The sequence below is a fragment of the Peromyscus eremicus genome, chromosome 22 (genome assembly GCF_949786415.1).
Source record: "Peromyscus eremicus chromosome 22, PerEre_H2_v1, whole genome shotgun sequence".
In the NCBI taxonomy this organism is placed as follows: Eukaryota; Metazoa; Chordata; class Mammalia; order Rodentia; family Cricetidae; genus Peromyscus; species Peromyscus eremicus.
In genome coordinates this window covers 13,474,212-13,618,390 of record NC_081437.1, presented here as the reverse complement: position 1 = coordinate 13,618,390, position 144,179 = coordinate 13,474,212, and the positions used below count along the sequence as shown (strand labels likewise).

The following is a 144,179-nucleotide window of genomic DNA, read 5'->3' as shown; positions in this document are numbered from 1 at the left end:
GTTTGCAATTGTGTGAGTGTGCACCAGTGTGTGAATGGGCACGTGGCACCCAGAGGTCAGTGTCAGGTGTCCTCTACTGCTCTCCACCTTAGATTTGGAGACAAGATCTCCTGCTGAGCCGGGGATTGCCAGTTTGGCTTGCCCTTGTTTCCAACTCCCGGCCCTGGGGACCACACCACCACACCTGGCTTTTTACATAGGTAATGGGGATATGTCAGGAACTTGTGCTTGCACAGCAAACAGTTTGCTCATGGAGCCACCTCCCCGGCCTCTGCAGAAAACAGCATTTACTGCAGCGCGGTTGTTAAAAGTGGTGTTTTCTGAGTTAGATAAGACTTGGCCTCAGGCTGACATCCTCAGGTTAATAGCTATGTGATTTTAGAAAAAATTCAATCTTTCCATTTTCCATTATTTCATCACCCTTAAAACTGATACAAGGGTAATAACTCGAGCCTGGACTGCTCTACAGGTTAAACACACATAAGCTGTTGATAAGTAGAAGCTGTTATGGTTACGCAGTCTGTGCCACATTCTTCCAGAATCATCAGAAATCCAAGAAGAAAATCAAAATTCCCAACAGTGTGACAGAGAAAAAAAAATTAAGTAAACTATTTGCATTCAGCTGCCTCACTCTCCTGAGTACTTTGTGCGGATGTAGTTTGAGCATTCATGAAGAAAGGCATTATCAAGGCACTTGTCAAGTCAAGTCTCATAGTCTATTCCATTCATTTAAACAGTGAGCAGCATCCCTGCCTGCCTTCTAGCCTCTTGATGGTCTAGGGATGTTGCGTAGTGTTATAGTGCATACAGTAGAAATGGCAGAATTAGACATAAGCAGTATGTTATTTACCAGCTCTCCTTTTTTTCCTGGTGTTTTGTGGGAATTCTTATCAACTTCGGAGCCCAGAAGCCTAGGACAGTTTAAGTTTGCCCTCACATCAGTTTTTACAGGGTTCAGGCTTGATTCAAGACAAATCACTGCTAATATGGGCTCACTCAACCTCATATTGCCCTTGTTGAATTCACAAATTGGGAAAATTCTTTTCTCTCTAAAAAGAGTTCGGGTGCAGTTATCTGACACCAGTGAGCAAGCAAGCAAGCAAACAAACAAAAAACAAAATGAAACAAAACAAAAAAACAACAACAAAAAATGAGTGTAAACTGAAAAAACTAGTTCCACCTTAAATATCTTAAACCTAACTAATTGAGGCTGAGCCCAGCAGGCCCAGTAGTGGCCCAAGCTCTTTATGCTCAGTCAGGGAATCATCTCATCAACCAACTTTAGGTAGATTCTCTTTTACTCCCCTATTTAACTCGGGAGAAAACTGAGGGACAGATAGATTGAATGATTTGTTACCCAACTAGTTCCTGGTGAAATTGGGATTTAATCTGTTGCAGTGTGGTACTAGAACAAGACAGGTCAGCAGTAGTTGCTCAATAGCACAGGATACATGTAATAGATTTTTATAGTTTTATTAAATATTGAACTCGGGAAAATTAAATCATAGCAGGCTGTAAATATAATTCAAACTTTTATTAAATGTCAGGATATTGGATCTTTGGATGCATTTTACTTCTGGGCAATTGTCCAGGCTTGAAGCATATATTTAAGTATTTGCTGTCGTGATTTTGCATTGATTTACAATAGCAAACCAGATTACATGGCGGGGAGGATTAAATTATAGACACACATTTGGGAGGAGACCTTTTGATCTTGGTGAATGAGTTCAAATGTTACCCTTGTACTCAGCCGGCCTTTTTGGCCTGGGCTTTTCTATTGAAAGGTTTGAGACCCTATTTGAACCTTCCCAAAGGGGGATTTATTCTTTATCTTTAAACCAGGTATACTCCTGTGGTAGATAAATGATCTTTGTGAGGAGGGGAATGGCTGCTATCAAAAATATTTTCTGCTTAGTTTGGAAAAACCTAAAATTGCTAACTATGCCAACATTTTTTCCTTCTCCCAAGTTCTCTAAAATATTATGTGAGTGGAAAGAAAGAGCAATTTTTTTTCATCACACAGAATAATTTCAAAGGCTGCACCTTCTCCAGGAAGTAGCCACATCACCATGTCTTCCGTCCACCTTTCTTTTGACTGCACCCTCCATCTCTTGTTAAAGCTAGGTTCCAACTCCATGCCCACCACAGTTCTGAGATCAACCCTGGTAGGAAGCATAGGAGCCTCTCATTTGGAGTTAGTTTGCATCAATGCCCAGCAACATGGTTCCTGAGCACATCCTGATTGCCAGGCCTTCACTGCCAACCAATAACCGGCTGCCTGACACTGTAACTGTCCCTTCTCTGTGCGTCTTCTGCTCCTGTGTTCCTCCCTTTGGGCTGAGGTTCTGTGTATTCACAAAGTGAGCTGTGTCTGATTCCACTACATCATTTGAGGATTGTGACCTGAGAGTGATTCTGATTCCCCTATATTCAAGGACCAAGGGAGAGTGCCTGGGCTCCCCAATGGAAACTGCCACAGAAGTGGGTCCCCAAGACAGGCCAGAGGGACCTTGACACTCATTATTTTAAGAGAAGCCATTTAAGCGTTACCAAATAAGAAATGCCGCAACCCAGATATGAAGGAGTAGGTTGTTGTTTTGAAGAAAAAGCAGACAGAGGTGAGAGGCTGAAGCGGGCTGAAATGAAGGAGCAGGGAGTTCAGAGTGCAGGTGGGACAGAGTCGAGCATGAAGGACATCACAGGGCAGGTTGGGGAACGAATCCTGCAGGTCCTGTGATCCATTTACCAGCACGACTGGCACCTGTCAGCCTGGACACAAGACCTTCGGGTCTGCAGCTGGCCTGGCTTGTACTCTGGCTCCTTGTGCCTGTTTCTGCCCGTCCTTTGCTGCCAAGACCCCAGCAAGCCTCTCGCCGGCTGGACTCTGCACTCAGTTCCATTTTCAGTCTAATAGAATTGATGTTGCTCGGGTGCTCCCAGGACACATGGCATTGCTCTGTTTGGCTCGGGCAGTGCTCACACCAGAAGGGGGAGAGAAGAGAGGCCTGCCAAGAAGCTATTTCCTTCAGCTGTGGTCCCACTGCGCCTCCTGCTTCTTGTGAGCGACAAGCCTGAAGGATTCCGAGTAGGATTTTTAAATTAAAATGTTTGATGTTTTCTATCGCGGAACATAGGAGATCATCTCTAATTAAAGTCAGCAAGTGTTTATTGAACGCTGTGTTTACCAGCAACACTCACCTCCCTAACCTTGTTATAAAAGTCACAGAAGCAAAAGATAAATAATTAAATAAATAAAAAATACAGTGAGGCTCCAGACTTCAAGGACATACTCACAAGTCATTACCATCTTCCCTGCCCCTCCCCCGCCCCCTCAGTTCTGTAGACTGAACCCGAGGCTTGGTGCGTGCTAGGCAATCACTCCACCACCGAATACAATCCCAGTTACATTATGGCTTGAAATCATCTAATGCATATGGTAATGTAGCTAGCCTTACAAAACATTGCAGAGCTTTCGCTATATCGTGACTCAGACGCCACCAACTGAAAACAAACCCCCACAAAGAACATTTATTTCAGTCTCACTCTCCAGCACCAGGATCTGAAGAGATTCTAACTTTTCAGCTTTGCTGAAGTCTGACCCATTGGAACTGTGCATATTTAAGACATTTCAGGTGTACAAATTGATGTTTTGGTATACGTAGACACATTATGACATGATCACCTCGGTCAAACTCTTAACATATCTGTCACCTCACAGACTTTCCATTTCCTATTCTTTCTACTTGTAGTGAGAGCATTTAAGAAAATTTCAAGGCTGTGACATAATATTGTCAACTGTAGTCACCGTGTCAGAGACATAGCAACAACTGGCAGGCACGGCAGAAGGAACAGAAACCTGAGAGCTCACCTCCTGAACCCCCAAGCATGAAGCAGAGAGAACAAACAGGAAGTGGCATAGAGTTTTTAAACCCTTAAAGCCCGCCTCCAGTGACATACTTCCTCCCACAAGGCCACACATCCCATACCTCCTCCAAATAGCGCCACCAACTGGGGAGAAAGTGTTCAAACAGCTAAGCCTGTGGAGGACATTCTCATTCAAACCACCACAAGATTGGATCTTAGATTCCCCACAGAGATGAGATCAAGTCATCTTTATCTTTCTGAGTCTGGCTCAGCAACACAATGCTCCCAGGATCATCTGCATGGAGACATCTAGCCTGACATGACCATAGGCATCTTAGCTGTGATCCCAATGCATTGTTTTGGACGTTAACATACATTTCAAGATATGTAGATTGTTAAAATAGCTTAGTGTGATGTGCCAACCTTGACACCCAGAGTGATTGATGTTAGTAGTTTTGGGGAAGTTCAGGCACGTTCAATTGTTCCACCTTTGTCTAGCTTAGCATCTGAATGAACCATTTCCTCTTGTGTTGCAGTGTGGAGATCCACCCATATTGCTGCCTCTTAAGACACATTTTCGTCTGTAAATCCCCAATAAATTGCTCTTTGTGTCACCCTGGGTCCATGGATCATTTCTGCCTCTTTGTTTGGTTTCATGGCACCTTCGACCTTCAGTGACCACTTTTTATATGCCAGGACTGCATCTTTCTGAAATACTGTGTTGTCATAAATAACAATGTTTCTTTCTTTTTAGCTGGACAACATTCTAGTGTTCTCTCTCTCTCTCTCTCTCTCTTTCTCAGTGTGTGTGTGTGTGTGTGTGTGTGTGTGTGTGTGTGTGTGTGTGCATTCTTAAGGATCATCTAAAGTACTGTGCATGCTAGACAGGCACTTTACCATTGTACTATAACCCCACCCCTGCACCACATTTTAAAAACAATCTATCTTGAAGTTGGGCATGGCAGCACACATCTGTAATGTGAGCATTCAGAAGGTTGAGGAGGAGTTCAAGACTCTGTTTCAAGAAAACAAAAAACAAATGAAGAACGAGTTCTGTGGTAGTTTGAATGTAATTGGTCCCCATAATCTCATAGGGAGTGGCACTATTAGGAGGCGTGGCCTCGTTGGAGTGGGTGTGGCCTTGTTGGAGGAAGTGTGTCACTGTGGAGGTGGGCTTTGATGTTTCTTATGCTCAGGATACTGCCCAGTGTTTCAGTTGACTTGCTGTTATCTGCAAGATGTAGGACTCTCAGCTACTCCTCCAGCACCGCATCTGCCTGCGTGTTGCTGTGCTCTGGGCCATGATGATAATGGGCTGAACTTCTGAACTGTAAAGCAGCCCCAATTAAATGTTGGTTTTTTTTTTTTTTATAAGAGTTGTCATGGTCATAGTGTCTCTTACAGCAATAAAAACTCTAAGACAGGTTTTAATTTTCCATGAATCCTTGAAATTTTAACTAGTAATAAAACCTCTCTCTTTTTCTCTTACACACACACACACACACACACACACACACACACACACACACACATTCTGTTACACCAAATCAGATTAAATATATACAGCTAGGAAATAAATAGCTAGTGACTGGCTGGATGATGAACCCATATATTGTTGGGAATGTTGAACCAAACCATAGAAAAATGACCTCAGACTAACTGAAAGGTTTAACATCATTTACTTTCTCCTACCAAGAGGCTTTATTGAATTTCCACATCCCCATGTCTGGTATCCTTTGATGAAGTGTGTAGTCTGCTTTTCCAAACTTCCCTGCTGGTAAAAGACATGCATTTATTTTTAAATACATTCATAATTTCTGGTCTATAGGAATAAACTATGCCTCTGGGAAAGATGTGTATTGCATGGATTCGCTTTGTGAAGGTAAACACGCGGAGGCATTCTGCTCTCTGTTAATTAATGATAGCAGTGCCAAGCTTTCATAGGAAACCAATTTTGCTTCTGAACACCAGGGAGATCTTTGAGCCTAAGAAATGTTTCAATTTAGGGGAACTATAGCTCAGCCAAAAGTGCAAATGCAGCAGGTGAGTTATGGTCGGTCCAGAAATTCGGATGCATTAAGTGTCGGTCCATGAATGCTCAGTAAGTACAAATGAACCCCCTGAAAGCATGTTCTTAAAACGACAGACAACTCCGGAAGTTGGAATTTGTCCCAGCATTTTCCCAGGAGTTGGAGTTGAGCTGCATGGCCTGGGACTGTGGGAGCTGAGAGAGGTTGGAACTATGTGCAGCCCATCAGAGTAGAACCTCGCCTTGGGCATGTAAGAGCCTCGCTTGGCTGGTGAGGGCTCAATGCTCTCTGTCTCCAATGGAGACTAGTCTGATCACTTTTGGCAGAGTGAAAGTTTGGGCGTCCTCTTGTTTTTATTCATTAGGAGGTTATTTATGAAACTCACTAGCTGTGGCATGACCTTCTTGGTATATTTAAAGCAACTTCAGGCTGGTGCTCTTGGAAGGCTTTTTTTTTTTTTTTTTTTTTTTTTTTTGTACATGCAGATGCTGCTTGTCAGCAAGAATGTGTGGTTTGATGAGGTGAGAGGGGAAGGATATGAACGCTTACTAGATAACACTCTCCAATTTGTGCAACAGTCTATTCCAGTACCACTCTCGGCTCTGCTCCAGTAGCGGCCTTGGACTGCTCCACCGTGTTAAGACGTGGCTGATGACCAAAAGAAGAGCGGAAGTCAACAAAGTCACTTAAAGTGAAGGAAATATCAACTGCGTGAATACTAGGCACCAATTTTGCATAAATAAAACCGTGTCCACACAAGTACATGTGCAATGAGGTTAATTACAACATCACATGTAAGAATCACAAATTGGGGGGCTGGAGAGATGGCTCAGCAGTTAAGAGCACTGACTGCTCTTCCAGAGGTCCCGAGTTCAATTCCCAGCAACCACATGGTGGCTCACAACCATCTGTAATGAGATCTGGTGCCCCCTTCTGGCCTGCAGGGATACATGCAGGCAGAACATTGTATACACAATAAATAAATCTTTTAAAAAAAAGAATCACAAGTTGGAAGACTGGAACATAGCTCATTTGGTAGAGTGCTTGCCTCACGTGTGGAACACCCTAGATCTGACCCTCAGCATGTTAACCTGAAGTTGTGGCACAAGCCTGCGATTCCAGCACTCAGAGGCGAAGGCGGGGATGGGGAGGATAGGAGGGGGAACCGACCAGATGTTCAATGACATCCTCAGGGATATCCAGTTTGAAGCCAACCCTAGAGACACGAGACTCTGTCTCCAAAAGAATTACAGATCAGAAATGACCTGAGAGGGCAAGCACAAATTATGATCTGTTACTACAGTGGAGTATTACAGAACTGGGAAAAAAAAAAACTACCAGCTTTGTAAGAGGGAAGATACCCAGCATCAGGTATATTCTAATATGTACACATGCATACTATTTATGTATTTTGAAACTGTGGGTGTGGACCAATGTTACCTGTGGGAGACAACATTGGGGAAGCTGAGAAGGCCATTTCTGTATTAACGCCAAGGTTGTAATTAACATGTACTATTCATATATATATATATATATATATTTGAAAAAGAAGTTAAAATAATTTAGAAGAGTTTCAGCCAAGTTTCTCAGAGTAAGCCTGGGACTACCCAGTAGCCAAAAAGAATAAATCTGTAACTGCCAAGGTGGCTCTCTGGTAGCTTGAAGCTATCAGGAGAATATTTCACAAGAGTATATTTCTAGTGTGTGTGCCGGCTTCTGAGACGGGGTGGGATGATGAGTCTAAGTCAGTAGTTCTCAACCTTCCTAATGTTGTATGTTCAGCCACCCAAGGAGTCGTGAACCATAGGTCGAGGATTTCTGGTCTAAGTGCTCACTGCCACCACCCCCTGTCTCTATCAGCTTAATGATATGATACCATATATTATCTATATGTCAATATATTGTCCCTCCTTTTAAGAGTTTACAAAGCACTTTCCAAGTCTTGAACAAGACAAGAAACCTGTGAGGGACCCCACTGTTCCCATTTTCAGGAAAGTAGTTGAGGTTCAGGGGAGCTAGTTTATATGCTCCAATGGCACACACAGCTAGGGTAGACATGAGCAAGGACTCAGACAGGGAATCTATTCCCTGTGATGCCATTAACCCCAGGTATTCGTTTTTCTAGGTCTTGGGTTCTTCAGCTATAAGACAATCTCGCAGCAATTTCCTGAGCATGAGAGTTTAGAACCATTAAAAGAAAACAAGGACTCCCTTCCTTACGCACCCCATTCCCAACTTTGAAACAGCCCCCCAGCCGGACCCCCAGTATGCGTACATTCATGGTCACGTGAAAGGGGAAAGGCTCTGCGTCGTGAAGTGACTTAAAGGACTGATTCTGTTCTTGCAGAACAGCTGGGAAGAGCCAGAGAGAACGCATCACAGCATCCCTATCATCCTCGTCAACCCTGTCATCCCTGATGTGGTCCTCCTCCTTGGGTGGGAAATCCTGAAGTCTGAGATGACAGGGGAGAACTGCTCTCTTCTGACCTCAATCATTTAGCCCCTCTTATATAAGGGCTCGGCTTGAACGTAGAGTAGAAAGATGGTTCTGTGCCGTTCTAGCTGGTTATGGTTATCTCTAAATAAACACGCTTGAACGATCAGATTTGCTGCGTCACCGGCAATGGGTCAGAGTAAAACAAGTCATCTTGCCTTGTGGCCCAGCGGCCACCTTATTTTTATTGTTTTACTTCTCTTCATGTGTGTAGGTGATGTGTGTGTGCACATGTGTGTAGGCAATAGTATGCCCCAGACTGCATGTGATGTCAGAGGGTAGCTTTGAGTATCAGTCTTTGCCTTCCACCGTGTTGGAGATGGATCTCTTACTATTGCTGCCTGTGAGCTTCTGGGAATTCTCCTGTCTCTGCTCGCCTCACTGAAGAAATGCTAGGATGATCAACAGACACTACTGTGTCCTCATGCTTGTGCAGCAAGCATTTTATCTGCCTGGTCACCTTCCCAGATGACCGCCACTTTATTAACGCCATCTTCTAGGCAACGGAACCTGAATCACGGGGCCAATCAACAAGGCTTCGAAAGCCTGAGGCCACAGAGCTGTGCTTGAAGGTAGAGTTTTTACTAGTATTCTGATAGACTCTGGATGATAAACCAGAAGACGACTTCCACTGTAAAGGAAACTGGTACCTCACAAATCCTGAGAGGCAGAGGAGGAGGAGGAGGAAGAGGGAACAGCTCATGGGAGTCCCATGAAGTACATTCCAGCTGGGAAGCTGAAGAAGGAGGCGATGGAAACCGTAGGGGGGAGCCTTTCTTACAACTCTTCTTCAAAGTAGTGGACAAGGGAGGTAAGAAGGCTCAGGGGAGCTAATCTGAACCTTCCAGAAGGTTCTACTTTGAGAATGTTACCAGTTCATAGATGCAGTCCACCTCAGGGGCACATACTCTCTCTTTTAGAAGGGTCCAAGTCAAGTCACCATTAATGAATTAATTGTGTGTCTGTGTTTTGTGGTGTGGCAGGCAGCACGTGTGTGTGGAGGTCAGAGAACAACTTTCAAGAGTCAATCTTTTCTTCAACCATGTGGGCCCTGGGGACTGACCTCGGGCATCATGGTTGGCAGTGAGCACCTTCACCGTCATCTGCTGAGCCCTCTCATGGGCTCCCATGGGAATTGTTTAGCCAGAACTAACTCCTCTCTTCACAGCTCATCCCGTCACTACAGAGTCACTCTCCCACCAGGTCTCTTCGTGTGGTGGTGTCTGGTCGGCAGCACAGCCTCCCACAGTGATGAGTGGACCTTTGTCATGACGTCATGAATCACAGAAGCCCAGTTCCACAGCACAGAGACTGCTGTGGCACACACAGTTCATAGGAAGCTTCTGCCTCCCACTGTATTCTTTTATATTATTGTTAATTAATTTTTTCATTTATTTAAATCCCAACTGCAGTTTCCCCTCCCTCTTCTCCTCCCGTTCCCTACCTTCCTGCCTCCCCTCTGCTCCTCCCCTCCATCTACTCCTCCTCTGTTTCTGTTCAGAAAGGGGCAGGCCACCCAGGGGTCTCAACAAAGCATGGCATATCAAGTTGAGGTAGGACTAAGCTCCTCCCTATAACACAAATTACTAAACGGTCTTATTAATAAAAAACTCAGAGCCAGATAATGGGGTAAAAGCAGAAAGAGCAGCAAACCACTAGTTCTTGCCAATACAAAAGAGAACAAGCTTCTCTCTCCACCCCGCCTTATCACTTCCTCTCTCCGCCCAGCTCTATCACTTCCTGTCTGTCTGTACAGACCTCCAGACCTCTATGGTTAACTAGTGGCTAGCTCCTCCTTCTGATTTTCAGGCAAGCTTTATTTGTTAGAGCACAAATAAAATATCACCACACCTCCCCTTGCACTAAGGCTGGGCAAAGCAACCCAGTATGAGGAATAGGTTTCCAAAAGCCAGCTCAAGCATTAGGGACAGGCCCTGCTCCCACTGCTAGAAGTCCCACAAATAGACCAAGCTACACAACTGTCACACATATGTAGACATCAGTTGGTCCCATGCAGGCTCCCTAGCTGCCAGTCCAGAGTCTATGAGCTCCTATGAGCTCAGGTTAGTTATTTCTGTGGGTTCCCTTGTCACGATCTTGACCTCCCTAGCTGGTACAATCTTCCCCCTCCCTCTTCAACAGGATTCCTGGAGGTCAGCCCAGTGCTTGGCTGTGGATCTCTGCATTTCTTTCCATCAGTTATTGGATAAAGGCTCTCTAATGACAATTAGGGTAGTCACCTGTCTGATTACAGGAGATGACCAGTTCAGGCACCCTCTCCACTATTGCTAGGAGTCTTGGCTGTGGTCACTGTATTCTTAACACCGTCCACATTCATTCCTGTACTAAGAATGAGGACATCTTTAATTTCTCCTTCCTTTTGTCTTTCTTTGCTGTTGTTATTTTTTTCCCATGAAGACTTTCTGCCTAGTCCTCCACCTTCCTCTGGATTTATTTACTTACTTCCTTTTATTTCTACTTTTAATTCCCATGTCTTTCCTTCCCCGCTACAATCCAGCTGCTCGTTCAGTGTAGATCTACTTGCGTGGAACTCTCAAAATACTTGAGTCCTTTTGTAGTGTCTCATAAGCGAAAGCCAAAGGCAACCTCCGTGGTCTTGGCAACTTGGGTTCAGGTAACCAAGGCAGTGGCTACACATGCTTTATTCTGTAAATGTCAGGTAAACATCCATTCTGACAGTTTCCAGTGAGTTGGAAGGGAATGACATCTTCACTGTGGTTTGATACGCGAAAGAGCTCAGGGTTCTGGACGACCCCTAAGAATTCCCTGGACAGATCATGCCTAGGATGATTAGAGACGTAATGATTCGTACTTGGGCTTCTTCGTGGCTTCCTGGAGAATCTGCTACAATAATTCTCAAACCTTTCCTGTCCCGGATGGCAGACAGAGCAGCGCCTTGGGTGGCAAAGTGAGAGTCCTCTAGGAAAGTAATGCCCGAACAAAGGGATTTCCTGCAGCCCAGACCGTTTCTCCTACTCACTTTCCTGCTGTGAAATATAGTGGATATCCTTTCTGTTAAGAATTTTAATTTCTGTATCTCTTGACATTCAGGACACAGAGGGGTCAGGGAGCGGGGTGGAGGGGGTTTGTGGTGAGTTGGAGGGGGGTCCTGTCTGAAAATGGAAGCAGCTTTGCAGCATGAATCTTAAAAGGTCTTATTAATAAAAACAAACCTGGAGCCAGGTACTGGGGTACAGCTTAACAACCAGGTCTGTTTCAGCTGCTCCAACAAATTACTAGAAACTTAACCACTTAACACAAGTTATCATATTATAGTTCTGAGGTAAGAAGTCCAAAATTAGTTCCCTTGGGGTGAAGGCAAGGGGTTTTTTAGGTGTGTGCCTTCTGGAGACCTGGTGAAAATGGTTCCTCTGTTTCTCTGCCTTCTGGAGGTTAGCCTGTGGTCTATAGCGCATGCCAGCTTCTTCCTTCAAATCCAGTGACACTATGACTCCTCTGTCCTTTTCTCTATCACCACACTTCTCCCTTTCCTAGACTATGGCAGGGAAAAATCTATGGCTTTGAGATTGCATATGATTAGATCAAACCCGTGTATATAATTCAGGATAATCGCTCATTTCAACAAAATCCTCAACTTTTAATTTTATTATTTAAATTATGTGCATGTGTGTGTGTGTGTGTGTGTGTGTGTGTGTGTGTGTGTGTGCACATTTGTGTATTGCATAGTGGTGGTGGTGGTGGGGAGTGGTACACCCAGAGGTCAACCTTAGCTGTTTCTCAGTCAATACTCACCTTGTGTTTTGAGGCAGGATCTCTCACAGTCTAGGCCTCATTGATGCAGCTAGGCTGGCTGGCTGGCCAGCCCTGGGGATCCTTCTGCCTCTACTGTCCCCAAACTGTGATTACAAACATGTGCTACCACAGCTAGGATTTATATGTGGTTCTGGGATCGAACTCTGAACTTCATGCTTGTGCAGCAAGCATTTTACTGATTAAACTGTCACACCTGCAAAAATCCCTTCTGCCATGTAAGGGAACACGCTCTTGGGTTGTGGAGGAGGCTGACAATCACTGGATCCCACCACAGTCACAAAGCTGATATTCTCAATGAGATGCCAAGATTAGGCCTAACCTAAGGAGATTATGTCCTTAGGAGCTAATGACTCTCCATAGATATTTCTTTAAACTGTTTGTTTGATTGGATATCAAATCAGTTTGTAACAAAGTTTTATAGGCAAGCAATACTTAGAATAATATAGTATAATATGTAGTATTATAACACTAGGAATGGCCTGATTTTTATTTATGCAAATTACAAAATTTGTCATACCATAAGTCTGACGTCATTTTCCTCTATGCCTCTCCTTCAAACAAACCTGAGTTTCCTCTACCTTAAAAGAACTTTAGGAGCTTGGGATTTAGCTCAGTGGTGGAATGCTTGTATACAAAGTGCGAGAGCATGAGTTTAGTCCCAAATATAGAAGAAAACAAAGCAAGACAAAACAAACAAACAAGAAAACAACCACAGTGACAGAAAAATCTACAAAATAGCTTTTACTCTTCCTATCCTTTTGTAGCTACACAAGGATTCATCTCCCTTTATGGCTGGAGTTCTCAATAAAGAAAAGAAATATATCAGCCTGTGCTGCCTGAAGTTTTTCTTCACATTTTCTTTACCACTCAGAAGCCAAAGGCTTAATTTCTTTTCTTTTTTTTCTTTTTTCTTTTTTTGGTTTTTTCGAGACAGGGTTTTTCTATGTAGTTTTGGTGCCTGTCCTGGATCTCGCTCTGTAGACCAGGCTGGCCTCGAACTCATAGAGATTCGCCTGGCTCTGCCTCCCGAGTGCTGGGATTAATGGCATGTGCCACTGCTGCCCGTCTTCAAAGGCTTAATTTTTGTCTTAATTTCTTCTCTACTGGCTTCTGCACACCCCTGTAACTCATTCAGTTCACCTTGGAATTGCACAACTTTCCTTGACTCCTTTCCCGTTTTGATTGACTTACCCAGTGTCGTTTTCTTATCCACAATGTCTGTGCCTTATCACTCATGCCTGGATGCTTCTGGGGTGCTCTGTTACCATTTTCTTCACTATCATGGCTAGATTAATTGCCATCTTTCTTCTTCCGTGATGTCACAGCTCTTTTCTCCATTGATCAATATCTTGATGGTGTTTAAATCCCCTGCGGTCTGAATGAACATTTGCAGGTTCATCCAAGATTCTTCGTCAGAAGTCCTGCATCCTGTCTGGACCAGGTGCTCACTGACCCATGAGCGTACCTTGCTCATCACCGTCTCTGGGTGTGTATGGGTTTTTCCCTTGCTGAAATGCTTCTTTCTCACCACCAAAGTGCTCCCATGCATCTACAGCCCATCAGCACTCTGATGGGCACCTCTATTTATGGCTTCCCATCCTCTAACCACGTTACCATCCCCTGAGAAACTCTGCTCAGCAAAGAACTTCCACCATGCCAGATTATCACAAGTTACTCATCTCCCTGCTCCTTCTGCTGGGTCCTCAGCAATTTTGACGATTTCTATAGGTGACAATGATGTCCACACCTATGACAACCTCTCCATTCATCTACCAGATGCCTTCCCTTCTTGTCTGCACGTGTGAGGTAAGAGTATAGGGAACGGCTTAGCAACCTGGGATCCGTTTGGTTGGGGCTATGCACACACCCATATTCTAATAATGCCTTAAGCACTTCTTCTTGCACGTACTATATATACATACCTCCGAATATGGATGGTATGGGGGCAGATCCGGTTTGGGGTACAAGGGAAACTTGTCTTTAAGTAAACTCTCAAGGAAAGTCCTCTGTGAGCTATGAGTGTGAATAATAGGGTGTACATATTAAAACGAGGTGTCTTAAGGAAAGAGACAGTGACAGTGAGCAAATGTTTGTGTAATATAAGCTGACAGTCAAAATAGAGAACCACTTGATTATACCCCTAGTACCCAAACTCCTTCTTTCTTGCGTACCCTATAAAACAAAGCCCCAAACAATAATGGGAGCCTGGGTATCTTCATTTATGTGGTTCATTTATGTGGTCCACTGTTGTCTTGCAGTGTATTCTGGTCCGTTGCTTTTTTTTTTTTTTTTAAATAAAGTCTCCTCAATGCTATGTAATCTCTGTGGGCTTTTCTTTCAGGTCAGGAACCTGGAAACGCCTGGTCCAGACCCTGACCAATACCAACATACCTACTTTGCCCAGAAAAACAAAACCCCAAAAGCTCCCTTTCTTTTCTGTATTATTTTTCTCATTAAACATTTCCATTAGTGCACATATACATGCCAAGCTTCAACAAAATACACTCTACCTTATTCCCACCTCACCCCCGGCCGCCACTTATTACCCCTATGTGTAAGAGCACTCTTTGAAAGGACGGTCTAGATACACTCTTGTTTCTTGTCTTATTCTTCCCTGGATCTACTCCAGTCAAGCTCACACCCCCACATTGTTGAAACTCTTGTAGTTAAGGCCACCGGTGACCTCTGCATTGCTAAGCCCCACACTGATGTCCCAGCTCCCCGTCTTGTTGAACCAGTCACTGACTTGGTAGTGCTGACGATTCCCTCCTGTCTGAAATACTTTCTCCTCTTGGTTCCCAGGACTCTGCACTCTTTTTATCTCTTTGGCCACTTCGTTTGGCTTCTACTGCTCTCCTAGACACCAATAGATAATGCTTTTCCATGTCACAGCCCTTGACCTTTTCTGTCAAGGCTTACTCTCTGGCTGACATCATCCAGTCTCATGGTTGAAGCCTCGTCTATATTTGGATTCTCCTGCTTCCAAATATCTATATTTAGCCTGAACTACTTCCTTTAACTCTATACTTGCACAGCCCATGGCTTGCTTAACTTTGTAGCTAGTAGAAATCTTAGTGCGCCCCATCTGAGCTCCTAATATTGCCCACACTTCAACTCCACTCCCCACAGCCTCCCCGTTGTCCATTGATGAGATTGTCACTCATTCTCTTTCTCTTTTGTTGTTACGATGTAAATCCTTTGGATTTTACTTTCAGTATCTCCTCAGAAACCACACACTTCTCATCATGATACCTTCACCATGGGCTAAAAGCTGTCACCTGCCTAGGAAGTCAACACATAATAGGTGTAAGTGCAGGCCCTGAGGTCACACCGTGCACGATGGCATCGTGGCTCTGTCAGTAAAGAAGGACCTGAGCAAGATGCTCACCTCTGCGCTTCTCCAGGTTCCTCACTGGGAAGACTTGGATAATAAGAACAATGCTGCTGCTGCTGCTGCTGCTGCTGCTGCTGCTGATGCTAGTAGCTTTGAAAAGATTAAAGAAAAAAAACACATATAAAATATTACCAGCTCCTGTTAAATAGCATACGATCAATACATGCTAAGTATTACTTATAAACCTGCAATGGTGAAAGGTAGTCAGCCAGATCAGAGAAGTTATAGAAATTGCTATCCTCCTAAGCATAAACCAAGCAGCTCTTTAGATAGCCAAACCTAAGCCAGGTGTAGTGGGTGGGGGTTATCAGTCATCTCAGTCCTTTGGAGGCAGAGGCAAGAGGATCAAGATTTCAAGGCCATCCTCAGATACACAGTGAGTGCAGGGCCAGCCTGAAACATGAGATGCTGTCTCAAAAATACTAAATAAATAAATAAATAAATAAATAAATAAATAAATAAATACATACATACATACGGAAACCCACGCCGAATCAGGCTGGAGAACGGTTGCATCAACTCCTCTGACTTGTGCCTGTTGCTTGGCCCATGGCATCTTGGGGCAGCTTGTATCCAGCTCATAGATGAACAGACAGAGAATCCATTGCTCACGTGCCTCGATCATGTACCACTTACTATTATCCTGCTCTTTTCCTCTGCTTTGAGAACCATTTTGTCTCCAAATCTCCTCCCAGATCCCAGGAACCTCGGATGGCCCTAATCCCAACACTGGTTGTGTTCCAGGCCGGCCGACCTCCCACCCTAACACCTTTTAAAGATTCCATATCTGGTGTACTGTCATCGCTATCAATGATAACATTTAAACATGAAGCCTGTAAGTCCAGCCTGCAAGGGTCTGCACCAGGTCCTCTGCCTACAGGTTATGGCTTCCAGTTTAGTGTTTTTATGGGGTTCCTCAGTGTGCAAATGAGAGGGTCTCTAATTCCTGTGCCTTCTCTTGGGCTCTTTTCCTTCCGTTGGTCTGTTTCATCCAACTTCTATATGATACTTTTTGTTTCATCTTACTATATTTTATTTTGTTATACTAAAAAATAAATGAATGAATGAATGAAAATCTAGCCACTAGGGTAAAGGTTAACAACCGAACTGTCATTTATACCTGCTGGGAGAGGGAAAATTAGTTTTCCCCAAGAGAGTGACACTGGGTATATCAACCACTCCAGGACAAGCCTCATGTTCAGAAGTAGCTGGCCAACATATAGTTGGACCTCTATAGTTTTTTTTGTGTGTGTGTATGTGGTGTGTGTGTGTGTGTGTGTGTGTGTGTGTGTGTGTGTGTGTGTGTGTATTTATTTGGCTACAGTTTGGTTGGGTTTTTTTTCTTTTGGGTATAGTTTTGCTTTGTTTTCTTAGTTTTGGGGGGTTTTATTATTTGTATTGGGTTTTTGTTTGTTTTTTGAGAGAGAACTTAAAGTTGGGTGGGAAAGGAGGGGGAGAGGATCTGGAAGGACTTAGGGGAAAAATATGATCACAATATATTTAAATTTTAAAATTGTTTTAAATAATAAAAATATAATTAAAAGCACAGTAAAAATGAGCCCTATAAGTCCAATTAATAGTGCCATGAAGACCATTTTAAATTCTCACTTTATTGACAGAAGAGTATAGAAAGGCCTAGGCTTCTTGGGAAAAATGATTGATATAGAAAACTGTAAGCCACCAAATGAAACTAGAAAAACTAATAATTACCCACAAATTTTAGGATGAGGCCAGCCAGGCATCTTTGGGGGGGAAAAAAGAAATCGAGTAATTAAATAATTTCCCTGACCACCCGAAATTAACCTTCCCTATTTGTGACTAAACTTCAGTCTTCGAAACTTTAGGAATTTCTTTTGGCTAAATGTGAGGATTGCTAGAGAGAACCACTCTCTGTCATGTCGGGATTTTCACGGGGTTTCCTAAGGCACCTGGTGACTTGGCTGGAAAGCACTAAGAGATATCTCCCCGACTGCCAGCTCTCTCTCCGACTTGCCACTCACATAATCTAAGGCTCTCCATCACATGCAGGTTGCCGACACCAAATAAATTAGGCAGATGAAGCTCATACATCAACGACACCTACTTGGATTCCTTTTTGGACACCGATGCCTTCCCGCTCTCTCTTTTAGTGAGCCTCATAAATCTGACCCTGACAAGGTCCTGCCCATCTCCAGCCCACATTGGGAGGTGAGATGGTAATTTGTTCCCAAGCTTTCGTTTGAGTCTCTCCTTGAGTGACCATCAATGCCATGTGGAGGCCATTCATTACAGGGGCTCAGGTGTGACCATGAGGATCGTATGGCCAAGGGCTGCCAAACTGGTGACTCCTTCCAGAAGGACAGCATGGTTCTCCAAGCACAGTGCGCATCAGATGCTCGTGCTCCGCGGTGCCTGAGCAAATCCTGGCACACTGAGAGCTGTAAAGAACAGAGCACAACCTGAGGTATTCTTCGAGTATTCAGTTGTTCACAGGGATTCACATCCAAGCTAATGAATACCTGGGCTCACCCAGGTTTTCAAGAGATTTATCCAAATCAAGAATTGAAGGCAACAAAAGAGCTGTCCAGGGTTCAACCTTGCTCTCAGAGGTGGGGATGGATGCCTATGCACTCACGCTGATTTGAATTTGATTAAGTCTTTGTCTCCAGATCCTGGCCATGAGAATCAGGAATGTCAACCCAGTGCTCACAGATGGAGCTCATAGTACCCATCCCTTACACAGCAAGCCCTTCTGCCTTCTAGGACCTGTATCTTTGAGTTGGGATGGTGCCTGAATCCTTGACCTTCTCTCACACACACACCCCGCCCCCTCTTAAAAGGGAGGATGTTTCTTTTTCTCTTCCTATACAGGTGCTGTTCAAGGCTGACTTAATGGCCCCTTGTCCTCTGAGAGCTCCTCTATTCCTTAGTCAAGAAAGGAAAAGTCCAGACACTCTTACTCACATAATATGATTTGTGCTTGTAAGATGCAGTAGCTGTGGGCAATCATTTCATACAGAGGCCTTTCTAACTCACCCACTAAAGACCTTGGAAGGTGGAGACACCTTATCATGCCCTGGCAGCTTATTTCTGCTGTTCACAAAACAGCGTTAAACCCCCTTTATGGGCCCATAACAAAATAGCCTATTGAAAGAGCATAATGGTTCCTCACAGTCTTGAATGCATATCATCTCACGGCTACTACAGGCCATGTATGTGCTTAGAGGTTTCATACCAAGCCCTCATGCTTTTCATTAGGGTCCAGTCCTTGGAACAGTAATGGTCTGACCACAGGATCATGGCCTGCAAAAGAGAGTCTTCAAATATTATTGGTGGAGATGATAAATAATCACAATGACAACAACCGTCAATCATGTTAGACACCTGCTGTGTGTGCATCAGCCTTTGCATCCACTGTGTCCCTGGGTGCTGCGTATGCATTGTTTTTACATCCTTCTAGCACCCTAAGAAGGATCCTGCTCTTATTCCTGCTTCACAGAGCAGGAACCAGAGGTTTGAAATCTTCCCTTCTAATAAAGCTTTGTATTTTTCAGGGTCTCAGAGCCTAGAGCTCAACCTCTCAGCTTTTTAAAGCTATCCTTCCCTTGAACAATCCCGTCTAGTCCCATGAACTTGACGGTCAATATGAAATGAGTATCTCTATGTTGACGTCACTAGATCTAAATCTCTAGTCTGAACCCTCTCCACTCCCTCTGCTTGGGAACAAACCCAGGGCCTTGCACACCCCGAGAAACACATTCTCCCATCAAGCAACACCCCCAACCAGGCTGCTTCTCTTAGTCTCAAATTCACACATCCAACTGCCTTTTCCACTGGGCTTGCTAAGTGCCATCTCAAAGTCAACATGTCCAAAACGTGTTTCTCCTTCTTCCAAGTACTTCTCTCCTCCAGCGTTCCCCTCTGAGCTCACAGCAAACTGTTTGGGAACTCACATTGGAAAAGTTGCATGGCTCTTGATTTCTGGCCTTCATCACCTGCACTCACAGAAATTCTGTGAGTTTGACCTCCATCCTTTCCTCTCCGTTTTAGCTGATGCTTCCTCGGTCCACGCGCTAATGGTACCTACCTTGACTGGACAGTTGCCCCCTGACTGGTTTCCCTGCCTGATACTTGTCATCCCTAGCCCCCAACCAACTTCACACAGCAGTCTGAGTGACATTTAAAAACGTGAATCAATTCATGCCCTTTCCCTGCCTAAAACTCCTTAAAGATTTTCTTTTGATTCAAGTCCAGGCTCCATGTATGGTTGAACTTGCCTAATACTACAATGTCATCTCATACTTTACCCATTCTTCATTCATTCATCCCTTGTTAACTGTTCTCTAGCCACAGCTCTCTGCTTTCAGTTCCTCGGTGCCCTGGGCTCCCTCTGTTTACAAGACTCTCTCCCTGGCCTCTGGGAACTCTGTACATAGTATTCAGCAAATGAAGACAGTAGGTTGCCTTTTTTATTTTAATGTAAATAACAACATGGAAAGTGTGTCACTAATAAGTTGCCTAGCCATTTGTATCTATGACATCTAGATTAGATGCCCTTGCTATAGTAGACACAGGGGAGAGAAGGGAGTAGGAAGGATAAGATGATCATGTGAGGTAGACATGTATAGTCCAGTTGTTCAGAATTATGTATCTAGGAGGCTGGGTAACTGCCTGCTTTGGGGCACACAGGTAGAGAATAGCGAGTTTCTCTTAGGTAGGCTGCCCTATGTGCATTTTCCAGGTCCTGGTGTCTTTGCATAGACAACCTCGAGAGAAGGTTTGTGTGTCCGAGAGAATGGGTAGACATTTGGAAAGCCTGGCTCTTTTGTCCATCCAGGCAGCATCACAGATGGCTGTGAATTGGAGGCAGTGGACATCTTAACTATATCCAATTCTGCTTTGGTTGTCAAATATGGCCCAAGAGAACAGACTCGAACTCTCGTATCTGCACACACAGATAAGGTGGTGAATGTACTTAGGTATGGCAATTAATGAGCCACCATCTGCTAGCACATCACACTTTGAGTGGGACTTAACATGGTTATGGGTTTCTTTGAACATCTCCCCCCTCCTACCATATGTGCTTAAAGGATCCAAAAAGGAAACAGCTTAATCCAGGAATGTGAAGAAGAATGGTGACATTCTGTGGTGTGTCAGCAAGATGAGAAACTATCAGCCACCATCTATTTCAGGGTTTTTGTGGTATTTTGTGGCTTCAGGCATCTAGTCCGTGACAAAATGGCACTGTCAGGATGACTTACCACACGTGTGGGATACAGAAGAGCACTGTAGTGTGGGTGCTGCTTCTAAAATAGACCTTTGGGTTTGCCCTGGACTTAGTTGACACAGAAGAAAATATGTCTTCTCTTCCAAGGGCCTGAGATGGTGTTGACACCACATGGCTTACCCACTTCGGAGTGGAACCTTATGTCTCTGGACTAGATTGTCCTCTTGTCCTCTGTATCTCTGTGACATCACTTGTCCAAGCTGTCCCTCTTCATCAGTTCTTACATTTCTGTTCTCCTTCTCCACCAACCTAAAGCTTCCTGAGGGCATGCATAGGCCGTGTTTCCTTCATCCTGGCAGAATCCAGTGAGACCTAGCACCAAGACTTACTTGGGAAGTGCTTAATATATCTTGAGTTAAAATAAAATTGCTTCCAGAGAAAAACTTAGAGAAGATACCTCAAGTATTTTTAGAAACGACATATTGTAGATCAACAACATAATTGACTACATCCTTACATTAAGTACTGAAAAAAAAAAACGTGTGATATTACCAGGAAAAAGAAAGCTTCCTTTTATGAGAGTTGCTTGAGTGAGGGGGGCTTAATCCAAGTGTTCAAAATAAGAAAGGATGGTACTTGGAAATGTTGGCACTGTCACAAAAAGGTGAAAGTCTCTTAGAATATTTATGGCCAACCATGTTAGCTGTGCATTGATATGTCAATAAATCATTGTTGTAGCTCTGGGATACATGGAGGTAGTTTGTGTGTGTGTGTGTGTGTGTGTGTGTGTGTGTGTGTGTGTGTACCTTTTTATAAGGAAATGTCTGTGTAAAGAACTTCTTACTCTAACAATAAATATGATCAATGTCATATGGCACCCAGATATTATGGCAAATGTGTTTTTGTTTTCTAAATATTTAAACACTGCCAACTTATCAGTTGGAGTGTTTAACTGCTTTGGGAATACTTCACAGTAGCAAAGAAGGACTCTAGAGGCATAGAGGGGATTATTTTCTCTACTCTAAGGAGTGGGAAATGCAAGGTGAGAGAAAGAGACCTTGAGGAAGAAGCATCTGGCAACAGTGTCTGTGGTAACCACAGGAAAGGTGGCTCCTGAAATCTTGGGGACAAGGAGGGCACTGTCATGCCAATCCAGAGGTAGTGCTAGAGGCATGGGCATTGCTAGTGGGACAGACACAGAAGGATGGATATAAATGACACTGCAAAGGACAAAGCTTCGCCACTTGGAAAATTCTGAAATACCGCATTTAAGTGGCTTCCATGAATTGTCAGCAGGGGAGAAAGAGAGCTTGGGAGAGGCAGCTGCAACACGGGGAAATACAAGCTTAAGGTTTGGACATGCTGAGTTCAAGACAGTGAAATTCCCAGGTGGAATGCTTTCTAGATTCCTCTCTGTCACTTCAAGACCTGGCTTTTTTGTGAGGGGTGCACTGGGGTATTTGATCTGGAGATAGCAGCGACAAAATTTAGATGCATGAATGAAGCAAAGTTTGAAAATGTCGAGGTTCTAGCTCAGCTAGTGCTGAGCCATTCCTGTGTGCTGGATGTGCAATCCCTCATGATCTTGACCCTGGTCCAAGCTCGACGTCTTCATACCTTAACTGTATTCTGGCTCAGACTCCTAGTTCCAGCCCTCTGTAAGCACCCAGAGTGTAAAAGCAGCCATTAGAATAGTCTAACTAGATGACTTAAAGATGTGGAAAAATACTTGTTTTACAATGTCCATAAACACTGAAATTTCCAGATGTACTAGATGGACATAAAATCGAAGAGTTATAACCTGAATGCAATGCTAATATCTCGGATAGTATTTTCTTGGCAAAATTCAATCCATCCTCTGAGAACTGACTCCAATGTCTCTCTGCGGCCCGCCTGACTCCCCCTTCCACGAGCAGTTAGCCGTTTTACAGGTCCACATTCCTGCAACACTTTGTTTATATTTCTGCTCCAGTATTTACCTCTAGTTCTGGGCACGGGTCTTTTTCTTGCCACCAGACTGGAAACAGCGTGGAGATGGGAACCCTTTTCTCGTCTCTGTATCCCTCCCTTTCTAACAGCAGGGGTTGGTGGGTGATAACTCGTCACTGGAAATATCCAACGGAGGGATGTCGAAAACGTGGATGCAGCAAAGTACAGCTGCTGTAGCAAAGCCAGTATACACATCACATGTCACTTTTCTACGACGCCGCTAATGCAGCACCAGCAGAGAGAGCACTCTCATTACACACTGCTGGCCCGTATTTGTAATGTGTGACATTTTTTTATGAAATACTGTCAAAGGCAATCCATCATGGAGTAACCTTTAGATTATATGCTGGGCTTGATTTTAAACAGAGACGTAAATGAACCCCAAGGATGACGCTAGTTCCCAAGAAGGGTCTGATCAAAGAGTTCCATCCAGGGAAAGAAGACAGAACACTATGTTCTTTTAAGTCGCATTGTGTGACTGAAAAGGGTTTCTGCTGTCTTTCTCCACTCGGGGACAGGGTTAGTGTGATGATGGTCACATGACTATGAAATGTGGCGGAGTTTTTGTGTCTTGTAATACATCAGGAGGTGAGGATATGATAAAGACACACTAAAGGGCTGACAACGTTTGAGAGTCTCCAGATTTGTCGTAACTATCTTGAGAGACTTCTTTTCAATACAAAAAGACACAGGGCACCCTAAGTTAATTTCAGATACCAATTGGGCTCACAGTAAAAGGGACTCTGTATATCCGGAAAGATCTATGATCTTCCACATATTATAGAATATAAATAAAAGAAACTTTCTAGGTCCCATCATTTCTGTGTAAATCCTGGTAAGATGCCTCTGCCGGGTTTCCTGCTTCCTGTTAAAGGAAAGCTGATTGTGAGAAGAACACTAAAATTGTAATTCTTTGTCTTCCTTAATTAGACCCAGAGCTCACCACAGTTCTTGCTGAGGCTGTGAGAAAATCCAAGCAATAATTCACACTGGCAGGTCAGCAGAAACAGACACGGGGGTCTGATGTGACCAAGATTTGCTTAAGGGATCTGTGAATGGAATATCTCAGAAGAGGTACAAGCTCTTCCACAGGGAAAATATCCCCTGAAGATGTTGAGCATACGCAGCAATGAAAATGAATCTCAGTGGCTTCTCATTCTACCTTTACAGATGCCGTTCCATAGGAGGCAGATAAATCACCTTAATATCAATTGATGTGGGGGCACTAATTAATAAGTCCCATTAAATCACAGAGTGATGACATTTAGCATCTAATGAATGCCTCATAATCTCTTGAATCATTAATATTTCATAGCATCAGGACGTAAGGATAGCTATCCTGGGCTGGTGCAGCACGGTTTTCTGTCTCTGACATAGCCCCAAGGGCGTCGGTGGGACAGGGGTATTGCACCTTGCCATGCAGAGACGATACATATGCATCTTTCACTCTTAGTACATTAGTCCTAAGGATTCCTCTTTTAGAAAAACGAGAGCCTGCCTGCCGTTCTTGGAGTGAACATCTGTGACTCCAGAGAGCCCTGGAAAACACAAAGCCTCAGATGTTGACTGGTGTGGAGCCCTGGCTCGTTGTTGACCCTCGATGGCCACCAGAGAAACTTGCACAGTAGAAAATCATTACTTTGATTTATCACTGGGGGCTTGCTTTATTCAAAGGCAATAATCACTTGGCACAGCAGGTGCCACAGCAAAGGCCTTATTGATCCAGGAGGCCTTCAGTCACTCAGGTGTGGAGATAGCCCACGAAAAAGAAGTCCATCTCAGAGCAGGCAGAAATGAAGTGGGCAGGTATTATCTCTGACCGTGGTTCTGTGGCTCCAGAGACACTGGGTGTCTCTTCCCAAAAGAACTGGAGCAGAGAGGATGCTTCCAGGCTGCCATGAGCTGGTGAGAGGGGAAAGCCCATCTACAGAGAGAGCTAGCAGCCAAGGTCTCTGAGGCTGGATCAAGAAACGAGGTTCGTGGCTCTAGATCAAGATTCTAAAGAGTCAAAAACGCCCACGCTCAAGGAATTGGATGGGATTTGCTCCCGGGAGCAAAATGGAGACAGTGATCCAAATCAACTTGGACAAGAGGCAAGATCGAGCCTGATGTTGGTGGATGTCTCGTAAGGTCGTGGGAGGGACAGAGGACCGGGAGGCGGTCTGCGCAGGGATAGGCGCGGGGAGGCTTGGAATCCAAGGCAGGTATATAAAGGCAGAAGGAGCCAGGGACGCAAAGGGGCAGCGGGAGTGAGGCAAGAGCGTCTGGAAGAGTTGAAGAAAAGTAAGGGGAAAAGTAGGGACTGGGGAATAAGAGGAGAAAGGACGGGAGTGAGCTAAGCGAGGACCTAGAGCAGAGGTGAAGGAAGGGAGAAGGGTCTGGAGAGAGGTAGGGGGACAGACCGCGGGAGCTGGAAGCAGGGAGAGGGACGAGGGGCGGAAGCGGCTGGGGGTGGGGTGGGGGGCGGTGGAGTGCGGGGAGCCGGCTAAGGGGGAGGGCGCAGGGCCGGGCGGGAGGAGGCTCCCGCGGGGGAGTGAGGCGGGCGGGCGGGCGGGCGGGCGGCCGTGGGAGGGGAGTGCGGGGCAGGTGGCGGGGAGGGAGGGCGCGCGGCGGAGCGCCGAGGCCAAGTGCATTGTGTCTGGCGGCGGCGGCGAGCCCACCGGCGGCTGCGGCGAGCCGGGAAGCCATGGAGCCGCGGGCGCTCGTCACGGCGCTCAGCCTCGGCCTCAGCCTTTGCTCCCTGGGGCTGCTCGTCACGGCCATCTTCACCGATCACTGGTACGAGACCGACCCCCGGCGCCACAAGGAGAGCTGCGAGCGCAGCCGCGCGGGCGCCGACCCCCCGGATCAGAAGAACCGCCTGATGCCCCTGTCGCACCTGCCGCTGCGGGACTCGCCTCCCCTGGGACGACGATTGCTCCCCGGCGGCCCCGGGCGCGCAGACCCGGAGTCCTGGCGCTCGCTGCTGGGGCTCGGAGGGTTGGACGCCGAGTGTGGCCGGCCGCTGTTCGCCACCTACTCGGGCCTCTGGAGGAAGTGCTACTTCCTGGGCATCGACCGGGACATCGACACCCTCATCCTGAAAGGTGAGCGGCGGGGCGCACCCCGCGTCCCCGGCGTCCGCGCCAGGAGCGCAGCCCGGGCTTCCCAGCGGCGCGCGGGTCCCCGCGGTCGCCTCTCCAGTCGCCGCGCTCCGCTGCCCCGCGCATTTTTCGCCCTTCCTGGCTGCCTCCCCTGCCGTCCTTCCCCAGCTACTCTCTCTCCTCTTCTCTCTCGCTGCCCTTCGCTCCTTCATCCTGCCTTTCTTTTACCATTCCCTGGACTCCGCTTTACCCCTTACCGCTGTCTCTTTCTCTCCCCTCCGGTCCTTCTCTGCCTGGGCACCTGGCTGACTTAGGATGTATGTGTGGATTTTCTTGCCGCTGTTCCCAGGGAGGGTGACAGGCACAAAGACTGATTTTTCTCAACTAGGTTCCTTTCCTCAAGTTGCGTTTTCCTTTGAGACATGCCCTCTGGAAGAGACGAGGTGCAAACCCAGAATGGGGGGTTGAGGGGCGGGGAGGGCTTAGTCATGGGCCGTGCTGGTGTTGGTTGGTACTGCAATAAATTGAAGTGGGCACCTCATCCTGGAGGGCTCATGGGGAGCGAAGACGGTCTGCCCTCCGAACACCCCAAGTTCCGGGGGCTGTTTGGATTGGACTTTACATACCATAATTCACTGGTGAAGGCAGCTAAGACACCTGCTTTTTTCATTATTCAACCTCCCTCACGACCCCACCCTCCTCAGGGTCTGGGCAGCAGCTGAGGAGTGCCAAGGGCCAAGTCCTTGAAAGTAGTCTTGGGTACAGAGACTGCATGTCACACTCTTAAGACTGTGACATGACACTTTGTAGGGCTGTCTGTATTGTTTTGTTGTTAGACATTGGGTTGTATAGCATCACTTTGCTCCTCTGGAATCTTTGCAACACCTAGCTTGTCTATATAATTAGATAGTTTAAGTCTTTTTTTTTAATCCTATGCATGTAAAATAAAAATCAATATGAGAATCCTCTTTTGTGGAGCTCCCTTTAATTTCTAGCTCCAATCTGAACAGAATTTTTATCTCCCGAAAGAAAAATTAATAAACTTCTTTTCCTTGGACTCACTGCTCCCAAAAGGAAGTCAGAAATCAGTCCATCTTTAAAAATTTAGAGGCAAGTGAACAGATGTACATTGAATCACAGCTTGCCACGGAACTACGTAGAAAGGAGGGGGTTAATAATGTGCTGGCCTTCCCCATCTTGTTGGTTGACATAGGCTTCATTTCTCAAACATGTCAATTTCCTCCTTCCCATGGCTAGCCCAGCTGGGGACTGCCATCCAAATCTGTCTGTACATGGAAGGACTCCAGCAATTTTGGGGGGGGGGGTGATTCGATACAGTAATCTTCCTTTGAGAAGTCAACCTTTCTCTTTTCTGTTCCAACTTGCATCCGAATCTGATTTCTCCTCATGAAGACACTGCATAATTAATCCTGATAGGAGCGTCGTACCCGAACAGGCTGCCAAAGCTGCTTGTGAAGGCTCAGTTATGGGATGCTCATTTAGGCAAAGGCAATTTTGAAAGTTAAGCTGCGGTAGTCTGTCTTTGGAAATGGCAGAATTGCATTTTCCATGTACTCTCTGTGCCTGGAGTATTTCACTGCATGCAATTTGGATAGAGTGTAGTGTCTGAAACAGCAGGGCCGAGTCTAGCCCACAGCGGGAGAACTCCCATGGGGACGCTCCAGGATACTTGTGGAAATATGCTGGCTAGCTGAGGTATTCAGCTCCTAGAGTGTGCAAAATCAAATGATCTTAGAAGTGGAAGAATGTTGTTAGAGGTCAGCGGATCCAATCTTCCAACCCACTGTTCTAACCCTTCTACAGTTTCTGACAGATGGCTGCCCAGTACAGTACCACCACAGCAGAACTCACATACTGATTAAATGAATTAGATTGTTCTGGCCATGAATGCATCTTCTAGATGAGAGAAAAAAAATGACCTCACATTTATGCTATTGATCGTTTGTTAGCTAAACCTTTGTGGTGAACACTGGGGCTTTCTGGCCAGTTAGAAAATATGGAGTCCCCACTGGGCCTGTCACTAAATCCCCGGGGTATTTTCTCTCACAATTGTCCAAACTTATTTGGCCTTTGGTTTTGTTGTCTCTGTCTATGAGCTGACTGTTCTTTGGAGAATTTGCTGGATCTGAGTTGTATCATTGTTATTATAATCACAATGTAAATTTAGATTCCTGGGAAGCTAGTGAGCTGGTAGTGTTAGGGAATGAGGAGCTTGGAGCAAAGGGTGACACTACCTTTGCCGGATCATAATTTGCTGTTGGGGGGTGGCCGGAAGTGCCTTTGGTACTTTCAACAATATTTTGCTACTAATCCACATTAGGCTGGCTGAGTAACTCTTTGGGGGAGGGGGGTGTCTCAGTTTCACCTCTGGGAAATGAAGGGACACACAAGTTTCATTAAAATTCGGATTCTGTGAATAATCTGAGGAAGGGAAATCATACATATTTACCTGTCTCGAGCAGATGGTTCGAGCATCCGTATTAGGTAAACACTGTTACTGTGTTTTGGCACCCAACATCAAGTGGCTGTGGTGTGAGTTTCCTAAATGAGCACAAGACACTGGAAATTGTCGTCACATGTAGCTAAAACATTTCTCTAACCAGAGGCTCAGGGTTTGCTCCTGACTTTTCTCTCTGAATGACCTGATGAGTCTTAGAATTGTTTGTGAAGTTTTGATTATTAATGAGTTGACTCAGATAGGAGACTAGGCAGAGGTCAGAATGGGGGGTGGGGGGCTACGAACTTTCTGGTGTGCTCAGTGAACTCCTGAGACAAAAATAAGTTAAGCTTTTAACCTGTGGACACAGAGGACAGAGGTAGAATGTAGGTGAAGGGTCCAGAGAGGGCAACATAGAAAACATTTTCTTTCCAGAAATATTAGTAAGCCCAGGAGACCCTATAAGTGTTTCTGAGGTATAAGAGTTAGAAACATACAATGAGAGATTAGTTAGAGTCAGTATGTGTAGACTCTATAGTATTAATCTACCCAAGAGGAATTATGCAAACAGAAAAGCATCCATCTCAATGATACAGAGATTTGGGAGAATAATCAAATTGTGTTTTTTGTCCCCTTTTATGATTCTAGTTCACATTTACCTAGCCTTTTCTTTAGAAGGTTTAGGTTGGACCTCCGAGCAGAACCTTCAGTAAGAATGGTTGTTTTTTTTCCTCCTTCCTTCCTTCTTTCTTTTCTTTTGGATATGAGGTCACCTATATCCCAGGTTGACCACCAACTCACTAAGTTGCAGACAATGACCTTGAACTTCTGCCTTGAATCTTTCTGGCATTACAGATGTGCACCTGCTTTATGGAATACCTGGGATCAAGTCCAGGGCATGCTAGGCAAATACTCTACTAAGGAAACTCCATTCCCAGCCTGAGGTCAAGTTATTGATAAGCCTTTTAAGGACCAAGGCTGTATCCCTGTGCTGATTTCCAGGCCAACCGTGAGCTATTCCCCAGGGGTTTAAACACTGTTTCTCATACCTCAAGTTCTCCCTGTCTGAACCAGTCTCTCCAGCACAACTGTCTTGCTCAGTTGGTAGGCTGGTCAGTCTTTTATTGCTGTGACAAAATTCCCGGTCAAAACAACTTACTGAATGGGGAATTTATTTCAACGTCTAATTTCTGCCCATGGTTGGCTAGTTCTACTGTGTTTAGTGATGTGGGGAAGCAGAAACACCAGGGTGTAAAGGTATTCCCCTCACGGTGGCCAAGAAGCAGAGAGTTTATCTGGGGTAAGGGTACAGTTTTTCAAAGCACACAAGAGTTTACCCTAGTTGACCTAATTTCTCTAACCTCCTGGTTTCCACTTTCTCAAAATAACACCATCAAGTCATGAATCCATCAGTGACCCCATCAACTCCGCAGAAGTGCATCTCTGAACATTGTATTAAGTCTGTGGATTTATTTTAAGGGGAATGGGATTCATGTTCAGATTGTAAGGCCGGGATAACACGAAATCTTATCAAATGCCTTAAAAATAGTTTACACTGTATTCCTTTAATTTACTTTCCAATTCAATTAAAAATATATCAAAAGCTTATTTTTGGAAGGTAATACTAGAAGATTTGGCAACCCACTGAAGGTTCTTTTGTGTCTCATGCTAAGCTATTTTTGCTTGCGTGTTTTTGTGGTTTCTGGCTTTTTGTTTTTCAAAGATCATTTTATGTATCTGGGTGCTTTGTCTACACACATGGTACACGCATTTGTCTGTGTACCATGTGCATGCCAGTGGGAGCCAGTAGAGGCATTTAGACCCCTTGGAACTGGAGTTACTGATGAACGTGAGCCATCATATGGGTGTTGGAACTGAACCCTGATCCTCTGGAAGAGCCACCAGTGCTCTTAAATATTGAGCCACCTCTCCAGCTGGTCATTGCTTTTTTGGCTCCAAGAAAGCTTTCCTGGTCAAAGGACTAGCTCTGAGAATATGCAAATAAGTCACTTCGGCCTAATCAGATGAGAAGTGTGGAACAGTTAAGCAAACCAAGTAGGCACTTGAACAGAACGGACTTAATGCTCTGGGCTTCGGGCCCTTCTGTATAAAAAAAAAAAAAATTAAAAAAAAAAATCAAAACAAGGTTAGGCCAGTGGACTTGGCATGGTTTATGCAAGGTCTCGGAAAACAGAAAGCGACCTGAAGACAGATTCTTCACTCATTTGGTTATCATCCGTTTGTTTACTCAATAGATGGTGAAGTGTCAGGCATCGATTGTGTGGACGTCGAAGATGCACTGAGGGCCGAACAAAATGGACAAATCCCTGCCTTCTTAAGGAGACATTTCAAGGAGCAGAGTTTGTATTTTCTAGTGGATTACACAGTAGCTACTCTTAGTAGGTTGTGGAAGATTGCCTGACGAGAGTGGAGAGCACTTTGGGAGAGCTGATAGCGCCAGTGAGGAAATGACAGAAAATACAGGGCTGTGTCACAGAGTGTGGAGCTCTATGGGGAACTCTCTGACATCCTGTCCAAGAGCCATAGTGAGCTAGAAAGGCAGACGGGAGGGGGGTCCTTTGGAAATGTGACATGTGCTTTCTTTCTGTGCCTGGGAGCATTTACTTCAATAAATACATAGTGATGAGACCTGTGAATACGTTGTGTGGAACTTTGGAGAAATCAGTTTTGAATTGGAAATGGTCACTGGACTCTATGGGAAGTTCTAGCTGTCGTATTAGCTTTAACTTAAATATTTTTCTTTTCATTAAGAATTTTCACTAAGAACAATTAATGTTACTTTTCAAATAGATGCACTTTGTACATATAAATCAGATTTCAACATCACGCTCTGCCCACGCTAAACAAAAGGAAATTTAAAGTAGTATTTTGCTGTTACAAAATTAAAAATGACAGGATTTCAGAGATGGGGAGATTACAATTCTGTGTTTGTCACGTTAACTCGTGAAAAATCGATGGGGATTGAATCGAGACTTGAAGTAGAAATATGTCCTAATGGTCTTTGAAGTCGTCTAATGAGATAAACAGAGATATCAAAGTGGTACATAAATACGTTGTCATTTTGCTCTCTGTATGAAAAGGAGAGGGAGAGAAGGCTCTGGAAAGAATTTACTAGGCCTTCCCTGCTAATGATTTATCTGCTCCCCCTGTTGCTTATTCTCCACAAAATTAATAGTCTGCACAGGACCCACCAAGTTCTACCTGACGCAGAAATAGATGGATGATTTTCTTCAGCTCATTTGTAGACCAATGTATCGTTCGCGTGGGAATAATTATCTGCCAAGGGCAGAGCCACCTAGGGAAGCCGAGTGGCCAACATTCTTTCCTCTTCTTGGCCCAGGAGGGCACAGATTGCTTGCAGACCTCGCCTTAGACCATGCTGGTGAGGGTATTGCTCAGTTTTAGGGAATCACTGGTTGTGATGAAGAGTGTTCAAGAACATCTGCTGCTCTTCCAGAGGACCCAAGATCCTTTCCCACTACCCATGCAGGGCTGCTTACAACCGTGTGTATCTCCAGCTCCAGGGGAGCCAATGTCCTCTTTTGGCTTCAGCAAGCACCAACACACATGTGACGCGTGCGTGCGTGCGTGCGTGCGTGCGTGCGTGCGTGCATGTGTGTGTGTGTGTGTGTGTGTGTGTGTGTAAAACTCCAGTTTCAGGGAATCCAACACCCTCTGGCCTCTGAAGGCACCTGTACTCAATGAATACGCTGCACATAAACTCTTACACACACATCTTAAAAAGACTTCCTTTATATCTCTCGACAAGTGGTGCCTGAGATGTTTTTGAGCATGCACTCTGATGCTTACCTAAACATAATTTTTCTTATTCATTTAAAATCGTGTGCAGGGGCTGCATTAGTACGTGCATCATAAAGCAAAGACAAAAGCAAATTTTAAGGGGGGAATTCATATTAAAATGGTATAAATAGAAATTTTGCATGGGCACCCCAATGCCTCCCCACAAACACACTTCAAAAATGGCTCCTCTTGGCGCTCATTAGTAACAGCTACTCCTCTCTTCTGGCCAGAGGGAGGAGAGGTTTGCTTATCATGGCTGAAATTTATGCGTGCTCTCCCAGGATTCTGTTACACCACACACATTTATCTTGCGCCGAGGATGGAAGATGCATTTTATTTCCACATCAGTTCTGACGTTAGGCACAGTATTAAATGAGCCCTTTTGATTAAACAACTGCTACTTCATCCCGCACAACTTTTAATGACTAGATTTGTAGGTTCGTCTTGTCCCACGATGTGTGGAGGCTGAGCATGCCCGACTATGATACTCTGTTTCAACACACATCTGTCACCAACACTCAGGAAGGTTATCTGGAACAAGAATTAAATTCTTGCTACCCTGTCAGCAAAAGAAGCGACTTGCTTTCATTCTTGCTTGTTCACACACAGGAAATATCTTTGAAAAGTCATTCCCATACATAAGAGTCGGGGGTGCTTTAAGTGGTTTGTGATCAAAATTTCCAGAACCATTGACATATTTTCATTCACGATGTCCGGTGGATAAAATTTAGCAATGGCCTTGAGGGTGAAAAAATGGAAGCTTTTTTTTTTTTTTTTTTTTTTTTTTGCTGTGTCATAGAAAGTTCACATCCAATTATACCCGACTTGTTGTGATTTTCCTTTTCCCCCTTAGCTACTGATTTTTCTTCTTTAGTGCTTGAAAAGAGCCCTCCAACCCCATCAGGCAGACGGCTCGTAATTGCCAGTGTTCTTGATTGCTGTACAACATAAGCTTTGGTTGGAGGAGCATCTGGAGTCACAAAGACTCCCTGTGTCACTTTTAATCATGAGGTCCTGAGGAGTGGGAATGTTGATGGGATGGAGGCAGGTCTCCGAGTTTTCCCAACAGGACCGAGAACAGCCCCCATTCCATCGTGGTGAACATGATGCCCTGGACTCCTGCTTATCAGCCTGTAATGACTGAATGTCAGATTCTCATCGCAGATTGTTAATACTGGGACCTCTGCCAAGCAAGCTGTCTCCTCGGATCGTCTGTGCCCCTCTTCCCTGAGCTCACCTGTCTTTTGTCTGTCTCATCTTCCAGAGAAAGTCCCCTGTCTTTCGATTCGTCTGATGTATGTGAACATCTTTGGTCTGTTTTCTTGGACGGTTTGCTGATTTCAAAGAATAAAAGTCATCAGATATCATTGGATCATCTTCTCCATATCTCACCCGCTTCCAATAGCAACCTGTGGGATGGGAGGGGAAAATTGAAAAAACAAAACAAAACAAAACAACAAAAAACCCACTGAAAGATTGGCAGATAATACACACAGCAAATATGTCTCCTTTGAAGCAAAACATTAGCTCATTATTTTGATGACAAAGATAAAGTCCATTTTAACCATGTAGATCTGCCTTAGGCTTTAAGATAGTTGGTCTTATGCGTGTGTGTGTGTGTGTGTGTGTGTGTGTGTGTGTGTGTGTGTGTGTGTGTAAGAGTTTATGTACACCATGTGCATTAGTACAGGTGCCTTTGGAGGCCAGAGGGTGTTGGAGCCCCTGAACCTGGAGTTACAGGAGTTTGTGAACCACTTAATGTGGTGTGCTGGGAACTGAGCCTGGGTCCTCTCCAAGAGCACTCAATGCCCTTAACCACTGAGCCATCATCCCTACAGCCCCAGTTACTATCTTTAAAAAAAACAAAACACCAAGTATTGATACTATCTATGGCTGTGCATAGCTTTTGGTAAAGAGTCTGAAAAAATCAAAATAAAGGCACTGTGACCAGAGAACAGATTTTATCTTCCAAACCTAGTAAAATTTATATCGTTTGTTTGTTGACTTGCTCACATGGGTTTCCCTGTGGTTAAAAGTGATTGCGGTAATTAATCTGCTTTATTGCAAGTTTTAACTAAAAGGATGTAACTGAACTTCTTGGAGTGTGGGGAGGCAGACAGAGTTTGTTCGCAGCAGCGGGGTACCAGAAAGCAACATGATGCCTTGGTCTTTCCTTCAACTGAGCCAGATGAGTTGACAAAGACCTAGCAATCACGTCATGGGGGGGACACCCATCAGGGAATGCACCAGCAGTGGGAAGGGAGAAGCATAGGGTCTGGTTTTTTTTTTTTTTTTTTTTTTTTTTCCTTCTCCTTTCTTGAATTACCAAGGACACAGTGAATTACTTACTGGGTGTTCCTCAGAGTTTGAATTTCTTAAAAATATTTTGTTCATAGGTTAAAAATAATATTAATCAACTCTCTTTCCCCTTCAGAATCTTAAGGATTTCTGTGCCCCTTGATTCCTCCAAGATTTCTGACATAGCTCATCTGGAAAAGAGATTCCAGAAATTCTTGAAGTGGGAAATTGTGAGATGATTCTAGAAGGCTTGATTGTCTCTGTAACAGGACGCTCACCTGCAAATCAGCCATGATGCTTGCACCCGCCTGGCGTACTTAAGATATATCTGTAGCCATCTCGGGACAAGTTGGGAAGGAAATCGGGGGTGGGGGGGTGGGGGGTGGTTGGGGGCTCTACTTGGCTGGAACCTAATTTCACTGCATTTTAAAGAATTTTTAATCCAGTGTGGGAGATGTGTTTGCCTCATTCAAGAGTCAATATGTATTACTGTTAGAAAAAAAACCTATTTCAAAAAATAAGTGGTTTCTTAGTTTAAAAAAAAAAATGAAGTTCTGTAGGTCCCGTGCTAACAGAGTTGCCGTCTTTATCATGTCCATACCAGTGGAGAAGGGCCTGTGAGTTGTGGTTAATTTGTAGTATAAAACTGCTTGCTGGGCGGCGGTGGTGCACACCTTTAATCCCAGCACTCAGGAAGCACAGCCAGGCGAAACTCCGAGTTCGAGGTCAGCCTGGTCTACAGAGCGAGATCCAGGACAGGCTCCAAAGCTACACAGAGAAACTTGGTCTCAAAAAACTAAAAAACAAAACAAAACAAAACAAAAACAACAACAACCAACCAAACAAACAAACAAAAAACCCCAAAAAACCTTGCTTACAGTAGTACTTTAGATTATAGAGTCTGAGCATTGTGGCAAATACTATTCATGAAGTTATTCTTGAGAAAAAACAAAACTGATCACTTATCGTATGATTGAGAAGTTATGGAATGGGTCATCAGAGCAACGGTTTGACCCAAGATAAATTTCCAGGGGATGGGGACCAGAAATCCTGATGGCCTATTGGCGTAGTCCGTGCTACATGGAACATAGCATTTGAGCTGGGCAACTGGTTAACTAGGAACTGCCTATTGGAGCTCATTTGGTATGGAGCATCCGGCATTGTAGAGAAGGTTTGCTTGGCGTTGGGACAGTGGAAGTAGTGGATGAAGAGAGCTCCAGCTCTCGAGTGCTGGAAAAATAAAGAAGATGGGTGAATGGAAGGGAGGAAAAGCGGCAGCCATTGTTAACATGAAGGGTTCTAGAGAACACTGCGTTCTTCCGGGTGCTGGAAGCAAAAGACACAAGGTTCCCACTCACCCCTGAGCAGTTGACAGGTGGGATCTAGCGGGATGTGTGCTGCAGGAGTATGGAAGTTGGGTTGTATTGCCTTCTTAGGGGGTAGGGATCTCTCTATCTCTGTGTGTGTCTCTCTCTCTCTTTCTCTGTATCTCTCTTCCTGCCTACTCTGTTTTCCTCACTCCCGGCCCCTCTCTTCCCTCCCCCTCCCCCTTCCGAAAGAAACTCAAATTGGGAGGAGGTAGATATGAAATACAGGTGGACTCAAAGATCCGTAGAGTTGAAAGAAACGTCAAGCCCTGACCACCCCATGTTGTACTGCAAGTCTCTGTCAGTCAGTTGCAGTACCTCTGACTCCCCGCCCCTTCCTCTCCCACAGCTTGTTAGCTGAGTGTCGTCTGTGCGCTAGGCATATGTCATCAGCCTAATCCTGAATTGGTTTTAAGTTAGAAGCAGACAGCATCGTTTGGAAGGAGAAGGCCCTTTGATTTTTTATGCCGAGGAGCTTAGCCCACTCTCCTTTCCGGGGGTGGAGGTTGTGTGTTGGGGGGAGAGTTGAGGGCTACAGTGGTGTGGGTGTTTCAGTCCTTGGAAGTCGTCCCTCGGTGGGTGCCAGTGCTGATTTGGAGAAGTGGCAGCTGTATAAATAACTCATCACCTGTTGGTCCTCTGAACGGGTCCCCAAACACCTGATGTGGAGACATTCAAAAGGAAATGACAGCAGGAACCACAGAAGGGCACAATGGTGCACGTCCTCCAAATGTGACCGTTACTGGAGTGAATTTGTCTGATGGGCATCGAGCGGAGTAGTCCCTGCTCTCCTAGGCATGCGCACAGACGCGTGTGTAGTGGTCTTTTGGTTATGCTGTGGAGGAAAATGGGTACTTTGTACGAATAGGCCCCAGAGTTTCATTATGGAAGTTTGTGGCAGGGGTGTGTTTTAAAGGATGTGTTTCTGTGTAAACTGCCACGTGACTCTGCTGTGAGCATCCTTCTAGTCTCATTTGCAAGTTAAATCGACAGGCCCATCCTCCCCCCAATATTCTTCCATATATATGTAGTGGGTGGTTGTGCCATGCCCTGAAGGACCACCCCTAGTGAGGCAGCAGCTAGCTGCTAGGGACCTGCTCCTTGGGCGTGGCCGCCAGGGACCCTTCAGACCTGGGATGCCTGTGTGCACTCTCTCTACCTCGTGGATTTTGGATGCTGAGACTGACTAGGGCAGAGCTCGCTAGAGAACAGCTTGGACCTTGCCTCACCCTTCCAGGATCCTGCTACAGTCCCTTATTCCTGTCTTGTGAGTTAACCCCCAAATACATTTCTTTGATCATTAAGCTGATTCCGTGGATTGATAGCGATTAAATCGCATTATATATGTAGTTTTTTTCTGGTGGTGTTTTTATATCCAAAAGGGTCAGCTACAGCAGCATTTCTGATGAAGTATGACACATTATAATTTGGGTTGTGGGTGTAATTTTTTTTTTCAAAAAAGGAAGTTAATACAGTACTTGATAAACATTTATGCACTCCTCTGGGTAGGTTTATTGGTTAGGAATCTTTTCGTGTCAAATAACAGAATATCAAAATAAAAATGGCTTAACCTGAAAGGGAAAAGCATTACCTTGCATATAGTCTGGAGGAATTCTGCATCCCAGATAGTTAATTACAGAGGTTAGGTGCTGGAAGGCTTTAGCGGCTCCGACAATGGCAGCTTCGCCTCCAGCCTGGTTTAGCCTCCAGCCTGGTTTCTTCCTGGACACAGCAGTTCTGAGTCACTTCCTCACTTGGTGACAGTTTGGCAGGTAGACACTAGGAGAGGCCCTACCCACTTCTTGACCCACTTCTTCTAAAACGTTCAGTAGACTTCCCACAAGTCTCACTGCGCAGAATTATGTCACGTGGCCATTTCTAAGCCAACCCCCGACAAGAGATGACTAATTCTCATAGACTAATCAAGCTCTACCTCCTGGGTTGAGAGGTGTGACTCTTCTCTGGAAGCTCGTGGTTACCTGGTTTGTTCAAAGTTAGCCAAGGACATGTATACATGAATGTGGAGCGTGCCACAGTGGGGTCATCCAAGTGGAAGAACTCAGATTATTTTAACCAGCTCTTCTGGTTTACCACTTCCTCCACACTCGGCCCCTGTGAAGGCCCTGCATTTTCTTTTCTGAAAATGACGTGTCTTTTTTTTTTAACCTCCCTTAATCTACAATGATCCACAGGTTGTACAGTTGTTTCTAACAGGCTTACTTAAAATTGTACTTTTAAAATGCGATACAAAATGGTCAAAGTCGTGCGATTTCGGAGTTGAAAGTGTCCTCTAAGATTCGTCGGTGCAGTTGTTAAAATCTGATATACATTAGATTGGTGTGGTCCATATTAAGACATTCCCCAAATATGTAGCCTTTGTCTCCCCTCCCTTTCCTAGTAGGTGGAAGTCCGGCAGCCAGAGGAGCCTTGTGGAGATTGCTATTCAGAACATGCACACCTCCTCACAGGCCAGTTCCTCTGATAAACCTGTTCAAGCCGCACCACGGCTTGTTTTAATTGCTTGATTCCGAGGAAAACAGCGTAATGATGATATATTTCACTCCCAGCTCCTGACTAGTTCCAAGTGACCATCGCGCCAACCTTCAAACAGTCCTCTAGTGCTTTTGCAGAGGAAATCAACAAGGTCCCCTCTGTGACTGCTGCTGCCTGTGTCCTTGCACGTCGATGGAGGCACAGACCCCAAATCCGAAGAACTAACCCATTCCAATTTAGAGATGCCAGCTGCTTTTGGAATGACACACGGAGAAGGGCAGCTGAGGAAACCATTTCTCAGTAGCAGTGTCTGCTGCTCTGTTTGGAGGAGAGGGGATGGAGAGAAGGTGAGCCCCTGTCATCTCAGCTGGAATGTTCAAGTCACACCGCTGCCCTGAACTCTGTGTCTCCTGATGGAATTGCCATGCTCCTCTGCACCTCTCCTGGGGCACCGGGAGCTCAGAGCAGGAATGACAAAGCGAAGTGAAGTGCCACAGATGGGCTGAGCTAGCAGGGCTTTTTAGCGCCCAAGCCTGAGAAGATGCTGGAAAGCCGCGAGGTGTGTGGGTGGACACATATTTGGACCGCCGGATGGCATGCCAACTTGTAGGTTCAAAACACACACACACACACACACACACACACACACACACACACACACACACACGGAGACACAGAGAGAGACAGACAGAGAGAAACAGAGAGAGAATATGGATATGCGTACAGGGGAAAAGAAGAGAAAGGCTGTAGGAAGACCAGGAGAGCAGACAGGAGGACCAAGTGTTTGCTGAGTCTCCGGGAAGCCATCTCTAAAGGACCTTACTTCCTGAACATTAAAATCAGTCAGCATTTTAAAATGCAACCTCGTCACATCAATCCTTCCACTAGAAGACTCTGAGGAGTTCTCCCTAAGTTTAAACAGATTATTTCCCAAGAAACCGGCCACTCCACTCATAGACTCATAAACAGTAACTTGTATCTGTCCACAGCAGCGTTCTTCCTAACAGCCAAGGGTGGGAACAACCCAAATGCCCGTCACCAGAGACAGAAATGTGATGTGCCCATATAATGGACCATTATTCGGAGGTTAAAGGGAGGTGGGGAATGAAATACTGTCACATGCTGCAACATTACGGACTTTGTAAACTTTATGCTCCGTGAACAAAGCCAAGGATATGAGGCCATGCACTGTAGGGATCCTAATAACCAGAAGAGGCAAGCCTAGAGAGACAGAAAACAGGGAGGAGAAGTGATTGCTTAGTGGGTGTGGAATTTTCTTTGGGGTTTATGAAAATGTTCTAGGAATAGTGGGAGGTTGCACAATGTACTGTCAGGAAATTGCACAATTTAAAATGGTGAATGACAGCATCAAGATCCTCCAAAATTGATGACTGCCCACAGCTACAAGTTTGAACTTCTTATGAGGTCATGCATAAGCTTTTAACCATGAGGTTCCAGCTACCTTTCTCCGGGACCAGCACTTCGCCATAAAAAACCAGGTTCAGGCTACCCTAGAATTTTCTGTCCCCTCTCACATGCTGTGGTAGTTTCAATGTAATTGGCCCCCATAAGCTCATTGGGAATGACTCTATTGGGAGATGTGGCTTGATTGGTGTAGGTGTGGGCTTGTTGGAGGAAGTGTGTCACTGTGGAGGTGGGCTTTGAGGTTTCATATATATATATATATATATATATATACACATGCTCAAGCCACGTCCAGTATCTCAGTTCACTTCCTGTTGCCTTTGGATCAAGACGTAGAATTCTCAGCTCCTTTTCTGGCATCATTCTGTCTACGCACCATCACACCCCCAGCTGCCATGTTCCCTGTCGTGATGATAAGGGACTAAACTTCTGAAACTGCAAGCCGCCACCTCAATTAAAATGTTTTCCTTTAGTAGAGTTGCCGTGGTCGTGGTGTCTCTTCACATCAATAGAAACCTTGACCAGGTGATATGCTCTTTCACCTTTTTATAGCCTGTTCTGCCTGAAATCCCATTCTATCCTTTCCACATAGGACATGGCTGCCTTTTCCTTGAAATTCAAGTGCCCTTATATTTTCTCGACTCTATGCTCAGCTCTGCTTTCATTCTTTGCAGAGTAAACTTGAGCTTTTATTAATAAATTTAATTCTTTGGCAGCTTCATATCTGCATATGATGCTAGTTACTGCCCTCCAAACTTTCTCTCCCGTCCCTCCCGGTCCCTCTCCTTCCTTCCAAATTTCTTTCCTTGTTCAGTACTCCTTCTTTTGCCCGGTGTCCCACAGAGTCTAACTGGGGCCATCTGTGTGACCATAGGTTTGAAACTATCTATTAGAGCCTGGTGGGCTCACACCGGATGCTATGCTCCCTGCTCTCCCAGAATCTGCTGGTTGCCAGGAGATCAGTAATGACTGATAGGCCCCAGGATCCCCTGCCCAATCTGTAGCTGGCTGTTAGGAGGATTCGTGTGAGGCCAGTGACATCAACACAGTGGCTGTGAGTTTATGGTTACTGTGGCTGTGGAGGACATTCTCCAAGACATCTCCCTATACTCTGGTTGGTTCTTAGGAACCTTGGGAGGGTGTTTAAATGTCCTGTTTAGAGCAGAGCCCTCAGCCATGCTTCATTCTTGGCATCTTCTGAAGCCAGGGGTCTCTGCATTCACTTCTGCTCACTACAGTGAGAGGCCTCTCTGATTAAAGTTTAGAATAGCCTTTGTCTGTAGAAAGCAGATCAATGCTATGTAAACCCAGTTCCCCTTCCCGGAGGCCTTATGGGTTTTCATCCAGGTTTGCAATACTAGATAATGGTTCCCCCTTTGGGAAGCAGGCATCAAATCCAGTCAAGGAACACTTGGTTACCTCCATGATGGTTGTGACACTATTGCATCAATGGGCACATTTTACCTAGAAGGCTGGAATTGTCGTTCATAGAATTCACAGCCAGGTAAGACAGTTGATGCCTTTATCCACCAGCATCCTGCAGAGCATCACTGGGCCCTCACCATTAGAGAGGAAGCTTCCAGCTTAGTTCCAGCTTAGTTTTTCCGTACCTTGAATCTAACCTGTCTAGTAATGTCTTCAGCAATAGGGTCTTACCAACACGTTCTGGTGGGTAACCAAGAGGAGTGATATGTACCTGTATTGTTTTGGGGGCCTCTGAGTTCTTGTTGACAAACAATTCCTACAGAGGTATCTGATACCAGGCCCTGGGGGGGGGTGTTTGGTGATCCATTACTTCTAGGACTAGCAGTGTCTATCCTTGTAGCGTATCTACAGGTTATCATACAGTAGAGTGATTTATTATATACTCACTTCATTTTAATCACTATTCCTTTTTCCCTCATCCCTGTACCTACATCCCTCTCCTTGTTTGAACTAGTACACCAGAATGAATTGTTTTACAGTATTCTACTTTTACCCACAATTTTGCTATCCAAAGTTCAATTGTGGTCCAAAATTATTAAAATGGAAAGTTCTAGAAATAAATATTTCCTAAGTTTAATTGAGCAGCATTCTGAGTGACATGATGAAATCTTGTACCCCTTGCTCTGCGATGCTTGTGAATTGAGAATCTTTCCCTTGATCAATGTAACCTCATAGTATATGCTACTGGCCTTCTGGCTAACTAGCAACCTCTGTATTATCAAGCCGGTCCTAATATCTCCGTACCCATGTTCAGGTGATCCTTATTTCATGTAATAATACCTCAAAGTCCAAAAATGGTGGTGCTGCCACTTTTATTATAGTATACTATGATTATTTTAATTGTTATCATTAAACTTTAACTGTATTTAATACATAAATCAAACTTTATGATAGTTAGGTATGTCTGGAAAAACATTATGCCTATAGAAAGTTTGGTTCTAGCCATAATTTCTGGTATCCACTAGAGGTTTGGGGACATATTGTTCTTGAATGAAGAGGAACAACTGTAGCCTTTCCTTGTCCATTCTTTCTCTGTATCTTGAAATGAGGAACAGATACCAGCCAGCTTATTATTTGGACCATACAGATCTTTCCAGATAATGACTGTTCCAAACAATCGTGTTGGGTGGATTCAAATCACAGTCATACCCGATCCATTTCTTCTCATCCACTCCCTGAGGCTTTATTTCAAGCACTAGAGGGGAAAATAGTGTTTTCAGAGACTAAACACCAAGGATTAATAAGAATAAGACACTAAAAAATAGAAGAGAAAGTACTTGGCATTTAAAAAGTAATAATCGTCATAGAAATCGTAGAGACCACAAAAGCTAGCATTCATGGTACATTTTTCTTTCCAAGCCATTAAAAATATCAGTGTAACATTAACAGAGAGCTCCTTTATGGTTTTTTCTTACAAAATGCCCCCAATCCTTAAGTGAAGGATTGTGAGACTATTCAGGTTTTCCTGTCTTGCTGTGTGTCCCCACAGGAAGTTCCTCCCTCCAGGAACAGGTCCTTTATCCTTTTACAAGGATCCTCAGGTGGTTTTCACATCACAAGAACACGGTATGCTGCTATTATTTTGCCAAGTTCATGCACAATGTCCTCATACATTGGGCTTATTAAATGTTCCTCTTTTCAATAAAATTATTGCAAACCCAATTATGTGCTTCCCATAGGCAGAAAGCAGAATGGTGGGTGGGAGGGAGTTGCTGAGGCCTCGTGGTTGATGTCCTTCACTGGTCCTTACATGAACTATCTGCTGCTGTCCGACTTGTCCCTAGGGAGGTTTCTGGGGAGAATCCCATGGGATGGGGGGGGAGGCTTCTCTTCCGCCTCTTCAAGAGATGAGGGGCTTTGCTGGGATTCTGAAATGATTTTTCAGCCAGTTTATTTTGCAATTTTTTGAAGTGATGGGGAGTTAGGGGAGTTGGGGGCCTTACTTCACTGTGTTAACTGACTGTGTGACCTTGGGCAAGTCATCGAGCCTCTCCAGATCCGGATTAGTTCATTTGTAGACGGAGAGCTTGGGTGTTAGTAGAGCCTGTTTGCGTCTCTTTCAGCGTCTACTGCTGTGATGAGAGCATGCCTAGACAACATAGCTTAATTAACTTCGCCAAGTGTCAGGCCGTGAAAAGGTCAGTTTTCTCGAGAAGCAGGTGTTAGGACAAGCCAGTTTAAAGGCCTTCCCCTCCTTTCTAATTGTTCCCTCCACAATGTTTTGCTTCGCTCTTTTGAATGTGACACGCTTTCTTTTCTCTAATTTTCTTTTTCGTTTCACAATGGAATTAAGGGAGAAATCAGGTTTTTTTTTCTTCCTGTCCTGCTTCAGCATTTGCATTTTGCGGGCACAGTGTTTGCCACTGGGTTGCAAGTATTCAATCCTCTAATTTTCTTCTGCCTACATGCATTTCATAGGGGATAGTATCAATAAGATACATGTGCTTTTAGGCAATGGAATTTGAGTGTCTATTTAATGGAGAATATACTTTAGGAAATTTCATAGTATATACAATTTAAATTTTGCCTTACCAGTTCGTTTCAAACGTCTTTGAAGAACTTTTGAAAAGATTTTGATGAAAGAAAGAAATCTACTGTCTTTTATTACTATAGGGAAAATTCTAGGTTGATTTTCTTCCTTGCTGCCTGAGGGTATTTCATTTGCATAATCTACGTGAAATCAAAGAGAAGTCCACAATTATGCCTCATTTTGCTCAGAAGTTTTAGTGGCATGCTTTCTGAGTCTCATAGTTAATGTGTTAAATACCTGGAAGTTATATTTGATCAACTTTAATTCACATTATGGATCTTGATTATTCATTTCAATTTCTTCCATTCTCCTTTGAATGATATTTCTAGGTAGTTTACCGAATATTGTAATCAGCATAATAGTTAATTTCACTGAGAGTTCTACTTAGAGAAATTGAACATGCTATTCCTTTTTCTCAAACCCTAGTTTCTTTGTGCAGATGGAAGGCACACCCAGCATCAGTAACCTTCTTTAGTAAACACAGGCAACTGCTGATCTGCAATTCATGCTCTGATACTTGACAGGACTATTTCGTTGGCTTGTTCTTATGTCCTTCCATACCAAGCGGACACAAGATGGACAAACCGATGTCCTGAAGTGGCTGCATCAGGGTCTGGCTGGTTGTCATTGGGAGAGGCGCTGGGAGACTTCCATTAGACATACTGTGTGAGTTCTACTCCCAATAGCCATACTCTGTGCGTGGTGAGCATAATGCCTCGCCTTGGTCCTGTTACAAGAGTTGGGTTCTTTTGAAAGTCTCACTGCAGGATTATGTAAGCCAAGACAGATGAGTCTGTCCAAAACAAGCTAACCAAACTGCATAAAAAGGTGATGGAGAAGACAAGATGGAGGGGTACAGAAGGATGAAGGCGAGAGCCATGCACGTTGAATGCATGATGAATGCACGTTGAATGCATGTTGAATGCATGATGAATGCATGTTGGTCTTCACTTTGTCTCTTCCTTTCTGAATATGTTTCTTAGGTTTTTTTTTTTTCATTCTGCTGGGGTATTTGTTTCTTTGAGAGGAGGAAGCTCATAAAATCCATGTAAAGATGATTAAGTAGGGAGCTGTGAATCTGTAATGATCGTAGGGTGAAGAATGCCTGCCTGGTGGAATAGAAACGGTGCCTTCATCCACACCGCACCTTCTTTTCACATAATTCAGAGTGGTTGCTACAAAGAGAGGAAGGAGACACGATCTGTGACTAAGCCTGTGGGTTTGGAAAGAATAATGGTGGAACTGTTGGCGGTTGCTGTGGGTGTACTGTGGAGAGCATATCTCTAGTACAGTGAGGGAACCCTGGGAACCAGAAACTCGACCCTGATCCTGGGACATGGACAAGTAATCCGAAGTGTTCTAGACACCAGTTCCTCGTTCTTACAGTGAAGGTTCAAGCATCATACTTTCTCAAATTCTTACATTCTATGATTTATTCCTGGCGTCAGGAAGTCAAGGGTGAGTTTCCCAAATAGTGTCTTTATGTGCATCAAAGTTTGTTTGACCTAGCTGGAAGGATGGATTTACTCAGCACATTGCTCATGTTTCAGCCTTGTGAAACACAAAGCACCAAATCTAACTTTGCGTAAGGACTCAAGGTCATCGTATGATACGATGATGCAGTATCGAAGTGCTCCCAAAGGACTGTGGAGCGATGTAAGAGTGGTGTGCCTTAAGACTTAATGGCACAGTCTGTGCTTTGAAAAATGGTTGTGTTTGTTCGGATTATTGTTTGTTTTATACTTACTGCTTTGATCAATATCATTTCCTTATATCTATTGTCTGCTTCTGGCCATCCCTCTTTATACTCCACTCTGCTGCTTCTAATGGGTAAGAGACAGTGGCCATTGATGAAGCAAACTGACATTATGTCTGGAGTGAGCGCATGTGATCCTAGCTGACATTTCAGGAGCTACTTCTGCGAGTGAAGACTTCCAGAGTTCCTTGGCATCGCCTAAAGCTTTGGGGGCACTTTTTCTGTGTTGCAATAAGTACAGTACCAAGGTATATGTTACTTTATGTTTACAAATGATTTGAAATTTGTGGCTTTCCTTCTAGACATGTCAAGAGGAGAGCAAGCCAAGTCCGAGGGACTGTGAGAGGGCTAAGGGATACGAAGAGGCCTTGCAAAGGGCAAACCCAGAGGGTCTGTCAGAGTGTCCAGATGGTTGACAGGCATGGCCAGATCTCATTTGTGGGCCGTCCTACCTAACCACCCAGTGTACAGCCTTGGTTTGCTCACCACCGCCCTGGTAAGATAAAGTGGAAAAGGTGAATTAGTAGCTGCAAAGATTAAGTTAGAAACCCGTGGTACAGCCCTTCCAGCTCCTGGTTCGCTAGCTCCTCAGGGCTCCTTGCAGTAAATTAAGAAAATTTAAATTGGTTATTCACTTTTTTGTATATTTACTAATAAAAGCCACACTATTAGCTTGCAAACTACAATATGTCCATTTTCACATGACTTTGGTTGCTGACTAATTTACAGTTGTTGAATCTGCAGAGCTGACAATTTTTGGAATCCTCCTACCTCCTCCGTCTTCTCTCCCTCAAGGTCTCATCTCACCCATCCAACAACAAAGCCAAGAGTGTTATTTTAGGATATGGAAGCCATATTAAACAGATCGTTGGGTTTCTAAGCTTTTTACTGAAAGTTTTAAAAGGAAAAAAAATCGGGCTGGTCTGCAGAGTTCTCCTTTGGTTTTTTGGGGTGCCCACACCTAAGAAGCAACACACCTTGCCTCTTAGATGTGGTGCTTGCTGGGAGGACCACACGTTTTCCCAGGACAAGGGAGCTCATCAGGAGTCGACCAGTTGGAGCCTGGAGCATCTAGTCACCTCTGTGGCTGTGGCTTCAGCCACTGTGTGTTTCCTGTAGCTCATGAGGGTGATGGAGAAGTATTTGGGAGAGCTGTGAAGAGAGTAGCCATTTGGAGGCTAGAACCTTCCATGCTGCCTATGCTGGCGCGGTAGCTAAGCAGGTTAGAGCTGTGCGTCCTCTCACTGAACACAATCAATGTGGATGATGACGGACAGAGGGTACAGACAACTTCTAAAGGAGGAATACTGCCTTTGGGCTGGAGAAACGGCTCAGTGGGCGAAGCGCTTGGGTAGAACGGGTAGCACGCGCCTGCGATCCCAGTGCTGGAGCGGCAGAGACAGGAGGGTGCCCAGAGCTTGCCGGTTCCGGGCTCAGTTAGAACCCTCTGTCCTAAAAAAGTAGAGAATCAGGCGATGGTGGCACACGCCTTTAATCCAAGCACTCATGGAGGCAGAGGCAGACAGATCTCTTGAGTTCGAGGCCAGCCTGGTCTACAGAGTGAGTTCCAGGAGAGCCAGGGCTACACAGAGAAACCCTGTCTTGAAAAAACCAAAACAAACCAAAACAACAACAACCAAAAACAAAACAAAACAAAAAAGTAAAATAGAGAGCAGTTGAGGAAAAAACTTCACCTCAACCTTTGACCTCCACACGCACACCCATATGCACACACACATGTGATTGAAAACACATATATACACACACAAAAAAAGAAAAGGCAACGTAAATACCTTCTTAACGAAGCAGAAGACTGGAATTGTAGTCCACACAGCAGCGTAGCCTGCCTTGTTTACTCTAGGGCTCAGGATTGGCTGCTTCTCTATTGATTTCGGCTGATAATCATGCAGTCTATTGGGCTGTTGCTAATTATTTGGACTATCTTAATCATTGGATTGTGCATGATCTGTTTTGTTCAAATAATTTCTCAGCGAAAAGAATTGAACCAGCCGAAGAGCGCAGGCATCTACCTAATTCCTGTCTGCCTTTGCCTCCAGCCCTTCCTGTCATGTTAAATGAATCATTTGGTTCCCCTGCTCTCCATTTTTCTCTCTATGAGCAAAAAGAGGATAGTATTTATCTTGTAGCTTACAATTTAGGGTAATTAAATATCAGCTGCTATCAAAACATAAATTGTTGGTATCAGTTTGATAGGATCATCTGTGCTGACTTCATGGACTTTGGTTTTTTTTTCATTGGAATTCATAAATATATACTTAGTGTAGAACTTGCAAAAAAAACTGTAAAGAAGGAAACAAAAATCATCTATAGTCCCTAACTTAGTTATACAAATCTGCTAAGAGATTTGTTTTCATCCAGTCTTCACGCACATATATACACACAAACACATATTTGAGATAATATGAAATAATACCATCTCACAACTGGCAGTAGGTCACAAGGATTATATAGTTTTAATCTTTTTTTTTTATGTCTGTGTAGTATTTTAGTGTGTAGGTACATAGCTACTCAGTTAACTCATCTTTCTGACTCCCTTATCTCCTCCTGGTATCTTTTTCCACCAACTGACAGAATCAGCTCTCTTAAATAAATTGGATGTTATCACTCTGAATCTAGAATCCTCTGTAGCTCCTGCTCACCCTGGATGAGGTCCCGCCATGGTGGGGAGAAATCTTTAGTCTGGTGTCCGCTGACATTCTCTCCTAGCTTATTATTTCCCTTTACTGTTCCCCACACACTCCAGAAATACTGAACCCCACTGTCAGTTCCTATAAACACCCCCTGCCTCTGAACTTGACCATGGCTTTTCCTTTGTCTGGAAGCTCCTTCCTTCTGCCACCTGCCTGTCTCCAGAGGGCATCCAGGTCCCCACATCTTCAGCACACACACACACACACACACACACACACACACACACACACACACACACTGGAAACCTCTCCCGGCAGTTCTCTGGTGGCCTGTTTGTATCTCTATTGCTTACGTCACTGCTGACCTTCCCCAATCCCTTCTCCGTGCTAGGCTAGAGTGAAATGGCTTTGGCTCGTTTGCTGAAAATATCAACTCTGATCATGTCTTCTAGTTCACAGTCTGGGGCCATGAAGTTTCAACCTGGACAGCAGACTCTTCCAGCTCACTCCTTCTCCGTCTTCTCCAATGCCCCTGCAAGACTTCCTGCTCCAGGCCTGAGCTGCTCTCCCACTCAGAGCCCTTGAGCGAGTATGCTTTTGATGTTTAGGATTAATTCTATCATCCCAGGAGCCTTCCCCAACTGCCTTCCCCTTTCCCTCCTGAGTCAGGTACCCCGTTCTCTGATCCCATAGCTCTGCATCCTTTTCCTTTATCTTAGAGCCATTTTACATCTCTTTGTGCTATTATTTCTCAATGCCCTTCCTTGGACCCCAAGATCTTCAAGGGGGAGCTTATGTTTGTTTACATTAAGTTTATAGGTAGAATGGGGGCTGTGGGTGCTGGAAGGGTGAAATCACAGGGTTCATAAGTCAAGTTAGACAAGTCCTTCAACTACTGGGGGAGGCTACATAAGACTAGTTAAATTGGACTGGACCAAATGGTTGAGGACAAGAAGCTTCCATTAAAGGCGGTCACGAATACGAAGTGCCTAGAGTCTTGGAGACCTCTGAATGATCAGCCCTTTTATGATGAGGATTCAGAATTATTTTGATGGAGGTTCTAAGCGAGGATGTGACGGGGCAACTGTCCATTGTTTACCGCTCTAGACACTCAGGACAGGGAGGCAATGTGGAATGGAGCACACAGGTCCCAGCTCTGCTTTGAGAAACGACAGACTTCCTGGTATGCACTTTGTAGAGCCCAGGTTGGTTTGTCTGTCTGTCTGCAGCTTTGCAGCTTTGGCAGATGACCAGTTCACTGGGGGGTTTTGCTCCACTACCCTTTTTTGAGTTGGGAATCTCTTATGGCTCAGGCTGGCCTTGAACTTGCTATGTAGACAAGGATGACCTTGAACTTCTGATCCTCCTACCTCTACCTCCCAAGTGCAAGGATTACATATTTGTACTACCACACCCTGTATTTCTTATACAGTTTATGCAGTACTGGGGATTGAACCCAGGGCCTTGTACATGCTAGACAGGCACTCTACTGACTGAGCTACATCCCCAGTCCCACTATGGGAGGGTCTTAAACCAGCTAGCTAACCAGTGATGCAGCCGGAAGCTTGGAGCACCCCCAGACACTGATTCCACCTCTGCACACTTGCATCTTGGCAATGGGCTGTGCACTCAGAGACCTACTGCATCAAATACAATTCTGTGTACAGCAGGGTGAGGTGCAGGGATGTACAGCCATTGGCCAGAGTGTCTCAGAGCACCACGTTGAACCTCAGCAGGAAGTCACCTGATGCTCAGACTTTAGAGAACTCAGGTACTTCTGAGCCCCGAGGGGGAAACAGAGGCAAGTACTTCACTCCCAGCACTGGGCTCTTGAGCTACTCTGGTAGGAGTTATGAGGCCTGTGGGATGCCCTAGAACATTGGATATCTAGCCCCAGGCTTTGAAAAACAAACAGATTCAAATCAGAAATCATCTGGTAACAGAATAATCCATAAAGGATGTCGCCAGAGAGATTTGAAGGGGGGGGGGGAAGTCCTTAGAATTTTCTTAAATTAGGTTTTTCTTTTAATTACCTACTTATCCTTCAGAAACTTGGAGCGTTCCCATTCCTTATCAACATATTCCTTGTCAATTATGCACAGGCTCAGGCTTATGGTGCCGAGGGTGATGCTTAAGTACAAGGCAGCTGGAAATGTTTCCCCCTGGGTTGAGGGGAGTGAGAGGAATGCTGATGTGCTGAGCAGACTGGCTGCTGAGGGAAGCCAGCAGAGCAAGAAGCCTGGGGGCAGGGAGCTGACAGGCCGAAGCCTGGGCTGGGGTTGTGTGTGTGGGGTGGGGTGGGGTGGGGGACAGCGTTGTTGATGACAGGGGGGGGCACTGGGTGTAAACCTTTTGACTTTTGTGATCCTGGAGAACTGTGCTTACTGGCTGGTTCTTAACATCCTCTCCTTCAAATAGCTAATGTAAGGATGCTAAGCAAAACTGCTTATTGGCACATTTTTCCTCCCTTGCTTGATTGGCTACATCATGCTGCTTGATGGAAGATTAATGCTGGGAACATTGTGTGGGTACGCTCTGATGAGATGTAGGGGGAAAGGCAATGGGGCATGTGTGTGTGTGTGTGTGTGTGTGTGTGAGAGAGAGAGAGAGAGAGAGAGAGAGAGAGAGAGAGAGAGAGAGAGAGAGAGAGAGAGAGAGAGGGAGACTATGAGATGCAATGTGTAGGGTGAGGTACTCATCTGGACTCTTTCCAAGATATCGTGTCCTGTGTCCTCTCTTGGTCCTTGATTAGGTGATATGTATGTCTTTGTCAGGACTAGATGTGATAAGAACAGGTGGTGAGCACAAAGAGAATCACAGTTCCCCTCCATCCTGGCCTTGGAACCGAACCAAAAGTCCATTTAGGCTCAAGCACTCAGCCATTTGGATTGTTTGAATTATGCGGTGAGAGACTGTAGAATGGGAAGGACGGGAATTCAGTTTGCGAGTATCCAGCTGTGTGGTAGGTTTCCCAGCCTCATGCAAACAGAGATTCCCACATGGAAATGTCCGCCTCCCTTGGTCAGACTGGGAGGTTTCTCTTTGCTGTTGTCACACTGGGGTTTGAGTACCTGCCTCCTCTCCAGTCCTATCCCTGATGTGAGTTTGTGTGTCTGGTGCTCTGCAGTGACCTCCCTGGTAGTCTGTCCCCTCATCCACTTCCCACATCTCTTCCTCTCCTAGTCATTTCTGCATCTCTTGTTTGCATTGGTCTCCGCCTCAGTCAGGGGCCCAGGTCCTTGGAAACCTGCTCTGCCATCAGGGAGAGATATCTTTGCACAGCGGTTTCATTGAGTTCTTTCTCTTCCTGCTTCAGCATGGGAGAGGGGACAGCCTCCTGGAAGCAGCATGAGAGCAAAAATGCGACCAGGGGTGTAGACAGATGCAATAGAAGCGAAGCGGCATGCCAGGTTGGTCCTGCCTGCTCTGCCCTTGTCCATTTAGAAGAATTAGCTGGGCATGGTGAGATACAGTCACAGTGATTCTTATCGGGTTGAGTCTGCTCAGATCGTCTTGGAGGCTGATGAAAGGTGTCACTTGTTATCTCGACCAAAAGGCTAAGAGGCAACTTTAGTGAGTCACTGGGAAGGTTATTTAACTTCTCCAAGCCTCAGTCCGCTCCTGATAGTAATAAAGCAGAGATAGTAATAGAGCCAGTCACAAAGAGATGGGAATAAAGCTCCATGCTCGGAGCCTGCCATGGAGGAAGCTCCCAGTAAATTCCTACCATCGTTGTTGGGTTGTGCGGCCATGAGCAACCGTCTTTAGTGCCCCCTGCCTTGTCCCCTTATTTGGGAGAGGGGGAGGTTGTCTGCCATATGTAAGTAACAGGGCTGGTGAGAAAGCACTCTGAGCAGAGCATAACATGCTATGTGATGAATAAAAGCATGGTTGCTGTTTTCCTACATCCGGGCAACCACCGTTCTGATGGGCCCAGAAGTGTGCTGCGGGTTGATGTAGTGACTTACAGATAGATGTGTGGGTGTGGAGCTGTTTGGAAGAAACACAGCACATAGGAAACTGACAAAGGCAGCCAAAGTCAGAGGCCCGTGTCTCTGGTTGTCACTTCCTGCTGCTGCCACTAATGGCTTCAGGATTTGGCCTCTTCCTCACCACCAGGCTCTTGCCACTGGAAGATAAGGAATGCAGCCTCATCTTGCTGAAGGACCCCTGGTAAGATACTATTGTCCCTTTACTTCTTTTCCTCTGGTATCTGTCAGGCAATCTCTCTACCAGAGAGTGGGATGAAGAAGTAAAAGGAAGTTCGGATATCAGCTTTACTTGACTATTGTTTAGAAAAAATAAAAATTGAAAATATTGCTTAAAATCAATTTCTATGTAGTTTTTAAAAATTGATCTCAACAATCCATAAAAACCCAAGAGTGCATTTCTGTCGATTATAAAACCAGCTATACAATACACTCTCTTTTAAGAATAGTTTAATGGACGGCTAATACATATTTATAGGGCACAGTGTGACATTTTAACACAGGCGTGTATAGTGTGGAGTGATCAATTCAGATAATCATGTCCTTGTGTTAGGGACATACCCCATCCTCTCCATTAGCTATTTTGAAATCATTAATTGTGGCTAACCATGGTTATCCTACTGTGTTCTAGAATGTTCGAAGGTATTCCTTCTATTCCCCACCGCTGATCCTGTTAACCTGTTGTCTACCTTTGTTCTACTTTATTCTCCTGTACACCTTTTAATAACCGTGTGTGTGTGTGTGTGTGTGTGTGTGTGTGTGTGTGTGTGCGTGTGTGTGTGTGTGTGTGTGTGTGTGTGTGTGTGTGTGTGTTGCACATGTATAAGCAAGTATATGCATATGTGGAGATCAGATTTCAATGCCAGGTGTCTTGTTCTCCACCTTATTCTTTGAGATAGGGTCTCTCACTGAACCTGGACCTTCTGATTGGCTAGAGTGGCTAGCTCATCAGACACAGGGAGGCTCGTGTCTGCCTCCCAGCCTTGGGGTGATGGGTGTGCACAGCTAAGCCTGTTTTTTTTCTTTCTGTGAGTTCCGAGGATTGAACCCAGGTCTTCATGCTTTCTTCATCCTTTACAGACTGAGCTATCTCCTGTTTGGTAGACTTTCTTTAGATCTTAAAGGCTGGCTTTACGTAGACTACTAGTTTCTATGTATCTTACTATATGCCCGCGACACCAGCATCATAAATCTTGTAGTCCATCAGGGAGTGAACGGGACAAAAGAAACATTGTTTGACATACCAAATATTCATAAATTATTTTTATAATGTGCGTAGAGTGATCACCCCTTGGCTACATTTTCATAAATTAGCTATACTGAATGTTGTTTCCTAATCTCCATAAACAGTAGTAATTAGTCAATTCGGCTTGATCTGGGGTTTATTTCATAAAGGAAGCAAGCTTCAAAAAATATGTCTCAATTAGAAAGACTCTATCAAGACCCATGGAAAAGAGCAGCAGCACACTGCTTCGGGATGCCTTTCTGTGGAACACTGCCTGCCTGGTCTAAAACATGTAGCCTTTTTCTATGCAGTTGCTCTTGTTTGCGTATTTGTGAAATTACTGAAGCCATGGGGTTTACAGGTCACCCCGAGGTCGGAATTCTTTTTCCCTTCCTGCCTCCTTCTCTCCCTCTCCATTTCCCAGTTCTGGTTTAGTTTCACTTCATTAACTTTTGGTCTTCGTGACACCAAATCCTAGAGTCAGGAGGTAAAGGACACTTGCAAAATAAATCTTTGTTGAATTAATGAGTAAATGAATGAGTGACGAATAAGTGGCGTAATGATTGACTTTTGAAGGGCCATGGTAATGATTGACATACAGACGGAAAGCAGGATGGTGATTTTCATGGGGATGTGGGAGGGGCAGATGGGAAGGTTTCCTTTAATAGGTAGGATTTCAGTTTGTAAGCTGAACGGTGATGGTTGCATAGCAGTGTGACTGTTCTTAACTCTAGTGAGTAGTGGATGTCTTAAAGTCACCAAGGCAGAATGACATTAACAAGATGGTGGAATCAGAGATTCCCATCATTTATGGTAATTCACTGCCAGAAAGAGCTTTGTTGTAAACCAGAAAAATCAGCATCCCATTTGGAGAAAAAAAAAAAAAGGCATTTCTCTGGGGAAAATAATTTGGAGTTTATTAGCAATTGGCCTGTTTTATGGGATTTAAAAGTGGCCAACAATCTTAGGACTTTCCCTTTAAGAGGAAAATCAGTAGAGAGAGCAGAGGATTCCACAGGAAGGTCGGAAGGATCTTGACGTCTGTCAATGGTGAAGGCCGTTCTCTGAAGCCAATTGATAAAGGCTGGAAGAGGGGACGGCTCTAGAAATACATGAATAAAATGTAAATGTAACACTGTAAAAGGAACAAAGTAAATATTCAGGGCCTAGCCTCCGTGAGATGGAGACTGATGAATTACCTGACAAAGAATTCAAATAAGGATGGTAACAAAGTTCAGTTAAACAAAAAAAAAACAATACTGACCCAAACAACAGGCTTAACGGAGTCATAAAGAGAACCAAATTCTGGAGCAAAACAGTTATGAAAGAATTGAAGGGTTGGAGAGACAGCACTCACCGTAGTCAGATCATGCGGAAGCATAGGTACATTCATAAACCCATCATTTGAAATTACAGCCTTGGGAACAGAAAGGAAAAGGAAAAGGGAGAAGCAGAGGACACCATTGTGACATGTGAGGTTCCATCAAACAGAACGGTATCTGCACCATGAAAATCACAGAAAAAAAACAAAAAACAAAAAACAAAAAATCAAAAACCAACCAACAAACAAAAAACAGAGGAAGAGAAATCTTAGTTAAAGAAATAATGATGAGGCTAGAGAGTAGGCTCAAAGTGGGCTAAGCACACTGGCTGCTCTTCTCTAGGACCCAGGTTCAATTCTCAACCCCTGTATGGTGGCTCACAACTATTTGTAACTCAAGTTCTAGGGGAATCTAATGACCTTTACTGGCCATTCTGCAGGCACCAGGCACACAAGTGATGCACAGGCATACTTGCAGCCATACACATAGAATAATACAATAATAACTATTATTATTATTATTATTATTATTATTATTATTATTATTATAAATTTTAAAAGATTTAATGACAGGAAATTCCCCAATCTGGGACTGGAGAGATTGCTCAGTGGTTAAGAGCACACACTACTCTTACAGAGGCCCAAGTTTGGTGCCCAGCATCCGAGTCAGGTGGCTTACAGCTGTCAGTAATTCCAGCTCCATGGAGATCAGTTGCCTCTAAGTTTTGAGGGCACCTACACTCCCATTCAAGTGTACATGCTATACTTCTATCAGATAAAATAATCTGTAACGAAAAAAAAATCATAAGAAATAAGAAGGTCACTGTCTGATGATAGAAGGGTCAGTTCATCAAGAGGACCTAACAGTTAAAAAGACTATCTCTCTCTCTCTCTCTCTCTCTCTCTCTCTCTCTCTCTCTCTCTCTCTCTCTCTCTCTCTCTCTCTCTCACACACACACACACACACACACACACACGCACACACACATCTGATATTGAGTGTCTGACTTTATAAAGTGAATATCAATAGCACTGAAGGGAGAAATAGGTAGCCATTTAGTAATAGTTGGGGACTTGCATACACTACTTTCAACAGTGAGCAGATCATCCAGACAGAAAATCAATGAAGAAGCAGCAGATTTGAACAACACTATAGGCCAAATGGACCCTGCAGACAGATGTGGAGCTTCTCATCCAATGGTAGCAGAATAGGCATTCTTCCTGAGCACCCAGGAGACATGCTTCCAGGACAGATAACATGATCAGCTGTGCAACAAATCTTAAGAAAATTGACATGATATCATCTTTTGTAACCACAATAGTAAGAAATGAGAAATCAAGAATAGCAAGAATAGGGGCAAAAGAGGAAATTTTGCCCCCAAAATGTTGTAGGGCAGAAAACACATGTATGAAAACCAATTGCATTTCTTTACACTATAACTACACCATCTATAACAGAAAAGAAGGGCAATTAAAAAGGATAAAACAATAAATTTAACCAAAGGGGTAAAATATCCATACACTAAAAATTGTAAAACATCAACATAATTGGAAAACAGAAATAAAATGAAAGCTTATCCCACATTCATGGATTAGAAGACTGATTTTGCCAAATTCTCCAAAAGTGACCTTTAGGCTTGATGCGGTTCCTGTCAAAGTTCCAATGTTTTCTACAGAAGTAGAAAGAAGTTCCAACATTAATTTGGAGCCACAAGAGACTCTGAAGAACAAAGATGGAAGGCATCACACTTCACGATTTCAAAGTATATTATAAAGCTATGGTAATCAGACTCTGTGGTTGGTCCTAGGATAAAACCAGGCTCATAGATCAGTAGGACAGAATAAATAGCCCACATATGAATCTACGTACAAGAATGTGAATGGAAAAAAGATGCTTTTTAAAAAAAATAATGAAGAAAAAATGGATACCTATATGTGAAAGAATAAAATAGAATGCGTTTATTGTATTAAAAAATCAACTCAAAATCAACACTGTGGGGCTTGAAAGTTGGTTCAGTGTTTAAGAGCACTGCTTCTCTTGCAGAGGACCTGGGTTTGATTCCAAGCACCACATGCTAACTAACAACCAACTCCAACTCCAGTTCAATGGGCTCTGTCACCTTCTCCAGACTTCCATGGGCACCGCGTGTATGTGGTGCACATATAAACGTGTAGTCAAACGTTCATACAATTAAACAAAACAGACAAGATCTCAAACTGCAAAATCCTGGAAGAAAAGAAAACTTCTTGGTAGTTGGTCCATGCAGTCACTTTTCAGATAGGAAGCCAAAAACACAGGCAATGTGGGCAAAAATAAAAAGAGTGGGGCGGAACAAACACCTTCTATCAACCAAGAAAAACCGCCAGCGTAGAGCAACCTATGGAGAGGGAGAAAATGTTTTCAAAGCATATGCCTGAAGATGGTAATATGCAAAATGTATAAGGAATCAGAAAACTCGGTAGCAAATGAAGATATATAAATGGCAAGCATATGTATGAAATGTCATTAACGTGGCTAATCAGCCATTGGGAAAGTGGCGTCAAAAAACCACGAGATAACAGCATGCTATGCCTGTTAAGACGGCATTTAAAAATAAGCAGCATATGTTAGAAAGGGTGCAGAGGAAAGGGAATGTTGGTACACACTTTATGGGAAAGTAAGTTGGGGTCCAGCCACAAAGGGAAACAACAGAGATTCTCCCCCAAAACTTAAAACTACCCAGCTTTATTTTACCTAGAAGAACTCGAGAGTTCCAAGTGATGTTTGCTTAATCGTGTTCTTTGCGGTGTTGCTTGGGATAGCTGAGATACAAGGACAGTGTGGATGTCCACCAATAGATGAGTGACTGTGGGGTGTATCACTTAGCCATTTTCAAAAACGCGATGGATCTGTGAGGCACGCTAAGTGAAAGAAGCCAGACAGATGATCTCACTTTTGGGTGGAACCCAAAATAATCAAATTCATAGGAACAGAAAGTAGCACTTTCTGTGTTTCTTGGAGTTGGTAGCAGGCAAAAGGAGACTGATGTGAGGGGGCATAACGGTAAGGTTTGAATAGGATAAGTGACATGTTCAGCCATGCAATGAATCTTAACAAAATTAAGATTTAGCTTTGAACATCAACAATACAGGTTGGGCAGAAATAAAAAAGAATGGGGCTAAGCAAACTAAACTCCTATCAACAAAGGAAAACAGTCAGCATAAGGCAACCCATATAAAGGGAGACAATGTGGGAATGAAACTTTATTATCCTTTGTAACCACAGTGACATGAAACTAGAAATCAATATCAGGAGGAAAATAGGAAAACTTGCCAAAAAAGTTTTAGGGTAGAAAATCCACACGTAAAAATCAATTGCATTTCTCCATACTAACAACACTATCTAGAACAGGAAGCATTCCCGCTTACAGAAGCATCAAAAAGAATGAGATACTTACCATGAGCAATGAGTATGTTTCTGTGGAGATGTGTACAACACACACACACACACACACACACACACACACACACACACACTTACTCCAGGTAACTGTGAACTTACAGATATGCTAAATGACTTGGTTATGGTTATTCCACAATTGTATATGCATGCCAAGACATCAAGTTAGGTGTCTTAAATATATTCACCAAAACAATGAAGACAGTGAACTTTATGTTAACAGTATTTTACCATAATAAGCATAGCTGGGAGAAATCCAGCGATTGCTACTTGGCCACTTATTTTCTGTTAATACTGGTGTGGGAAAGAAATTTTAAAACATACTGCAACCTCTAGCTCACAACTTGCTGGTCCTTCTAAAGAGAGTCTGTGGACCTTTACTAAGTGTGGGCTATAGGCTCTTCAGTCCTAATGACAATTCTGGGGATGTTGGTGACCACCTGTTATACAAATGAGGAAATACATGCTGGAATGTTTGAATCTGTTGCTGTAAAGTCACAGTTGGTTCAAAGCTAATGTCTGGTTTACACACATGCTCCTGCTTACACACATGTATTGAATGCACTCCCAAGCTCCTTCCAGTATTTTGAGCATAATGTTGCAACCTTGTAGTTTAAAAACAACAACAACAACAAATCACTGATATTCATAGTACTTGAAAAGTCATGCTGGGAAAGAGGAAAGCTTAGATTTGCTCAAACCATGGTGTCTTTCTCAGTCCAGAACAGTGGCTCTCAACCTTCCTAATGCTGCAACCCTTTAATGTGGTTCCTCCCTGTGACCCCTCAACCATAAAATTATTTTGTTGCTACTTCATAGCTGTAATTTTGCTTCGATTATGAATTGTAATGCAAATATCGGCTATGGGACCCTCGGGGGTCGAGACCCACAGGTTGAGAACCACCTGTCCAGGTGTTTATCCATTCAGGCAGACATCAGTAACACCGCTAAACCCATGCACTACTCAGGTAGCATCTGTTTTGACTTTACTGACCTCTCTGAGGTCTGTCGGCTGTGACCAGAACAAGAGTGACCAGTGGTGACTGCTGGCCTGTCTTTAGCCTGGATGGTGTTCCCTGTGGAAAGGAAAAACACCCCAGCCTGTTTAGGCTGAGCATCATCTGAGCTGCTGCCTGTGTTCAGGGGAAGAAGCCAGAGGGTGGGGTGGAGTTCTGGTCTGCTCTGTCTTCTCTTTAAGGATGTCCCCTTTCACGCTCCTTGCTTTCTCTGAGCTGGGGAGAAAGGAGAGGGACTCATGTGTTTTGTGTTCTCCTGTCTCCTGTGAGAGAAGGCAGGAAGGGAGAAGCCAGGGCTGGGGAAAACATGAGCTAGGTTTGACATCTCCCATAAGCCACACAGAATCACACTCCTCAGTTTCGAATCCTTAATGCCTGCCAAGCTCCTCCCTGTATGCTGTGATGGTTCTGAGAAGCTGGGAATTCCTGGTATTTTGCTGTTGCTGGTGGGGCTGTGTTGTTATTTGTTTGCTTTTGACAGGGTCGGCACTATGGAGTCCTGGCTGGTCTAGAAACTGCTATGCAGACCAGACTGGCCTTCAACTCAGAAGTTAGCCACCACGCCCAGCTCTGTTTTGTTACTTTTACTGTAGACACAATGTAATAGCCACACTAAAGGCTTTAGATATGACCTGGCCTGGCAGTGACCACCTGCCACCCTAACCTAAAGGATACCCTTCATTTTTGCCCAGGATTATATTATTCTCGCTTGGGCACTTGTGATGAATTAATTTCTGAACTGGTCACCATTCTGCACCCCTCTCCTCTCTCTGCCGTGGTGACCGTCAGCCACAGGAGATGCTGGGCACATGAAATGAAACTCATCTAAAAGGAGATGTGCTGTGCGTCTGAAGACTTACTGACCAAAAACATATGTCAAGATAGCATTGATAATTTTCAAGGAAAAAGTTTCAAGGTATTGATTATATGTTTAAAATATTAAGTATGGCTGGGAATAGACTTCAGGTGGTAGATGTCTGCTTAGCATTCACATAGCTCTGGGCTTGATTTCCATCACCACGTAAAACTGAATGTGATCTGTCATCCTAGTCATCCCAGTACTTGGAAGATGGAAGCAGGAGGGTCAGAAGTTCAAGATCATCCTCAGCTACATAAGAAGTTCTGTTCAAGCTCGGGCTATGCAAGACCCTGTACATATATATATGTGTGTGTGTGTGTGTGTGTGTGTGTGTGTGTGTGTGTGTGTGTGTGTATAATATTTATGTGTATATATAGTATTAAAATTAACTGCCTCAGTTTACTTCTTACTACAACTATTAGGAAATTTGAAATTGCACGGGGCTTGCATTGTATTTTCCCCAGGCGATGCTACACAGACTTACCACTTCTGCTCATCCTTCTTCCAGTACACAGACTGGATGCGTTTGCCTTCTAGACTGTGTTTTTGGCTGGCTGAGGCTCTCAAAGTCAGGAGAAGCCCCCGAAATTACTGTAAATTGGTTTATTCATTCAATAAATACCGCGCCCAGTAAAGGAAGCGACGAGGGAAACATTTCTTTCTTCTTAGCACCCACTTCCCTGTGAGATGAAGTGTCTCTGACAAGAACACAGCTGCTGCTCTGGCCTGGGACCTTGGGGTTGATCTCCCCCTTTAAATTGGGGTGTGTGCCAGCACAGCCTGTGTGGGGAAAAAAAAGAGCCCTTTGCTTCCATTCATGGACCTCTTGTGGAATTCCAAGTTGCCCTTAAATGTTTTAGGAACAGGGCACACTGTCATGACCTGTCAGCTAGAGAGTCTGAAATAGCAGAGGTATTGCTGTTGTTGTACCTTTTTCAGACTTTATCATTGACATGCCACATTCTCACAAAGAAGCCACAGTCTCCGTGCATGAGGAACTTGAGTTGGGAACAGGGAAGCTGACTCTCTGACCTATCAGGAAAGAACTTAGATCTGTCCTCAAGAGCCAAGGAGGGCGCCAGAGAAGACAGCTGGGATGTTTCACCGTTTCTCAGGCAGGGGCCTGGGAGGGCCAAGTAGGTTTGGGGAAGGACTTGAGGTGAGAGTTTTAGGAATAGGAGGGTCACAAAAACAGGCCCAGCAATGCCATGGAATACTTTTAAGAAGGACAGAGGTGACTGGGAGATCCGGGTCAAGGGGAAGCCGCTCACACACTCTTGCAGTGTGATATGTACACTGGACACTGAGACCCTAGTCTCATGCACTGAGGGACCACGAGAGATTTTTCTCATCTTTTGGTTGTCAAAATTTGAAAGTTGGCATATTGGCAGAACATTCAAGCTATGTAACAAAAATGTGCCAAGCACTTTATTTCTAAATAAGTACATATATAACGGCAAATAAAACACCACCACCAATTAAAACAACATAAATTGAGAGTAGTGACACACACCTGTAATCCTGGCACTTGGGAGGCAGAGGCAAAAAGATCACAAAAGTTTGAGGCTAGCCTGATCTAACTGCAAGCTCCAGGCCAACCAGGTCTACACAGACAGACCCTCTCTCAAAATGAGAATTGCAAAAATATAGTGTGGGGTAGGAGAAATGGCCTCTTACTGATCTTCCAGAGGATCTGGTTCCATTCCCAGCACCCATGTGGTGGCTCACAAGCATCAATAACTCAAGTTCCCGGCTATCTGGTGCCCTCTTCTGGCCTCCAGGGGCAATAAACACACATGGTGCACATACATACATGCAGGCAAAACACTCAGACACATAAATAAAACCACATACATCTTTTTTTAAAAAGCAATATAATTATCATATTGTAAAAGGGAGGAAGATGCAGAGAAAAGTTTCGGATGACAGCTGGGCATGGTGGTGTGCACCTTTAATCCCAGCACTCAGGAGTCAGAGACAGGCGATCTGTGGGTTTGAGGCCAGCCTGGTTTGCAGAGCAAGTTCCAGGACAGCCAGAACTGTTACACAGAGAAACTCTATCTGAAAACAACAACAACAAAATCTCAGAAGTCTTTAAGTTCCATTTGACTCATTTATTTTTTATTTTTTATGGGTGTTTTGCCTGTATGTATGTCTGTGTACTATGTGTGTGCCCACAGAGGCCAGAAGAGGGTGCCAGATCTTCTGGAACCGGATTTACAGATGGTTGTGAGTCACCATGTGGGTGCTGGGTATCAAACTCAGGTCCTCTATAAGAGCAGCCAGCCAGACACCATAAATGATCACATACCAGATTAATCCAGCAGTGGCACACATGTGACCTGAGGTCTGAGAGAAGAGTGACATGGAGGTTCTCAATCTCTTCAGGAGCCACAGTGCTGGGAATCTTGCCTAGATGACAAGAATGGATAGGAAAGTGGGAACCCATGGTTGAGTCATTGCCCAGGCAATGGTTACATGGTTCTGCTTGTCTCTTTGTACATGTGGGTTAATCTGCGAAGGCCACTTAGGGTATAGCCTCCTGGTGCATGGCAATGGTTCTGTCTAATGAATACGAGCAAGTGCCAGGAGATGACTCATGGACCAGCGCTGAGGCTCATGGGGTACTTTCCCCGCAATAACCCTATGAAATACATGCTGTTATGTCTCCACTTTTACAGCAGAGGGAACTCAGGTTAAATGATTCACTAAATACACATAGTTGTAATTCAAACCCATGTCCTGCCCATCTTCAAAGCCTGAATCACGTCTCACTGTTGATTAACTGATTTTTATAGCATCTCGTGCTTGTCATGGTTCTCCCTTGTTTAACATTCGGCGTAGGGCCCTGTGACTCAGCTTGGAACTAGTTCACCCCTGTCAGCATTCGAAACAGCAACAATTCGCTAGACCAAAGGCTCCGCTCCTCACCCTGGTGGAACATATTTATTTATATATCTTATTCTACGGTTTTTAGCATCGTTAAAGTGGCTCTCCTTGGCCCTGGAAGAAACTAATTAATCACCAAATATAGACCACGACTTGTTCTTTTCAGCCCTCTGCGAGCTTCTTCCCCTCATTGTGCGATGCCATCTGGTGCTATGAGCTCATGCTTTTTTGTGTCCCTTTGCAGAGCGCCAGATTCATCTTTTCTAAGCCCAGAAAGCGGGGTTGGTTTCAGAGTTTGCGTGTGTGGCTTCAAAAGCACTGGAATCTAACGCCTCCTTGTGGATTTTGCCAGTATCACTCCATTACCACAGGGAACTGCTTTCATTCTCCTCCTCCTAGATTGCACATGAGTAGTTGCACAGATCTGCCTTCTTCTTCTTTTTTTTTTTTTTTTAAATCTTAAGGCCCTAAGATTAAAGAGTTTTGGTAAGGCACTGAACACCAGCAGGTCTTTTTCTGTACCACATTTGTTGGCTTAATGCATGGGCTGTGGGAAGCCAAACATCATCATCATCATCATCATCATCATCATCATTATTATTTACTCCTGCAAATCTGTTTGAGTTTGACTGTGACGGTGGAACAAGTATTTAAGAGCAGGACATTAGAAGTCTTATGGCTGGTCTCTGACGTGGCTTCTGATCCATCCTTCACTCACACTTTCTCTTCTAATTCTGCAGAAGTCCAGAGTCTCTTTTTCCCTGGGGAGTGGAGCACTGGGAACGTAGGACATTTTCTTGTGCTCTGAGTTTAGGATGTCAGGGCTTCACCATCAGATGCCTAATCATTGAGATCTTTGAGTGTGGCTTGTAGATCTGGTCCCTTCCCTTGTCGCCTTCTGATGCTCAAGTCAGCATCCTTGGCAGTTAAGTTTAGACTTACATCCCAGGGGAGGGAACTGTATCTGGTAATGTATGTGCCACTTACCTCATTTCTGGTACCAGCAGGGCACCCAGCTGCTTGCCTTCTTGCTGTACTCCCGACTCCTGGGGATCCTGTCTGCTACTGCCAAGGGGCAGAGGAGGGGATTGGTCCTGGGAAGGTTTGCAATGGGCTTAAAAAAGCACATGGTTTCCTAAGTGCAGACGTTGTTTTAAGGCCAATCTCTGTGAGGCTGAGAAAACTGTTTTTTTTTTGTTTTGTTTTTTGTTTTTGTCCAATTCTGCACCTCATCTCCAGCACGAAGCAGCTTCTAAGAGACGCAGGTGGGGAAAGCCAGGGAGCCAGCCAATGTAATCTCCAAATAACATGTATAGACAGGTGCAGAAAATACACAGACGGAATCCTCCACCACGAAGCAGCTTTGTTTCCAAAAATGCTCATGTCCGTACTAAGTTGGAAAAATCAATTTTTCATATTGAATTGACCATATATTTTAGAACAGTAACAACAAGTAGAAATCTGTATGACTCACATGAGTTTCTAAAAGTTAAAGAATTCGGTCTGTCTAACAGCATACACATTGAGACTTGCTTAATTCCTTGTACTGTGGCCTCAGGCTAATTATCTAGCCGCCAAACTTCAGACTTTTTCTGTTGGGTGGAAATAATTATACTTGGGGTCGTTGATGAGTATCAATCAGTTGGATTCCTTTTGCATGTGCATGTGTGTGGTGTGTGGTATGTATGTGTCTCCCGTTGTGCGTGTGTAAGTGTGTGTGCACGTGTGTAGAAGCCAAAGGTTAATTAATGTTGGGCATCTTCCTAAATTACTCTCCACTTTAGATACTGAGGCAGAGGACCTTACTTGAACCCAGAGCTTGCCTATTTGCGCAATAATTCAGCCAGTCAGCGTACACTGGGGCTCCTCTCTCTGTTTCCCAAGTGGGTTGCAGGTGGGCCGCCGCACCCACCCAGTATTTATGTAGGTGTTGGGGAGCTGCCCCAGTCATCAGGCTTATGGGGCAAGCCCTTGCCCTGCTGAGCCATCTCCCTGACCCCTCAAGTGGGTTTTTGACAGAGGGTTTTTCTGTGTGCCTGGAACGATCAGATCATTTCTGTCTTTTATTTCATATATGGTATGCTGCATAAATTGAATTTTGTATAGTGAACCAATTTGTATTCCTGAGAAATATCTCATTGGGTCATGATGCATGGCTTTCTAAAATGGTGCCACGCTCAGACTGCTAGTGTTGTGAAGGAATTTTGCATAAAATATATTAAAGAATGTAACGTTTTTTCCTGGGACTGGGGAGGTGACTCACATGGTAAGTATTGGTAAGTGTAGGAGGACCCAGTTTTGATCTGCTGAACCCACGGTTTTTCTTTTAAGAGCTGGGTGTGATGGTGAAGGCTGTGTTGATGGTGAAGGTTGTGATGGTGAAGGTTGTGTTGATGATGGTGAAGGTTGTGATGGTGAAGGTTGTGTTGATGATGGTGAAGGTTGTGATGGTGAAGGTTGTGTTGATGGTGAAGGCTGTGTTGATGATGGTGAAGGTTGTGATGATGATGGTGAAGGTTGTGTTGATGGTGAAGGTTGTGTTGATGGTGAAGGTTGTGATGATGGTGAAGGTTGTGATGGTGAAGGTCGTGGTGATGGTGAAGGTTGTGATGATAGTGAAGGTTGTTGTTGTGAAGGTTGTGATGATGGTGAAGGTTGTGGTGATGGTGAAGGTTGTGGTGATGGTGAAGGTTGTGTTGATGGTGAAGGTTGTGGTGATGGTGAAGGTTGTGTTGATGGTGAAGGCTGTGTTGATGGTGAAGGTTGTGGTGATGGTGAAGGTTGTGGTGATGGTGAAGGTTGTGTTGATGGTGAAGGTTGTGATGGTGAAGGTTGTGTTGATGATGGTGAAGGCTGTGGTGATTATGGTGAAGGTTGTGGTGATGGTGAAGGTTGTGTTCCTAGCACTTGGAAAGAGGAAACAGGTTGACCCCTGGAGACTTGCTGCCTGGCAGTCTAGCTAGTCTACTTAGTGAGTTCCAGGCCAGTGGGGGGTCCTGTCTCAAAGAAAGAAAGAGAGTGCGGGGGGGGGGGGGGGGACGGAAGGACAAAAGGGCAGATGGTAATGAGGAGTGACACCCAAGGCTTTTTTCTGGTCACACACGCACATGCACACCTATGCACTCACACATAGACACACATAGCTTCCTTTCTTGTGATGTCTTGGTTTCAGACCCAGGTAGGAGGCATTTTCTCTACTTCTGGTTGGTTTTTTTTTGTTGTTGTTGTTGTTTGTTTGTTTGTTTTTTGAAGAGTCTGAGGATTGCTGATTCTTCTTTAGGCATTTGGTAAAACTCACCAGCCAAGTCTTAGGTCTTTCCTCACAGGACATGTTTTACCAAGTTAATTACAAACTCCCTCCCCCTTCTCATTATAGACGGAGTCAGATTAGATTACCTGTTGCCTCGAGTCAGTCTTTGAGTTTGTGTCTTCCTGGGAATGTCTTCTGTCCAATCTAATATTAGTGTTGGCAGGTTTTCCCCGTATTTATTTCTGTAAGATTAACTTCCTTTCACTGTCTGATTTTTTTTTTTATTTCACTTTGCTTTTTGACTTCCTGGAAGTCTACCCACTAGAGATTAATTTGTATCTGTGAGGATTCTCTAGTTAACAGCTGCTGGAGGTCAAAGGGCTATCACACACTCGTGCTGCTTTTACAGTTAGTTCATGAGATGCATTTATTCGAACAACCGGCCATGATGACTGACCCTGAGCGAAGTATGTTTTGTTTGTGGTTGAGTTTTAAGAGAGGAACGATGCTGTTCATAGGATTCAGAAGGCTTTAGAAGAACAGACATATAAAGTCATTCAATGAATGCACTGGGCAGGAGGATGAGGAAGAGGGCTGATGATAACCCAATGGCTAGATGAGGCCGTATCAAAATTTGGGACTGGCCAGGCCACCAGATGAGGGGAAGAAAAGAATTCCTTTTCCACCAAGACTAAAGTCTTTCTCAAGATTCACAGTTCAAGTCAGCAACGTTAAGGAGCGACCCCAGCTGCTGGAGGACTTAAATAGACTTTTGTTTGGCAATTATAGCTACGCCCTAAACCACCATATGACTATGGAAAAAAAATGTCTCCTAGTTTCCAAATAACACATATACTAATGAATTTTTGGGGTGAAACTTAATTGAGAGTTTGAGACTAGACCAAATTTAGGGAAGGCATTGAAGTGTTGATTTAAAATTCTAGGCTGGTTTTCTTCAACCATTTGTACATTTAGCACATTTTCCCCCTCAATAGCTTTGTGTTTAAGTTGTACAAACTCATCCAGTATCAAAAGGCATATATAGATATGTATAAATTTAAATATATGTATGTATATACAGTTATAAAATGCATTTAAAATGGAATGTGATTTTTCAATCTATTTTAAGGTTTTGTATTTTGCTGCCATGAATTGCCTCTGTTAATGACAGTCATCAGGATTCCTTACCCCTTTCCCATTCATTCCCCGGTTTAGGATAAATTATTTTGCCTTGGGCTCCGGAATTCTATTCCAAATGAAAAAGCTAGCAAATCGCATTTCTTATTTCTTTCAAGGTATTGCACAGCGATGCACAGCTATCAAGTACCACTTTTCTCAGCCAATCCGCTTAAGAAACATTCCTTTCAATTTAACCAAGACAATCCAGCAAGATGAATGGCACCTGCTTCGTAAGTATTTCTGGGAAAGGATTAGACAAGAAGAAGAAGAAGAAAAAAAAAAAATCCCCACCTCCCTCTTAAGTTTGGATCGAAAGTTGTTTATCCTCTGTGCCCTCTGGGCCCCCGCTGAACTTGGTCAAACACTCCAAGCATCAGTTTGCTATGTTGTGAACACGCTGTGTTCACAAATTCAAGTGTGAGAAAAATCAGGTGTCAAGCTCCACAAGACAGGGCTGTGTGCCTGTCGGCCTGAGTGGCATTGCTAACTAACTTGGGGTAGCTGAACATTTTTTTAAAAAGTTTTCTTTTTAATTATGTGTATTGTGAGGGGGGGTGTGCATGAGAGTTCAGGTGCCCGTAGAGGCCAGAGGCACCATTAGATCGCCCGAAAGTTGGAGTTACGGGTGGTTGTGAGCCACCCAACATATGAGTGCTGGGAACCAAGCTCAGATCATCTTCAAGATCAATATGTGCTCTTTAGCCACTACCCATCTTCCTAGCCCATCTCAGTTTGTTTGTTTGTTTTTTTTTTAACCAAGTTAGTGGGTATAAGGACTTGCCCTGAATGTTATACCTTCATTGCTCTCATTTTTTTTCTTTATATAATATTTATTTTAGCTACTGTGTTCAGCTCAGATTATTGTATTTCTGCTGAAATACCTTTATGAATGCATGTCATAATTTTCTCAGAGGGTGTCTCTTACTTCTACATCTCGTGGAAAGAACTGCTCTCTTTCACTGTCAAGGAGATGTGGAAGTCTAGATAAGATCACGAAATGTGAAACTCAAAAGGGTGGATATTTACCTGGAAATTGTTGATTCAAGCTGCTTGGGGCAGGCGGCATGTGAAAGCAAAAAAAGACACTGAGTCCCCCCGTTCCCGTGCACCTCAGAGTCAGAAGTCAGCATTGCCGTCTTTTCCAGCGAGCAAGCCGTGAAGAGTACTGTGCTCATGTTGTTTGGTGGAGAAAGCCACTGTAGAAATGGTCTCATTCTTCCAGTAAATGGTCCTGTAGAGCAAAAGGCTCTGTCCTGATTCTCACTACAACATGGGGGCTCATATTTCGCCACCATAGTGGTCTAATATAAATATTGATGACAACTTTAGGACTGAGAAAAATCACTGGATAAAAGCCACACAGTGGTGGTGCATGCCCTTGATCCTACCACCCAGGAGGCAGAGGCAGGCGGATCTCCGAGTCTGAGACCAATCAGCTCTACAGAGTGAGTTCTAGGATAGCCAAGTCTATAGAGAAACCCTGTCAAACAAAAGTCATTGGATAAAACGTGGTTCATTTTCTGAGAGCAGGATAGACTTCTTGAAAGTTCTTTCTTGCTGGCAAATCTGAGCAAGCACTTCTCAGTAGACCTGTTCAGTCTTATCTAAGTGGTCTTTTTTCTTAACCCCTTATGAGCACATTTGACGGTCTTTGTCTTAAGTGTCTGTGAAGACCAGTCTCATTATTACTGACTTTGGCCAGATAGAAAAATTACTGCAAAGGACCTCATCTCTTTAACTCTCCAAGTTTGGGCCTCTTTACCCAGTAAGGCAGTGATGTGAGCATTAGCCTTGGGAGAGTTTCTAAGAGAAAGATGCTTTCAATGCCCAAGTACCTGGCTGTTTCTAAGAGAGCCATGCTTGGTGATCTGTACCACATTTCCCGGTAAGGACACCACCATGTCTGGAACTGGTGCCAGGCCTCTGGAGGTTATGTCTGATCTTTGTGTTTTTGTAGTAGTCGCAGAAGACAGATTTTTCACACCTTAGGGCCTTGGGATGTTATAGCAAATGACTGAACTATTTATTATCAGTCCCTCTCTGTGTATGTGGCCGTCTCCAAATTCTCTGTTATTTGGCCATCTCCAAATTCTTTATATCCTTGTACCCATTCTACTAAATTCAGCATATTTAAATTGTTACTCTCCATAACCCCTTATTTTGTGATGTATATTTTCTCTTCTGAGGGAAAAAAAAGCCTTATTTTAATTCAGAATAAAAGATTTAAAAGCTCTGAAATGGAAATAAGGACTCCCTCTGAAGAAATAGAGAAATCCAGCCGGGCAGTGGTGGCACACACCTTTAATCCCAGCACTCAGGAGGCAGAGGCAAGTGGATCTCTGTGAGTTCGAGGGCAGCCTGGTCTACTGAGTGAGTTCCAGGACAGCCAAGGCTACACAGGGAAACCCTGTTTCGAAAAACCAATTAACCAATCAAAAAAAAAAAAAAAAAAAAAAAAAACCCAAGAAATAGGAAAACCCGCACATGGCTAAGATGCTATGGCCAAGATTGGAAGCTATTGTAGCCAATCTTCCCTCCACGCAGTGCCCCTAAGATCATCCCACAGCAGCAGAGAAACCCAGCTGTTTGCTGAGATCTGCCTGCACGTGTATTTTGTTCAGACTTGTTGCCTGGCCTTCGGGGCAGCAGGTGTGTGTCCGGGAACTCTTGTTTTAAGAAGCATCGTAGATTCCAAGCATCTAGGTCAGAGGTCTTTTCAGTTTGCTTTCTTCTGAACAAAGAAAGAGAGGAACAGAAGCAGGAAGGACAGAAGGAAACAATGGAAAAGTCAACTAACCAGAAGGCGGGCCACCTGAGTGTTGCCAGTGGAAGGCAGATTTCTATAGAGATCAGTGGTTCTCAACCTTCCTAATGCTTGCGACCCTTTAATACAGTTCCTCATGGTGTGGTGACCCCCAACCATAAAATCATTGTCATTACTACTTCATAGCTATAATTTTGCTACTGTTATGAGCCGTAATGTAAATATCTGATATGCAGGATATCTGATAAGTGACCCTCAAATGGGTCGTGACTAACAGGTTGAGAATAGCTTGTATAGATGTTGCCAGTTAGGCATACGGTGGAGACTTGTCCCGTGGGCATAGTCTCGTTAGCCTGGGTAAATAGGTGAATTGGTGCTCTGCTTGTAAGACTTGTCCCATGGGTATAGTCCCTTTTTAGCCTGGGTAAATAGGCACTCAGCTTGTGAGTCTTATATTTAGTGGTGGGAGGGTGTTTATAAGCAGCTAGCTGTCTCAGTCACACACTGTAGGCTCCTGCTTCCCTCTCCATGGTGGCGTCACTTTCTCCCATTTTTCTTTTTTTTTTTTTTTTTTTTTTTTTTGGTTTTTCGAGACAGGGTTTCTCTGTGTAGCTTTGCGCCTTTCCTGGAACTCACTTGGTAGCCCAGGCTGGCCTCGAACGCACAGAGATCCACCTGGCTCTGCCTCCCGAGTGCTGGGATTAAAGGCGTGCGCCACCACCGCCCGGCACTCTCCCATTTTTCTTAAATACCTGTTGAAAGTAGACAGGAGTAGCTAGGAATGAAAAATACAAAACTAACTGGCATCTGGGATGCTCAGACAAAACCCTCTTGTAGTACAAGCTTGCCTTCTAGGCTCGGGGAGAAGCCGGGTTAATAACAGCCACTGTGGTGCGGTGACCTTGATCTGGGTTGCTCTTTGAAGGCTGAGAATGAGTCTCTTGAATCCTCCTCACCCCCTTTACTATGTATCTGGTTTGTTACTCACCTTTACCCTGGGGTTGTCCCCTCTGAACTGACTTCACCGATACAGAGGGGGTACACTGACCTCGGTTACTCATCCCAGAGTGAGAATCCCCCCAACCCCCCACCCTGCGGGCCCCAGGCCCTGCCTGTTTCTTCTCACAAGGCACATGGAATTCTTTGTCCTGCCTTTTCAGTCGCTTCCCTGCCCCCGCCTCCGATTTTGACTCTCTGTTTCTGTCTTGAGATTAGATCTAAGAAGAATAACAGCTGGCTTCCTGGGCATGGCGGTGGCTGTCCTGCTGTGTGGCTGCATCGTGGCCACTGTCAGCTTCTTCTGGGAGGAGAGCCTGACCCAGCACGTGGCTGGACTCCTGTTCCTCATGACAGGTATACTGCACACCATCGGCTTCCTCTTGGCGGCCCGGCATTCTGCATGGTCGTATCACTATTTGTTTTATTTTCACGGGTGGGAAGAGAGCAAGCAGAAGCAGCTCACCCAGCTCTCCTAGGAAATGCAGAATTCAAAGGGAACAGTGTCTAAAGGGCATTGCCTATTTTCCCACGGTAGCATTAATGGGTCAGAGGAAAGTGTCCATTAGAGGCAGTGCTGGTGCCGGGCGGCTGTGGCGCATGCCTTTAATCCCAGCACTCGGGAGGCAGAGCCAGGCGGATCTCTGTGAGTTCGAGGCCAGCCTGGTCTACAGAGCGAGATTCAGGACAGGCACCAAAACTACACAGAGAAACCCTGTCTCGAAACAACAACAACAAAAGAGCCATCCAGTGGTGATATTTTTTTGTCTCATTGTTTAATTCTGTGTCTTGAATTCTAGCTTGGACTCTTGACAAAGATGGGCCGCTTTTTCTCAGGGTTGCTCAAAGAGAGGAAGTTGAATAGCGGCAAGTCCCCTCCTAGTGCATGTACCGGGGGTGCTGTCCTTGGCATCACTATTGGAGGACTTACTGTGTTAGCGGCTGGTCTCGGTCTTAGACACCACACAGCTTCTCTAGCGTGCGATGTTGCCGCCCATTTTTATCATGGAGACACATAAGAAATGATCTGTGATAGCAATAAAAGCTGTGAAGAAGCCGGGCGGTGGTGGCGCAAGCCTTTAATCCCAGCACCCGGGAGGCAGAGCCAGGCGGATCTCTGTGAGTTCAAGGCCAGCCTAGGCTACCAAGTGAGTTCCAGGAAAAGGCGCAAAGCTACACAGAGAAACCTTGTCTCGAAAAACCAAAAAAAAAAGAAAAAAAAAGCTGTAAAGAAGATGAGCAGTGTACAGTCGGGCTGGGTGATGCTGACGTAACCATATTAAACCATGAGAAGTGGGCGGCCGAAGTTGGCAGAGAACTGTGGGCTGAGGAAGCCATTAGCCCCGGATTCCGGGCAAGAGTGAGGTGAGCGTGTTCTGAGCAATGGGAGGAAGAGCAATAGGAGAAAAGAAACCACACAAGATGGGAGCCATAGTCAGGGACCAAATCCTTAGAGATCTCTCAATGAAGAGAAGAGCATGAATTTGAAGTAAAGGTGATGGAAACTGCTAGGAGGTTTCATCGAAGGATGACTTTACTTAAAGCCTAAGGGGTGTGGAGACATGGCTAGGTTTTTTTGGTTAACAAGTGAAGGATATTTCTGTCTAAAAGGGAGGTGGGAGTTGGGTCAATGACTAGCTGAAGGTGGCCACAGAGAAGAAATGATTTTCTTTTCAGCCTTCACCAGGAAGTGAAGGTGTGAATAGTAAGAGAATGCCAAATCAAGTCTCACAAAGTTGTCTCAGCTTAAAAACCAACACAACTCTAGGTGGTCATTTCCACTTCCCCGAGGTTTTGGTACTCAAGTGACCGTGACAAGATTTTTTTTTTTCCCAATACTTCCCTCTGTTATGGGGGATTTATCAAGGCGGTGTCTTGGCAGCAACATGCCTCCAGGGCTGACCCCACCTGGTTTTGTGCTCTATTAGCATACACTAAGTGCACGAAAGAATGGGTTTCAGCGTGGTCTTCTCGTCCACGTCCACGCCATCTTCTCTACATTTCTCTCAGAGTCAATGAATGATACGCGGTGCTTCATTTCTAGTGTGCTCACCTCGTAGCCTTGACATGAGGTGAGAAACAGCTCGCCTTCCTTTTTACTCCACTCTACTCCTTCTCCATGCAGGGCTGGGGCCTTGTCTCTGGACTGTCGTAAGCACCCCCGACAAAACATTCAGACAGACCACGGACTCTGCATCATTCAGAGCAGAAAGCCAAGTCAGTTCTTCCAGGTTTAGCAGAAGAGCCAGGGACGTAGTTCAGGAAGGCTTGAAGCTGGTTCCCAAGGTTTGGAAGAGGGATTTGAACCCTTAAAGCCAGACTCTGGGTTCATGTCTATGAGCAGCCCAGACAAAGTGGCCAAATTGTTCAAAGATTTTTCTAAGCCTGGCTGGGGCTTCGTAGTCAGTAAAAATCTCCTCCTTTTCTCTCCCCTTTATGAGTTTTTGGTTTCCAGCCCAAAATACATCGAAGAGTTGTAGTTTGCTTTCCTGTAGCATAGTTTTTTTTTGTTGTTGTTTCTTTGTTTATCAGATAGAGTCTTGCTATGTATCCCTGGATAGTCTGGAACTTTCTATGTAGGCCAGGCTGGCTTTGAACTTGTGGCTGTCCTGCCTCTGTCTCCTGAATCTTGGGATTGCAGCTATACATTGTAATGCTTGACCACTTCCCCCAAACTCTTGAAAGGCCCCACATCAAAAGTCACAGAAGGATTATTTTATTTTAAAGGTCATTTTATTTTATTTTTTTTAACTAGAGGTGATGCATGAGTAACTAAGGATGTTCAGAATATGAAACAGCCGTTAGTATTGAAATAAATCACAAGGCCACACAAGCCAGGCCTAACAGTTCTGGGGAGGCCAAGGAGATGGTATTTACAGAAAGGAAAGTGAAAATCCAGTGTCTTGTCGTCACACAGAAGAGTTGACAGTTTTCAGGGTCCTGTGTTGTTCTGTCACTTGAAGTGGGATGTAGGGAGGTTCCTTTTGATTTTGTTACTACAAACAATGCCTCCAGATTCCTCTTAGGACACCAAGATGGTGGTTAATCCACCAGATGAGATAGCTTGGCTGGAGCGCCTTACCAGGCAGTATCGGGCCATGGAAACACTGAAGGGTTAAAAGAATTGATTTTAATTAAGCAGTCTGCCTTCAGCAGCTCTAAACAGCAGCCCTCCCACAGATTTTTGATGCTAAACTTAGCCCCTTCTAATACGCTGGCGTCTTCATTCTCTGCCTGAACTGATTAGCTAGCCCTTCAGTGGGAACCCCAGTGATGTGACAGCTGAGCTGTTAAGATGAGAGGCACAGAACAGCTTTCCTCCTTTAACCATGTGGTCCATGGACCAGCCTTGAAGACTTGCAGGTGGAATGATTCCTTCTGGACCATCAGTCTGCATCCGAGAGCTGGGCTGCAACCCCATGTGCCCGACCCCTACTCTCCCGCCTTGCCAGGGTTCCTGGAGAAAGACCTGGGGCATCACATTAGACCTGTGATTATCACATGCTCTGAGGCTACACACTCAAACCCAGTGGCATTCGCGGAGGACTGAGTCAGCGAGACCCTCCTTTTCCGGCTTTAAGCCCCTGTCTGTTGCTAGAATGTACTATTTTCATTGTGGTGTGAATGAGTACTCTATCCACATTGAGTGAATGAAGCATCTGGGTTGGGGAGATGGCTGACTCAGCAAAGGCACACACACACACACACACACACACACACACACACACACACACACGCACACACACACACACACACCCCGCAAAGCATGAGGGCCTCCATTTAATCCTCAGAACCCACATAAAAATAGAATTCTGAATGTGGTGGTGTGTGCTTATAATCTCAGGGGTCAGGAGGCAAAGGCTGAAGAGTTTCCAGGGATAGCTGACCAGCCAGCCACGCCTACTTGGTGAGCTCCCAGCCAATGAGAGCCCCTGTCTCAAGGAAGGTAGAGAAAGTTCCTCAGGGTTGTCCTGAGACCTCCATAAACACGTGCACTCTCACACACACAAGCACATACATGTAGACACATGAAAAAAAAAAAAAAAGCCGGGCGGTGGTGGCGCACGCCTTTAATCCCAGCACTCGGGAGGCAGAGCCAGGCGGATCTCTGTGAGTTCGAGGCCAGCCTGGGCTACCAAGTGAGTCCCAGGAAAGGCGAAAAGCTACACAGAGAAACCCTGTCTCGAAAAAACCAAAAAAAAAAAAAAAGAGTAGACGAAGCATTCTGTTAGATGACAGTAGTAATTTAGCTGTAATTGTTACCATTAAAGGGTTAATTTGTTCAATATTTTCAATTTTAGTATAATTTTTATCTGTTATGGAATTTCAATCTGTCTTTTATTACATTTTAAGGTGTGTGTGTGTGTGTGTGTGTGTGTGTGTGTGTGGTGTGGTGTGCCACTGTGTGTATGTGGGGGTCAGAGAAGAGCTTGCAGGATTCAGTTCTCTCCTTCACCATGTGGTTTCCCAGGATGGAACTCAGGGCTGGACAAGCAGCTTCATCTGCTGAAACCTCTCCCTGGCCCTTAGCTATTTTTTAATACACCGCAAGTCTTCCTATTTGAAGAAAGCTTGTATTCCATTTTCCTCCCTGGGTGCCGGTCTCACTCCCAACTGTACTTACAGTCCTTCAAAGGCTGAAGCCTTCTGGAAGAGCACACGTGGCATGTCATGTGACCCCCCCATACTGACAGCAGAGTGCAGGCAGCCCCCTAAAGCATCAGGAGCAGCCAGCACTCAGCCTGGCCTGACCCTTCCTTTGCTTCCGTGCATCTAAGTAAAAGGGGTCTGCTGTAGCAGGTCTTATCCTAGAATGATCTAGGCTGTCCATCAACTACAACCCTAAGCCACAGACACTTGATACATTATCTGAAACCCTGGGGACTCAATGTGTTTTGGAATTCAAGACCTAAATATTTTATATTCGTAAGAGCATATGGCGGGCACATGTGGCCTGTGTTATCTAACATGTCGGCAAGGTCTGGGGCATTGTTGCAAAATCAAATACATTAACATTTCTGCAACAAAAATGTATGAAATAGTCACACTAAGCAGGGCCAGTGAGAACCTCAGGGCAGGGCAGCCTTTGTCTCTAAAGGAAATGGATGCCATATTGCAGAAAAAAACTAGATTTTTTAAAAAAAGGAATTGCAGATCATGTGTTTTCATTGTGTTTGTTTATGTATGTTTTTTAAGTTTGGTCTGTCTCCAGTAGGCCCGCCACATCATTTAGTTAAGACGACGGAGGTGAGGCTTTTTGAGTTCATCTAGGTGAAAAGGAACAAGTCTTTTTTGCTGAAAGGGCGAAAAGACCGGAATGATGGGCAGGCTATCTTTTGAAGGCACAGGGAAAAGAAAATCGATGTTTATGCCTCTGGGTGTTGTAGTCAGTTGTTTATCAAGCAGGCTGAGCCGAGGAAAGCAGCTTCTACTCTTGAGCCTTTTAAACACTTCAAAGGAGGGAGGTCAAAAAGAACGGGCCTGGTTAGCCTAATTACATCTTCCAAGCTGGCCATGGGCACCTCCGAGGTTTTAGGGCAGGAAATCGGGCTGATGATCTGGGATGGTGGCACCAATTTATTTGCTGTCCTGATCTAAAAATATCCCCTCCAGTCCTGCCCTTCTATGATGTCATGGTGCGTTCTAATTAAGAATATCGGCAGAAAACCCTTTAATATTTTATAGGAGAAGTAGCCGCACACAGGGGTTGTCAGGAAACCAGTAATTATTCACTCTTTGAAGATATTCCTAGCTATAGCCAGGAGCAAGCTCAGGACAGGGAAACCTCTCTCTCTCCTGGGGTCTCCGGTTGGGCTGGAAGTTTGAGCTTGTTGGAGGAGAAGAGGGAGGGCAGGGAGAGTGGGATTGAAAAATGAAAAACTAACCTTTCTTCCTATGGGTCCTCAAGATAGACCTTGGCTTTTTTGAACTTTTGAATGCAAACATACCTGCATAACCCTCTCTGTCCCTCGTATGAACTAGATTGCTACTGATAAGAATGCAGTATGACCTGAAATAACTTGATGAGTAGGTCATTCCCTCATGGGGCAATTTGGTATGAACTACTTTTTTTTAAGTTTAAAAAAAGATTTATTTTTATTGTGTGTCTGAGTGCTTGTGTATTTGTATAGTATGTATGTGCATGGAGTGCCCAAGGAGACCAGAAGAGGGCATTGGATCCCTGGAACTGGAGTTACAGATGTTATGAGCCAACATGTGAGAGCTGGGAATCAAACCCTAACCCTCCAAGACCAACAGTCGCTTCTAGCCACTGAGCCATCTTACCAGCCCCCCATGAATTACTTCTTAAGAGGGTATTAATCAGTTAATTGTAGAGTTCAGTTTTGTTTAGCAGGCTTTCTTGACTCTATGAGCGTATGCCTGGTAGCCACTGTGTAGAAATTACAGGTAATCTAAGAGGTACCTACTATCTTTGCTTGCAATGCATGTTGGGAAATGGTAGAACACTTTGGGTTCCAGATCTAAGGGAAACCCATAAAACCACCTCTCATCAAACGAGAACTAGGTCCAGGACATAGACGATAATAAAGAAGTACTAATATACTACGTTAAAATTGCAAATCTTGCTAAGACCTGTAAAAGAAACAGAAGTATACTCTATTCAGTTAGCAGACCCAAACACACACCATGCTAAGGGTTAAGTTGAATTTCCCAAAATTTATATGTTGAATTCCCAGCCCCTAGGATCTCAAAGTGTGACTTAACTTGGAAACAGGGACTTTAAAGAGAAACACACATCAAATTAGGACAACATGTTGGGTCATAAGCCGGGTAGATGGTGTTGGTCTTGGAGAAGGGGGAGATTTGAATGGTTACATGTGAAGTGATGAGGAAAAGGCAGCCATGTCCAAGGTCAGGTGGTTTCAGAAGCAAACCATTATACTGATGCCTCAAGCTTAGATTCACAGTCTCTGGAATTCTGAGAATAGAGCTTTCTTTCTTTCTTTCTTTCTTTCTTTCTTTCTTTCTTTCTTTCTTTCTTTCTTTCTTTCTTTCTTTCTTTCTTTCTTTAATCCTCTCTGTCTGTAGCTCATTGCTACGGTAGCTTTATCAAGCTCATACACATGAACACTGTAAGATGCGTGAGGGATTTAAAATCAAGCTTATATCAAAACTGGCCTAAACTATAAATCTGGCTGCAGTCAGTAGGCATGCCTTTGTTATTTAAAACAAGGGGTTTTTCCCCCCTGATGTGATCAAATTTAGGATTTAGGATTATTTGTTTGCTTTGAGACAAGGTCTCACTATGTAGCTCTTGGAACTAACTCACTATGTAGACCAGACTGGCCTCAAACTCACAGAGACCAGCCTACGTCTGCCTCCCAAGTACTGGGATGAAAGGGGTGATATACCCAGCTGGATTTTTTTTTTTTTTAATCTTGAATGGGACAAACTTCTCTTTCCAAGACTTGTAAAAGTTTGTCTTCTCTCACTACATTTCCTTGTATGACCATGAATAAGCCTTTCCATTGTACTAAGAACAGCAGTAGCTGTTAGGTGTTTGTAGACTTCCTCAGGAACATGAGGGTCTGGATGGAATAGCTCCTCCTGTTCATCTCTCCTTGGGTTTTGTCTCATCTAGAACAATTCCAAGAGCTTCTAGAAGGAGAGAAGACACCACTGGAGGCAGAGGGGACATTGTGAGAAGAGGGTAGGGCAGACAGGGGACACCTGAGTGGGCCAGTAGACCTGGCTCTCCCTCATGCCATGGCCCATGAGGCAAGGAGATAACATTTCATCAGTTTGATGAGTACCTCTTGCCAAAAGGACCTGAGTGGCCAGGAGATGCATGTGGTATTTCATGGTAAAATAAATATAGGCAAGGAAGAAAAAAAAAAGTAAGAGAAAGGGACAATCAAATTTGTAAGATGTGTTAGCATTCCTTAGCAGTGACAAAATGCCTGGGTAAATCAATTGAAGAGGAAGAAAGGTTTTGTTTGTTTTTTTGGAGTCCATGGTTTCAGAGTTTTCAGTCCATGGTCTCTTAGTGCCGTTGCTTTGGGCCCATAGACAGAATAAGCCCATGGAGTTCCAATAGCCCCTTCTAGGGGGCTGTGACCCCGTGACCTAATTTTCTTCTGCCATTCCCCATCTGCCAAAGATTCCACTGTCTCCTAGTCATGCCCACTGTTAAATATAATAAGAGAGTGGTCGGCTCCAGAAAGAGATTGACACATAATCACCTGCCTTTCCCAACTGGCCACTCCATTTATTATTATATTTAACATTCGGTGCTGTGACTTGGAAAAAGAGGCTAACATTAATTCCCCTCCCCTACTATGATCTCCTCTTTCCTCCGGACTTTCTGGCTCATGGGGTAATTATGTGTCAGTTTCCTTTCTCAGGCCCGTCACTGACATACAATTATTATTATTATTATTATTATTATTATTATTATTATTATTATATTTAACACTCACAAGCTGATAAACAACAGTTCCAAACTCCAAACCATAACACAATGCAAGTTAGATCCAAGACTGAGGGTAGAAGCTAAAAAGCATGCCAAAATAGTCTCTATTTTGCTCATGGGAGGGGCGGGGCACAGATTTAGCTTTAGGGAGCTTCAGCCCCTGGCCTGTTGGACAAAAGAAAGAAAGGAAGAAAGAAAGAAAGAAAGAAAGAAAGAAAGAAAGAAAGAAAGAAAGAAAGAAAGGAAGAAAGAAAGAAAGAAATCCAGTTAGATACACTCCACACAGAGTCCATGAGGTCTACACTCACCAAGTGCCCAGGAAAACACAGACTCATTCAGGACACGAGACCGAGAGAAACCTTTGCCCTGGTCATGTCTTCAGATTAGACGGGTTTTTAGCATCCTTTCTAATTCAGCATGAACCGAGGGTATAATAATAAAATACATCACAGCAAAAGCAGTTCCATGGAGTTCTTGGAGGGAGGGGTGCTCATAAAAATCAACATTTGAGATAAAATCAAAGGGAGTTCATTCAGAAAGCAATGTAAGCTGTTGCATTTTTTTAAAGCTTAGTTTCCTCATAGTACTATAGACACGAAGACGTCTTAGGGAATAGACTTATTCTGTGTCTTATTGGGGATTAGCAAGAATAGGAGGGTTGGAACTGTAAGGGACTTGTGTGGGCATGCCCCAGTTCTACATGAAGGCCCCAGGGAAGGCAAGGGAGGCAATATCAGGGTCATGAAGAGCTGAGGCTACAATGAATATTTCTTGCAGCCCAGCCCAGTGCATTTTACATCAAAGGATGCTTGGAAAATCCAAGCTTGAACTCAAGCTTTCAGAGGTCATTAACATCATGCTGCTTGTAAAAATGCGTGCTTTTAGGCAGTCAGCTGTGTGCAGACATCTGAGTGCAGGGTGAAGCTGTTTTCCCTGGGAAGAGGTCATTGTTGCACCATTACGGTTTACCTGTTGATGTGCCAGAGATCAATTCCCCCCCAACAGCTCTATTGTTCTAGTACCAGCATCCCTTCAGGGTCTTATTGTTCACAAGCACGGTTCTTATTGTCAGTGCAGTCATGTGGACAGATGTAAGGACATTTGTTCTTCATGGGGTTTGGGGAAAGCTGGGAAGTACTCTTAAATGCTTTATGCCTTGATCAAAGAATGATTTCCATTCTTGTTTCCCTATTGGACAACTCGAATGATATGTCTGTTGCTAAACAACAACAACAAACAAACAAACAAATAAAAAACAGTGCAGAGCTGGGTGGTGGCGCACGCCTTTAGTCCCAGCACTCTGGAGGCAGAGATAGGCAGATCTCTGAGTTCGAGGCCAGCCTAGTCTACATACAGAGTGAGTTCCAGGATAGCCAGGGCTGCACAGAGAAACCCTGTTTCTTAAAAAAAAAAAAAACCAAAAAACCAAACCTGTGCAGAAAGAAGTCAAGCCATATTACTTTATCCTTTTCAGAAAAACAAAGTCATTTATTTTTGAGCTTAGAAACAAAGCCAGACAAAGAGTAGGGAATACCAAATTATCTCAGACAGAGTACTTTTGTTTTAGAATGTTTATTTTCCGGGTGTACATTTGGAAAAAGAATTAGGTAATGTGCTTTTGCATGATCCAAATGGCAGTCTAGAGCTTGTGAAATGGCGTTAGGGTGTAGGGTGATCTTCATTCCCTGCCAATTGCTGCTTGCTCTGAGTTTGTTTCTCTGCCAGTGGCTTTGATCTCCAAAGCTGCAGATTAAGACAGGGGTAGAGTTCTTGCTTCTTTTTGCCTCTGTCTTTTCAGTTTTAAAATCTGTGCCTTGTGTATCCCCAAGGATGTGAAAGCCATTTCCCAGCCAACAGATGACACTTCCTCTGTCCACAGTGACAATCCAGGGCATGATGAGAGACCGTGCGGGGTTTGGACATTCTGACACTTGACTGAAATGCCAGTTTCTGTTTTCATTTGTTTATTTTATTTCATGAACTCTGCAAGCACCCCATTCTCATCCTATATCCACCCCTGTAAAACCTTCCTGAAGGTCCATTAGGGAGCAGGAAGCATCTATATCCTTGGGCACTAAGAAACATGTTTATAAGTGGTGTGTGTGTGTGTGTGTGTGTGTGTGTGTGTGTGTGTGTGTGTGTGTGTATGTGTTGCTGGCCCAATGAGTTAGGCTGGCTGGCTAGCAAGCCCTAAAAATTTATCTGCCTGTCTCTTCCTTCTTAATACTGTGATTATAAATATGTGCCACTATGATTGGCTTTTTATGTGGCTATCAAATCAAGACCTTCATGCTTGCAAGGCAAGAACTTTACCAAATGAGCCTGTTTTGTCTGCCCAGCCCTGATTTTAGTGTTCTTGAAGGACAACTATATATACACATATTGATATGATAAGGTAAAATATTGTTTTATATATATAATATACCATATATATCATATGCACATATATACATATATATGGCACATATATATATCACCCAAATTAATTACAAATTGCACGATTAAAATACACAATACCTTTACTAAGATTTTTACATCAATTCCAAATTCCTAGACACAATTTATATTATTTGGAAGTATTCGTTATTTTTTTTTTAAATTGATGAAGGTATAGTGTGTGTTAGATTCTGTATCACCAAAAAAAAAATAGCAAAAAAAAAAAATAGCTACTTCTAATAATTCATTTACTCTTACAGGCAACATGATGACTATAATAATCAAGAGATGCTCATTTTAAATGTTGAAGTGTCCAAGTTGCTTTGCTATAATAAAACCAATGTGTACAGAAAAGAAAAAGAAAGAAAAGAAAGATGATTTTGTACAATGACGGCAGCTCTATGAAAATGTAGATCTGGCAGAGCAAAGGAAATTACAGCTGTTTAGTGTTAGATCTGAGAGACTGTTAGAGTTTTTTTTTTTCCTAAAAACAATTTTTAAGGGCTGGGAGTGTCACTCGGTTGGTAGAGTGCGTGCCTTGTATACAGGACTCATTCTCCAGCATTACCTAAAAACCAGGTGTGGTGACACATGCTGGTGATCCCAGCGCTCCAGAGGTGGCCACGGGAGGCTCCAACGTACAAGGGTCGTCCTCAGTGACTTCCGGGAAGAACCTTGGCTAAATGAAACCCCGTCTCAGAAAAACAAACAACAACAGCACCAAAAAACATGGCCTGGGAGATGATAGTTCTGTTGGTAAAGTGCCGGCTTTCATGAGAACTGGGGTTTGATCTCCAGGACTAGGGAGACAGAGAGAGATGATGTCTGAGGCTCACAGCCCAACCAACCTGGTCTGCTTTGTTGGGCTCCAGGCTTGGGAGAGACCAGAGATTCTGTTTTAAAAAAAAAATTAGTGGAGAGCACCTCAAGAATGACATCTGAGATTATCCTGTGGCCTCCATGCATACCTGCACATGGACATGCCCCAGCACATAGGCACTCAAGCATGTACACACACACACACACACACACACACACACACACAACTGCATACACAAAAAAACAAAGACCAGTTTTTGTTTGGTTGGTTGGTTTTGGGGTTTTTTGAGACAGAATTTCTCTGTGTAACAGTCCTGGCTATCCTGGAACTTGGTAGACCAAGCTGGCCTGGAACTCACAAAGATCCACCTGCCTCTGCCTCCTGAGTGCTGGGATTAGAGGCGTGCGCCGCCGCCGCCGCCGCCGCCGCAGCCACCACCACCCGGGGGGGAAAGACCAGATTTTTTTAATTAATTGTGAAAGACATAAGAACACAACTGAACTGAAACATGCAACATTATTTACACCAGGCAGAACAAATCTAGGTGACTCAAATGATCCGAATTGTCCCTGCAATTTGTCAACGCTTTACAGAATGAATCCGTTCAAGTAACGGAATTCCAGGTGTTCCCGCATTTGGAGCGGTCTGATTTTCACGGAGGCTTGTCTGGCGTTTTTGCCTGGACACAAGCAAATGCACCACTGATTGTTCTGTTCTCTGTGTATCACTTACAGGGATATTTTGCACCATCTCGCTCTGCACGTACGCCGCCAGCGTCTCCTATGACTTGAACCGGGTCCCGAAGCTCCTTTACAGCCTGCCTCACGATGTGGAACACGGCTACAGCTGGTCCATCTTTTGTGCCTGGTGCAGTCTGGGTTTTATCGTGGCCGCTGGAGGGCTCTGCATCGCCTACCCGTTTATTAGCCGGACCAAGATTGCACATCTCAAGTCTGGCAGGGACTCCACGGTATGACTGTCCGCACGGTCCCAGCTACAGAGTGGGGTCCCTCCAAAATGGGAGCGGAACTGAGTTCACCCCAGGGTTCCAAGCACAAAGAGGTCTTTTACATTCCAACCTGTTGCCTGCAGCCCTTTCCCGATGACTGATGGGAAAATCACACAGAACCTCCCAACCTTTCTAAGGACGAGACTACTGTGGGTTCAAGTGCTTTAATGACTTTATGCTTTGGCTGTGCGAAATGAGGAACAGTGTGCCACGGAACATTTACAGGCATCAGAAAAGAGGAACATCGATGGGAAAAAATTTGTACGATCTCCATTTCTTTCAGAAAGTTTGTATATAACGATCGCTGGAGAGTTGTTTCTATCTGCGAAAGGATTCATAACAAAACAAGTATAATTTTCTTGTCACTGTATCAGGCTTGTTCGATTTTTTAACGCAGCATCTTCAGAACTGGTCCTTAACGGTGTCTTGTGTCAGGACCTGCTACTCGTGCATTATTGGTGGCTGTTCCTTGTCACCAGAGGATTATTCTTCTGTTGCCTTACTGTTACTTTTCATGAATTGAAGTCAACTCTCTGTCTTTGTACTGGGTTCAAACGCATAAGAACAACAGACCAACTGTATAAGAGCCGATCCGAGTAACACTATGCAGTATCGTCTGAAGTCTGACCTATTGTTTGGCTTTGTGTCTCTTTATGTTAACTGGGTTTCTGCATTAAACGACTGCCCCCTTGTTAATTTAGATGTGCTTTTGTTTTCTGGCTTTTAGCTGGGTCAACAAGTCTTCCCTAGACATAGACAGCCGGGGAACTCTGTTTTGTTTTCAATTACTTTTTTGTTTATTTGATTTGGGTTTTTTTTTTTTCTGTTTTTTGTTTTTTTGGAGGCCAAGTCTTACTATGTAGTCTGGCCTCTGGTGGCTCACTGTGTATCCCAGGCTGGCCTTTAACTTGCAGTGACCCTTCTGCCTGGGCCTTCTGAGTGCTGAGCCCAAATTATACTAAGCCTAATTGCTTTACTTCGATTAAGCTGGTCATTGTTATTTATCTTTTCGTAGCAATTATATATTTGCTAATAACATAGGATGGCATTTTCAAAACTTTCAAACTTCAAGTTCGAAATTTCGCTATGATATTGAAGTCCCCATCGCTTTACCACCTGTCCGGCTTTCATTCAGTGACAGGCATGGTCCTTGACCTTATGGGTTTTTCAGCTTCACCTAGCTGCATCAGAAACACCTGGAAGGTTCTTCAGCAGGATAGTAACTCACGGTCCACAGATGAGCATAAGCTTGGATTTTAAGAAAAGTTGAATAAAAGAGAAAAAAAAAGAGGAAGGAAGAAAGAAAAAACACTCAGCAAATTCTGATGGGCATCCAGGACTGACCCCGTGAGTCAGAATGTGACTGATCTCCTAAGCTACCAACTAAGCTGGCTAACTTCCTTAGCACTGGCCCTGAGGACCCTAGTTGGGCTGTGCATTTTTCCAGATGTTACTTTATCCAGTCTTCTCAAAAGCTCCACGAGGCAGGGACTATTCTAGGGACACTGAGGACCAGAATGGGAACATTTACTTCATTTTTTTTTTTCACTTAAAAATCTTTCCACTGTGTTTTCTCCTCTTCCAGTGGAGGGATGGGCACGAACGCCTAAGCTTCTCCCTTTAGCTCAGTGCCAGCCCCTTTGTCACGTGACGGGTATCATACGGTTCTAGAAATAGGGGGAAATGCCACACCCTCAAGAAGACATTATTTCGGGTTTTAATTTCACTGAAACAACTTCATTCATTAAGACCCCCGATTTAGTGGCTGAAGATGTACCTCATTTGGTAGAGTGCTTACTTAGCATGTCAAGACTCCATCACTTTATAAACTGGGCCTGCTGGCACATGCCTGTAATCCCAGAACTTTTGGAGAAGCCAGAGGATCAGAAGTTCAAGGTTGTATTTGACTACTACAAAGTGAGTTTGAGGCCAGCCTGGGCTACATTGAGACCCTGCCTCAAACAACAATACCCAATGGATTCAGTATTTATAAAAGAAAAATAATAATTATCCCAAGAGAGAATAGAGTTTATTTCCAAATGCCAGTGCCCACACACCATCCTGGAGGCTGTTGGGAGGAGGCAGTGATACCAGAGGCCCCTCAAATGCTCCCTTGAGGGTCCAGGCACCACTGAGGCCCCAGGCACATTCTCAGGCTCTCCAGTCTATTTAACAACCCGGTCTCTCTCGACGAAATCAGATACATCTAGAAAGGGGCAATTATTTTCATTTATTACTTATGTGGGAAATTCTCAAAGCAGGAGAGCACTTTCTTTGAAGTCTTTTTTGAAAGATCCCCCGTAGAAGATGTCAGGACTCTCGAACATTTATATTCTACCCACTGCAGCAGTGTCTGAGCGAGTTACTTTTGAAGTTTCAGGGGCTCTTCCTAGCGGTTTGAGGAGAGAGTGGAAGAAAGCTTCTCCGTGGCAGAAGGTGAAAAGGATCACGTACCAGAAAGGTTCCTGGGAAGCTGGGGGAGTTGACAGAATTTAGAGAGGAGCTGGCAAGAGCTGGGAACACGGGGAATGAGCCTGGCCAAGAGTCCTCCATTTCTCTTTACTGTCCAGGGAGTGAGAGAATGTTGTCAATACTGGGCATCTGACCCCCATCCTGGGGTCCTCCTAAGGGTGTCTCTTTAACTGGTACCTGAACAAGACCAGTTGAAATGGTCAAGCGGGACTGTGTGTGGGATGGAAATGTCTTGATATTCTCTGCTTGTTCTCTGTACTGCTTTTCATAGCACAGGGATGGCGAGACTGTTTCTTTGCCTCAGGGGATTTTGACGGGCCCTGAGTAGAGGTAGCTGTGTTCATTGAAGTGAGGAGACAGGCGCTCTCGGAGTGGGGGAGTCACAGGAGGAACTTCACAGGCTGGAAAGGGCCCAAGGGCAGCTCTGAGACAGCAAAAGGAAGAGGAGGGTGGCCCCGTGGTTAGCTGTACCCACCCTGCGGTAACGGGGTGTCCAGGGATACTGGAGCTCTAGGTATAAAAGCTCCCCTATCCCAAGAGCAGATTCAAAGGCTGGGAAGAACCAAGCCATGGTCAGGTACCTCTCAGGAGTGGCTGGTCTTAGCCTCAGAAAGTCTAGGGACATTGGTCCATCGGTGCTTATGTCTCTTCAGTAGTGACCCAGAAAGGTCTCCCCACCCCCAACCCCCCCAACCCCGCCCCCAGGCTCTGAATGATGAGTGGATTTACAGAGCATCTGAGAGTGCAGGCTAAAAAAAAAAAATTAAAAAAAAAAACATCATATCTAGCTGCCACAAAGAGATAACATTTAGCAAAGCAGGCTTTAGCTGAAGCCCCGAGGAGAGAGCCCCAGGGTTCATATTGCCCTCTTTTGAACAGCCTTGTCTGTGGTTTACTGCATTGTTAGAACCTCGACCACCCACTCTGAGGAAACACTGCCTGTTTCTTTGGACCCCCAGGAGCTCTTGGGAGTCAAGATTGTCAGAGCGTCCTATCCCCCATAAAACGAATAAAAATATTTCAACAAATATTTCTGGAATGCCTAACATGAGCCAAAAGCTCCGCTGGACACTTGGGAAACAATACAGCCGGACAAAGGCTCTTGCTGGTGAGAAGCTTTTGCGGCAGGAAAATGAAGTAAGGGATAGACAGACAGGCAAATGTAGCCTTTCTGACCCCAAATTGCATAAATATGGAATTAAAGTCATTCGGACAGTTGTTGCCACAAGGTGCTTTTGAGTGACAACCACAGCGTGGGGCCGTGTGCATTTCCCTTCACCTTGTTCTAACAAGAAACTCACAAGAAATTTTAGGAGGCGGGAAGGCGCCTTTCGAGGATTTCCCAGTTGAAACTGGAATAAGAGAGTGATAACAGGGTATGAAACAGGTGAACTAAACCAGGGGGCTGGAGGGGCACCTGAGGTCCTGAGGACAGGTAAGGGAAGGCCCCTGTGCTCCAGGGGACAGTGTGTCTGACGAGGGCTGACTGTCAGAGGTGCTCAGTGCCTAGATGATGCCTCTAGGTCCACTCGAGCTGGTTCCCCTGCTGGGGACACCCACATCTCTGCTTGATTTATTTGAATTTTACACCCACCAAATCACAGCCCTCCTAGACCCCATCCCTGAACAGGCTACGGCTGCCGTAACCCCTTTCCTTACCGGTTCTTCTTCACATGCTGTTTCCATGCTAACCGGCATTAACCAGACTTAAGGCTCTTCTTCTTGCAAGGCACAAACTGCCTTGTTCCTGCTCTGTCCCCAGTGCCCAGAGGCTGGTGCACAGTAGGTGCTCTTAAATCTCTGTAGAATTAATGAATGAATTCAGAGTCTCAGACATAAACTGTCCTCTCCCAGACACCACTGACTCCCTTGACACCCATTTTAGGGAGGCTGTTAAAAATAGACAGTGGTATGAGGCCAAATGGAAGGAGAATATAGCTTGGCGAGGAAGGAAGGCTCATTAGGATAATTAAAGGGACTATTAACCCAGACTAACCCAGATATAACTTGCATGTGTTACGAACAAAGCACTATGGAACATTTATTTGATGTCTCAAACATTATTAAGTTAGTAACCTCAATATGAATCTACACCTCAATTTAAACCTTCCCATTTACGTGCGGGCATTTTACATCTCTAATTGGAATTCTGAAAGGGATGCTTCAGAAATAATTTCTTTTGAATGCAAATGGCTAAACTGACCAAGAACTCTTTTAAATTGCATTTGTATTTCTCCGGGGCTTTGTCCTTTGACCAGAAGGAGTGGAAGTTCTCTGTTCTGCAAAACAACCACAGATGCTTGAAGATGCTTAGGGCACCGAACTGCATCCTGGGAATATGGCTATGCAAGATATCTCCTCTTGGTATGCAACCTATATTTTTACAGACCTTCAAAGCAAGCTTTTTAATTGTTCTCAACTGTTCCATCTGAGTGTGTCTGCCTGGAGTGCCCATAAGAGGAAAACAAATTGGTTACCTATAAATGAAGATTCTTTCTGTGTTTGTGTGTGCGTATGCATACATCACATGCCTGGGTGTGGACACGTGCATCCATGTGCATGCAAGAAAAGGACAGAAGAAGACATTGGACACTTCCTTTATTGCTCTCTTCCTGTTCCCTTGAGGTTTCTCCCTGAACCTGAACCTCATCCAAGCTCCTGGGATCTGTTTGTCTAAGTCCTCTGAGGCTGGGTTACAGTTGTGTGAGGCCATGCCTGTGTTTTATGTGGGTACTCGGGATTCACCCTTAGGTCCTCCCCCTGTACAGCAAGGTCTCTCACCCACTGAGCCCTTCCCCCAGATCCTGCCATCTGTATTGCCTGTGTGGTGTGTGTTTTCTTTCTCTCCTTCAGCCCTCATTGTTAAAACAGTGCCCGCGTGCCTGGACTACATTGGTCTCCTTTGGGTCTCTAAGCGAATGTGATGCAGGCAGGAAACAGAAGATCACCGATCTGGAGTAAACAAAGGGCGGTGGTAGAGGCGGGGTCCTGAGGCTGGCAGAGCCTTGCTGGCTGCCATTAGTAGGATGCAGCACTTAATTCCGGCTGTGGGAAGCAATGAAAGGGTTTAGTGAAGGAGAATGATTCGCTGTCATTTCCATTTTAGGAGTATTGATACTGCAGCTGGGTAGAAAGGGGATCCGAAGAGACTGAGACCAGCCCTGATGTCACAGGAGATGAGATAATGACCTGGACTGGGGAGATGGCAAGGCAAACGGAGAGGGGTGGGCGGATATGTTTTGGAGAAGGCACTGACAGACTGCCCGGTAACTTGGGCATGGGGGGTGGGATAGGAAGGATGACCAAGGATGATTCCTTTGGAAGATTTTAGAACTGGGCAATTGACAGATGGCACACACTTGCCATCCCGACAATTGGGAAGATCAAGGTCATATTTGGCTACATGGCCCGTTGGAAAGGTCAGCCGGGGTTGCTGAGACCCTGTGTCAAGAAAGGGGAAAAAAAGTAAACACAACAAAAAAATTAACTGCCTTTTTTTTTTTCTTTTGTTTTAAATCTGATCCTCCTGCCTCAACCTCCCAAGTGATAGGATTACTGGCATGTGTCATCATGTCTGGTTTGGAAGTACTAAGGGATTGAACCCAGGGCTTTGACTATGATAAGCAAACATTCTATCAACTGAGCTATATTCCTAGTCTAAAAATTTGTGGTTCTTGTTAAAAAAAAAATGGGGGAGGGGGGGATAAATTGAAGAAAAAGGCATAAATAAATAAAGCATGTAAGGTTTTATTGTAAAGTCTATACCACACAGGATGGAATGTCCCGAACTTGATAAATCGTGGGACTGAACATTGTGGCTGAGCATGTGGCTGAGTGGCCCCGGGACTTCCTTTTTGAACTTCCCCAGCTTCCTGCTGACCCCCTTTCATTCTTAGACGTTCTCTAGAAGCTGGCTCTACAGCGCTGGAAATCATTGCTCAATTTGTGGGACCCGCAAGATTTCAGTTTAGGCTCAGGAAGACGCTTCTAATGACTGTGGGTAAATGATCATGAGTGGGAGAGGCAAATGTCCCACAGTGGTGACCTGCTAGGCTGTGGGTCTTTGGTCAAGGATTTCCTTCCTCCAAGAGCTTACTAAAATTGTGAGACTGAGCTCCTGAGTGACGTAGGGCTGACGTTTATGAACTGCATGGGTCATTGCGAAAATGATGCCTTTACTTTAATAAACAGCCAAGACTCTGACCTCCTTGAGTGTTGTGAGACTAGATGGACTGTAGCTTCAGGTTTCTCTAAAAGTGATCTTTAGGTCCACATAAGACCTCTGTGCATTCTGTTCATGTGTACGTGTGGAGTGACACCCTCTGGGGACTCTAGAAAGTGCACAGAGCCTTCCAAGATTCCTAGAGGTACCACTAGGCTCTGGTCCTTCTAGGTCAGCCGGGGTTCTCTGTTGACCATGTCCCTAAAACACAGGAGTTGCCACATCATCATAGCCAAATGTGAAGCATAGGGCAGTTCATTCTTAAATCACAGAATATCTTCTATTTTGACCTTTATGGCTTTACCTACCTGTCAAGCTGACTGTGGTGAGCATAAATAGTTGCTTTAGAAGCTTGGCCATGCCTGAACAGAGTTTCGCTCAGCTTCAGTGGGTTTCAAATGCATTCCCTACAAGCTGAACACATTACACCTCACCTTGTCAACCTGCTTCAGTCCGTTAAAGTTAAGTGTTTAAAATGTACCCAAAGACACAGTTGAGGTTTTCTCATTTCTCCATGGGGTGCTCAGAAAATAAAACAAACTAGAAACAACCACCACTAAACCTCACTTTGGTAAAGTACTTTTCTTTTAAGACACAGATCCCAGAGTCACTTTCGTACTGACGGTTAGATTTTTCTCCATTCTGATGAGACGTACGCAAGAGGCAGAGAAGAAAGCTCTGGTTCTCAGGGTCCTTCCCACTGTCGGCTCTGGGCATTAATAAGAGTAAGTCTTCGACTGAAGGACTGAAGATCTGCCTCACAACATCCTAAAAAAAAAACTAGGAAGCTGGGTTGTGATTTGCTTTCCAGCCTGCTCATCCTACAGACTCCCTGTCTCCCTACACAGCATCCACGTTAACGCCCCCAGACCCCGCACACACTCTAGTAATCCGCCCCTAGCCATATATGAGACATCGTCAGCATTTTATGCATCTAGATAGATTCTCATCCACTCACGATCTTGACAGTTCCCCCTGGAAGTAATTGCTCCATATTTTCTCATCAAGCGGCTGTGTTTCTAAACCAGAATACACACTGCCCTTTGTGACTCTCAAGAATGCCGGGTTTATTTTTATAAGCACAGGCTTCGCTTTACATGACTGACCTTCAAGGCACCCTGTAGTCTGTAGTAGCCTAAAGGTATGACAGCAATTTTAATTACCTTCTCGGCACTCCCCCCGCCAGCCCCAGCACATTATGAGAAATTCTCATGTCACCAGGACTGCCTGAAGATTAATATCTAAGTGGGCAAATCCTCCCTATTTTGTCCCATGGAAACATCCCTGATGGCTTTTTTTAAAAAATCACTAATGAGAGCAATTATTTGTAAAAGGAGGCTACAGAGCCTCGTGGTCAGGGACAGGCTAGCAACTCAGAGATTCAGGGATTTCAGTCCGCCCTTGCTTCGTGGGCTGTCTTGCTGTGTGGCCTTGGAAGTCAATCATCTCTGCTGATCCTCTCAGGAGGCATCCACAAGCCGATGTACTTTCCAGAAATGTCTGCAGTAGCCACACACGTTAAAGAGAGCCCCTCCCCCAGCACTGGGAAGAGAGTGTAAGTTTTTATTTTCTTTAGCCACATTGAATGTGAACTCATTTACAAAGCATCACATATTAAATTACTCGGCAATAGAATAAAGCTCTCTGATGTTGTCGGCACAAGGATACCTTCCAAGTAATTTTTTAAATTACGTATTAAGGAGGGCAGTTCATTTTATACGTTTCCTTTCTGAGACTGGTGTGCTGTGCAGTGCCTGAGTGGTGGTGGTGGTGGAGAATCTACCTCAAACATGATAAATCAAACCTCGAAGTAGCCTTGGCAGTCAACAGAGGTGATGACTGTCATCCTTGTTGGCAATTGGAAAAACCGAGACCCAGAGCACAAGCCAAACTCGCACAGAGGAGTGAGCTGGGCTGTGAGGTGGACATATTTTCGCAAACATCTCTCTTCCTGCTGATGCATCGGCGAAGCATCGGCCTCTGCTCTATGTGCCTCTGCTGGAGCTACGGTAAATCGCTCTCATGCCGACATGTTTCTCAAATAAAATGAACTTGGGAATTGAAACTAAACCAACTGTGAAAGGTAATCTGAGGAGATAACACAAGTGATTAATGCTCTATCGACTCGGAGGATGAACCAGTTCTTAATAAGGAATCCTCCAAATAAAGCGACAGCTGAAGCAGTGTTCGCAGCAGTGGGGAATGGATTTCAAGGGAAGCTGAAGAAGGCGTGAGGGAGGACCATATGGGGTGTGCAGAGGGGACGGATGAACAGTCCTTTCTCCACAAGCCCATCCAAAAAAGTAACAGCAAAGCAAAGCAGATAGAAACACAAATCGGTTACCACGGGGAGCCAGAGAAGAACGTGATAGGCTAAGAGGAAACATGGTAAACTTGTGTTTAATCAGCTGTGAACGTGTGATTCACCTACATAATCATAAAGGGTGTCGCAGAAGATGATGCCCAGCTTTCCCCTGGCAGTGTTGGTGCACCCGGCTCTCTGCCACATGAGACCATGCATTTCAGTGTCACAAAGGAAAAGAGAGGCCTTCCCTTGGGGAAAGATCCCCTCCCTCCCCTCCCCCGCCCTTGGTGTCATTAGAACGCATGGATTTGGTCAAAGCAAATGGAGACTTGGTTTAGTATCTTGGGCCCTTCCGGCCCTATTCACATTACTGGCAGTTGAGCGTGGGAACTAAGTAACTTCTCTGGGCCCGAGTATGAAGAAGATCCTCTCCACATTATGGGACCAAGATGCATGCGGTCATAGAATGAGAGACCAGTGCCGGCCGTGCACATGTTTATTCATCTGTGGGATCACTCACACGTCAAATGTATATTAAGTGCACAGCGTGTGCCAGAGACGGACTTGGGGGGTGGGGCAAGCAATGACCAAACCAGAGCTGCCGTTCTTGTCCCAAGGAGCAGCGTCTGCGACAACATAAAGGCACACCATAATCAGGCAAGTCTTACATAGTGGAGATGTGTGCTGTGAGCACAAGGGGGCTAGGAGAATCACGGAGGAACGGCAACATGGCGGTTAGTTTGGACAAGGAGGCTACAGACGGCCTCTCTAAGGAGACACTTAAGGAGAGAGCCCGAGCAAGGCAGGTGTCCAGGAGAAATGTCCAGGAGATGAGGAAGCAAGGTCAGAGACCCGGGGCCAGGAAGGGGCACAATGTTTGGGGTGAAGCAGGAGCCCCAGTTCAAGACCTTGGCAAGGCTTTATTCTCAGTGAAAAGCAGTCATCGGAAGATGCTGAGCAGAAGAGGAATATAATCCAACTCATAGAAAACAAAGGCAAAAACCTCTTGGCTCAGTAAATAAATTCTTCTCGCTTCCATGTTAATCCCTGCTAAACCGGTACTGGGCTTAATCCATGGTAAATAAGCAAACTCCTTCAAGGTGAAACCCATGTGGAGGGAGGGAGGGAGGGAGGGAGGGAGGGAGGGAGGGAGGGAAGGAAGGAAGGAGTCACAGGCAACTAGAAGGGTGTGTAAGTGGCTGGGGGGGTGGGGAAACTGGCCTGGGTGGCTGTTCTCGTTTACTGGATCCTTCAGAAGGGAGCGGCCGAGGAAGAGATTTGGTGAAGACTGGCAATATTCAAAAACTGTGGCATTCAGAGGGCAAGACTAGACTCAAGTCCCTTCATGCCCTTTAACATAATAAATGTATAGAATTTAACCAAAAGATAAAGCTGAGCTCTTCGTGTATGCAGGCATGTTTCTGGTTGTCACTTTATCGTTGTCCCTTCAGGGTTTTTTTCTGGACTCTTCATCCTTCTCTCTGTGTCAAGGTTTTATGGAGTGGCTTCAGCCCTTCATTTCCCATGGCTAGGAATATTCCTCTTCATCCTAAACCAGCCCTTGGCATGGCTGTCTTTCAGAGAACCATCATGGCAGCAACTAAGGAGGATTTACCCAGGAACATCCCCAGGGTTTGTTGCCAAGATGGTAAATGCTTGGTAGCTGAATAAATGAAGGAGCAAATGAATGACTGAATGGACAGGAGATTTGAAAGGGCTATACACATTCACAAAGCAAAATATAAGGATGCGTGGAAACACTTGGTATTTCTTTTTTTCTTTTGTTTTCTTTCTTTCTTTCTTTCTTTTTTTTAAGGGGTTACACTTCGAAAGCTAATTGAGATGAGGTTTTTTTTTTTTTTTTAATTTTTTTGCTTTTACATCCCAACCAAAGTTTCCCCTCCCACCTCTCCTCCCAGTTCCTCCTCCTGCCTCCCCTTCCTCCATCTACTCTTCTTCTATTTCTCTTCAGATATGGGTGAGCCTTCCATAGACCAGTCAGCCATAGCATATCAAGCTGTAGTGAGACTAGGTACTTCCTCTCCTCTTAAGGCTGGATGAGACAGTCCGGTAGCAGGAATAGTCCCAAAAGCAGGCAATGGAGCCAGAGACAGCCCCTGCTCACACTGTAAGGAGTCTCACAAGACCAAGATACCCAACTGTAACATATAAGCAGAGAGCCTAGGTGGGTCCCATGCAGGCTCCCTGGTTGTCAGTTCAGTCTCTATGAACCCCCATGAGCCCAGGTTTGTTGGTTCTGTGGTTTTTCTTGTGGTGCCCTCGACCCCACTGGCTCCTACATTCTTCCTCCCCCTCTTCCGAAGGATTCCCCAAGCTCCGCCTAATGTTTGGCTATGGGTCTGCATCTGTTTCCATCAGTTGCTGGGTGAAGCCTTTCTCTAATCACTTGTTATTTCTTAATTAGCAGGGTCTCTCTGTTAAGACGGCATCTTACACATGTAGTCCAAAGGTGTCCATGCATAGCTCCCTGAACAGTCACATTTATCTAATATTGATGAGAACAATACTAAAGGGCAGTTTATTTGGAATCCTTAATGCGCTTCGGTTACACAGGAAGTCCGTCCTTGTCTCCCTCGACGTCTGTCTGTTCCCAGCGTGGCTTTCCATGTCTTCTTCACCCTTCTCTGCACCCCCAGGCATTCATTTATTTACTTCAAAAAAGAGCTAGCTCAATTTAACATATGAAACATTAGATGTTCTTGTGTTTGGGGGCCGAACCCCGGGGTGTATGCTGCAGGAGTGGGGGAAACTCTATAAAATACTACAACTAGAAGATATTATCCATTTGGGGGAAAGAATTCAGAAAACTTTAGAGTTGTGTGCATTTGCTATTAAATCTGTATCGGCAGAGCCTAAAACCGTGATCTAATCCTGTGACATACACAGAGATTATCCAAACTGCTGCCTGTCCTGATCAATATCACTGTCACTCAAGTCAGTGAAGAAATGTGAAGAAAAACATTTTTTTTTTTTAAATCTGTCATTGGCTGGGTCTTAGACACATACCTGAAGATATCTACCCCATACATGGTTTCTTTTTTTCCCCCCAAAGATACAAGTAAGGCTTCTGCACACCCGAAACCGGGGAAAAGGCCATCAAACAACCATGAATGACATCGGGAGAGTATGCTATTAGAAAACAAAACAATGCCCGGGTGGTGGTGGCGCATGCCTTTAATCCCAGCACTCAGGAGGCAGAATCAGGTGGATCTCTGTGAGTTCGAGTCCAGCCTGGTCTACAGAGTGAGTTCCAGGACAGCCAGGGCTACACAGAGAAACTCTGTCTCAAAAAACCAAAGGAAAGGAAAAAAAAGACAACAAAAACCTGACAAGACACAGTCCTCTAAGGATGAGCTACAGTGTGGTCGGTGACTTTGCAGGTGGGACAGGACTCCCAGAAGCAATCAACAGAATCTACTCTAAGTTAGCAGCAAGCAAGTTTGTTAAAACAAATAAACAAACAAAAAACCACACCGGCTGCCTGAGGTCAGTCTTGGGAGCTATTCAAGCGGGAGGACCATCTAAACCACGACAGGAGAGTTGTCACAGAGATCCACTGCAGTCTGTCATGTTGCGCATCTTTTTACCACTGACACCATGAACATGTTCTTCTGTGGCTGCTGGTCTCAGAATTCTGATGCTTCTGTTCTTCCTCTCCTAGACAGCATCTGCCGTGATGCCTGCTTCCCCAACATAGCTCCTATTTGGGTCAAATGATCATATACCAGGGGATGGCCAATGTGTCACTAGAAGAGGGGTTGGAAAAGCTAGCATTCTGGTTTCTGCCTTTGAGGGCTGGGATTCAAATGGTGGAAAATCCCCCCCAGTACTGGAAAAGCGTTAATGAGTCCTTGGTAGCCTGAAAACATAATAATTTACTAATTCGGTATGCTCTTTGGGTACCCAATATCAACATCCACTCTGACTCCATAGTTAAGATTCCTCCATTCTTCCCATGTAATGTAAAATAATGTAATGTAATATGGCTATTCTTCCTCCAAAAAAGAACACGAGCCAGCCTCCCTCCTGTGACAAGGGTCAGAGACACTCCCACTTCAAGAACATGATTTCTGAACAGTTTCAATTTTCCCTCTACAGGACAGCCCATGGAGAATGGATTAGACCATGACGTTTCAATCTTAAAATAGTGGGAGGAGGGAGAGGCTGCGCTGTTTGAGTGGTGGTGGGTAGGAGCTGGTGGGTGGGCACCCTCTTCTGTTGGGTGTTGGGCAGACAGTTCTGCAGTGCATTCTACACAGCTCTTCTGAAGGGCCCCTCACAGATGCTTCTGCTCAACAGCACATCCTTGGATTAACTTTCTCTCTGTCCCAACGTCATCCCTAGGCTTCTGCTCCCAAAATAAATGACCTGCAAAGCAGTCTTTGCCTCAGCTCTGATCTTGCTGGGAACTAAGGCTGACACTTGGGTTCTTGACATACATACCTGTCACTGAGCACACAGAGATAGCATTCCAACCCTCACAGCCTACATCTGTGTGTTTTTTTTCTGTCCAATGGGATGATATATCCAAAATAATCAATACCTCCTTATCCAGTGACTTCATTGCTGTGTGTCTTGGCAGTGAAATCCTCTTTAAGAGCAGTTACAGAAAAAAAAGGGGGGGCAGTTACAGAAAGAACAGGCTTATTCCATGAATGACCCTGGCTGCTCACGGTGAATTATGAATAGCTAGGAATCTGAAGGGGTTGGGTACTGCTTTCTCCAGAAAGAGGGGCTGCCTTCATTTAAACCCAGATTCCCACAGAACCAATGGCTTTCTTTCTGCCTCTTACCTCTGTCTGGAAGGAGACTGCAACATACCATGGGACCTCAAGCTCAGTAGATCTAGATTCCTAGACGCAGAAAAACTGGTTTACAAGACAGTTTCTGGAAAGAGCTAGAAGACGACATTCAGACTGCCCGGCACTGAGAAGCTTGTGTATTTTCCCATAGGAAGGGCTCCTTTATCATAGTTGTCAGATAAGAAAGAAAGCTCCGGGTTGATGGTGGCAGAGTCAGTGATGATGGTGGCATGTGATTTTCTGCAATGAGACCGATCTTTCCATGAAGTGATGAGATCAAGAGACTGTGTGGAATATGCCCCGATTCTTCATGGAATGGGTGACAGCTCTGAAGATTTCCACCGGGAACAAGAGGTGTTCAGACCACAAAGTCAGGAAGACCAGACACTCCGGGGATGAGGTACAAACAAGTCAGTAGGGTGATGTAAGTGCTATGGTGGAGTTCGGCTCTGGACCCCTTATTCTGACTATGGGGGAAACAGTGCCATCTATTGGTCATTAGTTCATAGCAGGTGCAGCTTGCCACCGGGTGGTACGTCACCCTTCCGAGGAGTTACTACACAGCTCTCCAGACAGAACAACAACTTGACTTTTAACAGACCAAGCCTTGAAAGCAGAAGCGGGGAGGGGAGCCTTCTTGTGGAGAGGGGTGAAGGGGACCAGCAGAAAAGGGGAGGGGAGATTGGGGGGTGGTGGAGGAATGAATAGGAGAGAAGTACAATGATATGTTTGCATGAAGTGTCATAAGGAAACCCATTCTTTTGTTTCTATATTTGTCTTTTGTAGCAATTACCATGCTTTCTTTTGACAGAAGATGTCATTTCATATTACTTTGTAAGTTTCACTGTAATGGTTAACTCCCCATCCCCTCACCATCTGCCTGGTATTATTCATCACGCCAGGCAAGCGCTCTACCAGCCGAGATGTATCTCCAGCTGACGAATCGAGTCTTTAAGGAAAGAAAAGTGCCACCGCTGAAATTAAACTCTGAAACAGCCTTTTATTCCAGATACGGCTGTGATGATATTTTGTTTGTGCTCTAACAAATAAAGCTTGCCTGGAGATCAGAGGGCGGAGCTAGCCACTAGTCAACCATAGAGGCCAGGCCGTGGTGACACACGCCTTTAATCCAAGCACTTGGGATCATGCCTTTGATCCCAGTACTTGGGAGGAGGAAAGAGGAAGTGATATGGCTGGGCAGAGAAAGGATTATAAGGTGGGCGGAGACAGGAGCATGGCCCCTTTCCGGCTGAGGAGTTGGCAAGGTAAGAGGCGGCTGCGGCTTTGCTCCTTTGTCTCTCTGCTCTTTAAGCCTTTACCCAGATATCTGGCTCTAGGTTTTTATTATTAAGACCAATTAGGATTCTCGCTACATACGGCATCGTCCCCTATTTACAGAACTTTATCGTACATGATGCGTGAGATAGGGGCTGGTGTTGAGCTAAAAGGGAAAACTTGGATGTTAGTGCCCACCCCTCCACCGGAAGATGAGGAAACACAGTGGGAGGAGCTTAGCAAGAGGAGAAAAAAAATGGAGCCAATGTGTTAGGATTCTGCCCCCACTCCAGCTGCATGACCGCACGCGAGCAGTTCAGGAGCTAAGCAAGGGGGCTGCGTCTTACATCATCAGTGCGTGCTGGTGATTACATGTGTGGGGCGACACGCAATCAGCGCATGCATAGTGTAGCTCCGTAAGCCCACCTGCGCATGTTTACGGGATTCCTTACAAAGCCGGACATAGACTCCTTCCCCCTCTCTGTTCTCTCCTGTCCCCACTATCTCATCTCTCTCTGCTCTCTGCACGTGCTTCTTCCCCAGGCCTGGTTCTTTTGTCCCACCATCCTCTTCCCCCCAATAAAGCTCTGATACTGAATTTTGTCATGGCTCGTGGCTCATGACCTTTCCCCACGGTAACCAGTGCCGCTTATTTTTTTTAAAAAAACAACACAATGTTCCCATTCTGATCCTCAGCATCCCTGGAATAGTTTCTGCCTGGTAGAGCTTTTGAAAGGACTGGATAAATAACACCTTCTGCTTCATCTGCTTCAGATGACAGGGTACAAGGTTAAGACAAGGAATCCCAGGAGTGTCTGTCACTTTATCACATCCCTACAAAATGAGCTGTTTGGTGAGAAGCATCATAGCGTATGGAAAGTTGACACAACTGTGTGTAAGGCCATTCACTGTGTACACAGAACGTGTTGATTATGCGCCAACTCTATAATCGGAAGAAAGAGTTGTTCCAGCCAAGTATTGCCCAAGGGTCTCTCATGTAACCCCCTTTCTGTTTACTGTGTTCTAACATGTCTCACAGCTGGGCACTACTACTACAATTTAGTTGGCAGGAGCAGCGGCCACTTCGGTCTGGTGAGAAGGCATCATTGTTCTTAATGAATTCTCTCCATCCTCACCATTTGAGCAAATACCAAGGTGGCTGGGGAAGGGACAGACTGACATCTAGAGGGCCCAGGGGAGGTGAGTCTCTACTTGACACAGAACCCTCTCCCCAGAGGGGCCTTTTGTGATCATCCCGGTGGGGTACACATAGTCTTCTGCTCTGGGGCCTGTTGTAAGAGGCCCACCCACATTCTTCTTTGATTATCCCTCTACACACTTAGTCCCTATTCGTGAGACGGCAAGAATGTGCCTTTTCGGTCATCTCTCCTTTGAGAGGGAGTGCGTATAGCACACAGTTCTCACCCAGTTCAGCTCACCGGGAGTGGGACCCCCACGGGTACCAGAAAAACCTGCAGAGTCACCTGTGAGCCAGATTTCCCTTCCTGATGTCTTTAGGCCTCCTGCTGCTAATTCCTCAAGGGACTGTGAGGGGAAGGGGTACTGATGTGGTGGGAGGCTTTTGGCAGGACAGACTGCGGACTTCCTTCCCTGCAGCCCCTAAGCAGTCACAGTGGAGCTCTGCTGCTGGTTCCTTGGGACTCCTGGTGTGGGAGGTCAAATCACTCCCAGATCAAGATATGCATTGCTGGTCACATGGTTACCTACCGTCCAAAAGTCAAGACCCGGTAGCAAACCAGTAGTTGTTTCCAAAAGCAGACTAATTACTCGCAGGCTAGAGCTTGGCGCTGTTCCAGAAGTTAAGAGGCGGCAGCTGGGTTCTCTCTCCCGTCGCCCCAGATGCTCCGGGCACCGTTAGATCTCTCAGGTCATAAGGACATTAATGTGGAGCTGCTGACAGTGAGGCCCGGACCAGCTGGAGTCTCTCTTACGAGGCTTCCAGGAAATGAGATCGGCAACCCCAGAGGTGTCCCGGGCTGCCTTCCGATGCCAAAGAGCTCCATCAAGCAGCTTCGCCTCGCTTTCTGGTGGTACTGATGATGCCTGCAGTTTTGTAACGACGTGGCGGTGCCTCTGGTTAGCTATTTCGGCAGGAATGGGAGCACAAGGCAAGTGACCTTGGCCCTTTCATTAATTAACAGCCTTCGTTGTGAAGGTCCTGTGATTGCTGCGGAACTGGGTAAGGTGCCATTTAAGTTTTTTGTTTGTTTCTTTTCTTTTACTGAGAAAAGCGAAGCAGTCAGAAGGGAATTGGCAGTTTGCGAGCTGAACTATTGCCGTGTCCCCCCACTACGCAGCACCTCCTGCACAGTGCAGTTCACTCTGTTTCATGTCTCTGTGATGGGCACAGGGTCAACTATTCCTACTGAGGACTGGACGGTGTCATTATAACGCTGACTAGTAAGTTATTCTCCCCTCCTGTGGCATACTAATATTTTGTGCCATTAAATATGAGCAACCAGAATATAAAAAGGCAAGAACTCAATGAGGTGACTGAGCAAGCTACGAGAGACTAAGTTATCACCTTGGCCATGATGTGCTGCTCAGTGGCTCCCACACTACCTCATGCTCAACTTGTCACAGTGACTTTGTCCTTTTCCCTGGGAAACTGGAGTCCTTTTCTTGCTAATATATTATTTATTGGGGATGTGACATATCTTTATTTGAATATGTGTGGTGGGGGCAGACATGCGTCTGCATATATTCATATGTGTGTGGGTGCACCTGTGTGCCTGTGTGGAGGCTTGGGGTTGATGTTGTGTGTCTTCCTTGATCTCTCTGTATACGGAGGCAGGGTCTCATTTGGAGCTTCCTAGTTTGGCTAGCCAGCTTGCTCAGGGGTTTCTATCTCTGCCTTTCACGCACTGGGATTACTGGTGGCTGCCACGCCCACCCAGTTTTTGTGTGGGTTCTGGAGATCTGAAGCGTGGTCCTCGTGGGAGCACAGCAAACACTTTGCCCACGGAGTCCTCTCTCCAGCCCGGTATGTCTTTTTGATTGTACTGTTTTTTGAAAGGGACATCTGTAGCACGAATCTTAAAGAGTCTTATTAATAAAAACAAACCCAAGGCCAGTTATTGGGGTGAGTGCTGGAAGATCAGAGAAGCAGAACAAGCCACAGCTAACCTCATCTCGCCAATTCCTCAGCTGATCCTGTTTCCTCAGACTGGAAGCCTCCGAGTCCTCATCCAAATGGATCTCAGCTGAACTGCTTCTCGAAAGCCTGAAAGCTTAACCAGGCTAGTTCCTGGTTTTCACCCCTTATATACCTTTCTGCTTTCTGCCCTCACTTCCTGGGATTAAAGGCATGAGTCACCATGCCTGTCTGTCTCCAGTGTGGCTTTAAACTCACAGAGATCCGGATGGATCTCTGCCTCCCAAGTGATAGGATTAAAGGCGTGTGTGCTACCATTTTTTGGCCTCTATATCTAGTGGCTGTTCTGTTCTCTAACCCCAGATAAGTTTATTAGGGTGCACAATATTTTGAGGAACACAGTATCACCATAGACATCTAGGGGAGGAATGTCTTGTTATGTTGTCCAGGCTGGGTTTCAACTGTTGGGCTCAAGCAACCCACGGACACCTGCCACTGCATCCAGTTTTATACTAGTGTGTTTATTAAGACTGGTGTTTCTGTTAGCGCCTAGGTTGTAAGAGTGTCAAGATGATGGTCTGCCCAACCTAATTTGTTAATTTTTTTAAAAAAGAAATTCTGTTGTTTTTAGAGCATGAATTTGAGGGTGAGAAAAATGTTAGGAGCATATTCTTCCCGTGTTACATCAGACATGCCTGTATAGTACTCCTTTCCCCCGATAACCATGGGTGAGTTATTCATGCAGCTACCTAAAGCTAATTTCTCTGCTTGTAGACAACATTTCATCCCTTATTCAGGGATGCTGCCCCAGGATGTCCTCCCTCCCCTTTTTTTCATCAAATTCTCAACTCTCCTAGGAGTTTATACACATTTAATACACACATAAAATTATAAAATATAAAATATTATGTTTTATATCTCTACATACGTATGTACACATATATGTATGCATACACTTCCGGTTTTCCCCAATCAAAACAACCATTTTCTGATTCCTCGTCCATTGCAACCTCATTTCTTTGCTTCCGTTTTCAAAATGTAGAACAAGATTGCCTTTCCTATTTCCTCTTGACCCCCCTGCAGTCTGGTTTTCCTCCCCTCTTCTTTTAAAAATGTTTTTTTTTTTTTTAATTTTATGTGTATGAGAGTGTTGCCTCTACGTTTGTATGGGCATTGTGTACATGCAATGACATGCAATGACTTTGAAGGCCAGAAGAGGGCGCCAGATCCCCCGAGCCTGGAGTTACAGATGTTAAGAGCCGCTCTGTGGGCCCTGGGAACTGAACTCAGGTTCTCTACAGTAGCAGTCAATGCCCTTAACTGCTGTGCCATCTCTCCAGCCCCTGTTTCTCTCCTCTTATAAAAACTTCAGCTGGGCGGTGGTGGCGCACGCCTTTAATCCCAGCACTCGGGAGGCAGAGGCAGGAGGATCTCTGTGAGTTCGAGGCCAGCCTGGGCTACCAAGTGAGTCCCAGGAAAGGCGCAAAGCTACACAGAGAAACCCTGTCTCGAAAAACCAAAAAAAAAAAAAAAAAAAAAAAAAAAAAAAAGAAAACAAACAAAAAAACTTCTAGTGCCAAAGTCATCAACGACCTTGTTGACAAACTCAGTGATTGATTGCCTTTCTTTCCCCATGTGGTCGGGTAGCTGAATAGGCAGAGTGACTCCCTATTCCTCCTTGACCCGTGTCCGTATGCTTCCAGCCAACCACGCTCTTGCATATCCTCCCTGGTGGCTCCATCTCTGTCTCCTCTGTTAGTGCTGGAGGAATGCAGGGTTCAGCCCTGGCCCCTGTTTGTGCAAACCCCCTCAGCTCTCACCCTAAAAGAAATAAGAGAACTGATTCTGGAGCCACTTTGGGTGACCACAGCTCAGGAACACAGATTTACCCCCCAGTTACCCTAAATTCTATGCTGTAACATGGGGGCAGTTTCATAGTTTTACAGAACAAAGAAAGCCAGAAGTCAAGGCAAGTTTAAAACACATTGGTGGGCACACCAGAGAGACGGTGACAGAAGATGTGGGGAGCTTTTCTATAGGCCCAAGATGCTATCTGATGACATTCTTAGCTCTTGGGGGTGGTAGAAGCCAGTGGGGTCCTGCTAAGTTAAGAGATTCCAAGGGTTTTTCTTTATTAATCACAGGATGTGAGCTCTGACCCAGGTGGGTAAAAAGTGGCTCCTCCAGGTCTAAAGCCAGCTCAAGACAGAGTAGTTAGTGTCCGGACCTGTGACATCCCAGTCTTTCACAGTACCGGGTTCTAATCTGTCAAACAGCCGCCGCCGCTGTGGGCACAGCATCCATTCAGGAGTTCACACTCACTTCCTTGTATCTTATGCTTAGTTCTTTGGTGACACCCCCCGACTTCACGCCACTCTGAACACATGCCCACATCATCCTAACGCGTACCTCCAGAGGAGACCTTTCTTCTTAAACTGCAGATTCCAATATTTGGTTGCCTATTTGACATCTCCACTTTGCTTAATGCATGTTTCAAAATTAGAAAGTCTAAAACTGTCTAGCGAGCGAGCGAGTCTAAACTAGATTTGTTAGTTTAGACTGTCTCGGCTAGACAAGTTGGAATTAGGCTGTCTAGACTAGCAAGTCTAAAAACTGAACTTCTGATACCCCCAAACCTATCCCTCCCCCACTGTCTCTGCAACCTTCCCGCCCCCCTCATTTGACAGGAACTCCGTGCTTCAGGCGCATGCCCAAAGGTCTTACAGTCATCTGTCACCTTGTCATCCATCACACGGCTATCAAACATGCCCTAGATCCCGTTTATTCTACTTTTAGAGTATAGACAGGCTATCCCCTCCTGCCTCGACTGTTCCCATCTCTCTTGCCTGTATTACTGAAAACACCACCACCACCACCACCACCCTCCAAGCTTGCCAGATGTGCAGCCTATGAGGAAGCTCCCCATTCTTGAGGTAGAGACAAGAGGGCAATCAAACAACTACACAACCCATTTTCTACTTCTGCCATTTCCTTCCTACCAACAGTTTGCCACGCATGATTCTGTCAGCTGTTGGATACCCCTTCATGTGTTCAAGCCAGCCTTTATAATTTGCCTCACAGCGCCCTGTCTGACCTGCATCATCCTGGCCTTTCATTCTCCACTCCGCTCCAGGTACCTTTGCTTTTCTCTCATGTGCTTCTCCTGCCTCCTACAGAGGCTCCACCGCCGACCTGTTCCTTCTTTCTGGACCACTCCTCCATCACCTTTCAAGACTTGCTTCAGTCTCACAATCTCAGTGAGACCTGTCCTAATTAAAAACAGAAAACAGGGGCTGGGAGGTGGCTCAGGGCTTACAGGGCCAGCATGTGCAAGCGAGGGGGCAGTGAAGCCACAGAAGTAGACCACTCCACGGGTAGAAAGGAAGGTTTACTGCGGACCAAAAAGCAAGCAGAGTTTATGAGTCAACAGGGCTTTGAGATGATACTGGTTGTTGGGATTGACAGGGAACATTGTGGGTGCCCTTGCTGGAAGTGGTTGACCTTTGGGGGAAGGTTAAGGCTGGTCTTTGACAAAAGAAACCCCTTAAAGAGACCTGCTTTTCCAGTAAACAGAAACCTTTATGGTTGTTCACCCAGCCAAAGTCCTGTTTTAGGACCATGTCACCAACACTGCCATTTTGGGGCCCACTTTGGACCCAACGGTAAGAAGGCTGCTGTTTGGATAGCGACCACCCACGTAAATTCTGTGTGGGTATGGTAGCTAGTAATCCAGCCTCGGAAGGTAGAGACCAGGGATCCCTGGAGCAAGCAGGCTGGCTAGACTAGCCATAACTTCAGATCTGGGCTTTATTGAAAGACCTTGCCTCAAAATGAATAAAGATGGAGGGCGATTTAGGACATCAGCCTTGGGCCTCTACATGCATGGACATACATGAGCCCCCACAGATGCTAGCATGCACACACACACACACACACACACACACACACACTCACACACTCATATCATACACATTATGCATAAAAAGAAAAAGGGGGGAAAAAAGAAGCAAAATCTAGTTTCCTACTCCACGATGACTTTGTTGTTGAACTTAGGGGGTTACAACCTGTGCCCCAAGCCACCTGTTCTCAAAAAGTCAATTAACAGTCACATCAACGTTGGAAATCAGAAAGACACTTATTCAATGCAGCCACACTGGCAAGAGGGACAAAGATACAGCAACTCCCCTAAATACATCTCAGTGTCCTGCAGTGAGATTAAAGAGAAAAGCTGGAGATATGCACATCCAAGTCGTCAAGGTCAATGTGTGCTCCTGCCCACCCTGACCCCTTATCTGGGCTTCAGATTTCTCCTGTATAGTGGTCTGGTATGTTTGTTCCAACTGTGAAATATGCGTGACAAGTTCTCCCTCTGGCTGGGGCCTTCTCCTTCCCCCAGTAGGTTCCTGGGGGAAATTGCCATTTCTTTGAGGTCCATTGTTTCAACAGTGTGACAGTCAGATTGACTGTCATGGGTGTCTTTTTAGAGTCTCTCATTTCTCCAGGCTGGAACTTCCCCCTCTTCATAGTTACCACATCTGCTCTAACCCAGCAAATAAATGATGTCTGTTGTTTCTGGTGTCCCCCTCCCCCCACACTAAATGTTTAAATTCAACTAGGGCTTTGGGTCATGAACACGCTTCAGGCTTAGAACAGCTCTGTGATGATTAATCCTCATAGTTTGATGGGGTTTAGAGTCACCATGGAAACAAACCTCTGGGAACGTCTGTGAGGGAGTTTCTAGATTAGGTGGGAAGACCCACCCTTAATGGGGGCTGGCAGCACTTTTCATGGGCTGGGGTCCCGGACTGCATGAAAGGAAAAATCAAGGTGAACAGCAGCATTCATTGCGTTCTGTTTCCTGACCGTGTGTGACCAGCTGCTTCACGATCTTCCCACCACGCCTTCCTAAATTCTGATGGGCGGTAATGTCAAACCCTGAGTCAAAATACACTTGTTTTTTTATGTTGCTTTCAGCAGGTATTTTGGGGCAGCAGAAAGAAGTAATTAATACAAGTGTGTTGGCAATAGGAGGTGTGTAGTATTTACTGTGTAGGATAGGACTGTGAGGCAGTTCGGGGCCAAAGGTTTACTTATCATTGAAGTCACATGAGCCCTTACTCTGACCAGTGGAAGGCAGTGGTATTTGGAATTCCAGAAATGAGGGCTAACAAGGGGGCATTGTCAGCCAGCAATGGAAAGAGAAGTTTAGATATTCCCCTTGCTTGGTAAGCAGTTGTTTTAACTGGTTGTAATTCTTTCTTTGGAAGGCTGGGAGCTCTCCCAAGGTGGGAGGTCCCTCCTTCCATTTGAAGGGCATGATGGCTAAGATTTAGTCTGGGAATTGGTTAATGTACTATAACTTGATGCTGGTTCCAGTCAGAGCTGAGTTCTTGGTTTCCAGCTGTGCATAAGAAGTGAGACTTTGTAGACCTCCTTCTAGTTGAGTTGAGTGGAGTCTAGGGAAGCTCAACTTAGTCTCCCATACCCAGGGTCCTGGAGAGGAGACATGTGAGGTACCACTGAGGCCTTGGACTACACTTGTGTCTGTGCCCATTGATAGCTGTTTCTTTACTGAGATCTCTCATGCAGTGCTCATCTTCCCTGCTGAGATTAGGCCTACTGTGATAGCGGTATCCTACATCCTCACCTCCCCGGTCCAGCCCCTAGAGAGATTCCTCCGCCATCAGTGCTGTATCTGAGGCCACATTTTTTGGGCTTTGGGAGAGAGAGCAGAATAGAAGCATGGGCAAATATAGTAAGTCCATTCCAATGCTTCTCTGCATAAGGCTTTTGAATTCTTTTATATATCTTGAATTCTGCCATTCAGATTCAGGTAGTGAGGAAGCCACTAAGTTTAGGTTTCAGTTGACCAAGGATTCGAATGGTTAGAGCTCTTCTGTCTTAGCCGGTGTTCTATTGCTGTGCAGAGATGCCACGACCAAGGAAGCTCTTAGAAAATAAAACATTTAATTGGGGCTTGCTTACAGCTTCAGAGGTTTAGTCCATTATCATGAATGGCGGCACACAGGCAGACATGTGCTGGGGAGGTAGCTGAGAGCTCTGCATTTGAATCCACAGGCATCAGGAAGAGAAAACCTGTGGTGATCTATTGTGTACCCTAACAAACTTGCCTGGGGATCAGAGAAGCAGAACAGCCAGCCACTAGTTTTTACCTCTACTAGAAACAGAGCCAGGCAGTGGTGGCACACACCTCTAATCCCAGTACTGGGAAGCACACATGCCTTTAATCCCAGGAAGTAATGGCTGGGCGTGAGGAAGCAGAAACTCACTCTCTTTAGATTGAGGATTTCGTAGAGATACGAAATCAGTGACACACTTCCTCTAATAAGGCCACACCTCCTAATCCTTCTCAAGAAGTGCCACTCCCTGACGACTAAGTGTTCAAATAGATGATCCATTTCTTACTCAAACCACCACACCTTCCCAGGTGCTCATTCTATTATAGATATAGTTAACATAGGTTAACTGCATCGGTAGCAACAATTTAATTTGGTCCCAATTTTGGTTAAGATATAACACCCCCCCGCCCCCAAATTACTGGACTTTTGTCGATCAATTAGCAATCTTTGGAATTCTGCTGTAAAAGCCCTTTTCTCCCCAGGTCCCAAGGCTGCTGGGTTCTGTCTTCGGTCCAGAAGGCATGAACAAAATCTGCTAATGCATGTGGGCTTGCTCAACAGGAGCACCCAGAAACCTGAGCGGGTTTGAGTAGTTCAGTCATTTACGTCTCCATTCAAGTCTATGGTTTCTCCTTCCTTCATCATGGACTAACTTCCTCCATATAAACGACCTTGCTAGGCTGTGACTTCAGCTGACAGAACTTGGCACCTCACAGGCTCAGATTCTGAGTTTGCTCTTTTGCTACTTCAGTCCAATGGTGACCAGAAGGCGTTGTCTTCACACAATCATGAGCAATTCCTGGCGTTCCCTGCTCTGTCATAAGTCCATGTTTCTCAGCTTGGCTCTGGCGGCATTTTGTGCATTGCAGGATGCTTAACAATTCCTAGTCTTTATTCACTAGACTCCAATTTTCACTCTCTGCTTAAGGCGGCAGCCAAAGTCTGAAGATATGGCCATAGGTCATCTCCAGACAAAGTTGCCCCTGGCTGAGACCACTGCATTGACTCAAGATGGGAACCTGAATGTCTTCTCCTGGGCTGCCAAGTTCTGTTAAAAACAGAGGCCACTCCTCAGAGCTCGTGTTCCTCAGGGTCTTTATGCATTCTGTGGCAGTCGGTAAGCACAGGAGGAATGGATTGTTTCACCACCAAGACCTACCACAAGCTGTCTACATTGCTATCTTTGCCCTGTCTTTCACCTCGCCAGGCTTCACAACCAACAACACACTTGAATTTCTGGGGGCTTTTTGCTTGAAATCCCCGAGTGTCTAGCTCCATATTAGCATCCTACTTGTTAGCAAGCAAATCTAGATTTTGAGCAAAAGCAGAATTTATTCAGTTAGCAAACAGCATTCCAAATTCACCTAGCAAAGCTGGAAAGCCGAGCTAGAAGCTGAAACTCCAGGGCAGGAATGTTCTGGCAAAGACCACCTTGCTGCTGCTGCTGCACACAGATGCATGGCTTGCACTAGTCAGTGTACCTTTATGGGGACGTGGCTAGACTAAACACCATACTGGACTTGAAAGGCAAGTTATGGGGGAGATGAGAGTCAAAAGGTGGGGAGTTCCTAAACATAGGAAGTTCGTTCAAATGGTATCAAGCCTGACAAAGAGTGAGTTACTATATAAAAGGTCAGGTAAGAACATGTATGTTCACTACCTTCCAATTTCTCTTTCTCAACCAGCAAACACAAGAATCACATTGAATCTCTACAAAGGAGAGTAGGGGAACAATTTATTAATGCTTTTTCAAAAAAGCAAATTCCAGGGGCTGGAGAGATGGCTCATTGGAGAAGAGCACTGGCTGTTCTTGTAGAGGACCTGGGTTCAATTCCCAGCACCCACATGGCAGCTCACAACTGTCTGCAACTCCAGTTCCAGGGGATCTGAGGCTGTCTTCAGGTCTCCATCAACACTGCACACATGTGATGCACATACATCCATGTAAGCACTCATACACAGACATAAAATAAAAATAAATAAATCTTTTAAAAAAGCAAAATTCATTTTCATCATGCTGAGGGATTCCACCTTCCTGTTATTATCTGATGTTTTACAAAATATGAGTCATCAATTATAGCAAATAAAAATAATTTTCATGTCAATGGAGAAGCAAATTTTAAGTTAAAAAGTCAAGTTTAATATACAGAAAAAAAGTTACACATAAAGGTTTCCTCATTTCTAAAAGTTTGACTTCTGGGATGAAGTAGTTTTTACACTCAATCTTTTCAAATCTTCAGTAGCTGATCTTGTCAAGAACACTGAGTACTGGAGAGCAGTACCAGTGTGTTCCTTGGCCACATCCGTCTGCAGAGGCTTTGCACTTGGCGCTCTGGGGCTATAAGGAATCCTGGAGACTGGGGGATTCTGGCAGGGTTGCCATCTCAGGATGTGCACCTGGCTCATGGCATCCAGCTGGAGGCAGTCCAGAAGCGGGTGCCTTTTTATATTTACATATGAATGCATCTGTTTTTCCAAGGCTAACTTTGAAGTACTCCACTGGCACCAGGGAGCCACAAGGCACCACTCTGCTTGGGCACTGGGAGCTACTGGCTTTCTGTGAAGGCGACGCTGTGTCTGATGTACCAGATCTTTTGTCAGGATTCAGAAACATCCTCATCTCGGGGTCCGTGATGTTGCCCTGGGAAGTCGGGGGGATGCTGTTGCCTCCAAAGTCTCGAAGGTGCCTGTGGTGATCCTCACTGAGCAGCAAGACCATGGCTCCACCAACACGCAGCACCCTGTGACAAAAAAATGGTAATTGGGATGAGTATTTCTTTCTTCTGAAACAACAAACAATCCTGATTTATTTAAAATAGTTGTTAATCTGAAATTTAATTTCATCTATTTAAAAACAAGGGTTTTGATAATTAGGTAGCATCTTCTATAATGCATATTCATTATAGCAATTATGGAATCTCTAGTACAAATCTGCTTTAATTATCTATTTTTGCTCTACTTAAAAGGCAAGCTTCAAAGTAATTGGTAGTCACATTCTAACAAATGATTGTATAATGGGGAAGGCAAATGGCAGAATCCTATGGAATCAGCACATTTAAGAAAGAAAAGGCTCATGACAGAGGTCACCAGGGAGGAGCTGGGACGTGAACAAAGGAGGATCTCATAAAGGGAAGACCCTTTTGAGAGTTGATTTACTCTGTCACTCAAGTCCTGCCAGTGACACATCTGTGGAAGCAGTGGCTGAAGAGCACACAGATGTGAGTGACTGAGGACCACAGCAGCAAGGGAGGCGAGGGGCAGTGAGAGTGAGGTAGAAGCTGCAAGGTGCACACACGGGGCTCAGGGGTGACAGGAAGGGCCACGGCTGGGATCCAGTGGGGCAGAAGCAACAGACAGAGGCACTGAAAGGGGTTCGTCCTGCTGGGGGACCCGGGAAGCGGGGAGCAGAGCTCAGTCTGGAACGTGATGCCACTGAGGGCAGGTCTCAAAGGACAGCTGGGGTGGGGGTGGTGGTGGTGGGTGGTGGGGGTTCTGTACAGCCTGAGGGTTCCGAGAGCGGGCCTGAGGCCCAGACAGGAGGTTTAATGATAAAGCCAAAATGACTGGGATCATCGGGACGGCAGGAGAACAAGAGGGACGTAAAGGCACGGAGCAGGGACTTCTGCAAGGAAGGACCATGGAAGAGAGCCAGGAGACACACCCTAGAGGAAACTGGGACAACAGTGGTGACATGGAGGCCACAGGACCAGCAAGTGGCCACGGTTAGATGCCACCAGTGAGCCTGGGGACAGAAGGCCCAGGGCAGAAAGGAGATAATGAATTGCAGGGACTTGTTTCCACTCTTGATGACCTTCCTACCATTCCTTCCCGGCGTCCACTCAGAAGGCAGATCCAAATGCCTGCTCACTCTAGGAGTCAGCAAGTTCTAGACTCTGTCCGAAGGTGCTCCCAGCTCCTCTGCCGTCTGCCTGCTCCTGCCTTTCTGATGGTGCTCCCAGCTCCTCTGCCATCTGCCCGCTCCTGCCCTTCTGTCCTATGGTGCTCCCAGCTCCTCTGCCATCTGCCCGCTCCTGCCTTTCTGTCCTATGATGCTCCCAGCTCCTCTGCCGTCTACTTGCTCCTGCCTTTCTGTCCTATGGTGCTCCCAGCTCCTCTGCCGTCTACTTGCTCCTGCCTTTCAAGACCAACTACCTATCCACTTCCCTCTGGCCAGGGATCCTCTTCAGATGCTCAAACTCAATAACCTGCCTCTGTCTCGGGACACCTGGTCTCACTCCTTGCTCTCCACTTACCACATTCCCTTGTGTGCTTTCTCATCCCCCAGGCCCTAGAACTCAAATACCACCTCCGTGGAGAGGCAGCTCTTGGCCAGGCCTAAGGTATAGCATGCTGTTCTCTCTCCAGCAGGGTGTCCTGCCCTATTTTCCCACCACAGCAGCCGTGACCAGACACTGCTGTGTGTCCCGTCATGCCACTCTGACGGGGGTGGGGGGAATCTCACCTGTCCTGCCCACGGCTGTGATCTCATGACCTAGTACAGGACACAGGACATTCACACACCTCTGAAAGCATCTTGGGAAGGGACAAGACATGAGAGGAACGTGGGCAGAGTATGGTTCTTGGGGAAGGGACCAGGAGGAGCAGCCTGGCTGAGGGGAGAAGCCACTCCTCCACAGAGCAGGTGGGAGGAGGTCAGCTGTGGCTGTCTGCCAGAGACGGAAACAAGAAAACTACAAATATCTCCAAATCTATAAAAATGTATGTAAGTACAGTGGCAATGATCGTCTTTGAACTCATCTCATTCTCAAAGATGAAAGACTAATGATTAGCGTGGTAAGACGGAGACAATGGCATTCTTGGAGATGGAAACTGGTGTGACATTGTCAGGATAACAGGTTAGTTATATCGTATCAACAATCGGAGTATCTTCAACCCTGGAACGTTACCTGGATTATCTCGAGAAGACGTAAGCAGTAGCAGCAGAATGACAGTGCTCACCAATGGTGACAGCTAATATCTACCCAGTGCTTGCTATATGCCAGGCCCTGTTGTAAATGCCCTGTGTAGCACATGTCATTTAACCCTTTCAACTCTCCTTTCAAGAATGCACCACCCCCAGCACTGTTAATTTATAGACAAAGACAGAAAATGTCTCTTTTCTAGCACATGAGCAAGGCAAGACACTTCATGTGGTATTTACCAACTTATTTATTGTAACTTTTTTCAAACGGCAGAGAAGATAAAGGAGAAAAGATGACCAAAGTTCTCTGATGGGTGCTCTTGGCCTCTTTCCATGTGCATGTGCAGAATTGCTTACAAAAGGGCTATTCAGAAATTATAATGTTGCTCAAAATGCTTGCCCTGAACAGCAATATAATGGTTCTTGATAGTGATAATATCTTTAAAATCTCCTGTTATTAAGAGGGTGAGAAAACTCTGTGTACTAAACCATAGAAAAGATTTCTCTTTTCATGGGACCCTTTGAGGCCAGGGGCGGATGATACAATGGTACTGCCACTTGACCACGGAGCGCACTAGGTCTTAGCAGTTTGGTGGACTCGCTGGTCATTGAGTAACCTTGCTGCTTCGTCACTCACTGAACATCGGCATGCATAAAAACATGGCCCCTTTACAAAATTCTTTCGCAGCTTCCAGATTTTACTGGAAACTGTCTTCTTCCCTGAGCCCATTCCAGGCCTCTTCAGCACATGGAGCTTTCTCCGTTCTTCAAGGTGAGCAAGGTGCATTTCAAATTGTGTTGGCACGAATCCTAAAGGGTCTTATTAATAAAAACAAACTTGGAGCCAGGTATTGGGGTGAACGTTGGAAGATCAGAGAAGCAGAACAAGCCACAGCTAACCTCACCTTGCCAATTCCTCAGCTAATCTTGTTTCCTCAGACTGGAAGCTTCTGAGTCCTCATCCAAATGGATCTTAGCTGAACTACCTAAAAGCTTAACCAGGCTCTAGTTCCTGGTCCTCACACCTTATATACCTTTCTGCTTCCTGCCATTACTTCCTGGGATTAAAGGCATGAGTCACCATGCCTGGCTGTTTCCAGTGTGGCCTTGAACTCACAGAGATCTGGATGGATTTCTGCCTCCCAAGTGATAGGATTAAAGGTGTGAGTGCCACCATTTTCTGGTCACTATGTCTATCTAGTGGCTGTTCTGTCCTCTGACCCCAGATAAGTTTATTAGGATGCACAATATATTGGGGGACACAATATATCACCACATTGTGCTCATGTACTTGACGTGGAAATAATCAGAAGAAAGCGCAAATGCTCCGCCCAATTCCTAATGTGCCGTCCTGATGAAATGGTTAACGGAGCTGCATGCACAGCCCACACCATCACAGCCGTCCACATTCCTTCCTGGGGACTCCCGATCTGTATGACAACCAGAACCACCTATCTCCACTGTCATTGTGAATAGGTTTACGAAGCACCTCTCCCCTTAATTTTATTAACACAAGTCTCCTCCTCTGATTTTTAGATGTCTAGACCACAAACACCCCTGAATTATTGGGAGAAAAGTTGCATGTATTTAACTCTGAATTTATGTCCCCACATACTTTCCAAGAAGCGGCTTATGCTAGGACGTCTGGGTGGGAGCTAAGAGGCTGAGCGCTGTCCAGTGCTGAGAACTGTTTTGAGAACTTTAGATCCATGGAATCCCCTGAACAATACTTGAAGGTATGTTTGTGCTAGCAAAATTAGAGATGGAGTGGTCAGGCAGGCTGCTTATGCCTGAGGAATTACGGAGTAACAGCCGAGACGGGATCAGTCCTTTGCTTCCCAGGCTGGGCTCCTCAGTCACTGCTGGGTTGTCTGTGTGAACCTAAAAACACCTAAGTCAAGAGTCGGGTCACAAAGGCTGGGGGCAGGCGGCAAGGACGCTGGGCCAAAGGAGAAGAAAACCCCTTACATTCATGCACACGCTTTGAACTGGACCTAATGAGGCATTCTTAACCATGCAGGAAATCTTGAATATTCATTTTCCTGACTCTGTGGTAAATATTTAAATTGACTGACAGTGGGCAGGCAGGCACATCCGTCGTCGTCATCGTCGTCGTTGTCGTCTCCTCCACAGAAACTTCCAACTGCTGCATGTGCTTTCTGCAACTCTATCTACCTCCCACCGACTGTGGACAAGTCTAACATCTCTCCGGAAAGCTCCAGTTTAAATGTGTGCCACAGCTCACGCATTATCTCACCATAAACTGGTTAATAGTGAGTGAGCAATCCAGTTAGGTTCACAGGAGGTGCTTATGAGTTCGGGCAGTACGACAGAATCACACTGGCAGCTTTTAAGAAACACAGCCAGGCCCAACCCTAAATTAAATTAGAAATGCGGACAGGTGGTGGGAGATGGGCAACCGTATTTTAAAAACGCCCTGCAATGACTGTAACATGAAGTCAGGGTGCGACTGGAGGGGGATATCTGGGCATGTTCAAGAGATGCCTGTCTCACGTGCTGCTTTGAGGGGGCGGAGCCAGGGATGCAGACACAGCGAGTGGTCTGGCTCTCCTTTCAAATTTATTTATTTCTCTCATCTATTTCTCATCACACACACACACACACACACACACACACACACACACACACACACACGGGGGTCAGAGTTGTCATTCCAGGGTCAGCTCTGGCTCTCTGTCCCCAACCCCACTCGGGATTATTGGGACTGCAGATGTGGTGTGCGTTACATTAGGTCCATCGGACTGGGCCTCAGGGAAGGTCCAGTAGGTAAGGTGTTTGCCACGCAAACATGAGGTCCCGAGGTCAAATCCCCAGCACTCATGTAGAAGAACAGACGTGGTAGTGTGTGCCTGAGATCCTAGGAGGGGGGTTGGGGAGACAGAGCTCCCTGGGGCTTGCTGGTCACAGTCTAGCCGAATCTGAGAGCTCTGTGTTCAGAGAATTTGTCTCAAAAAATGGAGGGGAGAGTGATACAGAAAGCTATCACCAGAGACTTCTGGCCTCCGCTCACGTGGACATGAACGAACACACAAGCACACACACAAGTGAGAAACACGACACACCCAGCTGACAAGAGGCAGTGAGAGGGCTAACAGGCGGGCTTAGACCTTGAGCCGGGCTGTGACTTCCTCACGGAAGACACTGAATTTGCTCTTTCCAAAATATACGCTCAGCTGGTGACATATTACTCCCACGGCACGCTCATAACACTCATGTTGCTCTGGTCCATCAAATGTCCAGCTGACATAATGTATCGTGGATTGATCCCTTATTTTTCTCTATTTATTCCTGTGTCAACGTAAAAGACTGGAAGATGTTTATCTAGGCCTCACTCTTTGAACCTCTCCAAAAAATACTTCTGTTAAATTATATCCTGAATTCAACATTGGAAAGCTCGGCCCTGCCCCCACCATTCTGGCCTGCAGTTCAGCTGCTCTGTCATTAGGCACAGGTTAATCTTTCTGGACCCCAGCTCCTCATCTGTAAAGTGTGGGGTCTGACCGAGAGGATGCAGGTGTGTGAGGATTAAAAACACATATTGAAATTATCCACTCTGATGACTGGAACAAAAGCCATTTTTTTTTCTCAATAAAATGAATGGTATAAGAAGACACAGAAAACAGTTTTACACTTCTAACTTTTAGAAAATTAAACATCAAAATTTTGGGAAATTACTCCACTGTGAACAGACTTAAGGGCAATGATATATTTTGGGCAAATGGCCTGTAGCTAAAAAAGAAATTATGGAAAAAAATTCAACAACTTACCTTTCCATTTCCTGTAGGATGCTTTTGATGTCTTTTCCTAACTTGAATTTCTTCCCAAATGGAATGTCAGAAATAATAACATCGACGCTCTCTGACGGCAGCGGTAACTCTGCAATAGAGAAACCAGACTCTGGTTAGGGCAAGGTCAGGCACTGGCCACCTCAACAAGACCCTGACCTACTCAATAAGATGGAGAGTTTCTACATTGTTTCTATGAGATGGCAAGACTCAGGATGCTTTGGAGATTGAAGACAAAGAGCAGCAACACTATTGTGTAATCCTCCCTGGTCTGGCAGGGTCACTGGCAGGAGGAAACTCAGAGGGCAGAGTGTGGTAGAATATTATTTTAAGGTGTGTGACTTTTGTTTATGTTGAATTTGTTTAACTCTGTGAAGCTACTGTGTTACTAAAACACCCGATGGTCTAATACAGAGCTGAATGGCCAATAGCAAGGCAGGAGAGAGAAATAGGTGGGGCTGGCAGGCAGAGAGGACATGTAGAAGGAGAAATCTAGGAGAAAAAGAAGTAGCCAGAGGAGGAGGACATCGGGGGCCAGCCACCCGGCTTTACAACTAGCAATGGAGTAAGAGCAAGATTTACAGAAATAGAGAAAAGGAAAAGCCCAGAGGCAAAATATAGATGGGATAATTTAAGAAAAGCTGGCTAGAAACAAGCCAAGCTAAAGCCGGGCATTCATAAGTAAGAATAAGACTCCTTGTGTTTATTTGGAGGCTGGGTGGCAGGCCCCTCAAAAGAGTAAAAGAAAAACCAACAATAGCAGAGTCTTTTAAAGATTGCCTTTTTATTTTCACAAAGGTCTTTAAATCCTTGTAAACAGTCCTCTCTCCTCTTCCCCTCCTCCAGCCCACAGCATCAGCATCTACAGGAAGTACCACTGACTCTGCGCGTTCACCTAAGGGCTCTGCAACACAGACCGTGGCTAGCACCCAACTCCTAAGACAGCACACAGTGAAACCCTGTACATTAAGTGCTCTGAACTGCCTGTGGATGGATCACCTGTCACTAAGGACAAGGCCCTAAAACAGGACCAGCAAAAGCAAACAATTCTGGTTTACATCTCTGGAGGATGATTCAAGAATGGGAAAAAGTTTAGTTTGAAAACTGGGTCTTTTGAACAAAAGAACTACTTGGGTTCTCCTTTGTATTCTGGCAGAAAGATGGGTAAAAAAAGACTTAAAATACAGGGCTGTGGAGCTAAGATTCTCTCTTGTAGGCTTTACGGGCCCTCAGGTACGTTTTCACGCATAAACATAGGATTAGTTGGCGGAGGGCTTTTCTAGAAGCGGACACTCTCTCTCTTCTATTTTTCCCTTGTATTTTCTATGGCTTGTCATCCCCTCCTGTGTCCAGGTCTGGGACACTCACGTTCTGCCAGAAACAGTCAATTTTCTTAGTTGTTTAAAGTTAGTTCTACACTACAACGAACTCAATCATCTTGCCCTGACTTCCTCTGTCCCTCAGCTGATTCATTTTTTCTGTGTCTGCATTTTATTAAACACCTCCCAGGCCACAAAGGGCTAATTAGTGAAATGTTCCCTGCACATTTTACATCGGAAAGTGTCTGTGCTAAAACACTGTTGTGGATGGCATATTTTTGGGTCACAGACTGCTTCAGGAATCCTGACAAAGGACCACAGAGCCCTGGAAACTGTTGTAACTTGTCTCTTCCCATTGTGGCCAAAAGCAATGGAGATGCTTATTTCTCTGGCTCATCACCTTCCCCGGTTGGTCAGCTGCTGCGGGGTCTTCTATGCTCATAACTCTTTCGTTTCTATCAGCTAAGTATAGGGAGGTGCAAATAATGTCACTCAATTTGTTGCTTTTTTTGTTTTTGTTTTTGGAGACAGGGTTTCTCTGTGTAGCCCTGGCTGTCCTGGAACTCACTCTGTAGATCAGGCTGGCCTCTAACTCACAGAGATCCGCCTGCCTCTGCTCCCGAGCGCTGGGATTAAAGGCCTGCGCCACCACCAGCAGCAGTTCGCCTGTTTTTATATGTGCCACATGCACATAGGGCCTTTGGAGGACAGACGTGGCTGCTGGAGTCACAAACAGTCGTGAGCTGCCATGTGGGTGCTGGGACTCAAACCTGGGAAGAGTAGCCAGTGCTTTTAATAACTGGCCATCTCTCCAGCCCACTAAAAGTAGTCTTAATGTAGTCTTTACATGTTTAATGTAAAATGTACTTGGCAACTGGGTTCGGATACCTTTTAATTTATAGTTCAGTAAGGAATAATGTTGAAAAGAAGAATGTTAAAATTATACACTTTGGAAATACCCATTATCCTACATGATGGTGGGCATAAAAACAACACATATTTGTGCACATTAAGGCTTTAATCAAACTCTAAAAATCTGAACACTGCCCGGGGTGTGGTGCCACATGCATTTAATCTCAGCACTTGGGAGGCAGAGGGAGGTGGAACTCTGTGAATAGCCAGCCTGGTCTACAAAGCAAGATCCAGGACAACTAAGGTTGGTACATAAATAAACCATCTTGGAAAAAAAAATCTGAACACTAAAATAATTGTAGTATTCACTCATCTATCCATTAGCTTCATGGACACATTTGTTTCTGATCCTGTGTTATCAATGGTTTAAAGCTGTTTTTCATAAAACTGCCTGCGAGCTTCAAAGTTCTTTCATATTTAAAAACTTCTTGGACTACATTTACATTTGAAAACATATTTTTTCTAGAGGTGTTCAAGTCTCAGAGCAAAGTCCACTAAGTGCAGGCTACTGTCAATTCTACCTCAGGTGGAAAACGGGAACATTCTGGCTTTCAGAGTCCTTCCACTCAGTGACTCCAGCAAACATACAATTCAAATAAGTCGTCTCTATTGTTTTTATTTTACTAAGTGTAGACTCAACAGAATTAGAACCATGGTTCCATTCCATTCTATTCTAGAATATACTCATGTCCAACTAAAACCAAGAAAGTCATCAGAAGATTCTTTTTTTTTTTTTTTGGTTTTTTGAGACAGGGTTTCTCTGTGTAGCTTTGCGCCTCTCCTGGAACTCACTTGGTAGCCCAGGCTGGCCTTGAACTCACAGAGATCCGCCTGGCTCTGCCTCCCGAGTGCTGGGATTAAAGGCGTGCGCCACCACCGCCCGGCATCAGAAGATTCTTGCTACAAGACATCCAAGGTATATTTACAGGATGAATTTTATCTTGTGCAGTATTGAACTCAATTATCTGTTCATGCTTGCCTGCTTGCTAACTTTATTTTTAATAACAAATCATCAAAAAAAATCATAATTGTAAGAACACTTGCAATTGAATAGTGAACAACATGAATTTAGAAAACCAGCCATTCCATGTCAATGAAAAGCCATGCTTTACATGCACAGTGATGTTAAATACATTTTCTTCAGGTGCATGATACAAACATCTGGCTTTGATCCACAAATGTCATTAAAATCACTCCTAAGCCTTGAAGTAAATGCTAGGTGGTTCTATTATTAGACTTGTCTCACTCGGTCACAGTGGACAGGAAATGTCAGCAGACTTCATTCACATTACATGCTCATCATTACCTTTCTAGAGAAGTGTAGACTTTGTACTTACTGTCCCATTAAAAAAAAAGACTCTCATGAACTTACTGGCACTAAGAGTTCATTACAAAATAGAAATGTTACCAAATAGTACAATGACAGCATGCGAACACTTTTGAGGTGAGTTCTCCCCCATTTTCTGTTATACTTCACATTCACCTCGTCATACCATGTCCTGTGTTTGCTGGTAACTCCGAAGAGGTAACACCAGCCAGGCCAGCAGGGCGGGAATAAGTGTTAGAGGAAAACACACCAGCATGAAGGGAAATGAAACGACATGGCCTTAAAAACAGCTCATTAAACTCCTGAACAAGGGTGGCAATGAACGGCACAATTGTGGCAAAGAATCTGTTATAATGAAGCCTGTTGATGAAGTGATGAGTGACGAGCTGTGGGATGTCTGTCGGGTTGCAGTGTAAACATTCCCTTTACTTAGTCACCTTGTAATTACATCACAAATGTGTTTCTTTTGCTCAGATCTGTGTGTTACAGCTTCTACCATATGTTAAGAATGTGTATATGTCAACAGATGAAAATGCCTAGTCAGTGATGAGTTCTCACTTCCCAAGATAACTGGTGGCACAACATTTATTCTATTCCACATTTTCACGATGATTAAAACTCAGGAACAAATTCATAGAATTTCTTCATATTAAGTGATCATCTTGGTTTATACTAGTGGAGAGTTACAACACAAAGTGAATGCTAACAAGAAGCAGAAATAATAGCCATTAAAACCAATAAAAAGTAAATAATAAAGTGGGGTCAATGAGATGGCTCAGTGGGTAAAGGCGCTTGCTGTCAAGCCCGACGACCACAGGTCACTCCCTGGGCCCCATGCTGGAGGGAGAGAAGTGACTCCTGTAAGTTGTCCTCTGACTTTACATGTGTCAAATGAAGCTCACGTGCACACACACACACACACACACACACACACACACACACACACAAATAAATATAATGCAACAGAGAATAAGATGATGGTTTTATATAAATAAAACTCACTCTATTTAGGAACAGCAGAGGTACCTTTCCTTGTAGTTAAAGTGAAACTTTATGGAAAACATCTCCAAAGTGAATCAGCAGTGAAGCTGGGAATGTGGCAGAGGGCCGGCGGGCAATCATCGTGCCCTCCCTCAGGCCTGCAAGGTGCCGTGGAGAAAGCAAACAGATTCAAATACCCCAGCTCTGAGACAGCTTAGGACGCTGTTCTCTTAAAGGTCTCAGGAAGAGCCTCCTTAAAGAACCAGACTCACAAGAACTTGATTTGGTCATCTCTGATGACTCTAGAAATCTGGGTCTTAAGACTGAGCAGTGGTCACCGCTGAAAGCAACCATGAGCGCGCGATCAGCCTGAATCTTCCTGGAGGCGGCTCTCTGGAGCTTCTAATGCAAAACTGATCCGAACATTTTCCCTGTGGTGCCCATTTCTGCTGCTTTATCTCTCTAGAAGAGAAACTACAGAAACACACTCTGTTCTTTGGGATTATAGGTTCAATATTTACTCACGGCCAAGAGCAGGATACTTCTTCAGCAGAATGAAATGAATAAATTTCATAATTCATAAATAAAAAAAATGCTTTTTAAAAAGAGAGTATGATACCAATGAGCTGCTTTTTAAAAAGGACAGTGTGATACCAAGTAACCAAGCAGGCAAGGAGCTCAGAGATGCTGCTTAAACAGCGTCGGGCCACAGAGGTTAGGGACATAGGACAGGGACTCTGCATGCTTGGTGCCTGCTCCCATCTGCCACTGCTGATTCCCTATCAACGAAGAGCGGGTGATGGTTACATCCTTCCTGGTTTGCCCAGACCTCCCTGGGTTCTTGAAAGTATTGGTTTAGCACCCATGGTGGGCGACTAACTCACTTCTCTGTGTCTAAGCAAAGAATCGGCTTATTCATTTCATACAGCTCAGGTGAAAGAAATTCAAATAATTTCTTCTCCCTCTAATATCCTATGCTCTGGTCACATCCTTTCATTCCAGACCATGAGATGGTAATGAATCAGTTGTAATAAACACATCTTCAAAAAGTGTGCTCCAGCTTAAGTGCTGTGGAAACTACATAAATACCACTTCCCAGTCAGGAATGTTTTGGAAAAAAAAAAAAAATCAAACAACTGTAGTAGTGGAAGTAACGTGCACGTTAGCCCCAGAGCTCCCACAGGGCACCAGCAACCACACCCGTGCACCAACGGAGTGGCTCTTGTTTTGTTTCTTACGATCTTACCTGTGACAGACACTTGAAGTAAGTCAATCTTGTCCGCGAGGCCTGCGGCCTTCAGATTGTCACATGCACCACGTAACTGTGCGTCACTGACATCAGCACCCACGTAATATACATCCTGTGGGAAAGAAGTCCATACTTTAAGTATAAATAAATCCACTAAGTATTTTAGCAATTAAGAAAATCCACTTGCATTTTATTAAAGGGCAAAAGGAAAGTTAATGGATTCTTAATTTCAAGTTAAAACAGTTTAAAGTGTTTTTTAAAAATACACAATAGTAAATTTTAAAGTCTGTTAAATATTTTACCATTATAGATGCCCAAGGAATTTGGAAATTAGTATAATATAGATATGAATAATTATTATAATCCTGTCATATTTTCTTAACTTCTTCAAAGCATTTAAAGAATATAGAAATTTAATTAATTCTTCAAAATCTATTATAATTATAGTAAACAGGAACTCATATAATTACAACAATCCAAAACCAGACTATCTACTTGTAAAATATTGGTAAGCGGCTTAATTATTAAAACAGACACATCACGTGATTTGGAGCAAACCTTGAACTTACTGGCCACTCTTCAGCAGCTTCCACAAGTGTGGTCCCAAGGCCACACATGGGGTCCAGAACCAGCGCCCCGGCCTAATTAGAGAAGTAGAAGTTGCTGTTACTCAGTCTGCTGTAATAGTCCTTCTGTAAAAGAAGCCTAGAGCTGGGGAGTCATTAGCTCCGGAGTCAAGATTCCGTCTCACACTGTATCCAGCTCAAGTCCCAAGGCATCCGTCACGGTTCGAGGCAGGAGGGAGCCCAGTGTGGTCGAGGAACAGCGAATGGGGGGGTGGGGGAGTGGGGGTAGGCCAAAGGCGATGGTAACACTGGAGATGCAGCCAGGGAATGACAACACTATGATCCCCAGACCTGAGAGGTCTACAACAACACACAGCCCATAATACATGCCCACCCAAAGCAGGGCACCTGGGACTTTACTCTTTCTGGAAGCCAGGCTGATGAAATGGTCACCATTTGAATGGCGGAATACCATCACCATGGCAGAGGGAGGGCATGCAGGACACGCTGTGCACTGCTTTGAATGGCATAATCTGGATGTCATTCACACACGACTTCCTACAGAATCAGGCTGGTTAAACCATGTCAGTCACATGGTTCACAAAGCTTCAAGGAGTCAGGACAATGTAATACTATTGGGAGGGAAATAGAAATTTGGAGAAAAAAACTAATTACTCCCACTGTGGAGATAACATCCTGTCAGAGCTTGTCAGTACCCTAAGGATTCTGGTTCTATCGATGAAGGACAGGCAACTATTCTAGGGTGTGATTAAAGAAGTTACATGGTATTGCAGTTGGATGGGATCGTGCTGGCTGCTCTGGGGCATGAACCACAGGAGGCTGGTTATGGGGTCCAGGCAGGAGAGATTAAGAGTCCTACTGGTAGGATTCGTTGGATTCTGGGTGTACTTTAAAAGGTGGAGCTAGAAGGAAGGTTTGGATGTGGACTGTTGAAGAAACCCAACAGGCCGGAATGACTAAACCCTTTGCCTGACCAGCAGGGGAAGAGCTGTCTTACTGGTGGGGACAGAGGTGTGGAGGGAGAGTTGAAGGAGCGGGAAACTATTCTGACACGGTAATTTTGAGACACCTTAGAGTTCTGGGTATGGACGATGAGTGAGTCACTGGAGAGGTGACCCTAGAGCTCAGATTCAGGTTACAGACATAAATTTGGGTACAGTCAACATGAGTCAGCTGCTAAGTGGTATTCAAAGCCTAAGACTGGGTGAGATCACTCGGGAAGCAAGGGGAGTTAAAAGGGGGATGTCTGTGCGTCAGGCCTGGGCGCTCTACACGTAGACGCTCAGAAGATGAGGCTCCGTCATGCTCACTGAGAGGTGGTGCCTGGGCTTCAGGAGGCAAGCTAGTGTGGTGCCTAAGCAGCAGAGAAAATCCGTTTCAGGGAGAGTGGTCACGTCATCAAACGTTAAACAGATGATGGGCAGGTTCAGTGAGGTCTTCAGGAAAGCAGTGGGTGACGAGAGAATGGGAAGGCAGGAACCGGAGGCAGCGTAGATCAGCTATTCCCAGCAGTGTTTTGTTGGTAAAAGGAAGTGGAGAAAGGAACCTTGGACTTATTAGAGGATTTTTTTTTTCAAGTTGCAAGCTATTAGAGAAAAGGGCAGGGTGATGCCAATGTCTCATTAGAGTCCTTAGGTATGAAAGAGGAAGTGAATCCAGAACCTGGTTCTAGGGTGGAACAGACAATTCACGACTGAAGGACAAAAGGCAACGTTACGTGGGCGCAGACTCACACGAAGAGAACACACTAGTTCTGGACTAGTGTTCAAGTCAAATAAGAAGGAAGAGAGTTGAAAATGTAGAACCAAAGACAACTACTGTAAGAGAGCAGAGTCCTTCCTTTTTAAGAAACAGGGCCTTGCAAAGTTACCGAGGCTGTTCTCAAATTCTTGGGCTCTTATGCTCCTGCCTCAGTTTCCCAAGTAGCTGAGACTATAGGTCCACATTTCCACACCTGGAGAAGAGCAGGATTCTTGAAACAGAGACATCCAGAAGGCACGCCCTTCTGGATTTGACACGGCCTAGGATGTGACGAGGGCAGATGGATAGAGGGAGGGAGCCAATAAACCAAGAGGCAGGCTGTCGCCTGGCTACGGGGTCATTAAGAAGCAGACAGGACTAAAGGCTTATACTCTAAGGGGAACGGTAGGGAGAGAGGTCTGTACCTGACTGGCATAATCTAATACCACACACTTTGAGGACAGAAGAAAGAAAAAAAACAGCGAGGAGCAAGCAGGACACCTACCCCACCTCAGATTGAGAGGCACTTGGATGTGGGAGGAAAACATCCTTCACTGGACATGTCTACAGAGGAAGCGGGGTCCCCAGGGCACAGCCAGGTGTCAGAACCAGACGGTACCTGAAGGAAAGAAGCAAAATATCCTTCAGGAAAGGAAAACTGTGTCCTGGCACCAAACATAAGTCTACATCAAGACAAAGGTAAGATTTCAGGTTTGTACGTGGTCACACGAATTTATATTTAAATGCAAACGCTGGAACTACTGAAAGTACAGAAAAGAACAGATGGTAATCATGTCTCTAGCCTTACACCAAAATAAACTGGGATAAAGGTTTAAAGAATAGCATGGGGGCTGGACCCTTGGCTCAAACTTCAAGGTTCAGATGCTCAGAGAAGCCTGGGCTTCCTTCCACTCACTGAGATCCTCAAGAAGGAACTGGTAGGGGCCACCTTGCCTAGGTTAAGTAATAAGAAAGCAGTGGAACCAGCCTTCAGAGAGCTACAGGCCTGGAAGAAGACCAGAGGCCAGAGGCCCTTCTGTCAGGCATCTCTGGGCTGACAGAGTCTCTCCACACTGTTGATACAGAGGCCTGTTTGCCTCTTACCATTTATTCGAGGCATTCGACTATCCATCGATCCCACCCTTTGGCCTTAGTGGGCAAGCCAAACACTGGCTCATCCATCCTGCTGCTCTGGTGAGCACAGATGTTAACTACTGGAGGGGCGAGGATCTGAGACCTCACAGATGATCACTCATGACAACAAAAACCATGATTTTGAAGTTAGAAAAATCAACACATGAATTAAGGGAGATGATGTCTGTTATTCTTGGAACTTAGAAGAACAACTCAAATGGAGAGGTCAAATATGAAGAGATGGAAACACATGGGAAGGATGAATGACTTGGAGGATGGAGCCAGGAAGCTAATGATCTCCTGGGAACTTCAGAGGTCACAAACAAAGAGTTTAAAGTTAAGTTCACAAGACAGCCAACACGATGATATTAAATAATGGAAGAAGGAGTGTGTAGCTGGGGGAACAATAGTAATTATTATAAAATAGTACCAATTTGATATGCCAGAATAACTTTAAATACTACTGCCATAACAACTAATGCAACCTGTGCATTTTCTAGCAATTAATAACTGCTTTATTAATGCTAATTCACTTAGTCCTGATAAGAACCTATTATAACCATCATGGCAGAGACATTCTAAGGAGAGTCTCTCCTCTCACTCCTGAGAAAATGGACCCCAGGAAATTTCCCGTGGAACCTTATGCTGGGAGAAAGAAAAGCCAGAGGAATTTGTCTCTGAAAGATTTCACAAAGTTCTAACAGTTGTTAGATCACTGTGCAAGAGAGATGGGAGCTGAGAAAATGGTGACGGATGATGGGCAGGACAACACCTGGACCAGGACTGGATATGCATATCAGCCCTTGATATAAATCTAAATACTTGTCAGGACCTCAGAGATGCACTTGTAGGTGGTAGGTCACTGGACGTTTTGTTAGCTTCTTTCCTAATGTGGCCTCATTGAATACACCTTTTTTGCTATTCATGATCACTTGCTTTTTTTTTAATTAAAAATTATTTTATTTCATGTGTGTGAGCGTTTTACCTGCATGTATGCCTGTGTACTGTGTGTGCCTGAGGAAGCCAGAAGAGATTCGGATGCCTGGGAACTGGAGTTACAGATGGCTGTGATCCAACATGTGGGTGCTGGGCACTGAATCCCAGTCCTCTGCAAGAGCAGCCACTGCTTTTAGCCACTGAAGCATTTGCAAGCATCCATTTGGCCTACTGAGGACAGGCAGCTAAGCCTAGCCCTCAGGGCTGCAAGGCCCAGGCTCTGACCCTAACGACTACTTAACAGTCCGAGAAGTTATTTTCATCTTGCAAACAAGCAACTGAGGCACAGTTGTTAAATACTGTCCCCGAAAGTCCTTGGCCAGTAAACGCTGGACACAGAACTGAACCAGCAGGCAGATTCAGAAATTCTGGGCTTGAATGGACACACACCCAGGCACACACAACAAGAGGACACATGTAAGGAGAATCTGCCAATACTCCAGAGCTTTAGGGGTGAAAAGAAAACCCTGAGGAGTCTCCTAGCAGAAAGAACCAGGAAAACCCACAGCGCACGGCAGCTCATCTGCAGCACCAGACCCTAAAAGAGCATCACGGGGCCGAAAGGGGAGAAGAACTCCAGACCAAATCCTTCTCACAGCTGAGACAGTATGCCAGGAAGAATGAGAGCTGTCTGAGCAGGGAGGATTCGGACGGTGTCCCAGTCAAACACAACAGGAGAGGCGAAGGTTATGAAAAGACCTGAACCACGTCATCGCCTCAGGTGGGGAAGGGAAAGAGAACAAACAAGATAAGGAGCAACACATCCCAGAGGGGTCTTTGCAGCTGCGTCCAAATGTGTCAGGACAAGTGTGCTCTGGCATTACGGATGGGCAGGAGGGCCACGGAAGAGCCAACTCAGAGGAGTTGTGTACTGTGTGTGCAGTACGTGCAGAAGCAATGTTGAGGGAAGCTGTGACACACGGAAAGTCATTCAGCTCAGCCTTGTGGCTGGGGGCTGGGAGCGGAAGTCAGGACAGCTGCAGAGGTCTCGAGGCAGAGAAGGGAAGAGAAAGCCCTCGTGACCCAGGAGGCGCAGCTGGGAAGAAGCAGTGGTGGTGTGATCAGTTCTGAGTGGGGGAAGCAACCCGATTTAGAAAAATCAGTAAGTAAAATCCCTAAAATCCCCCCAGTCACACTAGGGGGCAGTTCACAGGTGAACAGTGAGAAGCCACAACAGACAGGAAGAGAAGACGGGACGTGGAAGAGGAGGACAGGAAGTGGATCTGCCATGCCTCTTCCTGGATGTTTTCAATGAAAGAGACAGGGACAGAAAAGACCAAAACCAGGTGTAACGCTGGGTGTGCTGTGCTGGTAGTCAACTGAAAACAGAGAGGCTGACACAGAAGCACTGTCACGAGTTCAAGACCAGCCTCGGCTCCAAAGGGTCCTCAGGACTGCCTGGGAGAAACAGAGGCAAAACAGCAAAACAAAAATTTGAACTTGAAGATAAAAAGAAAGGTGTGGAATGATCCATAAGATGCGAGACTTGGGGAAACCCTGGCTAAGCTGGCTAACCCAGATGAAGAGGGCTTTCACAGGGAAAAGGCAGCCTTTGCAATGGAATCACAAAGAAGAAATGTCAATGCAAATACAGGAACACAGGGAAGTTTCGGGATAGCTTTTAGACTCTAACAAAAAGCAGAGATCATAAAAAACATTTTCAATTTGAAAACACAGTTTTCTTATTGTCAGTGGAACATTTACAGACTGATGAGGATTTTTTTTTTTTTAAATGATGTAGGTTCTTTAGGCCACATTTGGGGATTATGACTCACAATATTAGAAATAATAAAATGCAACTCACTTTGGCCTCAGCCCTTTCAGTTAAAATGCTTAAAGAAGTTCAATACAGAAAATCAAAAAGAAACAAAACAAAACAAAAAGTAGAAACTGTAACAGCTTTTAGGTCAAATTGCAGCTACAAAAAAACCCCAAAAAATAGAGGGGAGAAAGGAAAAACAGCAAGGAAACCCCAGACCGGAAGTAAGCAGGGTGCCCACCCGCAGGAAGGACCTTGCTGTGGTTGAGAGGGACACAGGCATCTTGCTGACCTTAATTTCCGCAACAGATGCCATGGCCCACGCTATGGTCGACCGCAGCCCAGCTGTCTGGATGTAAGTTCTGCTGGCCAAAGGAACTCTGTGAGAAAGAGACCAGGTAGGTATCAAATATTACACATGCTAAAGAACGGGATACAGAACACAGATGTTTGGTCTGTATCTGAGAAGTACTTGAACATATCAATCTGATATATTCTTTTTTTTTTTTTTTTTTTTTTTTTTTTTTGAGACAGGGTTTCTCTGTGTAGCTTTGTGCCTCTCCTGGAACTCACTTGGTAGCCCAGGCTGGCCTCGAACTCACAGAGATCTGCGCCTGCCTCTGCCTCCCGAGTGCTGGGATTAAAGGCGTGTGCCACCACCGCCCGGCAATCTGATATATTCTTGACCTAGAGGATATTTTAACCTCATTATTAAATATCCTCTCCATTGGGCCTTTGTTTAATCAGCCAGTGTGGTATTAAAGAATAACACATTTTCTGGACAACTGAAATTTAAACTCTCCTATGCTCAAGTTACAAAAATGTAATCACACACGAAGGAACCTCTTACTTAGCACTTCCCTGTCTTTACACAGAACAGCTGGCGTCATCAAGAGGACAGGGCTTTGGGATCTGGATGCAATGTGGGAAATTCAGTCTCTTCTGTAAGCTTGGTTTCTGCTGATCTGCATCCTTCTCGGAAGACACAATGAGGCAGGAGCATACAAATGAGTCTCGGCTCTCATTCTTAACTGCAGCACAGGCCACCCACACCCATCCCTCATCCTAGCTACCATGTTCCTACATCCAACAGACTTCAAAGTAGTTCTAATCCTGACAGACTATTATGTATCATTTCTACCATCCGTTCTCTCCCTCCCTCCCTCTCCCCCACCCTCTCTCTCTGTGTATGTAGGTCAGAAGCCAACGTGGGGTATTGCTCCTCAGAGGCTGTCCTATTTAGAGACATTTGATTACACTGTGTAAAGATGTGTCACTGTGATTGGTTTAATAAAAAGCTAAATGGCCAATAGTTAGAAGGAGGTTAGGTGGGACTTCAGGGGACAGAGAAGACTCTGGGAAGAAGGGTGGAGAAGCCAGCCACAGGGAGAGGAAACGGGAGGTGCAAGATGGAGGAAGTAACACCACGTGATAGAATGTAGATTAATATAAATGAGTTAATTTAAGTTACAACAACTAGTCAGGAACAAGCCTAAGCTATACACCGAGCTTTCAAAATTAATAAGAAGTCTTCATGTCATTATTTGGGAGCTGACTAGTGGGACAGAAAAAGACTCATTACACTGTCCACCTTGTTTCTTAAACAGGGCCTCTCACTGGGACCTGAGGCTTGCTGATTAGGCTTGCATTGCTGAACAATGCTGAACAATGAGTGCAGGGGGTCTCGGGTTACAAACGTATGCCACCATATCTGGCTTTTTATGGGGTTCTGCAGATGAAGTCAAGTCCTCGTGAGGGTATAGCAAGCATTTTACACACTCAGCTGCCTCCCCAACTTCCATTTCTACCTTCCCAGTGCAACTTGCAAGGGGCATCTTGGAAAGTTCAATGAGGATTTAGAGCTATAGTTTGTGGGTAAGATAAAGAAGTTAGGATTTCAGGATTTGTGCTGGTGTTTTGAGGTAGATTTACTTTAAAAACAGTGAGAGGGATGTCACACAAAGCCACAGTGTTTTCTATATGCTTCCAAAAAACTTTCAATGCAATTCCAGGCTTTGAATTCTTTTATCATTTTTTTTCTCATCTTTATCTGGCTTTCAATTATTCTGTTTGTTTGTATCTACCATAAGTTTTTTAATTTCTTAGAACCAGGTGATGTATTGCTTTCCAGGGAGACACTGTAACTGCGTACTTCTTGTTATGGTAAGGTGGTTCTATGTGTTAAAACCATGTGAATTGGCCTTTTAATTGAAGCCTTTTCAGAAACTAACAGTCCACATTATAAATAGTATCATATTCATAGCTTTGAATTCCAAGCTGTAAACTGCTGGTAGCTAGACTATAAAATATTTTGATCAATGAATTTTGCTCCTACAGAGTAAGCTTGGCAATTATCTTGCTATGAAACACATCAATTTATACTATAGATAGCAATGAGGAGACCCTGTGTGGAAAATGGTCCTCAGCTGAGAAGTTTACAAAATCTTCTTCCAAGGAGCAGGGATTTACACAGGACCACTGACAAAATCTGACAATACCACCCAATGCAAATGTGTTCTTACTGTGCTAAACCCAGGCATCGTGACCTGCCCTGACTCCAACAAATGGACCATTCAAAGCAGCATGGAGCAGCTCAGGGGGAAGCAGAGTTCGAATTCGTGAGAAAAACAGTGATCTGCTTGTTTAGGGTTTGTTTCAAATCAGATTTCAGTTGTTCAAATGGAAATACAGGTTTTGGTTTTTCCCATGTAGATAAATGTCTTCTTTCTCTTACACAGCATCCTCCATCAAGACAAGGATGTGGTGGTTAGCATCATCTTAATGCCTAGGAGGCGGCCCTCCAGGCACACCTGGGATGGATTGTCGAGATTTAGGTTAGTTAGCCTCTGGAATGTCTGGGAGGACTTGCTTTCATTACATGAATTGAGGTGGAAAGACCCATCGTCACTGTGGACACAACTCTTCCCTGAGTAGGGAATCCTGGGCTGTAGAAAATGCAGAGGACAAGCTAGGCACTATGTGCATTGATACATCGCTCTCTGCTCTTGGTTGTGGGTGAAATGTGATTTCTCTGCCACGGTAGACTGCAATCTGCAATTGGGAACCAAAGAATCTCTCTCTCCCTTAAGTTGCTCTTGTCAGAGGATTTAATTACAGCGACAGAAATTTTGTTACGCCTGTCAGGAAGATCTCCCCCTTCTCTTGTCCACTGAGGAGGCCTTACTTAACCCGTCACACCTCCTTTCTTTTTTTTCTTCCACATTTTCCATCCCTTTCCCCCCTCCCTCTCCTTCCCTGCCTCCCTTTCTTCCTCTCCTTTTCTTCCTTCCTTTTGACAGGGTCTTGCCATGTAGTCTAGGCTGTTCTAGAACTCACCATGTACCCAGAGTGTTTTAGAAGGTAAGTGTGTGCTACCATGCCCAGCTTTGTCCATCTGCCATCTATTAGTTAACTCTTTCCTAACTGGTCAGTCATCATCATGTGCCCTTCTACTCCCAGACTGGATTCCTGGAACTTGACCATCTTACTCAGACACACAGTTGTTTCACTTCAAACTAACTGAATTGATTCCTGTTATCCTAGTCAGTGTTCCTCCCTTTCCTCACTAGTTGCTGAACATTTCAAAAATAAAAGTTGAAATGTATTCAGCACACTCTGAATCCTAAAAACAGCACCAAGAATTGTCATAGAGCCTGGCTCATTTAACCCCAGTCACAAAACTATTTTGCTGGTTTGAATGAGAATGGCTCCCATAGGCTCATATATAGGAATACTTGGTCCACAGACAGTGGAACTGCTTGGGAAGGATTGAGAGGTGTGGCCTTGTTGGAGGAGGTATGCCACTGGGGGTAGGCGTTGAGGTTTCAAAGGCCCATGCCAGACCCAGTCTCTCTCTGCCTCCAACTTGTGGATAACATGTAAGTTCTCAGCTACTGCTCCAGCACCATGCCTGCCTGCCTACTGCCATGCTCCCCACCATGATGGTAATGAACTCTTACCCTCTAGAACTGTAAGCACCCAATAAACCTTTTCTTCTCTAGGTTGCCTTGGTCACAGTGTCTTATCACACCAATAGATAACCAAGACAGCTATATCTTCTGAATTTTACAGTAGAGAGGTGATAACATGACCATGTGGTGTAGATACAGTTAATACCCTTGGGACTTCAAACTATGCTTCAAAAGATCCAAACAGTTCTTGTCTTTAATGAAAGCAAGCCCTTTAGAAACTACTAAGATATGCATTTGGATGTGGCCCTCAGACATCTTGGCTACCTTATGCTGTTTCATAATTTTCCACTTTCTTCCATGTGACCATGGGTTACCATATTGTTCCTTTTGTTCACACTCTCGCAAATCATTATTTTCAGTCAAGAGACACCTTTGAGACCACTTACTTCACTGTGGCAGTCCATTCAACTTACCACAGGATGTCAATTGTAACCTTATTTACACTGTGCATTCCAGTTCTGAATCTTAATTTTCAAGTACATATGTGTTTTTAAACTTTCAGCTTATTACTAATTATTATTTGAAATGCAATATGCATGACTTCTTGTGTTTCTACAGCAAGAAAAATTGGAATAATAAAATTTCATGACTTAAAAACATATATAAAGTTATACGTACTTGGCTGAATAAAAATTAAGTTTTATATATAATTGAAAATTTAAAATATTAACTTAATTGGTGGTTGGAATCTAAATATATCACTGTTGCATTTAGTACCACTAGGGTTGAGATATTCCTCTTCTAGTCAATTTCTAGACTCACCTTTTTTGGAGGAGGTAGAAGGGGTCAAAATAATGGTAACAAATTCTTTATGGGGGCTGGGAATGTAGCTCAGAAATACAACATCTGTATAGCATGTGTGTGTGTGTGAAGCTCTGGGTCTGACCCCCAGCATCGAGGTGGGGGGAGGGACTGGGAGAGGGGGAGGGGAAGTGGGAGGCAGAGCTCACTGTCTTGTCTAGCCAGCTGGAGAGCTCACCTCTGGATAAGAGCCATTATAACCACTTTATGCATTTTAAAAATGCATTCTCATTTAAGACTGAGAAAACATTAAGGCAAAGGCATAATTAACAGAAAAGGGTATCTAGTCACTATACTGTGTGAACAGGTTAGACACAGAAGACACTTTACAAATGCCATGAACATTCACATGCTTTCAAGAACCTAAGAATGACTATTTGTCTCCAAACAGTTTTCTTCCCAAAACATCTAGAAAAAGCACCTGTTGCACAGATTTCAGTAGATATGTTTTTTTTTTTTTAAAAAGAATTTGAATTTATTTAGTACTCTGCATGAGTATAAAGACACCTGAAAATGATTTTTAAAGTGAGCAAGAGCCACTCATAATGGTCTATAAAACTCCTTAGACTATGAGTAACATAATAATGGCAATTAAATCTAGAGAATTTCTGATATGCATTTAAGTAACTTTGTTTTTTTTAAAAAATTACATCTCCAAGATGCCAGTAGACATGTATAATACATGTCTTATACATGTATTATACTAGCTTATACATGGGTCTGTGAAAACTACTTAATAATAGAAATAATGATGCAGTGTTTCAAGATTCATCCTGTAATCTGTGGAAGACAGTCAAGGTCCATCCCCAAGCACAGATCCCAGAAGCTTTGCCCCTTTGCTGTATCAACACTCCATACTATGTAAATAAGTTCTTAGTTCTACAAGGACAACGTTACCTGAACAGGGGAATCCCCACCACAGAGTAAGCGTCACTCAGATGCACGAAGATCTGAAAGGACAAACAGAATCAGAACAGCCCAGGAAAGCGCCACATCAAGTTAACAACAATCTGAAGCGTTTGAGTTTATACAACCTGGATTTTAATAAGAAATGCCAAGACCTACTTGTCATGTCTGAAAAAAACAAAAAACAAAAAACAAAAAAAACAAAAAAACCCCAAAACTATAATCCTTTGTCCCTAACTAGAGGTAAACCAAATTTAGGTTCATTTCATAAAAAAAGTCTTGAGGACCAGGTGGTAGGTAAAATCCATAGTCATGTGTCCAAGAGCTTGGATCTTTCTTTGCTGCATTTCTGGACCACAGTAACTGGAGTGAGCTTTTCAGACTGGGGTAGCTAAGACTTCCTCAAGCCTGCTCTAACCCCAAGCCATGTAGGGCTGTCTACCTCAGCACACAGACAGCGCAAGACACAGGGAGCTTCCCTCAGCCAGGATGTCCTCTCTGCCACCTGCAGGCAAGTGTCTTGGTTAGGTGTCTATTGCTGTGATAAACACCAGCACCAAAAGCAACCTGGGGAGGAAGGGGTTTACTCCATCTCACAACTCTCAGGTCACATTCCATCACTGAGGGAAGTCAGGGCAAAAACTAAGGGAGGGGACCCGGAGGCAGGAGGGACACCATGGAGGAACGCTGCTTACTGGCTTGCTCCCATGCTTTGCCCAGCTTCCTGCCTTGTACAGTTCAGGACCACCCAGAGTGGCACTGTTACCCCCAGTGAGCTGGGCCTCCCCACATCAAAGATTAATTAAGAAAATGCCCCATAGACCCACCCACAGGCCACTCAATGAAGGCATTTTCACTGAGGTCTCTCTTCCCAAATAACTCCATCTGTGTCAAGCTGACAAAACCAACTAACCAACCAACCAACCGACCGACCAACCAACCAACCAACCAACCAACCAACCAACTAACCAACCCATAGCTTCTTTCCTTCCTTCTATTAGGTTCTGGATAGAATTTAATGTGTCATCATTAGCAGCCCACGTAGAATTAAAAAATGAGAGTTTCTCTTACTCATAGTCTGAGGAGTTTTACAGACCATTCTAACACGATGAACCACGTGACCCTTGGTACTTTCACCCAAAGTGTCTTTTCCCCAACTTGCTGCTAGAGATGGAACATTGAATGCGGGGCCTCACACATGCTGGGTAAGTGCTCTATGACTGAGCCACACCCCAGCCCCGAGGTCAGGTTGTCCACTAGCACCTTCACAGAGCCATTCCAATATGGGAAACTGTCATCAAGAATTGCATGAGGTGGTCCCTCCCACTTGGGGACAATTTCTCCATCAACTGAAACACCACAGATGAATTTGCCAATTGTATTGATTCTGCATTGTAGCAATATTATTTAATAGAATTCTATTTCAAATTTTAATATATATTGATCTCATTTTCAAATACCAAATGTCAAGAACAGCTTCTCCCACTATAAAACTGATTTCCTATCAGTTTTACAGGATATAATTTAAGGATCGATTCTTCATTGATTTGAATCATACATTTTACTATACATTGCTTTAACGCCAATTACGGTTTTGTACGGTTACTTTAACCCATTAGAGCTATTATAAGCTCCATGAGATGGAGGGTAAGAGCTAAACCAATGGCATTTTTGTGGGATGATTTTGACAGTGTAATGGAGCTAGGGGAGAGATGAAGTGGGGGAGACAACACCATGCCAAAAAATCTGGGGGCCAAAATATTTTGGGTACACCATTGGATTTACATCAGATACTGTGTTTAGAGGTGAAAAATATAAATAAAAGGGAAGAAATTCCAACAACTCACAAATAGTTCTGACTTATTTGGCTAGGTCTGTCCCCATACAAAGTTGGATCACATGGAATAAATTTATACATAAATTATTAAAATAATTAACTGCCTGCCAAATTCATAAGATGGTTTTCAAAATACAGGGAAGGGTAATTTTTGTTACTCCCTGAATTTACTTGTCCCAAATAAAAGATAAACATAATCCCATAAGCCCAACAAAGCCACTAGTAACAATACTACCACATTTTGTGAGTCTTTAGGTTATTACTCATTTTCTTTACATAGCAGCTATAAGAAAGAATTTCTTATAAAGATATTTGTTACGCGTGTGAAGACCATGGAGATTGCCGCTGCAATCTCACTACAAATGTTTCCTTCAGCTGTGGCCAGGTGACTCCAGTTTGGGTAAGACATTTCTGCATTATTTGGCTGCCGAACAGAAGCAGGCTGCTGGACCCATGCAGACATACTTCCTCTAACTGGAGTTGACCCAGAAAGTATGGAAAGGAGATGATCCTGCTGAATAGAAATCGAGGTGGATATTCATTACCTCTAAATGTGGATTCCTCAAGTTGGCTTTCCATCCAAACTTCCTCATGAGAGCAATTCCAACCACTCTTCCTGCCTCCTGCAAGGTGGCAAGTTATAGAAAAGGTAAGAGTACAAGGAAGAAGAAAACTTGAAAGTTTTTAAAGATAAGAGCTAGCTGTCACCTGATGGTAATTAAGTGATATTAAAATCTAACTTCTAAGACTGCCTATGCAAGACAACAGTGCTGTATTTTACTCTCTCCATTTTCAAACCCCTTAGGATTACTCTCTACTTGTGTGTAATCTCTACTCTGGCAATTTTAGGTGTGTGACGTAAGACCATGAGCTTCTTCTAATAAAGGAAATGAACCGCACTGAAAGATCACACGTTAACTAGTATCGTCCTCTATGCCTACACATGACAGATCAGTTTCACCAGACTCAACCTTTAGGGTCTGTGTGACTCTAAGTTTGGCTAAAAGATCCAGACCAATTTCGTGCTACTGACCTTTGTAAGGGCCAACCAGTAGGTCTTGGGATGGAAACCGGTGTCCGTCCACCCTCCCTAGACTACTAGGCTTCATGTGCACTGGTATTTGTGGTCTAGGTCCCAGGGACAAACCTACAAACATCACACATGCAGGGTGATCCTTAATAGACATGTGCTTATAATGAAGAAGACTCCCCAATATATATATCACAACATCAGCGTTTACAAATGCAGTGGACATCTATGAACTTTAGAAGAAGTTTAGGAGGAGAGTAAATGGCCGCCATGTGGAATGGCACAGTGTTCCTCTGGAGCCGCTGAGGCTAAGTTGAAACAGGAAATGTACTTTTAGAGACAGACAATCAACCGAAGTCAGACCTCATCCTCCGTCCGGGCTGTCTTATCTGTGCTGTAAGAGGGGTGCCTCTGGAAGGCAGGATCCCACTTGGGTGATGAGCATGCATACCTGTGCAGTGAAGGCCTTTCCGATATTCCCGCTGCAGCGACAGGAAACCCTGAAGGTCAAGTCCTCCTGGTTCTGAGTGTCAGCTGCCTTCACCATGTCGTTCTGGAGTCCTTGTTCCTGAAGCTCGTCGGCTTTGGTGAGAGCATCCCCCTGCTCCCGTGAGTCTTCAGGAAGTCTGTCCCACTGGTCTTCCCTATGGCTCTCCTCAGCCATCTGTATCTCCTCCAGTTTTAACTTCTTAGCAGTGACAATTTCATTTTCTCCCACTTTTCGCTTTAGTGGGTTAGTATCCCTCTGAGAAACTTTTTCTCCTTTTGTATCTTGTTCAAGAAGTTTTTTCCAAAGTGAAATGGCCTTCAGCCAACTTCCTGGATCATCATTTATAAGTCTCTGCATTTCATTTAGTATTTTTCCTAAATAAACAAAACCTCAGTTTATCCATCTTCAAGCTTATAGACAACTGTCTATTACATTCATCAATCTGGATTTCATGACCTTTATTTCTTTAAAATATTTTACTGAATTGCTATATGAACAAAATTTCACTTTTATTTGGAGTTTATATAATTTATCCTAAGAATGTACAGCAGAATACGTTCCATTATTTTACATTCAGAGATCTAAGAGTTATCAAACTTACAGAAATCCCATGCACTACTTCAGCAAAGCAATTTATCCTGTGATACTACACTCAGCGGATGGTGAGCTCATGCATAGACCTAGGGGATATACTGATCTTCGAGAGAACAGTGACCTTGCCCATAAACCGGAAAATACAGAGCTCAGGAACAGAGCAGCTGAACTTTAGACCCATTTCATTTTAGATCACAAAGATATTAACATGAATCTTAAGTTTCCATGAAGTCAAACTTCAGATACACAAACCACTTATAAGTTTGGGGCTGTCAGCCTGTCCAGTGACCTTTAACCTTTCCTTATAAACCAAAGACACTAAGTTGATCTGAAAATTACCACTACAGTTCCTTCAAGAGGACAGTGTATGGATGCTGGGAGGAAATGATAGTAACCCCACAAATCCTTGGGATTTGCTTTAATTTTTTTTTTCCCTTCCCAGTCTTGATTTTGGTCATTTGCAACTTTTCTTGAGATAGCTCCTTACAGATTTATGTAATTCTTTGATGTCTCATGCACACAGTAATCAGAGTGAAGGTTGAGGTGTCTGCCTTTTAAAAATGGCTTTAATCATGATCTTGAAATTATTTATATAACATAATTTTAAAGTTAGGGAGTAATTATGAAATCTCCCAAGCTGCCTTTATAAATGGGCATAAGTTTGTCAAAAAACACTTAAGATTCTAGGAGAAGAGAATTTTACTATGTAATAATTTCCAACTATATCATTTAGTTAAACTTTATAAGATGACAGTTTTTTTTTTTAACCAACTTGTGATGCAAAATTATATTCTGGTTATTATGTGTTTTAAAAAAAAATCAAATAAATACAATGGAGCATATTTATCTCTAGAAAGAAAACATGTGAACAATAAAACCCAGAAGGCAGGCAGCAGGTTCCAAAGAGAAGCGAAGGAGCTGGCTATACATATGATAATACCAGGGAACTGAACTGCTATAATCTCTGTAACTAACAATGAATGAGCCCGAGTCAGTGAAACGGAGACACACAATTGCCGGGCGGACAGCCTCGGTCACACAGCAGGTGGGTAAAGCAGTGGGCACACGCTGTACCTTTGCGGAGAGAAGGAGCCGCGATTGGAAGCTGCTTCTTAATCAACAGAAACAGTCTTTCCGCTGACTTCAACTTCTTCATCGAGCTCAGATCCGAACAGGTGGTGAAGAACACTTTTCCTGAAATATATTCAACCTAGACACAGAAAAACAGGCATCAATATGGCTAAGGGCCACTTCCTTTGTCCCTTGGATCATTTGGGGAGCATCTGTCATTTGGTAGGCTCTGCCAACATGTATTTTTCCTTTAAACACTTAACAAGCCCAAGGTCGATTTTATCATGCCCATTTTCCACATCACAAACTGACATCTAGGGTAGGCTACACAATCTGCATAAGGTCACGTGGTCAGACTCTCATGCTACCTCTTGTAAAGTACACACCCAGGTGACTGGAAAAACATAAAAGATTCAATAATTACACTGCCAGACCTCACCCACTGTTTAAAAGTAGGCAAAAGACAGGTAACATGCATAGCATAAATTAGGTGGCTAGACCAAGGTAGATGTTTATTAAATATTTCCATGTCTGAACAATAATGCAACAGACATATAAACTAAGATGTAAAACTTGTCAGACAATACCATAAATTAAACCCAGAAGAAATGAAAACATTTAACTGCTTATCAGCTGTACTGATAAGCTGTACTATACGTTAGCACTGAGTAGGAAGCGACCGTTTCTAAAATGGTGGGGAGGAATCCTGTAAGACCTAGGAAGCAGGATTTTAACACACAGGAGCAGGTGCAGAAGCAACAGAAACCTGGCCACAGTCAACTGTCAGCACTCTGGCAGCCCTGGCTGAATTATGCTGATTGATAATGTCAGGGGGATGGATGGCAGAGCTTAGGCCAGCCTGATAGACGGCCATGAAATTCTGAGTACCACAGATGGTAATGGGCAGCCATTAAAGAATTTTGATGAAAACTATGACAGCAATGATTTAGCTGACAGAGAAATTACCTTGGAAGGGGCATGAAAGACGGGGTGTAGCAGGAGATGCTTGAGGGGGAACAGATTACTGAGGTAGAAATGAGGGGCATGTGGCCATGGAAGAGATATATACACCACACAGAAACAGGCCTCAGGACGAGCATGTGGCACGTGGGGGAAGAAGGGAAATGGGCACTCATTGACTGACAGGGAGTTGAATGTGGTGTGGACATTGCACTTGGTGTCAAAGGAGTCCTAAATCTTGTAGCTGTCACAAGTCCTGGAAGGATGTGGACCATCTTAGAGTTCTCCTTTTCACAATGTTCATGGCTGACTGACATAATCGTGAGTTACCTAGAACTAAGGCGCCAGGGAATCTGGGGTGCCTTGTGCTACGGGTTGAATAGGTACCCAAGGGTCATGTACAGGAAGGCTGGTCAGTATGGTGACACTGAGAGGTGGCAGAACTTTCACCAGGTCTGGCCTAGCAGGCAGTGGTTGGGTCACACCAACTTTGGAACTGATGCTGGCCACCTGGGGTGAGCTGGGTCTCACGACAGCAGCTACTTCCCAGAAAGGCAGGTTGCTATAAAAGAGAATCGTGGTTCCCACCCCTCTCATGGCATACACGCCCCTCCTTCAGACAGGCTCTCTGAGCTTCTCCACCTCCTTGTGACACAGATGGGCATGGCCATTTCAGACACTATCCTCGCTACTTCGACTTTCCCTGTACCAGAATGTCGAGTCAAATAAACCTCTTGTCTTAGGGTATTACCTGGTGCTGCTTACTCTGCCCCAGCATAATGACCTAAGAACCCACATTCTTAAGAAGTGATCATTCAGGGTTTGGAGAGATGGCTCAGCAGTTAAGAGCACTCGCTGTGTTCCTTTAGAGGAGCAGGGTTCGATTCCTGGCACACACACGGAGGCTCATAACCACCCATAACTCCAGTTTCAGGGATCTGAAGCTTCCTTCTGACCTTCTCAAGCACACAGCCCACACAGGCAGGCCAAACCAATGCACACAAAATAAATCACACACACGCACACATGGTCATTATGCAACTTAACCTAAAATCCTTGCCAAGATTCTGAAGAAATGAAACTATTTTACTGAGGATGAATTGTTTCAGGACTAAAGTAACAGGGACAGAAGAGTGCTCAGTGGTTAAGAACACTTGCTGTTCTTGCAAAGGAAGGGATTCCTAGCAACCAAAAGGCGGCTCACAATGATCTGTAACTCCAGTTCCTGGGGATCTGATGCCCTCTTCTGGCCTCTAAGGGAACTGCATGAACATGATACATGCAGCAAAAACACTGATACACATTTTTAAAAAGAGAGAGATTAAGGTAATAAAAGCAAGAAAATGGACATCAAAACCTAGACCAGGGATTTTATTTAAGTAGCCATTGATCTAGACATTTATACCTCCTTAACTGTTCAATGATTTCTGCTTCTTTCCCTTGTTCGGCTATTAAGGAAAAATCTCTACAATCAGATTTTCTTAAAGTATCCTCTTTTTAAAAGAAAGGTTTATTACGAACATGGCAGGGTATCAACGGACAGAACTAAAAAGGTTGGAGTATTCAGGACATCAAGTCATGAGAACAGTATGCTGATTAATTAAAATAACAAAACCCAAAGCAGCAGCATTATTGTCTCAAGAATTTACACACGGCTTACTAGTCTTTTTACATGTGAGAAACCCAGACACCGTTTACTAACTTAGTCACTGTGAGAACCACACAGTCACACATGCGAATACAAGCAATCTCCTCTTTGTGAATATTAACATTCCTCAAAGCAGGAGGGAGAATGAAGTTCAGTATTTAAGAATTCATCAACTGCTAAAGCTAGTACTACCCTTTTCCTCCAGCTTTCTTTCATTGCTTTGGGGGTAAGATTTATTTTTATTATTTTTAATCATGTGTATGTGTGTAGAAAAACACTTATGTGGTTGGGGGCTAGAAGAGGTCACAGGTGCTGGAGCCTCCCGGAGTTGAAGTTCCAGGCAATTGTGAACTATGTGATATGGGTGCTGGGGTCCTACTCAGGTCCTCTGCAAGAGCAATACTGTGCTCTTAGCATCTCTCCAGCCCTTCAACTTACCTATTCGTTTAATTTTTTTTTTAAATGTGTATGTGTGTATGCCATGTGTGTTTGGATGCCTATGAGGCTAGATGGGTCCTTTGGAGCTGGAGGAAGCAAGGTGTCAGCAGTCTGACGTGGGTGCTAGGAACTAAACTTGGGTCCTCTGGAAGAGTAGTAAGCACTCTTAACCTCTGAACCATCTCTCCACCACGACCCCTATTACTTCCTAACATTTATTTCTGTGTGTCAACGCCCATGTGTGGGGGCATGTGTACCACAGTGTGTATGTGGGGGTCAGAGGACAACCTGTAGAGAGGGCGCTCTCCTTCCACCATGGGGGTCCCGGAGACTGAACTTGGACTGTCAGGTTTGGCAGCAAGTACCTTTACCCAGGAGGATCCCTCAGGCCTTGGTTCATTGCTTCTAGTTGATTATATTCAATTATAATATTATGGAGCAATACAGCATTCCAGAATTTCCATCCTAACGGTTGTTATTTGAAAAGCTATTTACAAGTTGTTGCTCCCATTTGAATCATGAAAATGTCGTGTCTGAACCAACTGGTCTGCAGTCTAACACCCATGAGATGAGCTAAGAGCCCTTCCCTGCCAGCATGTCTAACTGCTTAGCATTCTTGTCTTTCCTTTTAAAATTCACGGGCTCAAGTTTAGCCCAAAGATTAGCAGATGCTTAAATGTAGACAAACTATAGTATCACTGGTAAGTACCGAACTTGTAATTCTACAGACACTATTTAGATGTAGAATGGATTTTTAAAGTACTAAGCGATCTGTTAGGGTGGTGTCTAAGTTTGTTTTGGCTCATTTTTTTAAGACAGAATTTTAAAATTTAATTTTCAAAATGGCATCAAATTGAAAGAAAAGGAATACACAGAATCTTGAAAAGATTCCATTCCACAAAAATAACGACAAAACAACCCTCTTAGCTCTAACTACACCCTACTGTCACAACACTATTAAAGAATGAAAAACCGGTTGGCCTCCTAAAGGCTTGGGTTAATAGTCTCCACTGTGTGGATTTACAGAGATCAGTGAACCGACAGGAGCCTCTGCTTAGCTGACACAACATCACCTCTGCTGCATGCAATTTTATCTTAAAGATAACCATTGCTACTATGATTCTTACCAAAAATCAGTATTTAGTACATTATGTGTTGTTCGAAAGGGATTTTTCTGCATTTAAAGTGGTCTCAATGTGTGTATTAAATGTTTTAAAATACCCAGGTACCTTTATAAAGACATCCACCCCACTACTGGAACATGGGGATGAGGATCAAGCATCAATCTGACCGAGCTCTAGACACAAATTATAGGAACCCAGTTTACAGGAAATGCAGAGGATGGAGTCCTAAGTTTCCATGTACCCCAACATTTCTGTGCTGAAAATATGCTCGATGCATTATGGGAGGGCCCTGGTGTGCTTTCTAAGGCAGGGCCCTGCAGTGGATTAATGCTACTGAGGAAAAGAGCTTGTTATAAACATGAACTTGGGCCCTGGTGTGCCTCTGTGTGCCTTTTACTTTCTCTCCCTGGGTGCTATCTGCCATGTTAGAAGGCAGCAAGAATTTCCTCACAGATACAGT

General features: G+C 44.6%; 2 protein-coding genes across 3 annotated transcripts; one reads left to right on the top strand and one right to left on the bottom strand.

Moving 5' to 3' along the window:
• The first annotated feature begins 25,458 nt into the window (after positions 1-25,458).
• Tmem178a (transmembrane protein 178A) lies at positions 25,459-84,444 on the top strand. The gene is made up of 4 exons (XM_059248402.1): positions 25,459-25,858; positions 67,424-67,537; positions 71,287-71,424; positions 83,492-84,444. Exons 1-4 carry the CDS (start codon positions 25,459-25,461, stop codon positions 83,731-83,733), a joined length of 894 nt encoding a protein of 297 aa, XP_059104385.1. The 3' UTR covers positions 83,734-84,444.
• Positions 84,445-110,405: 25,961 nt separating this feature from the next.
• Positions 110,406-139,684, bottom strand: Thumpd2 (THUMP domain containing 2). 2 transcript variants are annotated; one of them, XM_059248522.1, is made up of 9 exons: positions 139,553-139,684; positions 137,846-138,258; positions 136,910-136,987; positions 134,519-134,571; positions 129,142-129,229; positions 123,203-123,274; positions 122,631-122,745; positions 116,828-116,936; positions 110,406-110,859 (listed from the first exon to the last, which is right to left on the bottom strand). In XM_059248522.1, exons 1-9 carry the CDS (start codon positions 139,632-139,634, stop codon positions 110,457-110,459), a joined length of 1,413 nt encoding a protein of 470 aa, XP_059104505.1. In that variant the 5' UTR covers positions 139,635-139,684; the 3' UTR covers positions 110,406-110,456. The 2 variants fall into 2 exon arrangements, with proteins under 2 accessions (XP_059104505.1, XP_059104506.1); XM_059248523.1 differs by lacking the exons at positions 110,406-110,859; positions 122,631-122,745 and having other exon boundaries at positions 116,865-116,936.
• Positions 139,685-144,179: the final 4,495 nt, after the last annotated feature.

What these genes read in the sequence shown, in the direction of transcription:
- Tmem178a (XM_059248402.1), top strand. Translation starts at nt 25,459, where the DNA reads ATGGAGCCGCGGGCGCTCGTCACGGCGCTCAGCCTCGGCCTCAGCCTT. An exon ending in CGACACCCTCATCCTGAAAG is followed by an intron (nt 25,859 to 67,423) that starts GTGAGCGGCGGG and finishes ATTTCTTTCAAG; the next exon opens with GTATTGCACAGCGATGCACA. An exon ending in ACTCCTGTTCCTCATGACAG is followed by an intron (nt 71,425 to 83,491) that starts GTATACTGCACA and finishes TATCACTTACAG; the next exon opens with GGATATTTTGCACCATCTCG.
- Thumpd2 (XM_059248522.1), bottom strand. Translation starts at nt 139,634, where the DNA reads ATGAAGAAGTTGAAGTCAGCGGAAAGACTGTTTCTGTTGATTAAGAAG. An exon ending in GGCTCCTTCTCTCCGCAAAG is followed by an intron (nt 138,259 to 139,552) that starts GTACAGCGTGTG and finishes TTGTTTATTTAG; the next exon opens with GAAAAATACTAAATGAAATG. An exon ending in AAGCTGCTGAAGAGTGGCCA is followed by an intron (nt 122,746 to 123,202) that starts GTAAGTTCAAGG and finishes TCTTTCCCACAG; the next exon opens with GATGTATATTACGTGGGTGC.